Raw genomic sequence first — 143,739 nt, 5'->3', positions numbered from 1 at the left:
TCTGCCCCCCTTCTGACCAGAAGGAGGTATACAAAGAAGCGGAGACTGCTCTGAGCTGGGCTGAGTAGCTCTTCTGAAAACAGTAAAAGGCGGCAGCTGCCATCTTGGCACCCCCTCACATGATGCTCCAGTGTGGTACGTGGGGCAGCCCACTCCCCAATAATTACATCACTATGACAACCAACCAAAACAAATTCTAAAAAAATTATCCCATTATCTGCAGCCAGAGCCTCCTGGTACTGCAGGACCTTCTCTGATGAAAGTGGTTTCCGTGCTGAAATAACATCAGACTTTAAAACTTTTGCTGAATTCCCCACTTCCCTTTGGCTCCATTTACAGTCACATAAAAAGGTTGTAGGTGTCACAGTCATAGAACAAACCTAGAATTAGCAAAGAGATTGCACAGTTCTTGATGTCCTGGAAGGGGCATGGTGTGAGTCACACAGATCTTTCCAGAAAGAATGTGGCAAGAGAGGGGAAAGGTTATCAAGGTTGACAGGAAGGGGCTCGCTCCTGATGGGAAAAGGATGAAAGGTGGAGGCCTGAGAGGCGGAAAATCTGAAATTGCATCAGTTCTGGCTTTTTATGTTGACCAGAGGCTTAAAGAGACAATGTGTCCTGGGTTTTGAAAATTATTTTGTTATTTGTTGTTTGCCCCACTCTGAGGACTTGATAGATAGATAGATAGATAGATAGATAGATAGATAGATAGATAGATAGATAGATAGATAGATAGATAGATAGATAGATAGATAGATAGATAGATAAGGATTAGAGAGGTCTATCAATGGCTGTAATCCTGAGGTATATATGGAAACTGAATCCTCTGTGCTCAGAGACAGGAAACCTGGGAATACTGGAGAGGAGCTGTTCCCTTTGTGTTCTGCTTGTGTCCTGTATGGGAGACAGGACACTGGGCCAGATGGACTCATCCACATTCCAGGCACTTCTAATGGTCTGACCATTTCATATTTTTAAAAGCACAAGAGAAGTGCTGTACTAGGTGCAGTACATAAATGTAAGGAAATAGGTCCCTGTCCACATACTTGGGCAGCCCTACCAGAACCCCTGTGCTGCAATATAACACATGGCTTCTGTTACATCCTGCAGGGGATTTTTGGTTGCTGGAGGTCGCGTTGGGACAAGGGGACACTGGTCACCTTGGTAAACCTCAGCAGCCATGACGGGTCAACTCCAACTTGTGCCAGTTATATTACTTGTGCAAGTCTGCGTCACCCTGTGAAAGTGGATCAGGCCCAGAATCCTCTTTCCCTAACTAAACAATTCATCGCTGCCATGTGGGAGTAGTACCTAGTGGTTAGTGTGCATGCGCCCCTCCTTCCCCCTTTCCTGTTTTCCCATTCGGGAAAAGAGGCTCCACAAGCACACCATAAGTGGTTGCCTTCTGCCCCCTGCCTGGTTTGCAAATCCATTCCACCCATCTCCCCTGTTTGTGGTTCTCCTTCATCACTCCTCTCCTGTTGTGGCTCTTTGCTGGTATTCGGCGTTGGGCCAGTACTCTGGGATTCCCGAGTCTCCACCCACACGCCAGAGGGGCTCCCCCAGACTCCATGCGCGTGCCAGCAGGGCTTCCCTGGGATTCTTTGCAGAAGCATAAATGATCCCAGAGACAGAACAGTCTGAGAACCACAGCTCTACATTTTCTTCGCAACTGGTGCATTGTGTCACCTCCCACTTGTTGTTCTGAAGCAGCAACATGAATCTGCCAACTGCTCCCAGGCCAGGCCCTCCCTCCTTCTCAGACATCCTCCGTTTCAGAGATGAGTACAGTTCACCATGGGTTGCATTTAATTTCCTGCTGGCTCTGCTCCATTTTCCCTGGGGATCAAATTGTCCCTTTTGACTGGCTTGTCCACTGGGGATCTCCAAAGGTACCTGTGGTTATAGGTAGCAAAATATGTTGGGATGATGAGTCACTTCCTCCTTGCACTCTCCCTGCTGCCACATGCCTGCTACTGACATGGCTCCGGTTTCTTTGTCGTGTGTACTTTACAAGCCTGGGTTTTTCCTCGCAGCCTTGGCCCAGATCTGCATCTATAATTATTGTTTTTATTAGTTTCTACTGAATCATCAAAGCTCATGGTAAGGACGGAGACAGACATGCAAAGTGCAGGCGGGTCTGGTTCTCACTGAAATTGCAAGCAAGAGTCAGGGCTGCACCACTTGAACCCGCCCAACGGAATGTTCCTCCATACAAAAAGTTCCCATCACACAGAAAATTATCATGATTGGGAAAAATTGTCTTCTGTGGCAAGCTAGTTTTCTGTGTGCAAGTTGTTGCTTTCAACGGTGCATTATCCAGATTCTTACATATTTCTTAACCAGTGAAACACATTAACCCTAGGAGGAATGTACTTTTCAGCATAGTGAAAGAGCTTCTGAGGCTGTCAAGGGCTCTGGACTTCACAAACAGGGTTGAAGGACATATCATGCTCCCTCTCCCTTGCAGAGCACCTTCAGGAGGAATTGATTTGCTTTTTCAAAAGACTGCCAGAGGAAAAGGGGTGCTTAACCTGTTTTCCTACCAGCTGCTTTTTCTATGAAACATTCTCCCTATAGCTGTATCTAGCGCAGCCAAGGATCCATACCTCACAAAAGTGCTGTCTATTGAACCTTGACAATTGCATGCAAGCAGCACAGAACTGTGTCAATAAATCTGAGGTGACCAAGGTTTATAGGGCGCCCCAGCAGGGCTCCTAACACAGGCCTGCTGCAAGGTTTCCCCAGTCCAAGGACTGAAAGGGCTGTATTTAAAGGCACAGTCTCCGTTTTGCTCCCACCGCCCGAATGGCTCCGAAGAGGAGGGGGAGGGTCCGCTTGCACGCTGCGGTGAGGCTCCCTGCAAAACTTAGTGCTTTGCACCCCCCTCTAGCTATGCCACTACTCCACACCCCAGTAACATGGAGAGTTTCTACAATCCAAATTACAAACAGCCTTTGGGATCTCAGCAGCCGCCACACCTGCATTTTCAGGTGCACAGAATGCTCTGGGCCGAAACCCACACACCCACTCTTCCACCAGCCCTCCACTCTTCTAAAACTGCTGCAGTTGCTAAGGCATACAGAAGGATGTGTGTGTGTGTGTGTGTGTGTGTGTGTGTGTGGAAAGAGAGAGAGGCTGTATGAGATCAAATCTCAAACACGGTCTAATTTTTGGAAGACCGCTTTGAGCAAGCCTGTCCTGTCTTGCAAAGCCCCTGAGAGAGAAACACAATCCAGAATGATGTTGAACATTTAATGATGAGAAACCACGGCCTTTTTTCGACAGTTGTTTGCACTGCCCCTCCCTGTAGTTGGCAACCTTCAGTCTCGAAAGACTCTGGTATCGCGCTCTGAATGGTGGTTCTGGAACAGCGTCTAGTGTGGCTGAAAAGGCCGATTCAGGAGTGAAAAATCCCTTCCACACTGGGAACAAGTGCAGTCTGTCCCTGGTCTGTCTCCCTGGCTATGGGCCTTCCTTCTTTGCCTCTTTGCCTCAGACTGTTGGCCAAGAGTCTCTTCAAACTGGGAAAGGCCATGCTGCACAGCCTGCCTCCAAGCGGGCCGCTCAGAGGCCAGGGTTTCCCACTTGTTGAGGTCCACTCCTAAGGCCTTCAGATCCCTCTTGCAGATGTCCTTGTATCGCAGCTGTTGTCTACTTGTAGGGCGCTTTCCTTGCACGAGTTCTCCATAGAGGAGATCCTTTGGGATCCGCCCATCATCCATTCTCACATCATCATCCATTCTCACAACATTCTCACAACGCAGGTGTCTCTGTTTCAGCAGTGCGCACATGCTAGGGATTCCAGCACGTTCCAGGACTGTGTTGTTTGGAACTTTGTCCTGCCAGGTGATGCTGAGGATGCGTCGGAGGCAGCGCATGTGGAATGCGTTCAGTTTCCTCTCCTGTTGTGAGTGGAGAGTTCATGACTCGCTGCAGTACAGAAGTGTACTCAGGACGCAAGCTCTGTAGGCCTGGATCTTGGTATGTTCCGTCAGCTTCTTGTTGGACCAGACTCTCTTTGTGAGTCTGGAAAACGTGGTAGCTGCTTTACTGATGCGCTTGTTTAGCTCGGTATCGAGAGAAAGAGTGTCGGAGATCGTTGAACCAAGGTACACAAAGTCATGGACAACCTCCCACGCATCAAGTAATGAAGGTAACTTGTTTCCCAGTGCTGGTTCAGATAGAATAAGAAACCATTTAAAGTTTCCTCCAGGAAAAGTGGTAGAACACTAAAAAGTGGCTCAGTGGGCACTGGAGCTGCAGCATGCAATAGCACTCAGGGGAGGATGTGGGGAAGGGGGAGAAAGCTAGGAGAGGAAGAGAGCAGTCTTGGGCGCCAGCTGGCAGGATTATTGGGTGGCAGGTAGAGCAGAGGTGCAAAACCAACAGGCCACTGAGCAGTTCGCAAGCATGGACAAACAGCAGACACGAGGGGTCTGTGGTTTCAGCTTTTCCAGTCCTCAATTCTCATAAGGAAGCCTAGTGGCCATTAAGGCAGGAACATATCCAGGACATTTCTTTGGGCCTCGATATCTGTTCCTCACTCACCCACAGCTTGGGGGGGGGGGTTGCCTCTTTTGTTTATACCCTGCAAAGGGTGCAGCAATGAACTCTTGACCTGCTCTGAAGACCAGGGCCCTTCTTAGGCTCTTGATTAGATGTGGCCATGGAACTGGTGATAGAAGCCAAGGTTGGGACCCCTTCTTTTGTGTTACTAACACCTTTGTTTACCTCAAGTCAGGAAGCTCCAAGGCTCTGGCCTTCATTCACAGGCTGATGTTTGCTCTGCAAGCAAGATGTGGCTGCTTCTCAAAAGAAGATTCCCGAAAGAAAGGCCTGGCTTCTCTTAAGCCAGCCAAGTTGGGGAGGGTGATTGCTTGACGAACTACAGTTTTGGCCTTCTGTGAGGCCTCTTGTCATATTTCTCATTCAAGTGGGACTGACCTGGGTGATGCTCACATGATGCATTAGTACCACATTCTTTGTGCAACCTCCTGATTTTAGAAATGGGCTATGTCAGAATGCCAGATGCAAGGGAGGGCACCAGGATGAGGTCTCTTGTTATCTGGTGTGCTCCCTGGGGCATTTGGTGGGCCGCTGTGAGATACAGGAAGCTGGACTAGGTGGGCCTATGGCCTGATCCAGTGGGGCTGTTCTTATGTTCTTAAACTACAATTCCCAGGAGGCCTTGCAGGTCTCTTGTGATCTGGTGTGCTCCCTGGGGCATTTGGTGGGCCGCTGTGAGATACAGGAAGCTGGACTAGATGGGCCTATGGCCTGATCCAGTGGGACTCTTCTTATGTTCTTATGTAAAACAAACATGCCAAGCATCACAGTAAAAGATACTTGCCAGGCAACTGTGGTTGGTGGCTACTAGCCTCTTTGGGTGGAGGATCACCAAAAGAGCTTGGCAGTTTTTAGGCAACCAACAAACAAGAAATACAGCAAAATTCTGCAACTGGTGGAAGCAAGAAGGAGCCTTGGGGTGCCATAAAAGCATGTTCCTACTTTGGGAAAACAGGTGTGCAGTTGAGACGTCATCCCTATCCGAGCAATTGCCTGCTCCTTGCTGTTCCATGCACATATCTGCAAACAACCAGGTATTCCAAAAGCACAAGACATTCCTAGTAGTCTCTCCTCCTAAGGGAACTGCTCTTGGACCAGTTTCCAGTTCAGACCAATTGTTGTTGTTGGCAACCTTCAGTCTCGAAAGACTATGGTATCGCACTCTGAAAGGTGGTTCTGGAACAGCGTCTAGTGTGGCTGAAAAGGCCAATTCGGGAGTGACAGTCCCTTCCACACCGGGAGCAAGTGCAGTCTGTCCCTGGCCTGCCTCCCTGGCTATGGGCCTTCCTGCTTTGCCTCTTTGCCTCAGACTGTTGGCCAAGTGTCTCTTCAAACTGGGAAAGGCCATACTGCACAGCCTGCCTCCAAGCAGACCGCTCAGAGGCCAGGGTTTCCCACTTGTTGAGGTCCATCCCTAAGGCCTTCAGATCCCTCTTGCAGATGTCCTTGTATTGCTGCTGTGGTCTACCTGTAGGGCGCTTTCCTTGCACGAGTTCTCCATAGAGGAGATCCTTTGGGATCCGGCCATTGTCCATTCTCACGACATGACCGAGCCAACGCAGGCGTCTCTGTTTCAGCAGTGCATACATGCTAGGGATTCCAGCACGTTCCAGGACTGTGTTGTTTGGAACTTTGTTCTGACCAATGGGGAAGGCAAAACACTTCATTTATTTCTGTCTGCTCTGTGATTTGAAGAAAGGATACAAGCAGGCATCCATGCAGGAGGTGAGCACATTATCAGCGTTGTCTCTGCCCCAATCAGTGGGAGATTCAAGCATCACTTGGCAGCTGTCTCCTCATCCCAGCTGAGTAGAATCAAAAGCCTGGCCTCCTCTTAGATATTGAAGAGCAGCTTGGTCTGCAGACATGAGCAGATGAAGCTGTTCATCAGACACCAGTCTGACTGCCTGGGACTCAATTGACTGTTAAAGGGTTGGGGGCTGGTGCCAGGGTCAATCCAAATGTAGCCATGTGGGGACTGTTACGTCTTAATGACAGGTGTTGGTGGCTTAACTGGTTTATGAACAGGGTTCCTTACAGCCCCTGGCTGGACCTGCAGCTGGGTTTCCCCTGGAGTTTATGAAGGGAGGCAAAGAAGTGACAAGAATGCAGATCAGGCTAGGAAGTGCATTTTTCCTCCTTCAAATGGCCTGTGGTTCCTGCCCCCCGCCCCTGGTTCTTTACCCACATGCCATTTTGATCCTGAAAACCACCTCCGTGAGTTGGAGATTGCTTCTGAAACAGGGGTTTGCAGAATGATGAAGTCCAGCTTCAGGGGTGGTTTTCAAAATAAAAACAGCATACAAGGAAAGAGTGGTGTCACTTGGGGTTGGTGTCACCCAGTGTGGTACCTCATGGTGTCACCCCCTTGGACTGTGTCTGCCCCTGGAGCTCTGGGTACACCCAGAGCTGCCCGGCCAGCCATCTCCCACCCTTTTTGGGGGTAGACCTGGCCGCATGGAAAGCAAAAGATGGAGGCCAGGCCAACCATGAGGCCAGGTTTCCTGGTGGGTAGACCTGGGCTCTGCCTTGGGAAGCCCAGTAGACCTGGGCTCCAGAGATGGATAGACCTTGTCATGCAGAGGAAATGTTCAATGGGGTGGCCATGTCTACTAGGCAGGTAGACCTGGGCCCCAGAGCATTTTGTGTCACCCCATCTGATGGTGTCGCCCAGTGTAGTTGGCAACCCCTGCACCTGCTAGTGATTCCCCTGCAAGGAAAGAGTAGGTTTTCCTTTCCCTTTGTGCCCTGGTTCTGATTGGGGTTATTTCTGTTCACAGTTACTAGCATGTGTGTAGTGCTTTCTGAGCATGTACCGCTCTCCATGTGTGTTATCATGAAGTTGTCCTTACAGCGCTGCTGTAGGGAAGGCAGATGGGCAGGACTGAGGCTGAGGGAGCACAGCTTTCATAGGGGCACCTGGAGAGTTGAGAGCAGAGATGGGATGTGAACCGGGGAGGCAGTTCTAATTTGCAGCTCAGTCTCCTGGCCAGTTCATTATAACTGTTCTTTTCCCCCTCCCTGACTCTCCTGTGAGCCTGTTTTTTTTTTTTTTTTTAAACTGACACTTCCCTTTGGGAGTACCTAGTTTGGCCCTGACAACCAGTCCTTGGGCTTATTGTGCCCGTCTGACCATTCAAATGGTCAGAAGCCACAATGCAGGAGATGACGATGCCTACAGCATTGAAAGCTTCACACCGGACTTGAGTCTTGTCTCTCGGTACGAGTGCAGACGATACAAGACTCCTTGCAGGTCACCATCTGCAAAGCAATTGTTGACCTCTGGGTTCTTTTCCAGTGCTGCAAGGTGCAGAAATGCAGTTCACACACTTCCTTCGTTGGGGAAAGAGAAGAAACCTGTTGCAGGAAAACCCTGCAAGAATCGGCAAATAAACTGGGTGTTCTGTGCCAGCTATTAAAGACAACGTTTGTGTTAAGTCCCCTTATTTCCTCATCTTTCTTTGACCCAAACCAAGCTGCTCAGGGCCAACAGCAGCTCTCCTAAGAGAGAGTATCCCTCTGACCTCACTCAGAGCCCAACAAGATGTTACCAAAGATTATCAGTAGTACAGACAGGCTTAATTTTTTGTTTGTTAATAGCATCCAACTCCTGCCCCCAGCCAGTTTGTGACTGCAGCAGGGGGCTGTAATGCTTTGGCCCTGCCAGTTCCAACCAGATCTTTGCACCCTCCCACTCTCCCTGGTCTGCTATTTGTCAAGGGTAAAAGGCTCTCCTTGTTACCCACAAGGGCATTTCTCCTTGTTAAGTAACAGTTACTGGGGCAGAGCCCAATTTGGACAGGGGAGGCAAAGGTCTGCAGCCCTGTTTCACAGTCCTGACCCAGATCAGAGGCCCTCTCAGCTGCTATTTTTGCAAGAGAAGTGATCCATCAATACTAACGACAGACGTAACATCACATCTACGCTACTGCTAGATATTCTCTCAGGATTCAGGCCTGTGACTCCACTGGCCACATGTGTGAAAATGAAACCAGGAGGCCAACTCCTGCCCTGTTACATTTCCTTCCACGGACATGTGCTTGAACAGCCTCAGACTCTCAAAATGCAATCTCGTCTCCAGACATGGTCGAGGCAAATCCTTGACTCATTCAAAAGTAAACAAGTAGACCCGTAGCTCCCATACAACACAGTGAGTATTCTAATCTACTGCCTGCGTAAAAGGTACACTATCAATGGCAGCCAGCAGATATCTGTCCTAAACCCATGGGTGGAACAACCTGAAATCTTAATTTGTTAGATTGTGCTCTGTACACACACTCGTGCGTATAGACTGGGTGGCCTGGCACAAATTCCTTTGTGGAAAGATGTTTAGATCTTTGCAGTGCCTCTTGGATCACTTCCCAGAGGTCCATTTGTGCACAGAGGAACCAGGCAACGTACACAAAAGATTCTTGTATGTATTTCTCCCATGTCCAAGTTTATTAATCAGTAAGTGCACTTGTCAAACACTAAGCTGGTCAATGACTATCTTGCTAGACTTGATGGAAGTTTGGTGAGACCCCAGCAGGGTCTGCTTATGTTCTAGGCCTCTTTTGTCAGATTTCAAAAAGCTGATAGTCATATATGGGATGCCAGAGCTGAATACAGGAATCAGAAGAAAAATCAAGGGACATCCAATCTGGGGAATGCTCCAATGTTGAGGCAGAAAGATTTGGGCAAAGAACTGCACCTGCTACAGAAGAATCTGAGGGAAACCCTCATGTGCATGTCCACATGGCTGTTTATCTTGACTACTTATCCTAATAAAACAGCCTGTTTTGCCCTCAGATTGCCTGTTTTGCCTGTTAATGCCAATACATTGTGTTTCTGCTGTCAATCTTTTTATTAGGAACTGGTTAATGGGGGTGCAGGGGTGGGAAGCAAAACACACTCCCCAGGAACAGAAATTTTTACCCATTTTTTGTTTATAAAAACACACATATATTTGAAATACATTACAAACAGTATAGACATTACACATGGAATAAGAGCTATATGAGCAATAGAACTGGTACATCAAATCTGAACACTCAAGGATTTTCATGACTTTTCCCCTAAGAAGGGGGAAACTCCTAACAGCATTTATGAATTGACAGGGATGCATTTTTTCTGTGACGTGCTGCACTGATGAACATGAAGACTCGGGAATGAGGGGCTGGAGGGACCAATAAAACAAAGAGAACCCAATGATTGCCACTTAGCAATACAACACCCACATGGCCCAGTTCTTGCCCCGTGGAGAGCTTCTGCCAGTTGGCATGCAGACGACTTGGCTAGACAGACCAATGCAGGGCTTGGCGTACGGCAGGTTCGTATGTTTGCCTGTTCAGGAGCATGATGTGGCTGTACTTTGAAAGCACGACAGATCAGGCTCCCTCTAGATTGCCAGCACCTCCCTACAGCTCCCACAAGGCGCCCTTTTAGATCATAATCAAGAAGATTTTAATAGTCTTCGTCCTTTAATAAGTAAACATCCAACTACAGAAGTATTACATTGGAGTGAGGGGGAGTCTGAATCTGGAGAACCCAAAGTGGTCCTGAGAGACATCCTTCTAAGTACAGCACCACCTTGTCTCGGCTGATTCTTAGGGACCAGAATGCCTCCCTTGCTCCAAACCCCCTGGGATATTGAGGCTTGCAGGGGATGCCTCTTCATTGTGTGCACAACTATACAGTATGTGGCTACACACCATTTTCCTCTAATAACTGCCGCTTTCTGCAAGTTGGGTAGCAGGAGTGTATCTTGCAATAAAAGCGTCTTGGCCACAGTCCAAATGGAATCAAACGCTTTCACGTGCACTTAACCCTGTGTAGGCTTGTAGCCCCAGCAGGCACGAATGCCGCCGAGACACTGTAACCTGCTAATATTGTTATAAATGCATTTTTTTTTTCAACATCCAGCCCAAAGCAAGAATATAATCACATGTTCATACACACGTTTATCAAAAGTTGAATGGCAAATAACATTTCTGACAGGATGTAAGAAAGCATTCCATCACATACACGCACATACACACTTTTTAATATTTACAAAGCTTGGTGCTTGGGAAAGCCTCTTTAATGAAGAGAATTGTAGGGAAAGGGACTGCCACATTTTCCTAAGCCTGTTAATCAGTGGCAGCTCCTGGCAAAGATGTCCATTCCCACCCTCCTTGGTCTCTCTACTACATTTTCCAGCCATGAAGTCTTTCCACCGGTGTAGCTTATTTGGAGGAATAGATTGACCAATTTGGGCCTAATGTCTGACCCACACACAGAAAGAATCGGGACAAACCCAGCCCTGCAGAGATTCTGTTTACTCTAGGAATGGATTGGGCCCCCGGAGTAACATATGGCAATTGCATAGTAGCCTTGTTAACTGTAACCCACCCACTGGCCCCAGAACTATTCACAAAGGGAATCGACATCATTTGAACCCACATCTTGTTGAAGTGGGAAACAAGCCATGAAGAGGCTAGAGGAAGACACGTATTAGTGGTCAGCAAAGAAAAGGCTTAGGACCCGAGTTGCAAAATGGCCATTCTTGTGCTCATCAATTTACAATGCTGTTCCCCAGGGCAGAGGGAATGAGGGTACCACAGTGTAAGGGGCTGTACAGCCTCATCAGCATCTTAATAAAACAAATATATCGAGAGTATACAAAAGATGGAGGGATTCCTCTTGTCTGACTCTCTTGTTCTCTTCTTCTTTGGTTATTTCAGTCCTTTAAAAAAACAAATTGTCCGTAGGCACACGGAGAGCCAGGGGCTTTTCCCAGCCGCCTCAAACACTGTCCCTATGCTTCACGTTGGACAGCTTGACAGTTTCCTCTTCAGAAGATTCACGAGGCGGATCATCATGGCATCCAATCATTAGCTGGTAGACCAGCACACCGGCAATGGCTCCAAGGAAAGGGGCAACAACCGGAATCCACCACCAGTACCTGCCAGCCCTGTAAAAGGCAAGTACAAGAAAAAGAGAGCATGAGATTGGAGTCCTGGGGGCCTCGATCTACACATATGTGTGTCCCCTTATGCCTTGTTTGTGGGCTTCCCGGAAGCAACTGGTCTGCTGCTGTGGAGCCCACTTCAGTCCGATTCAACAAGGCAGTTGGGAGGTTCTCTTAGCCATCACTCAACATCTCTAAGTTTTCCTTTTTATTTTGCTGAAACCTTCTGAAACCTCTGCTTTTCTCTTGTGCCTTTTTCTTCTTGGTCACTTGGACTATTCTTGGTTCACACTGTAGACCAGCAATTTTCAACCATAAAAGGCCCACAGATGTGCCGTGGGAGTTTGAAGCACAGCAGTTGAAAATAGCTGGAAAACCGTTCTGGGTTCTGTGGTTCTGTTTCTAGGGCAACTGCCTGTAGTAACGAATTGTCTGACCCGGCCGTTGTCCACCGGCAGTGCCCTAGAAACAGAACCACAAAACCCCTAAGCCAGAAGTGACATCACCATAGAGGTCATTGTGCCATGAGAAGAAAAGCATGGAAAGACAGGTGCAGCCAAACTGAAGCACCTTGACGGCCCATTGATTCCAATGGGAGAGAGGTGAGCATAGACATTCTGCTCAGTTCTTCCATGAACCTTGCTCCCTTTCCACCCCCCACCCTTCTGAGCACTGAGCACACATTTTCAAGCTCCTGCAAGCCCAGACTACCCTTCTTCAGAAGAGTCTGCCTACTGTGTGAATCACCATTCTGCTGTGATGTCCTCAGAAGCCTCCACTGCCCCCAGATCTGTTCAGTGACTCTGGGCCCAATCCTACCCAATTTTCCAGTGCCGTGCAGCAGTGCCAGTGGGGCATGCACGACATCCTGTGATGGGAAGGTAGTCATAGAGGCCTCCTTAAAGTATGGGAACATTTGTTCCCTTACCTGCATTTGTGCTGGAAAATTGGACAAGATTGGGTCCTCACACAGAAACATGGGGGGGGGGTGTAGATTCTTCTAAGACTTGGTAAAGAGAAGTGTGCCTCCACTTTTAATTCAGGAAAAAGTGTCTTCCCCGCACTATGAGACATTTGGGAAACTTTGGAGTTCTTCAACTATGCTCCATGCAGCACTCCTAGAACTCTCCCTTCACCTACATACCACTAACACATGAGTTGCCATAGACTGTATTGCTCTCAGAAGAACATCTCTTGTGAGGTGAACAGGAGGCTTGCTTCCAACAAATTGCTCTGCGATAACATCTAGGCACAGAACAGAACTGTGTCTTGATCTGAATCTTGAGACTTTGACATTTACTTACTCTCCTTTCTCTGAATATCTCTAGACTCTGTGATATTCTCTAGTCTAGTCTACAGCCTAGACAAGTTTGAATATCTCTAGATTAGTCTAGAGATTAGTCTAGAGTCTTGGTAACATTAATGGTACAATCCAGAGACAATCACAAGCCAAAGCTCCATTCTGAGTTCATTATCCATTAATGCAAACTCACACTTAAATATAAATACTGGTCCTACTGTCTGCATTAAAAACATTTACTCATGAGGCATGCTCATGAAAGAACACAGGCTTGTGTGCAGAAGATCCCGGGTTTAAAAAACCCCAGTTCACTTGGGCTGGGAGAGACCACTCTCTGAACCCTTGAGAGTTGCCTAGAGAAGACACCTACGTGAAAACCTCGGTGCCCCAGCCAGCAATGGAGGTGAAGAGACGAGGACCAAAGTCTCGGGCTGGGTTGACAGCATATCCAGAGTTGAAGCCCATGGATGTTCCAATCACCAAGATCACAAAGCCAATGGTGAAAGCCTCCAAGCCTTTGGGGACTGGGTTGTTGTATGGATCCACAATGGCCAAAATGCACACCAGCAAAGCTGCAGTGCCAATAAACTGAAAGGGGAAAACAAAAGGAAGACATGATTAGAAACCGATTGTTCCCCCCCCACAAATGTCTATGTTGAATTTTTATAACAGTCAAGCACAATGTTAGCCTGCCAATTTAGAAATCGAACATTAAAACACAAGCAGAGCTCTGTTTGATCAGATCAAGGTGAGCCCATTAGATCCGGTTTCCCATAGTAGGGACTGGGAGATCAGATGTTTCTGGCATGGAGACTTCTAACCTCTCTTGATATTCTTTTCTGCAGCAACTGCTATTCAGAAGTAAACTAACCCTAAACCAGGCAGTGGTGTAGCTAGAGGGAGGGCAAAGCACTAAGTTTTGCAGGAAACCTCACTGCAGAGTGCAAGCAACCCCTCCCCTTCAGAGCCATTCTGGGTGGGGGGGGTGCAAAATGGAGGCAAATGCCACAGAAGACCCAGAGAAGAGGCAAATGCCTCCTTCCCCGCCCCCCCCAATGGCTCTGAATGGGAGGGGCTGCTTGCATGCTGCAGTGAGGTGAGGCTCCCTGCAAAACTTAGTGCTTTGCATCCCCTCTAGCTATGTGACTGGAACCAGGAATCCATTTCCCCAGAGGAGCCAATTGTCCCAGAATGGCTAATTCAAAGGAATAATTCAGATTTGGATGCAGGGGAGGGGGTCGTGGGTCAGACAAGAGGCTAGCTTTGAAATACATTACCCCACATCTCCATCTCTTACCTGGTCAAAGAATCCATTCACGGAGTTCAAGTGTCCTGATGGATAGGTGGCAAAAATGCCTGCAGTGCCGTTAGGGCCAACTACGAAGAGCTGGTTATTACCAAAGGCCCAAATGGCATCTAGAGTAGAAAACAAACCAGGGCTTGATCAGAATATGTTCTTATGTTCACCTCTTTGTAATCTTTTAGCTGGTCCCAGTAAATGAATCACCCCACTTGGCCTTTTCTTGTGAACCAACAGTGCTACCTACAGTTTCTGGCTGTTCTGTAGAAATGAGATAGTGCAAAATATTGGCTGGCTTTATTAGTACACTTGAGGAAGAGCACCCACTCCAAACAAGTGGGGCCTAACAATCAAGAAGATTCCTGGTGCTTCCCCTTCGCACTTGTCCTTTCCTTCTTCTCTTCCTTACAGATCCCGTGAACAAGGTATAAATGCCATTCCTTTTCTCTCCCCCTTGTAGGGAGCAGAAGCTCCAACAGACCAGAGAAGGGACTGTGCAATTTACAGCACAATTCTAGGCATCTCTCCTCAGAAGTAGGCCCATTGAACTTAATGGGACTTTTCTCCTAGGTAAATAAGTATAGGAATTCAGCCTTGGGACCCAGTCCTATCCAACTTTCTAGCGCTGATGCAGCTGTGCCAGTGAGGTGTGCGCTACATCCTGCAGTGAGAGGGCAGTCATGGAGGCTTCCTCAAGGTGGCAGCACACAGACACCAGCTGACCTAGTGGGTGCACACCCTGAGCTAACAACCTGATGGGTGTAATTATTTGATCAGTTCAGCTTACTCTCGTATAAAGATTATGCCACAGGCATGGATGTATGATTGACTCTCTTTATTGCTGTATCCAGTAAATTTCTCATTCAGTTACAACAAGTAGATCATAAACACCAGAAAATTATTGCAACTGCTCAGTGCTGCTCATTTAACCTCAATAAACATGTAACCCTTTCCTGGCATTGTTGGCAAGAAAAGTTAGCTTTTCATCCCAATCCTACTTCTCCCTATGCAGCAATACAGCAGCTTCAACATGACACCCACTGAATCCCATGGGGGCATTTTGACCTTGGGACAAGGGAACATTAGTTCCCTTTCCCCAAGGTAAGCTTGTGCTGGCCTGCCAACTCTACTTGGACCTGCATCAGTTCCATCACTGGTGCAAGTCTGCTTAGACCTGGGTTGGGGGATCAAGACCAGGAAAGGGGGTTAGGATATCAATGTGTAAAATCAGGGACTCCCTGAATAATAATAATAATAATAATAATAATAATAATAATAATAATAATAATAATAATAATAAACTTTATACCCCGCCCTTCTCCCCAAAGGGACCCAGGGCGGCTTACAATAGGTTAAAAGCAGATTAAAACATAATATTAAAAAACAGATAAAAACATTAACATATTATACAAATATCATAAAAACAGTAATCTGATAAAAAAATCAGGTAAAAGGAGCATAGAGCAGCAGATCATAGGAATCAGGCCTGTAAAAAATACTAAGAGATGTAGAAAAGATGTTAAAAAAAGATGTTAAAAAGGTCATGAACTCAGAAGGCTTGTTTAAACAGAAGGGTCTTCAGGCCTCGCCGAAAGGTCTCAAGAGAGGGAGCCATTCTTAAGTCAGGGGGAAGGGAGTTCCATAGTGTTGGTGCCACTACTGAGAAGGCCCTATTTCTTGCCACCGCCCCATACCTCCCTAGGCAGCAGCACTTGTAAAAAGGCCTTCTCTGATGACCTAAGAGGACGAGCCAGATTGTACGGAAGTAGGCGGTCCCTAAGATACCCTGGCCCAGAGCATGGGTGAAGAAACCATGTAGACCATGATAGATCCTATTTCTATCGAATGGACTGAAAAGGTTACTTCCTTAGAATGACAAGTTACAATGCAAGAGGAAGTTATCCCACAAAGCTCCCCCTCCCCCAAAATGAACAGGGGCTTGGCCACAATCCCTTAATTTCAGTGGCCTGGAGAATTCCTCAATAGACTGTGCCCATTGACTCCAGGGGCTCTTGTAGCAATCCTGGGAGTGTGTGTGTTGGGGGGGGGGGGAGAGAGAGAGAGAGAGAGAGAGAGAGAGTGCACTGGAGGGGGAATTTCTGGACCTATTTTGGGAAATGGGAATCTTAATTTTCCCATGACCACTTTAGGAAACAGAAATCCATTCCCGTCCAGATCTACGGAGAGTCCAGCAGCAGCCTAACACACAAAACCAAGAAAAGGGGCCAGGGAAGACACAGCCACCCCGTGCGTTTCACTCACTTACCAAAGTACAAGCCGAACACAATGCCTGCTCCCAGGAAGGCTCCAATGGTCTGTGCCAAGGCATACACAGGCAACTTGATCCAAGGCTCCCGGGCCATGAAGCACATGGCAAAGGTGACAGCAGGATTCAAATGGGCACCTGTGAAAGACCTCACGGTTAGGGCATTTGGTGGGTACGAAGGCACTTAAGAAGGAGAAGGCAGCAGGTTATTCCCTTGACAGCACAATCCTCCAAGACACAACTGCCAAAGCAAGACTGAGAACGACAGCTGGCTCTTGGAAACAAGACAAGTTTGCAGCAGGTAATGCAAAAGCAGAAGTCTCATATCTGCCTACATTATGCAACTAAAGTGAGTGTCCTGAAGCTAAATTATTTCTCTTCTTTTATATAATTCTGGTTTTCACAGCCATGGTTCATATATTGCATTGTAATGAGTTAACTACACACTTCTCTTAAATATAGCACCACCCAGGGCCAGCCCATCCATTGTGCAAATGAGGACATTTGCACTGGGCAGTGGATCGGGGCCTGAGCAGAGGGGCAGTGAGCTGACCCCCACCACCTCTCTCCACTCTGCCTCTGCAAATGGAGACTTAGTAGCCCCTTCCTCTTCATGGTTGTCTGATCAGAGGAGGAAGTGGAGCTCCCAGGGCACCTTACACTGCCTGCTGTGTGCAAAGAGCCCACACAGTGAAAGGTGCAAGACGGCTGGTCCTTGGCTCCCTCCCTTTCATCCACTGGTGATTTAAACGGATCTAGTGGTGGCAGGAGCTTCTCCTCCCTTTGTGCAGGCTCTTTAAGCCAAGAGCACTGCTGGCAGCAATCCTGGTGTGCTTCACATTTCCTGCTTTGATTCAAGAGGTAATGCAGGAGCCAGGTAAGGGGGTGGAGTTGGCAGATCAATGTGCTACCTCAGCCATTCAATAGCTTCAGCTGACCCTGGCACAGCCCCCAGAATCTTCCCCCTCATATCTCTTGGCCCACGAGAAAACCTGCTTCTGATCTGTGTAACAGTGCAGTCCTAAGTTAGTCTATTCAGAAGTAAGTCCCATTGTGTTCAGTGGGGTTTATTCTCAGAAACGTGTGCATAAGGTTGCAGCCTAAACAAATCAATTCCATTAGCAACCAACATGCTGTGAAACCAGAATTCAATAGTCAAGACTCAAAGGGCAACACAGTGGGAAGGGGCAAATACCTGAGCCCCCAACTACTACACATTTCTTCTGCGAACAGACTTGTGCCAACAAAGCAAAGCAGCTGATGCAGGTGTAAGTAGATTCATTTGCAGAGGTGGGAGAAAATGGGGACAACAAAATAAAAACACAACACTGCATTCTTCACAGGGAGAGTTAGGTAGGATAAGTTGGTAGAATTTGCCTTCCATCTAAGGGCCCAATCCTATCCAATTTTCCATCACCAGTGCAGCCGAAATGCAGCCCGAAGGTAAGGGACCAAATGTTCCCATACCTTAAGGGAACCACTGTGACTGCTGCCCCACCACAAGATGCAGTGCATGACACATTGGCACAGCTGCACCGGCACTGGAAAATTGGATAGGATTGGGCCCTAAGTCTCCACTCCACTGGTGTAGCTAGAGGGGGAGTAAAACACTAAGTTTTGCAAGGAGCCTCATCACAGTGTGCAAGCGGCCCCAGAGGCAGTTTTTAAAAAAAATAATTTATCTGTAGTTTTTTTTAATAACATACGTTGCTTTGAAAGCCTGTTACAGGTTGATTAACAGCCCAGTCCTAAGCAACATTCTGGCGCCAATGCAGCCATGCCAACAGGGTGTGCACTGCATTCTGTGGGTGGGGTGGTCACAGAAGTCTCCTCAAGGAAAGGGAACATTTGTGAAACAGCAAGCAGTGGAGGGAGCCCTCATCCCACAGCTCACGTGAGAGGTCAAACAGTCTCCCTTAAGCTGAGAGCAGCTGTGTCGGGCCAGTGTGGGCTCCAACAAATCTCCGGAGGGCCAGAGGCTCATTGGAGACTGGGGGCTCCCTGAGGGCCACATTGAGAGGCCTCGAGGGCCACATGTGGCCCAAGGGCCGGGGTTTGGGCACCCCTGGTCTAGAGCAGGAGCAGTCTGCTGTGCACATGTGGGAGAAAGGTGTGCCTTGCACTCACTGACATACCTGAGACCTGTCCAGCAATCAGAATTCCAAGGGTCACAGCAAAGCCAAAGGCCAGGTTGACAGTCAGGAAGTGTCCATGAGACCCTTTGCTGAGTACGATCTGAGCCACAGATCCACAACCAAACATCTGAAAGGAAAACATAAAATATTGTTCAAATCAGGTTTGGTGGACTCTCCTGACAAGGGGGAAGGGTTGACTTCACTTTATGAAGGCTACTGAAAATCTTCTTTCTCTGGGTAGAGCAGCTGGTTTTGTGAGTGCACCAAGACTCATCAAGATATCTACTCACCATCTTGCTCAGCAATCAATTGGAGAAACTTCCAGGACACAGTGACATGCCAAATATTCACAAAATCAGGCCTGCACAACTTAAGAACCATCAAGCTGAATGCAGCTGCCAGGAACAACTGCCAGGAACCAAATATTTCCATGTTTCTTCTGAGAAGGTAGCAAAACTGTGAAGTTTTTCAAATTCCTGGTAGACTCACTCATACATGGCTGGTGGTTTGCGTTCAGTTTGATGGATCACATTGGGCAGGTCCTCATAGGTCCAGGCATTCTACTGAGAAATGGCTGCTTCTGGTTGCTTGGGCACAAGAAAAGGTCTGCTGGATCAGGCCACAGACCTATCTAGTCCAGCTTCCTGTATCTCACAGCGGCCCACCAGCTTCCTCAAGGACAAGCCTTAACATGGATTGGTACAATAGCATTATAATATTGTCCGTTTCAGTCTCAATTTTTAATGGTCCCAAGCGTGGAACTGGCCTTTCTCACAGCCTCCACACACTGGGTCAACACTTTAATCGAGCTGTCCACCAGCACCCCAAAATCTCTCTCCTGATCCTTTATGCTCAGAACCCATTAGCTCAGAACCCATATGAAGTTTTGATCTCTTGCCCCAACAAAAATCTAAAATCTGCCACCAAGAGTGTCCCGTCAAACAGCTGAGCATGAAACATGAATGAATTCATTGTGCACTTCTCAGCCAGCAGGGTCTTTGAGATACAGAATCTAGATGCGCCACTGACAAATGAGTCACACAAATCAGCAGAATTTCCAGCTTGGATTTCTAATGCTGAGCATAAAGTTAGTTGCCTGCAAGAAATACAATGAACTTGAACTGACATAAAATTATACAGAGTGCACAATTCTACCTTTTGTGGTACACAATATATACCTTGGAGCAGTGGCATAGCTAGGGGGGGTGAAAGCACTAAGTTTTGCAGGGAGCCTCATCGCAGCATGTAAGCAGCCCCTCTCCTTCCCCTTTGGAGCCTTTCTGAACAGGGAAGCAAAACAGGGGCGAATGCTGCGGTGAGGCTCTCTGCAAAATTTAGTGCTTTACACCCCCTCTGTCTATGCCACTGCCTTGGAGTAGAATGTCAATTGCATTTATTTTAAATTAATAAATGTATCCAGCATTGTGGATAAACTGTTGGTTTGTATCTGTTGGTTTGTAGAAAAGCTCTTCTGTTTGTGCAGGCAATGCATTATGCAACCCTGCGTGTTTGCTTTGTAATTTAAGTCTTCCTCCCCCTCCTTCAACCCACAAGGTTTCTTTCACACCTTGTCCTGGAGGACAAAAAGTTTTAAAGGGCTATTTGTCCTCCAGCAGGCTCTGAATGCCAGTTGCAGGGCAGCAGTGGGGAGAGAGAAGCCAGCCTGTGGGCTTCCCGGAGGCAGCTGCAGGACTCAGGACTTATCGGCCCTCTTGGACCTGATTCCTCAGGGCTCTTCTCGTGTTCTTATGTTCCTTGAACTTTAAACAAATGTGATCTCTGAATCAGTACAGGAGGCGGGGACACCTTTGCCATTTTATGTCAGACTAACTCAACCAGAATGTTATCTTCCCAAGACACAACTTTGCTGAAAGGGAGGCTGAGATAATTAGGTTGGCAGGAGCCAGGCAGCCTTTTGCAAACCTCATTTAATCACAGCACTGGGGGTTGCTGCAAACTCAAAGCTGCCAAACGGGTTGCAAAATTTACTTTGAACAACCACAAAAAATGTGCCTTAGTAAAGCATTTGTCATACTCAAGACTGTCAAGCTGCAGAAGCTTGACTGAGAAGGTTTGCTCAATGAAGTGAGGGGAATCGCAGTTGAATGCCCCATGACTGGCAGAACACCTCTCTTAAAACAGGGATCCAGCATGAGCCACAGTAGACCCAACAGCGGACCTCAGTGCAAACTGGGGACAAAACAAAATAATCAGAACTTCAAACCTCTAATATGTTCTTTACACATAACTTCTGGACCACTTGCCCTGTCTGTTCTCGAAATTTAACAGAGATCTCATCTGTGGCTATCTCTACATTTCCTCAGAGTTGTGTGTGTGTGCGTGTTGAAGAATGATCAAGAATAATCTGTTCACTATCCTTCTTTATTCCACTGATAAGAAACAACACTAAATACCAGTTAATCTAGTATGCCAAGATCAGTGAACCTGACCATATATCAGAAGCAGCTGGACCCAACTCTATATACAAAAAGTGACATTTAAAGGAAGCTGAGACTCAAAACATGAGACTCTTTCACCATGAAATGCATTCAGGCAACTGGGAGACCTTTCCTTTTAAACACAGTGTAAGAAAAGGTAGAATCCTGGCACCAAGAAGGTGCCAGGGTGGGGTGGGAGGGTAGTGCTGGTTACAGTCATACAGTTTGTGACTGCCAAAGTGAAGTGACAACTGGAAACGGGCTTGGTAGTTGCATAGTTTAGCTCTTTTCAGTAGGCGGTGCTTTGGCACAAGTAAGACTGAACCAGAGAAGCTACTAATGTTATCTGATTGGTAAAATACTTGTATTTTCTCAAAAAATCCACATTGGAGAAAGATTGTGGCTTCTAAACTTTGAAGGGGAATGGCTGGAAGAAATAGCTGTGATTTTTCTTTCTTTTAATGAGCGCCTGGGTAAGAAAGGCTGGAAAAAAGAAAGAAAAATAAAAATTAAAGAAAAAAAACCCAGAAAAATAAGTGAGGGAAAAGAAAAGCCATAGGAAAAGAACAGGGGGAAAAACTGCCCATCATGTCTTTAGTGACAGAAAGCAGGAAAATTGACAAAATCTTGACTGACAAAGCAGGTTTCTTGAATATTCAAACGAAAACATGAACCCCTGCTCTGTGTTCCTCGGATGTGTTTGGACTCCCTCCTTTCACATTCACACATGCACCATTCACATACCACTCTTGGCAGGTTTTAGCACCTGGACATCACTTCCACAGTGCTCCCTACTTCCTTTCCACTTCCATCAGCCAACTGTGGCAGTGGAGATCAGTCAGGTCAGGCACTGGCTGAGGGCCACACCTACCAACAGACCTACTCCGCCTCACGGATCCCTCACGCAGGGACATGAGTACGCCAAAAGACCCATGCCATGCCCAGCTTCCCATTGACAGATGGGAGTATCCTCTGGAGACCCTTCTCAGAGATGCTTCCATTGGCCAGAGAGGAGAGCAAGAAGAGTTGCCACCAACAGCTACCATTAAGTTTGGGGGGAGCAGAGGGACCCTACGCTCTGAAGCTATGGAGGCCCCGTGCAGCGCTTAGCTCCAGGGCCTCCAGGAACCTAGCACCTGCACCTCCAGTAGAACAGAACCCCAGAGGCTCTCTGTCTAGGGTGCCAAGAGTTTTGAAACCTCTGAACATTCAAAATGCTCATAAACATTCCATAGTACCCCAGCAGCTGAGGGGCAGCTCCTGGCAATCAGCTGAAGCCAGAGCTCTCACAGCCAGGAGCAATGGAAATTTCAAAGAGTGCAGCCTACATTTAGCACATGGTTTTTCCCTCTAGCACAGGGGTGTCCAAACTTTTTGGCAGGAGGGCCACATCATCTATCTGACACCACGTAAGGGGCCAGGAAAAAAAAAAGAATTAATTTACATTTCAAATTTGAATAAATTTACATAAATTAATACATTAGAGATGGAACTTATATGAATGAATGAAGGTCTTGCAATAGCCTGTGTCCTATAAAAGGCCTTGCACAAAACAAGACTGGCCTTTCCTTTGCTGCCACTGCTGCATCACAGACATGAAACAGCAAGCAGTGGAGGGAGCCCTTGTCCCACAGCTCACATGAGAGGTCGAACAGTTGGCCGTCACACTGAGAGCAGTTGTGTTGGGCCAGCACAGGCTCCAGCGAGTCTCCGGAGGGCCAGAGCTCATTGGAGACGGGGGCTCTCAGAGGGCCTTATTGGGAGTCCTCGAGGGCCGCAAGTGGCCCCAGGGCCGAGGTTTGGGCACCCCTGCTCTAGCATAATGTATCTTATTTGGGAGCTAAATTGGGGGAGAACCAGTATCTTCTGCAGTTCTGCAAACTTTGGCCTTGAATCTGATAATATGATACCTCAGTGTGAGTGTTGTAAACGCCCTAAAAGAGTATCCAAAGCTGGCTTTGATTTCACTATACAGATATTTCAAATAACTGCACAGATATTCCTGAGATGATGCGCGGGACTGGGAAGATATACGGTTTCCTCTGCGTTAGAAGGCAGTGCCAGGCCGTCCTAACGACAAGCAGACCTGCAGGAAAAGGAAGCACAGCTTGCAGCGTCCCAGATGCTGGCTTTGGACTGTTCTTCCACCTCCGCTCTGCCCTCCAGATGCCACCACCACAAAGGATGGTCTGGATGTTACAGCAAAGGGAGCCCAAGAGAGGAAAGGATTAAGAAGCTGATTCCCTGCCCTGCTTCTGGCTCCAACGAACAAAGCCGGGTACCTGGCAGTGATAGAACAAGGGGCAACGACTCAAAATTGGCGTGGCCTGCTGGGCAAGTAGGAGGCAAATGGGAATGGATCAGCCACATGGGGCCAGTGCACATGCAAAACGTAAGTTATTCTACTGCTCCAGCACCCTCAATATCCCACCCTCAATATCACACCAGTAGAGCAACTCGGGACAGTGTGCCCCTGGTTCTCCTCCTGTGCCAGAACCGTGGCCCCACACTGAGTAGGCTGGCTGACAAGAAGCACAGTCCACAGCAACAGGTTCAGGGATGGACACACATGTCCCCTGCACCAGTGCAATGCTGCAGTCACAAATCATGAGGACGAATTCCAAGGATCAGATGCCAGCGGCACACACCCAAACAGAACCCGGCAGCGACAAGAGTGACACCCAGGTTGCCTACTGCAGTTCCCGGGGGTGCTGTAACTTTTCTCCCATGAGAATGTGTGTGCAGAGGGGGGTGTGGGCAGAAACAAAAATCGCCCCCAAGCCAGCATTCAGGACCCTCCTCCACATTTTGCACAGCAAGCGCTTCCACAAGCGAACAACCCAGAACCCTTTCCCCCCTCAATGCCACGTTCCCAAGATACTCACCACCAGGATCAGGGTTCCCAGGCATTCTGCCATTGCCTGCCGAATGAGCCTGTTCCTGATCCTCAGCCTCTGCCCAATGGATGCCAGGATATCCCCCTGCCTGCCCATTGTGTCGGGATTCTGCTGCTTCTGGGCTTGGGGTAAAGATCAGGGAATGTCCCTCTCAGCTCCTCAGCCTGGCCTCTGGGAAGCTCTTTATCAGAATCCCAAACCTGCCTTGCCTTATAAATGTATGGAGAGAGCCTGGATACGCCTCCCCTAACATGCAGTCTGTAACTCCACCCCATCGACTTCCCCCACGTGCAACTTCACTTTTTTTTCCTTTCTTTCTTGACAGCGTAAGACTGAGTGGGCGGTTTTGCTGGCTCGCTGCTTCCCCCCCCTTCATTCTATTACTCACATATACTCCAGCCACAGCCCAGTTAAGGCAGGGTGCCTGGGTTCATGCCGCTTCGATTCAACTCACCCAGCAGCACCTAGTGTGCCATGACTGGCATAGTCCAAAGACCCCTCGTGAGGCACACACCGTCCTTCTCTCGCTGCTGACGGCACCTCCTTCTGCCCAGCGTAAATCAAACATGCCCAGCTGGCTTAACTGGTTGAAGGATACAACTCAAAATCATTTTATCGTTTCAGAAAGGTCCAAATCAGTGCAAGAGAAAGATGGAAAAACTTAAACCCTACTATTTGCATGTGTTGAACCTCAGAAAGACAAACACGTAAAATTAGTGCCTTTGAGCATGTGCAGACTGCCAGGTATTAGGCATTAGAAGGCAGGATTCCATAAATCTGGGATAAGGAGCAGGGAGCCTGTCTTGAAAGCTGTCGTGCACTCTCTGACCAGCTGCAAGCAAACCAGGTGAGCAGTTCCCACTGTTTGCAAGCTGCCTGAGGGGAGCTCTGCATAAGGGGTGTGGAACAAACCCCGTTGCCACCAGTTCCTGGTTCAAGAAGTGTACTGCCTGAGATCGTTTTCCCTGGAGGCCTGCCAAAGCTCGAACTGCCACCGCCTCCAAGAGCTCTGTCTTTATTCTGGCAGCTAGTTTTTGTCAATGGCTCTTCTCGCACAGCTAGAGAACACATGAGAGCTGGTCACACATTAAACTGTACCTGGGCACATCTGTTCACTTGGGTGCAATCAGTGCCAGTCTGTACCCGGGTGCAGTTATTCACCCGTCCCATTCTGTGCAGGGACAATCTGTGTACTAAACTCAGGTACAGTCATTCACAGGAAACTGTGTGCACAGGTGGGCTACATGTAACCTCTGGGTTTGAGAGGTGGTCTTTCCGTGAATGCCAGATGAAGGAGAGTGGGGACCAAAGGAAACGAGAGGTTTGTTTCAGCAGAGGAATGTAGAGAGGGATGGGTGGATGGGACAGGCGAGGGAACCCATCTGAAAAAGAGGAATAACAAAAGGTTGTCTGTGTCCAGCTTGTTGTGTCTCTCATATTCTGCAGATATTAAGAGAACTTTTCTTCACCTCTCTTTGGCAGCCCTCAGATCTCCTGAGATTTCTCTCTCAGGTTGGCAGTTCACCAGTAGCATAGCTATGGGGGGTGGATGGTACATATTGCAGGCACTGCAACACGCAGTGTAAGCAGCCCCTCCCACTCACCACTGGAAACCTTCCAGACAGTGACAGCATTTATTTGAGAAAATCAATGATAGGACAGAGAGCCTATGTTCATACTAGACCATGTGTTCCCAACATTGGCAGTTAAGGGCACAAGAACATAAAAAGATCTTGGGTGCTGGATCAGGGAGTTGCCTGTGGAACTCCTTGCCACAGGATGTGGTGATGGCAGCAGGCCTAGATGCCTTTAAAAGGGGATTGGACAAGTTTCTGGAGGAAAAATCCATTACAGGGTACAAGCCATGATGTGTAAGCGCAACCTCCTGATTTTAGAAATGGGTTATGTCAGAATGCCAGATGCAAGGGAGGGCACCAGGATACAGGTCTCTTGTGATCTGGTGTGCTCCCTGGAGCATTTGGTGGGCCGCTGTGAGACACAGGAAACTGGACTAGATGGGCCTATGGCCTGCTCCAGTGGGGCTGTTCTTATGTTCTTAACTACAATTCCCAGGAAGCCTTGCAGGTCTCTTGTTATCTGGCGTGCTCCCTGGGGCATTTGGTGGGCCGCTGTGAGATACAGGAAGCTGGACTAGATGGGCCTATGGCCTGATCTAGTGGGGCTGTTCTTATGTTCTTAACTACAATTCCCAGAATGCCTTGCAGGTCTCTTGTTGTCTGGTGTGCTCCCTGGGGCATTTGGTGGGCCGCTGTGAGATACAGGAAGCTGGACTAGATGGGCCTATGGCCTGATCCAGTGGGGCTGTTCTTATGTTCTTAACTACAATTCCCAGGAAGCCTTGCAGGTCTCTTGTGATCTGGTGTGCTCCCTGGGGCATTTGGTGGGCCACTGTGAGACACAGGAAGCTGGACTAGGTGGGCCTATGGCCTGATCCAGCGGGGCTGTTCTTAGGGACAAGCAGGACCATCCAGCCCAGCACCTGCCACCCACAGCAGCCCCCCAGCAGGAAAGGCAGACCAAGCCCACAATTGCTCCTATGCAACAGTTATTTGGAGGCACCCTCAACCAGGAGCAGATGTCAGATGGTTCACTGCAAATGTCAGTGGAAAGTTGACCCATAGATGGCACCATGCCCCCAAATCACTGGAGAACAAATATGGGACAGCGATGATGTCTGCTGGGTCCCTGCTTAACATGCTCTGCTGCAGTGTTGAGTCCTGGAGTTCAGCTCACAATTAATCCTGCAAATCAGCGACTAGCAGCCCACATGGACCTGAGCATCTTCAGTAACAGATGCATCCCGCCAACAGGACAATGCACATGCATACCCTGCATTCACACCTGCAGCACGAGTGAGAGTCTGTTTCAGGCATGGGCCTAAGACAGTCCCTGTTGTTCCCAGCACCAGATGTTGCACTGCCACTGTCAGTGGAGGTTCCACTGATTTGCCCATCACGGCTAATAACTGCTGACAGCACTCTCTTCTCTGAATGTGTCCGCTTCCATTTGCAGAAATGATTCCTGCCTTACTTTCCTCCCCACTACATCTGCTCACAAGGCACCTACAGCAGCAGCTTGGGCTGGCAGTTACAGGGGAATGAGAATTAGTCACAGACAGCCTATCCATCTTTCCAGCCCTTTCTTCATTCCTCAGGCCACCGGTGGCCATGACAGCAACCACTTTAGCCTGAAGGTGCTGCTTCTCAATGGTTGGCAACCTTCAGTCTCGAAAGACTATGGTATAAGCCTACAGCACCCGGTATTCCCAGGCGGTCTCCCATCCAAGTACTAACCAGGCCTGACCCTGCTTAGCTTCCGAGATCAGACGAGATTGGGCATGTGCACGGTAACAGTCAATGTTAGGTCATTAAATAATAAAACCAGCCAAATCCAGGGTCTTTACCTCAGAATGCCAGGTGCAAGGGAGGGCACCAGGCTGCAGGTCTCTTGCTGTCTTGTGTGCTCCCTGGGGCATCTGGTGGACATCTTCCTGAGATTCAGGAAGTTGGACTAGATGGGCCTTTGGCCTGATCCAGCAGGGCTCTTCTGATGTTCTTAAGTTCTTATGAGGGTGTGTACTGAAGAGACCTGGAAGGATGAGGCAGGGGGAAGGTGATCTCTCCCAATTTTGTTCTGCTGCAGCCTCAACTACAGGGGCAGGGAGGTAGCCCTTGTCATGGCCTCTAGTGAGAACATTTCCCTTACTAGGCATCCTGCCTGCCGGTTTGCTAGGGTGGCTCCTTGGTTGATTGAGGAGCTGTGGGCAATGAAATGACAGGACAGACATCCAGAGCGACAGTGGAGAAAACTTGCAATGAGTCCAACACAAGGAAGTGCTTGTTTTGGGGCTGACTTTTATGCTGGTGATGGCAGCAAAGAAGGCTCTTTTCTCTGCCACCATTGACTCTGTGGAGAGCTGCAGAGGTCTCCTGTGCAGGAGGGACATACAGTGGGGGGGGCAGGTGAGGCAGCTGAGGCAGAGCCTCCCCACTGGAGTCCTTCAAAAAGCGCTGCTGCTGTGTGAGGCACCCAAGCACCCACAACCCACCCACTGTGCAGTGCAGTGCAGGGCCTACTCCATCTGGCCCCTCAGAGGAGGAAGGAGGAGTGCATGGTTTTTCATGGAGATTAAATCTGCGAAACACTTCACTGATAAAATGGCTGGCATCTGTCATGACTTGGGCTCCAGATTGAGGTCCCCCAGGCACCTGCTTGGGATGCTTTTTCAGCTTACATGACCTGAAGATGTGGACAGGTTCCTCTGGAGTGGGAGGCTGTCTGCATGCCCGCTGGATCCTTGCCCAACGTTGCTTGTACGATCAGCCCAAGGAGGTCTGGCTGAGTGGGAAGAGAAGGTAGTTAATTCATAAGAACAGAAGAAGAGCCCAGCTGGAATAGGCCAAATGCCCATCTAGCCCAGCTTCCTGTATCTCACAGTGGCCCACCAGATGCCTCAGGGAGCCCACAAGACAACAAGATCCTTGTACCCTGCACTCCCTTGCATTTGGCATTCTGAGGTAGCCTCCTTCTTTACACTGAACAGCCTTCGGTACTGCAGGCAATGAGCTCTGAAGTGTCACCAAATTCAAGCTGCACAAGACTGAAGAGACATGATGTGCTCGGGGTCACTCAGGATGTTATTCCACTCAAGTGGCTCTGCAATGCAGCTGGAGGAGTGCTGCTGCATCTATGGGCATTGCATCACGGAAGGCTGCTTGGATCGCACAGTGCTGTCCACAGCTGTGCAGGCAGTCATTGACCGGCATTTAAGAACATAAGAACAGCCCCACTGGATCAGGCCATAGGCCCATCTAGTCCAGCTTCCTGTATCTCACAGCGGCCCACCAAATGCCCCAGGGAGCACACCAGATAACAAGGGACCTGCAAGGCTTCCTGGGAATTGTAGTTAAGAACATAAGAACAGCCCCACTGGATCAGGCCATAGGCCCATCTAGTCCAGCTTCCTGTATCTCACAGTGGCCCACCAAATGCCCCAGGGAGCACACCAGATAACAAGGGACCTGCAAGGCTTCCTGGGAATTGTAGTTAAGAACATAAGAACAGCCCCGCTGGATCAGGCCATAGGCCCATCTAGTCCAGCTTCCTGTATCTCACAGCGGCCCACCAAATGCCCCAGGGAGCACACCAGATAACAAGAGACCTCATCCTGGTGCCCTCCCTTGCATCTGGCATTCTGACATAGCCCATTTCTAAAATCAGGAGGTTGCACATACACATCATGGCTTGTAACCCATAATGGATTTTTCCTCCAGAAACTTGTCCAATCCCCTTTTAAAGGCATCCAGGCTAGACGCCATCACCACATCCTGTGGCAAGGAGTTCCACAGACCAACCACACGCTGAGTAAAGAAATATTTTCTTTTGTCTGTTATAACTCTCCCAACACTCAATTTTAGTGGATATCCCTGGTTCTGGTGTTATATGAGAGTGCAAAGAGCATCTCCCTATCCAGTCTGTCTATCCCCTGCATAATTTTGTATGTCTCAATCATGTCCCCCCTCAGGCGCCTCTTTTCTAGGCTGAAGAGGCCCAAACGCCGTAGCCTTTCCTCGTAAGGAAGGTGCCCCAGCCCCGTAATCATCTTAGTCGCTCTCTTTTGTACCTTTTCCATTTCCACTATGTCTTTTTTGAGATGCGGCGACCAGAACTGGACACGATACTCCAGCAAGTGTGCAGAGAAGAGAAGCAGCACTTGTTCGCCAGAGCTCCCAGCAGTGGCTCAGGACTGCTTCACATACACATGCTCATCGCTCAACAGCTGCAGCGTCAAGGGACGGATGGCTTGCATGTGTGAATGTGCCACCATGGAGAGTACTTGCTGAAAATAATCTGTCACTGAACTTAACAATCTTCCCAAATGCCCTGGAAACATGTGACCAAACCCCAATGGCACCCTGTAGAAAGTCCCAGAAAGAAAGAAAAAATTCCCAGGGACAAACTGGGTGGTATAAAATCTGAGGAACAAGCCTGTGGTTTAAGCTACCACTTCTATTTGGATAGCAGAACGTGTCTTAGATAAACATCCACATTCTAAGGAGTTTATTTCCCCCAGGTCGAGAACTTGCTCATGTCACCCCAGGCTGTGATCAGAGGCCTTGTGGTAAATTTTGAAGTGCAGGAGCTCGTCATGACATTCCCCATCGCCATGCCCCATTAAAACGATACAAAAGCCACCAAAATCAACTTTAAATTTCTTCTTTCAAGTGTCTTCTCCTGCGGCTTATTCCCAGTTATTATACTTCATTTAAAGGTGGCGTGCATTTCATCCTAGACTCATAGAATGGGTTGCAGTGTCTAAAATAAATGCATAAAACTGAACTTAAAAATATTGAATTGCCAAAAAATAAAAAAGTGTCAGCACACCAGATATTAATATATGCCCCTAGACAAATGTCTCCATTTGCCTCCTGCTGAACTAACACATGTTAGCAGATGTGATTATGCACCCTCCCCTTCATGTGTTCATTATCCATGGGAGCCACATCACCTGGAGAGGGTTCAGGTGTGAAGAAAGGAAGAGATAAACATACTTGCACGAACTAGGCCTTGATGGTGAGCACCTGAATGTACTCTGAACTGATGTGCTCCACTGAAAAGGATTGTGCATGAAAATCAGATATGGCAGTTCTATCTATTCTCACATTCAAGCCATCACTGGATGTTGCAGTCATCAAGCGATTGATGTGCATGTGCGAATGAGTCCAAGCCCACCATAACCAAGTGCAGACATGTACAGCTTGAACCAGCCCACTGAAAACTTGACTAGGCTGTCATGAGTAGAGACACAGCAATTTGCATCCATGCATTTCAGCAAGAGGCCCTCTCTGCTCAGTGACTCATCTCCACAGAACACAGATGAGCGCAGTGACACAAGACGTGTTGCACACGTTAACCAATCACTGCCTTGAGGACATGCAGGAAAACCATCATCAGTCACCCATCCACCTCCCTGCAGCATCGTGGAATATCCATGAAGGCTTGCATAACAGTTTGGAGCTTGCACAGTAGCATTACTCAGAAGTCTTACTCATACTGTTATTACCTAGTCCTAGGAAAAGAAGGCACTTGAATGTTTGCCAGCACACCCTGGGAAGTTGAGACTGGGACGTTGATGGACCAGCCAGCACTGACTGAAGCGGATTTCTGCTTGGTCAACTTGGCCCATACAGAGAATACGGACATCACAATGGCAGAAGCAACCAGCTGCCAGCTCGAAGGCAAGGACCACCAAGTCCAGCATCCCACAGTGACCAGTCAGGAGCCTCCAAGCAGTTCATAAGCAGGAAGTGAAGGTGACAGCTGTCTCCTGCCATTGGTCCCCTGCAGGTGGTTCTCAAGGGAACCTGCCTCTAGTGTGCAGACTCATTTAGCCAGCATAACTAATGGACTCTGATAGACCTGACCTCCCCCATGAGCATGTAACCCCCTCCCCTTGTAAAGTCCTCAACTGGTTATCACCACATCTTTTCCACATGGTCCAAGGCTGCATTCTTAAGACTACTTGCTTGGAAATAATTCCCAATGGTATGCAATTTTGGTTCCTGGTAGAATCTTGGCATACAATTAAGAGAGTGCAACATCTCATAAACTATTCAGGAGCCAAATTGACTTTAGATTCAACAACCCTGCTTCAGACTAATTACTTACCTTAATGCAAGAAATCACATAAGATCTAATCTGCTGGCTAGGTTTCAATATAGGTTTACTCAGAAGTAAGTCCTACTGAATGCAGCAGTCCCTTACCCAATACGAATAAGGAGGAGCGCAGCCTAAGGTTGTAATTTTATGTTCACTTACCTGGGAGCAAGTCCTGTTGAACTCAGTACAACTTACTTCCAAGTCACCACACACAGGATAAGGCTACATAGTCTCTTGTATCTCTTAAGAACATAACATAAGAACATAAGAACAGCCCCACTGGATCAGGCCATAGGCCCATCTAGTCCAGCTTCCTGTATCTCACAGCGGCCCACCAAATGCCCCAGGGAGCACACCAGATAACAAGAGACCTCATCCTGGTGCCCTCCCCTACATCTGGCATTCTGACTTAACCCATTTCTAAAATCAGGAGGTTGCGCATACACATCATGGCTTGTACCCCATAATGGATTTTTCCTCCAGAAACTTGTCCAATCCCCTTTTAAAGGCGTCTAGGCTAGACGCCATCACCACATCCTGTGGCAAGGAGTTCCACAGACCGACCACACGCTGAGTAAAGAAATATTTTCTTTTGTCTGTCCTAACCCGCCCAACACTCAATTTTAGTGGATGTCCCCTGGTTCTGGTATTATGTGAGAGTGTAAAGAGCATCTCCCTATCCACTCTGTCCATTCCCTGCATAATTTTGTATGTCTCAATCATGTCCCCCCTCAAGCGTCTCTTTTCTAGGCTGAAGAGGCCCAAACGCCGTAGCCTTTCCTCATAAGGAAGGTGCCCCAGCCCCGTAATCATCTTAGTCGCTTTCTTTTGCACCTTTTCCATTTCCACTATGTCTTTTTTGAGATACGGCGACCAGAACTGGACACAATACTCCAGGTGTGGCCTTACCATAGATTTGTACAACGGCATTATAATACTAGCCGTTTTGTTCTCAATACCCTTCCTAATGATCCCAAGCATAGAATTGGCCTTCTTCACTGCTGCCGCACATTGGGTGGACACTTTCATCGACCTGTCCACCACCACCCCAAGATCTCTCTCCTGATCTGTCACAGACAGCTCACAACCCATCAGCCTATATCTAAAGTTTTGATTTTTTGCCCCAATGTGCATGACTTTGCACTTACTGACATTGAAGCGCATCTGCCATTTTGCTGCCCATTCTGCCAGTCTGGAGAGATCCTTCTGGAGCTCCTCACAATCACTTCTGGTCTTTACCACTCGGAAAAGTTTGGTGTTGTCTGCAAACTTAGCCACTTCACTGCTCAACCCTGTCTCCAGGTCATTTATGAAGAGGTTGAAAAGCACAGGTCCCAGGACAGATCCTTGGGGCACACCACTTTTCACCTCTCTCCATTGTGAAAATTGCCCATTGACACCCACTCTCTGCTTCCTGGCCTCCAACCAGTTCTCAATCCACGAGAGGACCTGTCCTCTAATTCCCTGATTGTGGAGTTTTTTCAGTAGCCTTTGGTGAGGGACCGTGTCAAACGCCTTCTGAAAGTCCAGATATATAATGTCCACGGGTTCTCCCGCATCCACTTGCCTGTTGACCTTTTCAAAGAATTCTATAAGGTTCGTGAGGCAAGACTTACCCTTACAGAAGCCATGCTGACTCTCCCTCAGCAAGGCCTGTTCGTCTATGTGTTTTGAGATCCTATCTTTGATGAGGCATTCCACCATCTTACCCTGTATGGATGTTAGGCTGACCGGCCTATAGTTTCCCGGGTCCCCCCTCTTTCCCTTTTTAAAAATAGGCGTGACATTTGCTATCCTCCAATCTTCTGGCACCGTGGCCGTTTTGAGGGACAAGTTGCATACCTTAGTCAAGAGATCTGCAACTTCATTCTTCAATTCCTTAATAACCCTTGGGTGGATGCCATCAGGGCCCGGTGACTTATTGATCTTTAATTTATCAATGAGGTCTGAAACATTTTCTCTTTTAACCTCTATCTGACTTAACTCCTCGGTCAGGAGGGGCCGTTCGGGCAGCGGTATCTGCCCGAGGTCTTCTGCCGTGAAGACAGATGCAAAGAACTCATTTAATTTCTCTGCCATCTCTAAGTCTCCTTTTATCTCCCCTTTCCCTCCCTCACCATCCAGAGGGCCAACCGCTTCTCTGGCGGGTTTCCTACTTCTAACATATTTGAAGAAGCTTTTATTATTCCCCTTAATGTTGCTGGCCATGCGTTCCTCATAGTCTCTCTTGGCCTCCCATATCACCTTCTTACATTTCTTTTGCCACAGTTTATGTTCCTTTTTATTCTCCTCATTAGGGCAAGACTTCCATTTACGGAAGGAAGCTTCCTTGCCCTTCACAGCCTCTCTAACTTGGCTGGTTAGCCATGCGGGCACCCTCCTGGATTTAGTGGAACCCTTCTTTCTTTGCGGTATACACCTCTGCTGGGCCTCTATTACTGTTGTTTTAAGCAGCCTCCATGCACTCTGGAGAGATTGGACTCTTTTTACCCTCCCTTTCAACCTCCTTCTAACCAGCCTCCTCATTTGAGGGAAGTCCGCCTGTCGGAAGTCAAGGATTTTTGTTAGAGATTTGCCTGGTATTCTTCCCCCAACGTGCACGTCAAAACGGATCGCAGCATGATCACTGTTCCCCAATGTCTCAGTAACGTTTACATCTCTGACCAGGTCGTGCGTACCGCACAATATTAAATCCAGAGTCACCTGTCCTCTGGTGGGCTCCGTGACTAGCTGCTCTAAGCCACAGTCATTTAGCACGTCAAGAAATCCGGTTTCCTTATCGTGACCAGAACACAAATTGACCCAGTCAATATGAGGATAATTGAAGTCCCCCATGATTACACCCCTGTCCCTCCTTGTCACCTCCCTGATCTGTTTCCTCATTTCAAGGTCCCCATCAGATTTCTGGTCTGGAGGACGATAGCACGCCCCCAGTATTACATCGCTGCACAAGCCTGGTAATTTAACCCACAGAGATTCTACAGTGGAGTCGGACCCACCTTCAATCTCTACTTTGCTGGATTCTATCCCTTCCTTAACATAAAGGGCCACCCCACCTTAGTCTTGGCTCTTGGCTCTTGGCTTTGTATCTCTTGGCCATAGTATCTCTTGGCTTTGTAGGATGTCTGTTAGCATTTTATCAAATACTATATTTCTATTCCAAAATCTTTATTTCTATGGGCCAAACTCCACATTATCTTAACTCTGTCATTTGGCCCTATTTGTTTAAAATAGTGTTTATTTAAAATAGCTTGGGGGGGGCCTTGATTTGAATGTGTACGGGGAGGCGGCTTTAACCATTTGGTGACAATGTAGAAGTGTCCTGTTTATTAAATGATTTCTGTTCCACCTTTCTCTCCGAATGAACAGAAAGAAATAGCAGCTGCAGGAGGTCCCGGTTCCATTTGGGATTGCATCAGAGGCAAAGAGTTAAAACTCCCCCCATGTCACCGTCCGAATCTGGATTGGGATCAAAAAGCTTCTAAGCCAAAACGACATTTTTAAAAAAGATGTGCCTGAGTCACCAATTCCTGGAAAAGTCTTCAAAGGTGAGTTGAGTCAGGAGATTGTAGGATAAGATCATCAGTTCAAGATCACCTGCAACATCAATGGCCCAAAAGGAGCCCAGAAGAAGGAAGTTCACCTCCCAAGAATTTCAGGATTCCAGATGTTGATCTTGCTTTTGAAACTGCTAAGAGTCCCCCCCCCCCTTTTTTCTGGTTGAGACTATCCTGGAAGCTTCTTTCTCTTCTCCAACTTTCTTGCTCAACTTAGCCTCCCTCTTTCCCTTGACGCCAACTGGATAATAAGCTCTGAATAATAAGTGAATAATCAGTGACATCAACTGGATAATAATGAGAGGATCTGGGCAGATAAATCCTCCAAGTAGATTTCTTAAGCACAGGTCTGCTAACAACCCCATTGACACAATGACTTCCCCAGGCCTAAAGGTGTTTTTGCCTCTCTAGCTGACCTGTGCCTGCAAGAAGGAACTTTCCAACTTCATATGATTCATGTTCTGTCCCGGACATAATTCCATTTTGCTTTGAAAGATGGGTGTGGAGGAGAAGGGGAGCAGCCAGTTCTGCCCACTGACCTGCCCAGCAAGACAAACTGTTAAAAAATCATAAGTTTGGAAACATTGAACTCCTTCGATGAGGAGATTACAACCTGACCGCTCAACTTGCAAGGGCCAAACTTTAATGTGGTGATGCTGGTGCCAAAGCATTCACTGACTTTGGAAATGCCTGATGCCATGGGGATTGGCCACAGCCCATTCTGCTTGGTAGTGTATTTGTGTGGGGAGGGGGCATTTGGTGGGGGGCTGTGCACGCACATGTATTGGTATGCTTTTTCAGAACCTCAAAGAGAAATGATATTAAGAAATGGAGTTGAGATCTGAGGTTCACATGAAGAACTTGGAGATGTTTCGGGTATAATCTCTACTTGTAACATCTCCGGTCTGCCAAGAGCTCTCTCCCCATGGCACCTTCCATGCATCCAATTCCAACAGCAAGAAAGCAAAAAGTAAGCTTTCAGACATTCTGGAAATTTGGTATTGGCAACCTTCAGTCTCGAAAGACTATGGTATCGCGCTCTGAAAGGTGGTTCTGGCACAGCGTCTAGTGTGGCTGAAAAGGCCAATCCGGGAGTGACAATCCCTTCCACACCGGGAGCAAGTGCAGTCTGTCCCTGGTCTGTCTCCCTGGCTATGGGCCTTCCTTCTTTGCCTCTTTGCCTCAGACTGTTGGCAAAGTGTCTCTTCAAACTGGGAAAGGCCATGCTGCACAGCCTGCCTCCAAGTGGGCCGCTCAGAGGCCAGGGTTTCCCAGGGTTTCTGGAAATAATGTGAGTTATTTGTGAAACTAAGATTTCCAAGTCTACAGTCATTTGTTTTCCATGCTCAGAAGCCACAGGCCTCTCAACAGCAGCTCCGGGGAGCAAAAAACAAGGGCCAGCCAATCCCTTGGGGCATGACTTTGGTTTGTGATGGGCCTGTTTCAGAGTGTGTGTGTGGAGGGTGGCTCTGATGAACTCCCCACTCTGATGCAGTGGCATAGCTAGAAGGGGTGCAAAGCACTAAGTTTTGCAGGGAGCCTCACCACGGCATGCATTTGTTTTGTAGAATGGCTCCAAAGGGGAGGGGGAGGGGCTGCTTGCATGCCACGGTGTGGTTCCCTGCAAAAGTTAGCGCTTTGCACCCCCTCTAGCTACGCCACTGCTCCAATGAAACTCACTCAGAAGTGATGGGAGGCGCCAGGACATGTGCGCTCGATGACTGCACTCATTCTTCAGCACACGTGGTCAGCACTATCCAAACCAACCCAGAGTAGCCAGTCCTGAGCTAAGCAGCCAGGATCTGCCTCAGTGTTGGTACTGTCACGTGTCGCACCAAGTCTGTTCCCACCTCAGCTGGGGCTCTTGGCCTTCTCTGGTATGCTCTCCCCCGATTGCCTATGTAGGGAAATTTTCATTGTCTGCCCCCTGTCTTGGTAACACAAGAACAACAGACCCACCAATCGGTCCCGGGCTGTACCATTACAGCAAAGCCGTTCACATCTTCAGCTGTGCCTGGGTTCAGTCACTGTTAGCCTGTACTGGGTATGGGTCAAGGCAGGTATAATCTGCACACAGCATGCATGGATTGTTGTTCCGTTTCATGATGCCAGGGCTCATCAAGGGTTTTGTTTCCATATGTAACAGGTCTCTGCATGAAGTCACATATTGTGTTACTGGTCCAGGGGTGCCCTTGCACCACGGGAAGAAACATGCCTGCTTCACTAGCGGCTTAGCAGCCTTGCCCACCACTTGTGCAATAACCTCATTGTTTGGTGTAATCCGGCCAAGTGAAACCAGAGCTTCTCTATGGCACAGATGATCCCCAGATGCAGAGACAAGGATCCCCTGATTGCACAATAACTTCCAATCAAGAAGTTAACACCTTAAGTAAACAGGCTGCATTGTGTTGCACATGTTTGAAATTCTGTTATGAAGAAAGGCCTTGTAAAAGCAACAGTCAAGGTTGGCTGTGAGGGTGACTTCCACACAGGCCACGCTGGGCATGGAGGACAGCAAAAGCCAGGGCCGTTGATCAGAATTCCCATGGCTGCTGCCAACAGCAGAGCCTGGGAAACAGCAGAGCAAGGCCGCATTAGATAGATAGATAGATAGATAGATAGATAGATAGATAGATAGATAGATAGATAGATAGATAGATAGATAGATAGATAGATAGATAGATAGATAGATAGATAGATAGATAGATAGATAGATAGATAGATATGGAAGGAAGGAAGGAAGGAAGGAAGAAAGGAAGGGAGGGAGGGAGGAAGGGATAGATAGATAGATAGATAGATAGATAGATAGATAGATAGATAGATAGATAGATAGATAGATAGATAGATAGATAGATAGATAGATAGATAGATAGATAGATATGGAAGGAAGGAAGGAAGGAAGGAAGGAAGGAAGGAAGGAAGGAAGGAAGGGATAGATAGATAGATAGATAGATAGATAGATAGATAGATAGATAGATAGATAGATAGATAGATAGATAGATAGATAGATAGATAGATAGATAGATAGATATGGAAGGAAGGAAGGAAGGAAGGAAGAAAGGAAGGAAGGGAGGGAGGGAGGGGAGGAAGGGAGGGAGGAAGGAAGGAAGGAAGGAAGGAAGGAAGGGATAGATAGATAGATAGATAGATAGATAGATAGATAGATAGATAGATAGATAGATAGATAGATAGATAGATAGATAGATTGTATTGGCAACCTTCAGTCTCGAAAGACTCTGGTATCGCGCTCTGAAAGGTGGTTCTGGCACAGCGTCTAGTGTGGCTGAAAAGGCCAATCCGGGAGTGACAATCCCTTCCACACCGGGAGCAAGTGCAGTCTGTCCCTGGTCTGTCTCCCTGGCTATGGGCCTTCCTTCTTTGCCTCTTAGCCTCAGACTGTTGGCAAAGTGTCTCTTCAAACTGGGAAAGGCCATGCTGCACAGCCTGCCTCCAAGCGGGCCGCTCAGAGGCCAGGGTTTCCCACTTGTTGAGGTCCATCCCTTAGGCCTTCAGATCCCTCTTGCAGATGTCCTTGTATCGCAGCTGTGGTCTACCTGTAGGGCGCTTTCCTTGCACGAGTTCTCCATAGAGGAGATCCTTTGGGATCCGGCCATCATCCATTCTCACGACATGACCAAGCCAACGCAGGCGTCTCTGTTTCAGCAGTGAATACATGCTAGGGATTCCAGCACGTTCCAGGACTGTGTTGTTTGGAACTTTGTCCTGCCAGGTGATGCCGAGGATGCGTCGGAGGCAGCGCATGTGGAAAGCGCTCAGATAGATAGATAGATAGATAGATAGATAGATAGATAGATAGATAGATAGATAGATAGATAGATAATATAAAACCATAAAACATGTAAATGTCACATCCAGGCTTGACTCTACATACCACCCATAACATTATGGCCCAATCCCAGTAGCAGCTGGCACCACCAGAATGAGCATTCGCATGGCACTCGCTGCTTTCCGGCATTCACTAAGTGTAGCACACTGGAGCATGCAGGCTGGTTGCTGCTTGAAAGTGGCAAGTGGCTGCCTCCCTGCAGAGCCAAATGCCTGCTGCTCAAGGTTCAACCACACAGGGGGTGGGCTCAATTTGCCTTCCCAGGCTTGTTTTGCCTTCATGGGTCTACATTGACAACAGCAATGTCACTGTTGCATGTCCAAGTAGACCCACTGTGCCAGTAGGGGGCCTTACCCAGGACAAGGGAACAAATGGCCTCCTGTGGACTTCCTGGAGAAATTTGGCTGACCACTAACAGAAACCAGACATTGGACTGGAGGGATCCACTGTGCAGTGGTGTAGCTAGAGGGGGTGCAAAGCACTAAGTTTTGCAGGGAGCCTCACCGCAGTGTGCAAGTTGCCTCTCCCCTTCTCCTTTGGAGCCATACCAGGTGGGAGGAGCAAAACAGAGACATTCACCTCCATTTTGCTCCCCCCACAATGGCTCTGAAGGGGGGAGGGGCCACTTGCACGCTGCGGTGAGGCTCTCTGTATATTATAGCGCTTTGCACCCCTTTTAGCTACGCCACTGCCACTGTGGCCTGCTCTAGCCACAAGCTTTCTACAATTCTGCCCTCCTGTATTTCTGCTTATCAAGAGACGGGATCCTGTGAGTCGCACCTGTGGGTTGTATTCTTGGGTTAATTCACACTGGCTTACATCAAACAATAAGAGTCAAACAGGCTGTTTTGCACTGGCGGCAACAAGCAACTCAGGTGTCCCAAATGTGTGCAGCGCATGTGCTAGTAAAGGATCAACTTCTTCTGCTAATTCTCAGGAAAGACTGATTGGCCTGTGAAAGTATCGTCTTGGTCACTGGGCTTATCCTCACCAACCTTATGATTGATCTGCTGCTCGAACGAATGCAATCCTTTGAGCTACTCAAAGAACCATCATTAATTCAAGTGCATGGCAAATATCTGGGGCAGAGCATGATTGTTTTGATGTCAGAGACTGGCAAACCGAGGCAGTGGCAGCCACTTGCCCCAATTTATCAATAAAATAGGATTTGAACAAATCCTATGAGACGACTCCAGCCTGGAGTTTGGCCACTTGCACCAGATTGTGCAGGGGGAAAGAAGAGACATGGGGTGCATCTTGACCAACTGCACAGATACAGCCTTGTGGGTAGCAACTCACATTCAGCCTGATGGGGCCAAAGACAAGCAAAGCAAAGAGAAAAGAAGGCTTCAGCAATGGGAGAGTCAGCCTGGCTTCTGTAAGGGTAAGTCTTGCCTCAAGAACCTTATAGAATTCTTTGAAAAGGTCAACAGGCATGTGGATGCGGGAGAACCCGTGGACATTATATATCTGGACTTTCAGAAGGCGTTCGGCACGGTCCCTCACCAAAGGCTACTGAAAAACTCCACAGTCAGGGAATTAGAGGACAGGTCCTCTCGTGGATTGAGAACTGGTTGGAGGCCAGGAAGCAGAGAGTGGGTGTCAATGGGCAATTTTCACAATGGAGAGAGGTGAAAAGCGGTGTGCCCCAAGGATCTGTCCTGGGACCGGTGCTCTTCAACCTCTTCATAAATGACCTGGAGACAGGGTTGAGCAGTGAAGTGGCTAAGTTTGCAGACGACACCAAACTTTTCCGAGTGGTGAAGACCAGAAGTGATTGTGAGGAGCTCCAGAAGGATCTCTCCAGACTGGCAGAATGGGCAGCAAAATGGCAGATGCGTTTCAATGTCAGTAAGTGCAAAGTCATGCACATTGGGGCAAAAAATCAAAACTTCACATATAGGCTGATGGGTTCTGAGCTGTCTGCAACAGATCAGGAGAGAGATCTTGGGGTGGTGGTGGACAGGTTGATGAAAGTGTCGACCCAATGTGTGGCGGCAGTGAAGAAGGCCAATTCTATGCTTGGGATCATTAGGAAGGGTATTGAGAACAAAACGGCTAATATTATAATGCCGTTGTACAAATTGATGGTAATTCTTGGCGCAGATTTTAACTCAAGAGTTGGGGATGGTAATGAGATTTTTCATAAGATAGCTTGTGAGGACCGTGAACCTTTTTTATCTACTCATGGACACTTAGTGAGATTTTCTAAAGACACCAGTTTTAATGCTGCCGGGTTTTTTCTGGCAAATTTTAGTCTCCAGTTTAACTTGATTTGGCTTAACGGCCTATGTAATTTTTCTGGGGCTTCGGAATTTACCTATGTTTCCCCAGCAGGTACCAGTGTCATTGATTATGTTTTAATCTCAGCTTCTTTTTTGCCTTTTGTTTCTACTTTTAAAGTTGATGATTTTAAATTGAGTGACCATCTGCCTCTATGTACTGTTTTTAATGTAGGTCTACCTTGTATTGAGCCTCCTTTGTGTGATGGGGATAGTTCTATTCGTCTGGCTAAAATTAGATGGAATGACTCCACTCTTTCTGAAATTCAATTATTGTTGAACAACTCAAGTGGTAAGATTTTGTGGGAACATGTTCTGACTTTAACAGAACCTGAACTTATTGTGTCTGCCTTTGAATCCTTAATGAACTATGTTCATGTTAATATTGCCAACTCTTTGGCCGTGACTGAGGCTAAAGGCAGACCCAGTAATGATAACCCAGGATGGTATGATCAGGACTGCAAACGTGCTAAGGCCCATGCCAGGGTGTGTTTTGGGAACTTTAGAGCCAGCAATTCTAAGGATGATTTAAAAATTTATTTTACAGCCCTGGCTTTCCTAAAGGATCTGACTCAGTCCAAGCGGCATGAGTTTATTAAAAAGTCCTGGGGAAGATTGATTCAAGCCACAATTAGCAATAACCATAAGTTATTCTGGGACATTGTCGCTAGAGCCTCTAATAAAGGTATAGGTAAGCCTAATTTGATTTCTAATCATACCTGGCGCCAACATTTTTCGGATCTTTCCTATGATCCGGCAGATGTCTGCAGTGGGGGCCCAGAGATTTCTTTCTCTAATTTTGAGGCTTGGCCCGACGTATCGGAAGAGGAAATCCTTGATTTAATTGTAGCCTTAAAGTCGGGCAAGGCTCTGGGGCCTGATGCCATTCCTACCATCTGGCTTAAAGAAGATCCTTCGTTCTGGACATCTATTCTCGCTTTTTTCATCCATTAATGCCTCTGGTTGTTTCCCTAAAGTTTGGCTTAAAGCCACAGTGATTCCCATTTTTAAAAAAGGCGACCCTAGTAAGCCGGATAACTACAGACCCATTAGTCTTATCTCTGTAGTTGGTAAGTTGTATGCTAAATTTCTCCTTCAGCGCCTTACCCAATGGATTACCCATTCTAATATCATGGCTATAGAACAAATAGGCTTTAGACAGGGGCAATCCACTCTGGACCATGCCTTTATTCTTCAACATCTAGCACAAAAGTATTCTATTCAAATGAAATCAAAACTTTTTGTCGCATTTTTGGACCTTAAAGGGGCTTTTGACAATGTGAATAGAAATCTCTTATGGGCAAAACTAGCTAGTATGGGGCTAGATTCTAAACTACTTGCTCTTATTCGGGGCCTATATTCCAACACATCTGCCCAGGTCAGATACACCCCAGGAGGCAACTATACTGATGAATTCCCCACCAACAAGGGGGTGAAGCAAGGCTGTGTGCTGGCTCCCACACTGTTTAATCTTTTTTTAAATGACCTGGCTCCTTCCCTGGCTACTGTTGACGGTCACCCCCCTAGGTTGGGGGATTTGCAGGTTCCAATTTTACTTTACGCTGATGATGCGGTCATTTTATCCCGTTCTAGCCTGGGTCTCAAACGTCTGATCGGTAAGTGTATAGAATTTTTTTGTGCTAACAAGTTACAAATTAACTAAACCAAATCTAAAATTATAGTTTTTGGAAGATCCTGGAGTCCAAGTGTTTGGAGATTCAGTGGCCAAATTATAGAACAGGTTAAAACATTTAACTATTTGGGCATTCTTTTTGCGTACAATTTAGCATGGACATCCCATTGGTATATGGCTCATTCTCTTGCTAAAGCCTCTTCGCAAGCCATTGTCAGCTTCTTTCACAGTAAAGGTGGCAAGTTTATTCCGGCGGCGTTGAAGGCCTTCAATGCGAAATGCTCCCCCCAATTATTATATGGGGTTCCACTTTGGATTGGGTCATTCAATAATTCACTAGAGCAGATTCAATCAACTTTCTGAAGAAGCACACTGGGTTTGCCCCGGTGTGTGTCTTATGCGGTGCTCTGTCTTGAATCAGGCCAAATCCAACTTGAAACACTTGCGTGGATTAGAGCGATAAAATTTTGGCTCAAAATATTCTATAATTCTGACCCTAACACTCTTTTACATCACCTCCTTGTTGACCCTTACTTCTCTGATAAACTTTGGAGTGCAAAAATAAAACAATTGGGAGTTGAGCCTGACTTACTTGGTCATTTGTCCCAAGCCAAGGCTTTCAGGCTCATTAAAGGGAGACTCCTGGATATTCACTCCTTCAATATTTTATCTGCAGCCAACAAAACTTGTTCACCTTTATTTTATCACTTACCAGTTAAAGTAGGCGAAGTTCCCAATTATCTGTATATTTTGGAATGCCCAAAGATTAGAAGGGCCTTTTCTATGGCCCGTTGTAATTCTATCCCATCTTGTGTTCTTTGGGGTAGATTTAATGGCATTCCTTTCCAGGAAAGAATTTGTCCCTGTCCTCAGCGGGCCGTAGAAATGTTAGACCACCTTCTTCTTCATTGTCCGCTCCACAATGAGGCCAGAAGGAAATGTCTGGCCCTCCAATTTCACCTTAACACCCTTGCTGAGGATTTTGCTAGATTGCAATTTTTATTAACCTCCACTGATTTTGACATTGTCTCTCAGATAGCTAAATTTATCTCACAAATCGTGGCGACTAATCTGAAGCGTGCCTCTACTCTCTGAAGTGTTTGGTTATAGGTGTTATTTGTAGTTTGCTATGTTATGTTTGTGCACTTCTGTACTTTTTTTTTTTTTTTTTGTATGCTTAATAATGCCTAATAAAGGTGTCTGAATCTGAATCTGAATCTGAAATTGATGGTAAGGCCACACCTGGAGTATTGTGTCCAGTTCTGGTCGCCGCATCTCAAAAAAGACATAGTGGAAATGGAAAAAGTGCAAAAGAAAGCAACTAAGATGATTACGGGGCTGGGGCACCTTCCTTACGAGGAAAGGCTACAGTGTTTGGGCCTCTTCAGCCTAGAAAAGAGACACCTGAGGGGGGACATGATTGAGACATACAAAATTATGCATGGGAAGGATAAAGTGGTTAGAGAGATGCTCTTTACACTCTCACATAACACCAGGACCAGGGGACATCCGCTAAAATTGAGTGTTGGGAGAGTTAGAACAGAAAAAAGAAAATATTTCTTTACTCAGCGTGTGGTCGGTCTGTGGAACTCCTTGCCACAGGATGTGGTGATGGCGACTGGCCTGGATGCCTTTAAAAGGGAATTGGACAAGTTTCTGGAGGAAAAATCCATTACGGGGTACAAGCCATGATGTGTATATGGAACCTCCTGATTTTAGAAATGGGCTATGTCAGAAGGCCAGATGCAAGGGAGGGCACCAGGATGAGGTCTCTTGTTATCTGGTGTGCTCCCTGGGGCATTTGCTGGGCCGCTGTGAGATACAGGAAGCTGGACTAGATGGGCCCTTGGCCTGATCCAGCGGAGCTGTTCTTATGTTCTTAACTACAATTCCCAGGAAGCCTTGCAGGTCTCTTGTTATCTGGTGTGCTCCCTGGGGCATTTGGTGGACCGCTGTGAGATACAGGAAGCTGGACTAGATGGGCCCTTGGCCTGATCCAGTGGGGCTGTTCTTATGTTCTAATGAAGGAGAGGAGGTGGAACGACAGCCTGGAGGAGGGCAGCTGTTTGGACCAATCACAGGAACTTGAGTTCAGAGAGTTTCCCACTTACTCCCAAATAGGAGGACTTAGGACTGTAGCCTGAGCACATTTCAGCATTTCCTGCTCTGAGAGTGAGGCTGGAACACTGACACTCTTACCCAAGCATCCTGCTGCTGTCTATGAACAGCAATCAGTTGGATTTGGCAACAATCCCTGCACTGCAAAACTTTTAAGGCTTGTAGTTGTGCAACTGACCTAGATAACTTCCAGCAAGGACAGAAAGATTCCCTTCTTGCCAAGGTTCTATCGGATATGAAGACCACTTCTAAAGGCTCAGCTATTGATGACAAACAATTTACTGGAAAAGGCCCACACGCGCTGCAAAACTGAAACTGTTTCTCTCACGTCACTCACTTGGTCTTGCCATCCTGATGCCTTCTGGGCTTGTCTGTTGAACAGGTAGTACGCAACAGATTCAAGAAACCAGAACCAAGAGCTCCAAAAGGGAAACCCCCATATCTGCAGCTGCTACACCCACTCTCCTCGGACCCAGGGAAGCCTCAGTTCCAGGGAAGCCTCGGACCCAGGGAAGCCTCAGTTCCAGGGAAGTCCTCAGTTCCAAGGAAAGCAAATGGTCCTTCTGCTTCCCTTCCTATCAGAGCAGAAAGCTGACCCACCACAACCGATTGTCCAACAAGGCTTTAAAGCAGAGGTGTCCAGCTCATTTCATACAGTGGACCAAAGAGCATTCATGGTGCCCGCTGAGTGCTGGAAGTGATGTCATGAAGCCAGACGTGACGTCATTATGCAGGAAGTGATCTGAAGTATTTTATTCTCACCTAAGAACTCATTAACTGCAAACAGGAGAAAATATGCAAATCTTAGTCAGTCATAAAGTAACTGCAGGTCAGCAACTTAATGATCCCCAAAGAAGGCAAATGCTACTTTATGATGTGTGATGTGACAACAACTTCCAGTATGTTTTAGGAAAGTGTGTAGTGTGTTATACATACATTATTACTACATATGTAATACTGCATGTTTTACCCCTGCTAACTGAGTAAGAGGCACTTTTTCAAGTGGGTGCTCCTTTTTTTAGCAGGGGGAGAGTAACTGGCCCACCTCACCCCAGCACTGTCTGTTCTAGTGGCTGTCTGCTGGTATTCATTTGCATCTTTTTAGATTGTGAGCCCTTTTGGGACAGGGAGCCATTTAGTTATTTGATTTTTCTCTGTAAACCGCTTTGTGTACTTTTAGTTGAAAAGCGGTATATAAATACTGTTAATAATTAATAATAATTAATATGTCTGAAGATGGTCCTTGAAGTTTTGTAAATTCAGTCCAGTGGCATAGTTAAAAGCAGGTGCAAGGTTTTGCAGGCACCTGAATGCACTGTGCAAGCAGCCCCTCCCCCTTCCCTTCGGCATCATTCTGGGCAGTGGGTGCAAAACTGAGGTGCCTCCATTTTGCACCTATTGCTCAGAATGGCTCCAAAGTGGAGGGGGAGGGGCTGCTTGCACACTGCGGTGAGGTTCCCTGCAAACCTTAGCACTTTGCACCCCCTCTAGCTATGCCACTGATTCAGCCCCTTAATCAGGACTATTAAATGATGGTGTGGCCACAATATTAGTTCTAATTTATTTTTTAAGGCTGTTTTTTAATTCTTTAAAAAATTCTTTAAAAAAAACAAACACGATTAGGTTCTGAAGTGTTACGATAACTCAGAACAGCGTTGCAGGCCTCCAAACCTTGGCTGTGCAAATCTCTGCAGCTACATGATGAAGGGAAGAAGAAAGAAAGTACAGATCAGGTGTGAAAAAAACAGAGGAGAATAACACAGTAGCACTGGATAGAACAGGCTACCATTGGGAGCTCTATAAAAAGTGAATGAACATGCCCCAGAAAAATGCTAGTGTGGATTCATTTATTTAGCGTAGGGCATAAAATACATGGACTTATATAACAATTAAACTAGATCAAATATCAACATCCAGTTTGTCCAGCCATTCAAGGACAGAGTTACCTTCATTGAAAAAGTCAGGCCATGGGCCAGTATACGCCCTCAGTTTGCATCCAGACACAATGTGGCATATGGTTTGGCAGGAAGACCTGCAATCACCCTAGTGTGGAAACCACCCAGAACACTGTAGATTTTGGTGCCAATCCTAACTAACATTTCAGTGCTGATGCAGCCACGCTAATGGGGCATGCGCTGAATCTTGAGGGGGAAAGGCAATCATGGAGGCCTCTTTAAGGTAAGGGAACCTTTGTTCCCTTGCCTCAGGGCTGCATTGTGGCTGCGTTGGTGCTGGTGAGTTGGAAAGAATTCGGCCCGAATTTGTTTACTCACAGTTCTAACCTGCCCTGCATCCAAAGCAGGTTTGGGGCCAAAACCAGCTTGGCCTGGGGCAAGGGGAATTGCTACCCCTTACCCCAGGTAACATTGCAGCAGCCCAAATGGGGCTACTTGGATCCACACCACTTCAAGAGGTGGCACAGATCTGAGCAGCCTGGAGTTGCCCTGGGCTGCCCAAGAATGGGGATAGGATCCTGCATAAGTGCTGGATCCTGGCCCTGCCCCCATCCTACCTGCCACCCATGCACGGGCTCGCCTGCTGGCCACCCTTCTCCAGTCCTGAAACACCTCCATCCCACCCTCCCCACACACACCCCAGAACCCCGCTCCGGCCTAGCTTGGCTATTGCGGGCTTACCTACTGGGCCAGCTGAGCTGGTACCGCATTGGCCTCTCCCAGTGGCGTGAAAATGCTTTACGGCACTTTTGCGACACCGGTGGGTCGGTGCAAGGGACTTGTGCCAGCCCATGCCCTTTTTCTGGATTGCGTCCTTAGCTGTATATTCAGTGTTTGACTGCAATTGCACTGAAACTTGCATCTTATCTTATTATTATTAATTATTAACAGTATTTATATACCGCTTTTCAACAAGAAGTTCACAAAGCGGTTTACAGAGAAAAATCAAATAACTAAATGGCTCCCTGTCCCAAAAGGGATCACAATCTAAAAAGATGCAAAAGAATACCAGCAGACAGCCACTAGAACAGACACTGCTGGGGTGAGGTGGGCCAGTTACTCTCCCCCTGCTAAGAAAAGAGGAGCACCCACTTGAAAAAGTGCCTCTTACCCAATTAGCAGGGGACAATTGGGAAATCTTCAGAAATGTGTGCGCTCTTCTGCAGGTTTGTGTCATCTGCTTAGCCGGGGGATCATCCGTGCCTCATTTCCTTCCCCCAAATAACTGGGAATAATTGTTTTGAATAAGCCAGGATCTAAGGCTGACCCTTGTGTGACTCCATGTCTACTAGTTACACAGTGGGGTTTTCCAAACCGTTGTTCGTGTTGTATGATAGTTGTTGCTCAAATCTCCTTGGTTTGCATATGAAGATAAGTGCAGTGCAGTCAAGAGCGTTTCTTCACCTTCTTATCCTAGACACTTATACCAGCAAGACCGATTCTTGTGTCAACAGAACTATCACTAATTAACATGTATTTACGCTAAGCTGGATGCTGCAATGATCCATCATTCTTTGCAACACGATTGATGTTGTAGCAGACAACCCAACGTTAACTTACCGGTGCTTTAAGTCTAAGGCTGCCTCCACCTCCAAACTCATTTTGTTGTGTTAATTTAGTCACATATACTGCCCCATTCTGTGCTTTTTAAATTATTATTTTTTTTTTTGCATGATTGCAGTCCACGTACACAAAAATCAAACCTGAAATTCTTCTCACAGAAGGGTGTCCTAGTCTTGAAATGGAAGGTTAGAGAGCTTGCTCACAGGTTGTTGTTCAGTCATTAAGTCGTTTCCAACTCTTCATGACCCCATGGACAACAGTACCCAAGGCCCCCCATTACCACTAACTTCCAGAGTGTGTCCAGATTCATGTTCATTGCCTCGGGGACACTATCTAACCATCTCATCCTCTGCCGTCCCTTTCTCCTTTTGCCTTCAATTTCTCCCAGTATCAGGGTCTTTTCTAAAGAGTCCTCCCTTCTCATCATGCAGCTCAGTGATGATGATCCCTTTGCAGCACTTTAGGACTTCAGCAGGGATGCTGTCTTTTCCAGGTGCCTTGCCAAAGGCAAGGGAGTCCAGGGCCACGTGAAGTTCTTCTAGGGTTGGTTCACTGTCAAGCTCCTCCAGCACAGGCAGGCACTCAATGTTGTTCAGCGCTTCTTTGGTGACTACATTTTCTCTGGAGTATAGCTCAGAATAGTGCTGCACCCAGCGTTCCATCTGCTGCGTCCGATCCTGGATGACTCGCCTGTGGCAGACTTCAGAGGGGCAATTTTCTTCTGCGTTGGACCTAGGGCCTGCTTGATACCGTCATACATCCCCTTGATGTTGCCGGTGTCAGCTGCTATCTGTATCTGCGAGCAGAGCTGGAGCCAGTAGTCATTAGCACATCTCCTGGCAATCTGCTGGACTTTGCTGCGAGCAGCTCGGAGGACCTGCAGGTTGCGCTCACTGGAACAGGCCTTGTATGCTGCTTGAGCTCTCCTCTTTTCCTCAATGACTGGTGTCAACTCCTCAGAGTGGGCTTCAAACCAGTCTGCCGTCTTATTGGTCTTCTTGCCAAATATGGACAAGGCGGTGTTGTAAACGGCATTCTTGAAATGTTCCCATCTGTTGGATGCGTTTGCATCGACCGGGCCTGGAAGAGATTCCTCAAGCGCTCGTGCAAATTCCTCCACTTTTCTCTGATCCCGGGTCTTGCTCGTATCAATGCGAGGTCTTCCTTCCTTTTTCGTGTTGTACAGTCGCTTTGTTTGCAGTTTCACTCTGCTGCACACCAGGGAGTGGTCGGTGTCGCAGGCAGCACCCTGGTAGCTGCGTGTGATCTTGATGCTGGGAAGGCTGGAGCGTCTGGTGAGAATCAGGTCAAGCTGGTGCCAGTGCTTTGATCTTGGGTGTCTCCAAGAGACTTTATGTTGGGGTTTCGTGTTGAAGAACGTGTTGCTGACACAGAGACTGTGATGACAGCAAAACTCTAGCAAGCGTTGGCCATTTTCGTTCATCTTCCCAGTGCCGAACTGACCTAAGCAAGTGGGCCACGAACTGTTATCAGCACCAACTCTAGCATTGAAGTCGCCGAGGATGAACAATGGCTCTTTTATGGGGATCTGGAACGTGCTGGAATCCCTAGCATGTACGCACTACTGAAACAGAGACGCCTGCGTTGGCTCGGTCATGTCGTGAGAATGGATGATGGCCGGATCCCAAAGGATCTCCTCTATGGAGAACTCGTGCAAGGAAAGCACCCTACAGGTAGACCACAGCTGCGATACAAGGACATCTGCAAGAGGGATCTGAAGGCCTTAGGAGTGGACCTCAACAAGTGGGAAACCCTGGCCTCTGAGCGGCCCGCTTGGAGGCAGGCTGTGCAGCATGGCCTTTCCCAGTTTGAAGAGATACTTGGCCAGCAGTCTGAGGCAAAGAGGCAAAGAAGGAAGGCCCATAGCCAGGGAGACAGACCAGGGACAGACTGCACTTGCTCCCAGTGTGGAAGGGATTGTCACTCCCGAATCGGCCTGTTCAGCCACACTAGACGCTGTTCCAGAACCACCATTCAGAGCGCGATACCATAGTCTTTCGAGACTGAAGGTTGCCAACAACACACCTCCCTTCTCATGAGGTGACCAAGTATTTCAGCTTCAGCTTCAGCATCTGTCCTTCCAATGAACAGTCAGCATTGATTTCCTGTAGGACTGACTGATTTTATCTCCTTGCAGTCCAGGAGACTCTCAAAAGTCTTCTCCAACACCATTATTCGAAAGCATCTGTTCTTCGGCACTCAGCCCTCCTTATGGTCCAGCTCTCACAGCCATACATAACTACTGGGAGAACCATAGCTTTGACTATATGGACCTTTGCAGACACAGTGATGGCTTTTCATTAAGTTGTCTAGGCTTTCCATAGCTTTCCTCCCAAGAAGCAAACGTCTTTTGATTTCATGGCTGCAATCTCCATCTGCAGTGACCTTGCAGCCCAAGCATTTATTTATTTATTTGATTTATATTCCACCTTTCTCCCCAAAGGGCACCCAAGGTGGCTAAGAAGATAAATTCTGTCATGGCTTCTATTTCTTCACCTTCTGTTTGCCATGAGGTGATGGGACCAAATGCCATGATCTACTCAGAGGTAGATCTAGGTATAGGTACGGTGCCAGCTTAACTTGCATGCAAACCTTTTCCTCCAGAAACCTGTCCAATCCCCTTCTAAAGGCGTCCAGGCCAGTCGCCATCACCACATCCTGTGGCAAAGAGTTCCACAGACCAACCACATGCTGAGTAAAGAAATATTTTCTTTTGTCTGCCCTAACTCTCCCAACGCTCAATTTTAGTGGATGTCCCCTGGTTCTGGTATTATGTGAGAGTGTAAAGAGCATCTGCCTATCCACTCTGTCCATCCCCTGCGTAATTTTGTATGTTTCAATCATGTCCCCCCTCAGGCGTCTCTTTTCTAGGCTGAAGAGGCCCAAACGCCGTAGCCTTTCCTCATAAGGAAGGTGCCCCAGCCCCGTAATCTTCTTAGTCGCTCTCTTTTGCACCTTTTCCAGTTCCACTATGTCTTTTTTGAGATGCGGTGACCAGAACTGGACACAATACTCCAGGTGTGGCCTTACCATCGATTTGTACAACGGCATTATAATATTAGCAGTTTTGTTCTCAATACCTTTCCTAATGATCCCAAGCATAGAATTGGCCTTCTTCACTGCCGCCGCACATTGGGTCGACACTTTCATCGACCTGTCCACCACCACCCCAAGATCTCTCTCCTGATCTGTCACAGACAGCTCAGAACCCATCAGCCTATATCTAAAGTTTATGCATTCAATTTGAGTGGATGTCCCCTGGTTCTGGTATTATGTGAGAGTGTAAAGAGCATCTCCCTATCCACTCTGTCCATCCCCTGCATAATTTTGTATGTCTCAATCATGTCCCCCCTCAAGCGTCTCTTTTCTAGGCTGAAGAGGCCCAAACGCCGTAGCCTTTCCTCATAAGGAAGGTGCCCCAGCCCCGTAATCTTCTTAGTCGCTCTCTTTTGCACCTTTTCCAGTTCCACTATGTCTTTTTTGAGATGCGGTGACCAGAACTGGACACAATACTCCAGGTGTGGCCTTACCATCGATTTGTACAACGGCATTATAATATTAGCAGTTTTGTTCTCAATACCTTTCCTAATGATCCCAAGCATAGAATTGGCCTTCTTCACTGCCGCCGCACATTGGGTCGACACTTTCATCGACCTGTCCACCACCACCCCAAGATCTCTCCCCTGATCTGTCACAGACAGCTCAGACCCATCAGCCTATATCTAAAGTTTATGCATTCAATTTGAGTGGATGTCCCCTGGTTCTGGTGTTGTGTGAGAGGGAAAAGAGCATCTCTCTATCCACTTTATCCTTCAGGAAGTAAAATTAAGACATACCACATCTGCAGTATTCTCCACAGTCACCCTAACAAGCAAGATTAGACTAATGCAGAATGTATTCTGGAAGCTACTGTCAGCCATTCAGGGCCAGCCTTAGGGCAATTCCGCAGATATTGCCAAATTGGGCCCTACGTATGACGGGGTCCCACATTAGGGCAGCGAGTAGAGCACCTGCTACGGCAGTTGAATCCTCGCTCCACAGCCAACACTCGCACGTCTGGAGCAGCAAGTGGAGTGTCTCTGCATCGGCCCTCCTGCCCACCCCCACGTCTGATTGGCTGAAAATCAGGCCTCCCAGAAACAGTTGGCGGAAATGTCACTACCTCACTGCCACCTAGTTCCGGGTGCCATGCTTCATGTGTGGTGCCCTCAGCCCTGGGCTTGCTGCAGCTGCTTGGTGAGTGAAGGCCCTGCGGGGAGTAGGGCCCTACAAAAGTGTTTTACATCCTGAGGCCGGCCCTGCAGCCATCTGTTTTTGTTTTTGTTCTACTGTTCTCCAATCAGTTGCTTTAGAGTGCCTTCAAAGGCCAAGTTCAGTCCCCTGTTGTTCCCAAAGTATCCCTAATTTGTAAAAAAAAAAACACAGTCACTCCATAACAGTGTTCTGGGACCTGCCCCTCTTCCATGAGTACACCTATTATTGCCTCCAGCTCAGAGATGTCTTCATCAAGGTCCAACAACACCTTGGGGAACTCACCAGGTCACACTGGCTGCACCTCCTTTAATTAGGTCAGAAGTCTTTGGAGGCTTTCCTGTCCTTTCCTGAATACTGGCAAGAGAACCTGGATGATCATGGTTCAACTTTGACTGGATTAACCTCAGTTGGCCCTCTGACTCAGAACTGTACTGCAATACCCAGAGCACAGCTTCTTTGGGAAGGCCTAAACATGCCATGGATCATCATTGAATCCAAAATGATGGATCATCATCCATCCAAAATGGAGCAGACAGTGAGTCACACAGTCTTCCTATTGCCACCACTTTACTCTGGAGGGTGGGATGTCCGCCCACTTCCATGCTCCACCCTCACTCACGTCATCCTGTTTTGTCACACTTCAGTTGGCAGTTGTAATGCTGCAATTGTCGTCCCTCATGAATTCTTCCTATTTGGACTTTATATTCCCTTGCAGAGAAGCAGTGCAGACTATCCCTCTGATGCCCAGATTCCCCACTGAACCCCTCAGAGAAAGGACTTCATAGATGCAGCATTGATTGCAACAGGGTTCTGGACTGATTCTGACTCTCCTTCTTTAAGCTGTGAAATATTTGTGGCAGCCATTGCCAGGTCCACATCATTTGGACAAGAGAGCACTGATGCAGGATGTATTTCTCAACCAAAAAATAAAAACAAAAAGCATCGGAACTCAGAAAACCAGCAGAGGGTTTCTCACCCTTAGCAAGTGTCAGCTTATCCCCAGACACTCAGCCAGCATCCATAATAAAACTTAGCATTTATATAGGACTTTCTGGGAGTTCAAAGGACTTTCCCCATATCTGACTGATCGTGGGATCCCTCCAACCGCCACTTAAGACAGGTCCATCACATTATCTTGGCATTGCAGGTGATAACCCTGAGGGTGAGCGAAAATGTCTAGTCAATTTGTAGCAAAGACAAAATGTGAGTGGGAGATTTCCCACTTCAAGCTCCATCGACACACAGCTACAACATGTTAGCTCAGTGGGGAATCTACCAAGGATCACCCACTTGTATCCCTGGAATCCTTACAGAAGAGAAGTGCACACCCTCCCTTGACACGCCCTGGTTGAGCTGCAACCTGGTTATGACTGGAACATTTCTGTAATCCTTAACTGTCACCTGTCTTCTTGTTCAAAGCCATTGTGCAGTTGATGGAAGACCAAATTGGGGGTTTGGTTTCAGAATCCAGATGGGTTTAATTCATTTCTTTTCTTTATTTGCAGATTTACATACTGCCTTTCCCAGGTAATAAAACCTGGCACTTTTGGCATTTTACAACAAACTATAGTAACACAGTATATATACAATGCAATCGAAAATATGCAGAGCACCAGCAAGCAGCCACTAGAAATGACACTGTGCTGGGGTGAAAAGGGACAGTCACTCTCCCCTGCGGGCATCTACCCTGCCACTTCTCCACCTGCAGCCCCCTAGCAGACCAGGGAGCCGTCATGGCCCGGTAGTAGGGTAGGGGTCAGGAGCAATCTGATGAGGAAGACCAACGTCATGAGGATGTCAAGTGGTGCAGGAATGTGATTGTGGCATGACTGAAAGATCAAAACATGGCTGTGTGGTGAATCTTCTTCCAGAGATGCATCATAGCAAAATCCTGGCAAGCCTCCTGCTAGAGTTTGCATCCAACATCACACCCAAGGCAGCACAGTGAGTAACAAAAGATCCTGCTCTCAGATAACAGCAGAGAAGCATTTCCCATGGAGCCAGGATACTGTATAAGGAAATTCCCTTCCACGAGACTTCGCTGCCTCTGCCTCAAGAAAGGATCGGTCAACTGGGGCATTTGGTGGGCCGCTGTGAGATACAGGAAGCTGGACTAGATGGGCCTATGGCCTGATCCAGTGGGGCTGTTCTTACGTTCTTAAGGAGATATAGTAGAGGTTCCACCTCTCCTAAAGTACAATCAAGTCTTAACAAGGGCTCTCAGTTGTGGGGTTCTCTCTCAAACAGATGGGGTATGCCTTGTTGCAGAGAGAGCCTTGCCCCAGAGGTGGGAGATGGCTTACAGATGTGCCCTTCCAGTGGTATAGCTAGAGGGGGTGCAAAGCACTAAGTTTTGCAGGCACCTGTATGCACCATGCATGCAGACCCTCCCCCTCCCCTTTGGAGCCATTCCAGGCAGAGGGAGCAAAATGGAGGCATATGCTGGAATGGCTCCAAAGGGGGGGAAGGGTCCGCTTGCACAACACATTCAGGTACCTGCAAAACTCAGCACTTTGCACCCCCTCTAGCTATGCCACTGTGCCCTTCAACATTTCTGTATTTATTTAAAAGAAGGAAATGGGGCTTATAGCCTGTACTCTGTGTTTTTTCATTAGAGAAAAGTGGCACTTTTTAACAATAGAAGGCAATCTTTATTTATTTATCAGATATGTTTCATACATGTTCCCCATATAGCACAGGGAAGGGGATACACATGAGGTTGTGCCACAGTCACTCATTTTTGTGCTCAAAACAACCCTGCAAGTAGGTACCCTGAAAAAGAGTGACTGAACATAAGAACATAAGAAGAAGACTGGCCCAGGGTCACCCTGTAAACTTCATAGTTGAATGAGGATTTGAACCCAGCTCCGAGTCCGGCCACTTGGAGTTCAGGTCTCTCACCACTGCTGCACAGTGGCTTGTCAATGGGTTATGAAGCCTGCTGGAAAAAAATCCACAAATGCATATGGGACCCAATGAAGTAGGCGTAACTCCTCCTACCAAATTTTGTTGCTTCTGCAGGAACAAGCAGTCCCAGACTGGAGACACAGAAAGCCTCCGCCCATGCAAATCAACTGGCACTCCTAAGACAAGCTCCTCTGCAGAACCTGCTTGGAGGCTTGTTGTCATGTCTTCTAACCTTTCCACCCAAACAGCTGCTCCACTGGAGCCTAGGTGTTGGGTGTGTTTCCACCACTTGGGCGAGGATGAGGACAGCTTCATGCATGAAACACTGTGTGACAGTTTGATTTGTGCACTTGGGTTATGCTTGTCAGAAGAACACATTTTCCACTGCAAGGGGATGGTGTTTTGCTTGCATGCTCAAAAAGCCAGACTTGGGCAGGCACCCTCTGGTTCTCTTGCCTCTGCTTGCTGGGATCCATCCCAACAGAGGGAGCTGCTACTGATGTTAAGACACTCATGTCGGTGTTTACTCTGCAGATTTAAGTGGAGAGGTGACAAGCCCTGCAATTTCATGGGGTTGACTCATCTAATACAGAAGTCAAAAGCCCACTGGTTGATAGTTTGTGGCCCAGCTACACACCCTCTTCCCTGAGTTCACCTTTGCTTGCTAAATATTTCTATCTCAGGTCTTTGCTGTATTTCTTATCTAAGTATTTCTTATGTAATTTTTAATTTATCCCTAGATGCAACAGGTCTTTCTGCTAGACTGGGGAGATGCATCCAGAGGAGAAGCGGGACTCCTGTACCAGTGAATAGCATTGCACCCACTCCGTTCCCCACCCCCTCACAAGCATAGCTCAGTGGCAAAGCACTTGCTTTGCCTGCAGAAGGTTCCAGGTTCCGCCCCTGGCATCTCCAGTAGGAAAGACCTTAGAGAACTGCTGCCAGCCAGTTGGCATCCTAGATAGGCTAATGGTTAGACTGCAAAGGGCAGCTTGACGTGGCCTCTAATAGGACCCAACTCTTCACGACTCCACTTCACCATTATATTCCTTCCACAACAAAATGTGCAGACAGGTTGGGCCCATCCATGAGATCAACTAAAGCAGTTGCCTCAGGCAGCAGATTGATGGGGGTGCTCATCCCGTCCTCCTACTTGCCTTCACTGCTTCTCCTTGAATGAAAAATAAGACGGGGGGGGGGGGGGACGGGACAGAAAGGAAGACGAAATGTGGAGATGAGGAGATGCTGAGCCAGAACTTTGGAAAGTGGGAACAGCAGAGGCTGGCACATCAAGCAAGGGGGCAGCATTTGACACCTGCTTCAGGCATCAGATCTTGGGCCAGCCCCTAAAGGTGCAGAGAAGTCTTCTTTAGTGCCAGTCAGCAATTCACAGCACCAAAGGAGGATTTGGCTTCACACTGCATCTGATCACTCACCAAACGCCCATTATATAACCACTCCGTGATTAGCGTTTGGGATTGCACAACCTATTACATAACGTGCAGGTCATGGCCCATCCAGACGGCTCTGGGGGTCATTATGTAAAGCAAGGAGAGGACTGTAGGAAGACACCTCCATGAGAGTGAAAGAAAAGAAAGGGAAGGTGAATTCTCAAAACAAACCCTGCCCACCTGGCTTGCTGGGTCACTCATGCAGAGAGGAGTCATTTTGTGGCTACAATGTGTGAAGCTGCTGCTGGCTTAAGTGGTTCAGCAAGGGGACAGGATGAATTTGAGCAGGAGGCATCATCAAAGGTGGTTTGCAATAGCAGCAGTGGCATAGCTGGATGGGGTGAAAAGCTCTTAAGTTTTGCAGGGAGCCTCACTGCAGTGTGCAAGCCTCCCCCTCCCGTTTGGAGCCATTCCAGGCAGGGGGAGGGGGATTCCTTGCCCAGAATGGCTCTGAAGAGGGGGAGGGACTGATTGCCCGCTGTAGTGAGGCTCCCTGCAGAATTTAGCTCTTTGCACCCCCTCTAGCTACGCCACTGCATAGCAGACATACAGAACCTTCCTGCTCAGAATCCGTGCACCTCTGAGAACCTCTGCTGAGAGCACTTTATGCCTTCATGATGGACAACTTACGGTCTCCCCATCGAGGCAGGGCCTGACTGCCTGGGTCTAGTCTATCCTTCCCACTGCCAGCAGCACCCAAACCCATGCATCACTCACTTTCCTGTGCACAGGTGTTTGAAGCAAAGTCAGAAACATGGAGTACACTGGAAGTCCTCTCACTTTGCTCGGGTTTAAAGGCCCCTTGAAACAAAGTGGGAAGTGCAGAACACACTGAGAGCACCCCCAGCACGCTCCTGCTCTGCTTAAGGTGCCCTCATGGAGAAGGAGCAAGGTAAAGGGGTAGTCTCTGCTGGTGGTGGAGAGAGGCAGCTTCACCACACCCCCCAGTCTGCTCCCCCTCCCATGCGAATATCATTGTTGGCTTCATGAATGTTCCAGCCATGCATTGAGTCATCTGGTTGGCCACTGCAGGACACAGGATGCCAGGTGAGATGGCTCCACCATGGTCTGATTCGGCATCTGGGCATAAATACGGCAAATCTGAAGAAGCTCTGCCTACCTAACAAAGTCAGATAAAGGGGCAAAAGGAAACATTCTCCTTGAGAGTTAATGATTAATCAGCACTGAACTTTAAAAGCTATCACACTGTGGCAAGAAGTCCTGTAATAGTGTAATAAAAGCAGCTTCCGGAAGTGTTTATGGCATCCTCTGTTTGTCTTCTCATGCTGCAAAAATGGTACATTTTCAAAAATGTGTTTGTATTTAATTCACCTTCTGCCATAGTTTAGGTTCAGGAGTGGTGGCAGCAGGTTGAAATAACAGAACATTTTTTAAAAAACCCACAAGTTATGTAGCCAGTATCAGCAACAGGGTCTATAAAGGTACCACTTACCTGATCAAAGTCTGATTAAATGGAAAATGTTTTATATTTTCAAAAAGTATCTGGGCACAGAACTAAGGTTAGCAGATTTGCAGGGAGCTCAAGTTCTAACTGGTGTGCTGATGAATGTCCTGTTTTTCCTGTACCCACCCCCAATTTTTTTCCTACTTTTGGTTGCTAATCAGAGTACTTTGGGAGGCTGCCTGGGAACTTGAATGTATGAGGCATTGCCCTGGGATGCTCCCCTGAGATTTATTGTTTGAAATGCTACCTCCCAAAAGGCACATGTGTGGAATGTGGTCTGCTGCAGTGGTGTAGCTAGAAGTAGTGCAAAGCACTAAGTTTTGCAGAAAGCCATACAGCAGGGTGAAGGCCCCCCTCCCCTTGGAGTCACTCCAGGTGGGGGGAGCCAAATTGAAGTGTACACTTGGCTCCGAAGGGGAGGTGGAGAGGCCCCTTGCATGCTGCAGTGAGGCTCCCTGCAACACTTAGTGCTTTGAACCCCCTCTAGCTATGCCACTGAACTGCTGTGCTTTCATGTCTTGGTCCAGCAAAAGACAGCTCTTCGTCAACCCTCCTGTTGAGGGCTGAATTTCGTATGTGCCCACTGATTGGGCAGCCAAGCCTACCTGCATAGGTAAAAAAGTGGGAATGGATCATCCATGTGGTTTCCCCTCTTCCAACTGGATGACCCTACAGCATCCTTAAATCTTAGTTTTGTAACATTAAAAAAATGGCTAGTTTCTACATTCTTCTGGGAGGGGAGGTCTCTCTCAGATGCCCCCTGCCTGGTTTCCCCAGTCTGCGATGAGAGCAGCAAATATTTACCAGTTCCTCCCCCACCCAACTTCTAGTTTGGTAAATCCATGAAGTGGAGAGCAGGGAGGGGTGCACTGAGCACTAACCACTAGGCACTATTCCTTTTGGTCAACCTCTAGCAGGGGTTCATTGCCAATCTGTCCAAATTCTGACTATGCGCCTTTAGAGCTGCCTTCTTCAGAGCCAGCCCATGGGTGCATCTAGTCCAGAACTCTAACCAGCACTGACTTCGGTTGGCAGGGTTGGGCACTGGCTGAGGAGCCACAGCCATTGGAGAGCCCCCCTGCCCTGGGGGGTGCCTTAGGGACACAGGGGCACCTTGGGGTGCCTACTGCAGAGCTGTGCTCCGGGTACCCCAGCAGCCTGGCACCAGCTCTGTTTCCCAGCCTGACTGCTCACATCAGTCTAAATCTGCAATCCTAACCACACTTTCCTGAGAGTAAGTCACATTGAACAAAATAGGACTTACTTCTGAGTAGACCTAGCTAGGATTGTGTCCTAAGTCCATGGGGTAAGAAAAATATATGCATCCTAGGACATATTTTGTCTCTCGTACACTTGATAAGCAACATTTTGAAAATCTCACAGCAAACCTGGCTGAACAGTCACTTTTGCAGCTCCCTCTCACACTTCAGTCCCACATCTTTGTTTTTCTAGAAGCCACTTTCTGCCCTGTTCTGGAGCATTAGCACCCTTTCCTTGCTCTTTCCTCTGTGACTCATAATCTGCTCATCTCACCAGTGCGTACTTATGCCTGTGAGCAGAGACCGCCATCTCCCAACCTCTTTGTGCTGGGTGTGTAGATTTGTGGTGTTAAGTAAACAATCGTGCCAAATGATAATCCTTTCTAAGTGCAAAAATGTCACAGTACCTTTGCTTGATCTTAGTTTAAAGGTAAGATTGGCTTTCAGAGCAGCTTACAATTACAATGCACATTCACATTTAAAATACCTGGCACATGCAGAAATGGCAAAGTTTTCTCTCCCCCGGCACTCAGTGTCATTGCCCAGTTCTAGGCTCTTCCCTCCAAAGGAGCTGCAGAACTGTCAGCCAGAGTTTTGCTTATGACAAGATATTACATGATGGAGCCACCATGATCAGGGCCTCTGAGGGCTGGCATTCGGACCCCGGGCAAGATGCCTGATTGCCCCTTTCCTAAATGCACTTGGATAATAGAAGTGTTTTGAAAGTGGTTAAAAGCTGTAGTGGAAATGCAGCCCTGGATAGGTGGAGATTGAGGTACCCAAATTTATTTTGTAATAAATTTTATTTGTACTGTATAGTTCTTTTGTCATGGTTCAGACCCCCTAGAAGCTCAGGCGCTGGGGAATTTGCCCCCCCCCCAGGCCTGACCATGATACACAGCCATGCTAAAATTACAAACTGAAGTATCAGCTGGATTCCTAAAAAAGGGGCTGATCAAAATGAACCACTAAACTTTGGGGTCCCATTTGCAGACAGTGAAATGGGGGGGGGCATTTCAATGAAGGCAAAATGAGGGCCTTACCAGGTAATTCACATTACCAAACACAGAGAGACAGAGAGAGAGAGAGAGAGAGAGAGAGAGAGAGAGAGAGAGAGTTGCCTACAGCTGCCAAGGGGAGCTGAGGGGGCAGCTTCAATCTGTGTCTATCTCCCGACCTTCGGGCTTAAGTCCAAGACAAGTTCTCTCCACTTCCGCTTTAGTTTTGAGTGCTCAGATCTACCTCAGGATTGGGCTGTCCCCCCCTAGAGACACGCACGTCACCCCAGGCTTTTCCTGCAGCGATTCATTCACTTGGATACTCCAAGCAAAATGTGTGGACATTTTCTCATGTGCCATCAAAAAGGCATTTATTCAGGTCATTGAGACTCTGCTTTGCAGAGGACTTCTTGCGGGAGGACACATAGCATGTCTCTTGGAATTGGGCCCAAGATGAAGAACTGAACACACAGATTTGAATGGGGGCATTTTTCTGGCACGTACTTTCAATGGGGCCTTCCATGGGAGGCTCAACTGCCTGTGTTGGCCTGCAAACTCTCCAGGAAGCTGAATTTATTTCTTCACTGCCTATTCAGCTGAGATGGCATTAGAGCTGTCAGAAAACTCACCGTAAAGAGCAGGGCCAGGCATTTAAGACATGCCAAGGCAAACCTCACCCATTGTAAGAGGAAAGCGCTCTGTTTGCCTGCAGATCCAAATGTCCTCTGGAGAAAAACAGCAGCATTTCTTGCTTGACTTGCTCTAAAGAAAAGTTGTTTTTAACAGATTTACTACAGTTTAATGAGCGATGAGTAAAGGGTGTAATCAAAAATGAGAAGGAATTTCTCTTTAGTCATGGTTCTCTGTATTTACCACAGACATTCATGTTCTGGTTTTGTAATGGGCTTAGTGGTTGGCCCACTGGAGTAAATCTCCATTGTTAGGGTGGGCTGAGTGGGTGCAAAGGGAGGGCCTTTACACTGCAGACTTGGAGAGGGGGGAACCAAAGCATTTTTGTGTGTTCTGCAAACAATGGATCGGTTTGGATACTTGCTGAACTGGCCACTCTTTGTGAGGGCATGTGCAACCTCCCCCACTCCAGTAGGAGGCCAGAGATATGAGTGTGGGCTGCTACCATGCCAGGCAGAAAAGGTGCAATCCTTTGGGGAATCCAGAGGCCTGAAGCAGCAGGTCTTCCTCAGACCAGTGGTGTCACTAGCAGGGTTACAGCTGGTGTGAACTGCACTGGGTGAGATCCTTGGCGTGGGGAGGGGGCACCACCGCACCACTCAAGCCTCCGCTTGGAGATCTTCAGCCCTTTCCAGCCCAGCCAGCTTGCACTCTTGCCAACAATCATTTTCACCACACACCAGCAAAAACCCAGAATGAGCCAAAGATTGTCAAACTGAAGCAGTCCTGAGGCAGCCTTTTAGGTTCAAACCAATGCAAATGTCCAGAAGGCCAGGTACCTCATGATGACATCACCCCCAAACTTCTGAATGCTGAGCTTTGCAACGTAAGTGCTGCGCCGGGTGCAAGCCACTGCATGATGCCTCTGCCTCAAAGGACTTCAGAGCCAGCTTCCAAAGCGGCCTGTTACTGATATCACTGGATTATTTGGATTGGATTAGCAAATGGATTATTTCAGGGCAATGCATCCAATAAACAGGAAGAGACAGCAGCAGGAGCCCATATCCTTTTTAAAAAAATTTATTTTTTATTATTTTCCAAAATAAAAACAAACAACAAATATAAACAAACACATAACAAACACAAACTCAATACACCACACACACACACACACACACACCGTTGGATGGTGCAGGCAATCATATATCAATATATCTAATCAATCAATACATATCTTCTAATCTTGTTCTTCTGGCTTAGCCTCTTAATATCATTTATCTATCATATCATATCCTGTATATCCTGTATCATGTATACAATATATTCATCTAAATGCCCGATCTTATACATCTACAACTTCATTTTCAACCAAGCATAAAATGGCCTCCATTGCTCCATCTGTGTCGGTTTACGCTGTTGATCCAAAGTCTCTGTAAGCCTATCCATTTCCGCCACATTCATTATTTTCTCTTATTATTATGTTTTATAACATTCAGGATATTTTCCCATATCCTGACCCCATCCTGTAGGGACTTGTCTGAACCTTGCAGGAGAACCATGGGACAACATGTGGGACCATTTCTGAGGAAACCATCTCCAGATCTGGACTTCATAATATACAGGAACAAAATCAAACAAAAATGCTAAGTTGAAGTTGTTTTCTAAAAAGAGGCATTCATATGTAATACTGTGTAATAATATAAAGGTTGTTATTAATGTGAAAGTGTGCAGGGGGAGGGGAATTCATTCAAACCAGTCCCTCTGCACACATTCCTGAAACTGAATGTAAAGTAGCATTCATGGCACATGCAGAAGGAAGGTTTGGAGACACCCCCTCCCCCCCAGTGATTAAGTGAAATAAACGCCAGCACATCAGGAAATGCTGGAGGCTTCTGGTTTCAGATATTTCAGCATTTCTAACTCAGGCTTAGTCATGATGAAAAATGATGTTTTCAGAGCTGCAGTGCGCGCACAAATTCTGTCATCTATCAACAAAAGAACTATCCCACCCCATCCCTACTTCTCCATTTTGTACTCCTGCAGAAGACAAACCACAGCATGTTAACCAATCTTGCGACCGCAACGTATTGCAAAAGCACCAAACCACAAAAGCAGTAATATGCAGTCCATCAGTAAAGCTGCGCATAGCTTGTGACTGAATACCAGGATAGAACTTAACAGGTTGGGTATTCAAATATCTCTCACTCTTTTGGCTGCAAAGCTGCCCTTTAAAGAGTTTGGGCATCTGGTGGCATCTTCAATGTGGAGGAGATTTCAAGAAATCTCTGAAAGGGGGAGATGGTGTGGCATGAGGGCCCAATAGGACTCTCTGATCTTGCCCAGTAGAATAAATTATGCAAACCATGACATTTATGCAAAGAAAATTCCAAATCCAGTCATATAATTTTGCAGGGACTAAGAAAGTTGTTCTCCTCCCAGGCAGTTTGCCTTCTCTGCTCCCCCACCCAGCCACCCACCCACACTTCTGCTGGCAACTGACCAAGGGGGAGAGCAGGGTGAAGCTTCTGGAGGTTAGTGAGCAAAGAGAGCAGCTCTCTCATTTCACAGTATGCAGGATAAGAACAGGTGCACAAGCTGTGGATGCCTGTGTGCTCTGGTCCTTCTCTGCACCCAGCATCGAGAGGCGAAGCTGAACCACAGCCCTCCTGTTTGTCCACTAAGGTGGCAAGCATTGTGGAAACCAAAATTGGATTTAATGCAAGTCTGCTTTTCTACTACTTAAACCCCATTCCTCTTCCTCTACCTACCCCACTTCTCTATCACATGGTTCCCCACCACTTAAGCTTGCCTTTTTCCCTAAACAGTTCAATGCTTAGAAGGACAGGCACTCTCATAGTATTTTATGCATAAAAGAAGGTTTCAGAGAACAACACTTCACATTTTTACTGCTTTTGGAGCTGGTGACATTTCATTGGAATTCCACTTAGGGCCCAATCCAAACTACACCCTATGCCAGCCCAAGTCCCTCCTCAAGGGGAAGCCAGGCTGGCGCTCCGAGAAGCACCGGCCTGCAGAGGTTGATATAAACCTCTGCGCCAGCTTCCCCTCAGCTGCTTACAAGCAGAAAAGGTAGGCGTGGCGGGGCAGGGAGGAGGAAGGGAGGTGTTCCAGGGCAGGGGGAGGGTGGGTGATGGGCAGCCCTGGGAGCAGGTGGGTGGGGAGCAGGAGGTGGGGCTGGGATCCAGCAGTTATGCCAGATCCCAACCCCCGTTCCCGGGGAGAATGGAGTGGCTTCAAGCAGAGGTGGCGCAAGTCCAAGGAGGCCCATTGTGGCCAGCAGCCCTTACCCAGGGGTAAGGGGAAAAGTTTCCCCTTACCTCTGGCTGAGCTGCTTCTGGCCACAATCCTGCACTGGATAAAGCGCAAGCCTCCTGGCTTGCCTGTTCCAGCACAGGTTAGGATTGCGCCCTTAATAATATGTAACTTCTACCTTCTTCTGTATAATCCAATTCATTCACTGAGGTCATCTGAGAGGGCTCTTTTAGTTGTAACACCATGGATGGAGGTAAATGGGATGGTGGTGAGTAATATGGTCCTTTTGGTGGCACCCCAATTATAGAATTTCCTTGCCCTGAAATTGAGAACTGCTCTCTCCTTGGAGGCCTTCCAGCAGGGCCTCAAGACATTTCTGTTTAGAATGGCGTTTTGAGTAGGGATGCTGTCTCTGACTGGACCTTCAGATAGGATCCAATGGATGCTGATCCACTGTGCTTTTATGGGCTTATTGTTACTATTTTAATGGTTGTAAGCCTATGTGGGTGCCCTTACAGGGAGAAAGATGGAACAGAAAGCAAATAAATAGATGAACTTCCAAGTTAGTTCTCTGGTCTCAAAAGCCAAAAGGATTTAACACAGTTTTTATAGTAAATAAAGTCCTTATTAAGGGACATCAGGGTTATCTGAACTGGATGGGTCTACAGGACAAAAAAGGATGGAGAGAGATTTCAGGGTAATAAAAATATTTTTATTCTGTAAAAGAATTCTAAACAAAAAAGTTAAGGAAGAAAACATACCCTGTTTGACCAGGGCCACGCCTTAGGCATGCAACAAGTTTGAGAAGATTCTAAATGGACCATTTCTCTGTTCGAGCTTCCACTGATCTGACCAGACCTTCTCCCAAGATCTCAAAGTCTTCCAAAATGGCCTCAACGTTGGGAACAGTCAGAGGCTCAGAGCTGAGCACCGACATCATTCTTCCTCTCATGCTGGATACCTGCGATGGAAGTAAGTAACAGATATAAGTACAGAGCTTCAGTTTGTTTTTGTGAAGAAGTTTATAGCCCTGACTTTTAGATGTAAAAAATCATAAGGCAGTTTACGAGGTTAACATACAGTTAGTTGGCAACCTTCAGTCTCGAAAGACTATGGTATCACGCTCTGAAAGGTGGTTCTGGAACAGCGTTTAGTGTGGCTGAAAAGGCCGATTTGGGAGTGACAATCCCTTCCACACTGGGAGCAAGTGCAGTCTGTCCCTGGTCTGTCTCCCTGGCTATGGGCCTTCCTTCTTTGCTTCTTAGCCTCAGACTGTTGGCCAAGTGTCTCTTCAAACTGGGAAAGGCCATGTTGCACAGCCTGCCTCCAAGCGGGCCGCTCAGAGGCCAGGGTTTCCCACTTGTTGAGGTCCACTCCTAAGGCCTTCAGATCCCTCTTGCAGATGTCCTTGTATCGCAGCTGTGGTCTACCTGTAGGGCGCTTTCCTTGCACGAGTTCTCCATAGAGGAGATCCTTTGGGATCCGGCCATCATCCATTCTCATGACATGACCGAGCCAACGCAGGCGTCTCTGTTTCAGTAGTGCATACATGCTAGGGATTACAGCACGTTCCAGGACTGTGTTGTTTGGAACTTTGTCCTGCCAGGTGATGCCGAGAATACGTCGGAGGCAGCGCATGTGGAAAGCATTCAGTTTCCTCTCCTGTTGTGAGTGAAGAGTCCATGACTCGCTGCAGTACAGAAGTGTACTCAGGACGCAAGCTCTGTAGACCTGGATCTTGGTATGTTCCGTCAGCTTCTTGTTGGACCAGACTCTCTTTGTGAGTCTGGAAAACGTGGTAGCTGCTTTACCGAGTAAAACCCAACTAACAGGAAACATTATCACTATGCCAATCCATGGTGTAGTTCAGAACCTAAACCATGCACAGGCTTACCAACATGCAGATAAACCAACGTTTAGAGTCTGCTTGTCTGCTCTCATGTTTCCATCTAGTCAGAACTCCAGTTTCAATGGCAAAGGGCCTCCAGAGGAAGAGTGATCGCTGCAACTTGGTTCATCAATTAAGACATCACACCAAACCATATGTACCAGAAAGCATGGCTTGCAAATCCATCTCAGGATTTGCTGGCTTGTGGTAAACCACAGTTTGTGAATTCAGGCATCAAACCACAGTTAGCTTCTTCCATAACTATGGTTTAGTCTGAACTAAGACTTGCACATCAATGGGGGCTAAATTTTGAAATGGAAGTCTCTCAGCTAAAAACCCCAATGGGCACTGTGTAAGTTACAATCTTTAGCAGAAACTGTCCACATGGTTGCCAAGGATTTAATTTAATTTATTTGAAATGTAATCAAACCCCCTCTCTGTTAACAGCACCTCAGATCAAAAGGCATAAAATGTTGCATATGAAAATTAATGCAAAGAAAAGCCGCACCTGCTACCATGAGAACTTGCTTAGCAAAAATAAAGCAATTCTGGATCATTCTGACTGCCCTGACTATCAGATTTGGCACTGGAGGCTTCATTCTCCAACTTGTGGGGCAGGTGAAGCCATGCCAATTCCTGCACCCTGCTCCTCACAGGATTTATCCATCCCAACGATCCAAATTCCAAAGCAGCAGCTGTGTAAGATTTTTTTGGCCAGCATTTGGCTGAAAGCCAGTCAGGTGTGCCTCACCCTCTGCTCAAGTTTTTTTTCTTCAGCTATTGTACATCACCCACCTTTCAACCTCCTTCAGCTGCTGGCTCTTTGTCAATTCCTACATAAGCTTCCAGCTGACCACTCTCCTCTCCCCCTCTCCCTGGAAACTGGCTCTCTCTCTCTCTCTTTCAGCAGGCACTCACTTCTCCACCCGTCTGAGACCTGGAACACTGGACTACCTAGGCCCATGGTCTGATTCAGAAGCTTCAGATGTTCACGCACAAGTGGCCCTACAGAATGCCAACTAAAAAATAGCAGGTATCCTAATTTCAAAACTGAGAAGCTCACCTTGAAAGGCTGCGGTTCAAAGCTTGAAGGCTTCCAGAGGACCCCGATGACTTCTCCTCCATGCTTGTCATAGAAAAACAAGGCAAAGTCACTGAAGGCCTCCTGGAAGGGAGAGAAATTTGAAGGAGACTAGCCACCAAATTCAGTCACAACACCAAACACTTCGGGAGGCATCATGTTTGGGCTGCTCCAGAACTTATTACGGGGCAGCTTCGTATGTTCATTCTTTCTACAGACGAAAGCCTGCAGGAGTCTCCAGATGAGGAGAGAAGACCATGTCAGGAGAGCACAAGCCCTGCAGGAGCCTGCCTACCGCAATGCTTCCTACTTCCCACGCTTGTATCTCTGTATTTCTTCAGAACAAACTGAAGGACTCTGCAGAAATCAAAACACTCACTTTTACATGGCAAATAGAACAATCGCAGATAAGGAAGATTTTCTGAGAACTACAAATTTAAAACATGTACTCAAGATGTACAGATATCACTAACTGCAAGTAATAAATGACACTTTGTACGCTGTAAAAGTTATTTCTTAAAAGTTAGCCCATCTTGCAGGTTCCCAAGTTACGCAATTTTATTAGTTTCTGTGATATACCAGACCACATTTAACTAAGAAAAAACTAAGTGTGGCTGTGATCTATTCCAGACCTTTGATGTGTTCATTCTCTCTAATAGTAGTAAATTACCCTGCAAACTGCAATATGCAGATTGCACTGAATCTTAAAGATAAGACTGCAAAAGTGATTTATAGATTTAAGAAACTGGAGGAATGCACAGCAGCCCTTCCTATGAATTCCTCCTCTAAAGGATAGAAAGTAGGGGCAACATCCTGGCAGTGTTGCATTCCTATTCTGTGGAGATAACAAGACCCTGGAGCCCCCACTCGTAAGCCTCTTGCTTCATCTTTGCCCTTTCCAGCTACAGGGAAAACTGAGATGGGGTCAGATTGACGGAACAACATTGACTGACACATGCCAAGGCATTCCAGCCATGAGATGCTATTTCAAGCAAGATCCAACTGGGTGACCTTACCAAAATGGTTGTTACAAAAATAAAGACTTATGCTTTTTAAAACAAATAGTCAAAAAACATCTACTCAAGTCACAGAGCGTTAACAACTGATACAGGGGTGCCCCTGTATTTGTGCCCATTCTGGAAACCCCCACAGTTATGCGAAACTGTGGGTACAGGCAAACACCTCCCCCCCACCTTCCGGAGCCAGGGGGAGCTCTGGTCCCCTCTCCTCCACAGGGTCCTCTGAGCCTAGCAGAGGCTGCAGGCATCCAAAATGTCACGCACTGAATGTTAACAAGTGAATATGGCTGAGGACTCTTGGCCACAGTGAGAACCTCAACCCTCTAAGAAGATCACCCACAATAACATCCTACAGGCTGTGGACATAGCACTCCACAACTGCTAGTCCTCCATTCTCACAGGCAAGCACTACCTTGCATGTCAGGATGACTGGGGTCCGCGGAAGTGGCCCCTGCACCATCTTTCAGATGTGCTAAGAGTCACTGAATACCCCTGATCAGGAAGGCAGTCTTCTGGATGATTCACCAGCAACATTGAATACGGAATCTCTGTAAACAGTTCCCATGTACTAGCTTAATTGGTCTAGCAATACAAATAGTGTTTCAGGGGATTGATGACTGCTCTCTGCCACCCCAACATGGGCCTAAGAGGGCCATCTCTCTTCTGCGAAGAGCTTTCCAGCAAAGGGTGGACTTTAAAAAGGGGGTGGTGGGAGGGAGGGTGGCGGCAATACCAAGTGGTAGAGGTTCAGAATGCGAGTTCCAGGCCAAATGGAAAGGCCATTTAAGTGGCAGAATTGTCAACATGTTAAGTGAAGGGCTGAGGCTCAGTGAGAGAGCCCGTGCTTTGCATGCATAAAGAGTCGGATTCAATCCCTGGCATCTCCAGGCAGAACAGACTCTCGCCTTGAACCATGGAGAGCTGCTGCCAGTCAGTGTTGACAATACTGAGCCAGCCGGACCAAGGGCTTGACTCAGCAGAAGGCGGTGGCTTCCCCTCTTCCAACGTAATGAGTAGTGAGATTGCTCCATGCAGAACCATGTGGTTGCGTCACTGCTGTCATCACAAACCCCAGGAAACAACAGGGCAGTGAGAGCAGAAGCAGCAGCAGCACCATCACCCCTTCGTCTGCGGCTGGCTTAAGGGAACCAAGTGACATCTCCTATGAGTGCCATGCGAGGCTTCATCACCTGGTCTTGCAACAGGAAGATGAAAGAGAAACTGGTTTTATCCTGATTCTCCCTTCTAAGGAGGGGAAAGTTTCCCAATGAATAGATATCCCTTTTTGACAGGCTCTGGCCTAGATTTTGCATTTCATCAGCTTCTGAATCATGCTGTGGTTTTAACAAGAATACTGAAGGGAACCTGGGTTGTAAAGCAATAACTCTCCAGAAAACCTCTTTATTAGCTTTTATGGTTGAATTAGCAAATCGCCCGCTATTAGGAAAGGCTGTGGGTCAGACACACTGCTTATTGCCCCATGCATGTAGACGTGCACTGCAGCCCCAGCGGAGTGAAATGTTTAGACCAGGCAATCAAGTTCTAGAAGGAAGAGGTGCACTAACTCTTGCTGGCCGAAGGCCTTTTAGTGAGCCCACTCCCCTTCTTGACTCCTTCCCCCCCCCCCATGCTCAAACCAGCATGCATTGAAGGAGAAAGCTAGGATAGTCAAGTGTAAGCCCAGCTAGAATTGGTAAAACCAGATGAGTGAACTCAAATGGGAAGGTCTTCCTTATGAAAGAGCCTGTTCCGAAAAGATCACCAAAATTAAAGCCTCACCCCGGGGGGAGAGGGGAGTTTTCTTCATGGCCTGCAGGTGGGTATCCAGCTAGAACATAAGAACAGCCCTACTGGATCAGGCCATAGGCCCATCTAGTCCAGCTTCCTGTATCTCACAGCGGCCCACCAAATGCCCCAGGGAGCACGCCAGATAACAAGAGACCTCATCCTGGTGCCCTCCCTTGCATCTGGCATGGGACCCTTCTCTTGCTGTTTTCAAAGGAACGAATGCGCTACGCATTAAGAGAGACCATATGGCTGTTGAAAGAAACCATCTTCACATTAACATGCAATATTTGTAAGCACTTAAATATTAAATGAACCAAACGCCACCTGCACAGATCTGGCACGGCATCATTTCCCAGTGCCAACCTCTCAACATTCAGCACCACCACACTTACCTGCAGCTCCCGGAGATACAGCTGTACTGGGTCATAATCCACCACAGGGAAAAAATAGGTTTTTACTGCAGCATCATTTCCCAACATCCCCCGGCTGAAGGATTTGGCTGGCCGGTCCACTGCCTCCAAGTGCCTCGGCATCTGCTTTGGGTTCAGGTGGATAAGAACATCGTAGAAATCCAGGGGTGGGCGGAAGACCACCTGCAACAGGCAAACCCATGAATGCTACAAGTGACAGACAGGGTGAGAAGCGAAAAACTGAAGGAAGGAAGGAAGGAAGTTTTCCTCTCTCTCGGGCCAAATCTTGGAAACCCTCAACAATAAGGATCTGCCCCCAGAAAGGAGTGCTGCTGCTGCAGTTGACAAGAAATTAAAGGGCTTAATTGCTGCTTTTGTGTACCGAGGAGGTGGTGGCACAACTGGGCAGCTGGTTGCTTGCCAAAGACTTCTGCTTCTCCCTACTATTTCTCTCTACTTTTCCATTTTGATCCTGCATTCTAGTAAAAGTCCTACCAGCAAAATATAAACACACACACAAATTTAAAGACAAATTCAGAACTACTCAGACAGCCTAGCAGTAAAAATCCCAACTGCAAACACAAGCCATTCCTGAGCTATCTGCACCTCCCAAAGGTGTGGCAAAGCAGGTGTGCTTTGAGTGCCTGCTTAAAGACTAGGAGAGAGGGGGTATCATAAGCCTCCAGATCGGGGGACAATCACAGAGAAGGCTCTGCCCCACATAACATGCTATGTATGCCAAGATCTCAACAGATGGGGGGATTATTATTATTATTATTTTATTAATTTATACCCTGCCTTTTTGCCCAACGGGTACACAAGGCGGCTTACAAACATTTTAAAAATACAACATTAAAAACAATTAAAAACAATTTACAATAATTAAAAAATCTAAAAACAAACAAACCCCGTGGATTTTCATATAGAAAGCAAGAACGCCAGCCAGCCTGTCAACAATTAAAAGCTTTTTGAAATAAAAAGGTCTTCAGTCCACGCTGAAACGTTAGCAACGAGGGAGCAGTTCTCAGTTCTAAGGGGAGGGTATTCCACAGTTCGGGGGCCACCACCGAGAAGGCCCTCTTCCTGGCCGCTGCCCCTCTCACATCTCTTAGTGTCTGCACAGTCAAAAGGGCCCCCCAGATGATCTAAGAGCACGGGCAGGATTGTAGGGAAGGAGGCGGTCCCTAAAATACCCCGGACCTGAGCCGTAAAGGGCTTTAAAAGTCAAAACTAGCACCTTGAATTGGGCCCGGAACAGAACCGGCAGCCAGTGTAGCCGCCAGAGCAACGGCTCGACAGAGTCAAACCCACTTGCCCCAGCAACCACACGAGCAGCCTCGTTCTGTACTAGTTGTAATTTCCAGACCGTCTTCAAAGGCAGCCCCACGTAGAGCACATTGCAATAATCTAATCTAGATGTCACTAGGGCATGGGTTACTGTGGCCAGGTCCGCACAGCTCAGGTACGGTCGCAGCTGGCGAATCAGCCAAAGCTGAGCAAAGGCTCCCCTGGCCACCGCCGCCACCTGGGACTCCAGGAGCAGCTGTGGATTCAGGAGAACCCCCAAGCTGCGGACCTGCTCCTTTAGAGGGAGTGCAACCCCATCCAGAGCAGGACGATAGTCCAGCACCGAAGCTGTGGATTTCCGAACCAAGAGCACCTCTGTCTTATCCAGATTTAATTTCAGCTTGTTCGCCCACATCCAGCCCCTAACCGCCTCCAGACAGCAATCTAGGACCCCAACCGCCTCCTCAGAATCAGGGGGAAAGGAGAGATAAAGCTGGGTGTCATCAGCATACTGATGGCAACCCACTCCAAACCCCCGGAGGACCTCTCCCAGCGGCTTCATGTAGATGTTAAAAAGCATGGGGGATAAGATGGAACCCTGTGGCACCCCAAACCTAAGAGGTCGGGGTACCGAACAGGCATCCCCCAGCACCACCTTCTGGGATCTGTCAGCCAGGAAGGAGCGGAACCACTTCAAAACAGTGCCTCCAAGCCCCAACCCAGCCAGCCGGCCCAGAAGGACACCATGGTCGATGGTGTTGAAAGCCGCTGAGAGGTCCAGCAAGACTAAAGGATTCAAGTAAGATGCAAGGCAAGATGGTGGAAAACCTGATAAAGGATACAGTCTTAGAACATACAGGAAGAAAAAGCTTTGCTGGGGGGGGGGGGAAATCAGTAAAGTTTACATATGGGTGAAACTTGCCACCTGAACATTTTGTAATTCTTTGAAAAAGTCAATGGGCTTGTGGATGAACCCAGTGATTACATATCTGGACTTTAAGAACTGGTGACACAGTTCCTCACCAAAGGCTACTGAGAAAACTCCAATCAGGGAATAAGAGGACAGGTCCTTTTATGGATTAGGAACTGGCTAAAGAACAGCGAACAGAGATAGGTGTAAAGTGGGCAAGTTTTACAATGGAAAGAGGTGAAAACCAGTGTGCCCCAAGGAACAGTCCTAGGACCAGTGCTTTTCAACCTGTTCATAAATGACCTGGAGACAGGTTTAAGCAGTGAGGTGGTCAAGTTTGTGGATGACACTAAAAACTTTTCTGGGTGGTGAAGCCCAGAAGGGATTGTGAAGAGCTCCAGAAAGATCTCTCTAAACTGGAGGAAAGAGCTGCAAGAACAAAACCAAAATCAAAACAACACACATGCACGTGCGTGCACAGAGAGAGAGAGAGAGAGAGAGAGAGAGAGAGATTCATTCCAAGCTGTCTTGACAAATCAGGAGAGTGGTGGTGGATCCAGTGAAAGTGTTGACCCAGTGTATTGTGGCTGTGAAGAGGGTCAATCCCATGCTTGGGATAATTTTTAAAAGGATTGAGAAGGAAAAAAAAAGTCAATATTATTATGTCATTGTACAAATCGATGGTAAGGCCACATCTGGAGTACTGCATCCAGTTCTGGTTGGCACATCTCAAAAAAGGATATAGGGGAAATGGAAAGGGAGCAACCAAAATGATTAGTGGGCTGGGGCATCTCCCTTATGAGGAAAAGCTACAGTGTTTAGAGCTCTTCAGTTTAGAAAGAAGGCACTTGAGGGGGGGACACTATTGAGACATACAAAGTTATGCAGGGGATGGACAGAGGGAAGTTCTTTTTCCACTCACACAAGACCAGAACCAGGGGACATCCATAAAATTGAGTGTTGGGAGAGTAAGAATAGACAAATAGGAAATATTTCTTTCCCCAGCATCCTTTGGTAGGCCTTCAGCTTGCCAGGGTTGCCAAACAGCAATGAAGAGGTCTATTTCTCACACACTAAGTGCGAGGAGAGGGGTAGGAGAGACAAACCCTTGCCACGAACTTCATGAGAAAAGCTGAGTGTGAGAAGACCAGAATTCAAACAAGTTCTCGTTGCAAGGTCAGCTTTTTAGGTTTGTTGTTTTCCCTTGATTTTTCAGTTGCCAAGTTTGCTTGCTCATTGCTGGCAGGAAGTGAAACCAGCACCCTGTTCACTAAGGACACAATCCTAACCCACTTTCCAGCACTGACATAAGGGCAATGCAGCTCTGAGGTAAGTGAACAAACACTCCCTTACTCTGAGGAGGCCTCTGCTGAGTGTTATCCAACTGCAGAATGCAGAACACATCCCATTGGCACTGCTGTGCCAGTGCTGGAAAGTTGGTTAGGATTTGGGCCTAAAGGTCCCCACTCAAGTCACACTGGCACAAGCACCAGCTATATCTGCCCACCTTTTTGTTTTTTGCTATTACGTATTTAACCAAAGATTGCATTTAATTACAGTATTTATGTTATTTTGAGGGGAAAGAATAAAAAGAATACAACTGCATATTATTAAAAAAGCCCATCAACGTAGATGAAGGTCAAGAGACAACTTAATAGACCAAAACTACCACACACTGCTAGAAGGAAAGGCTCTCTGTCATGTTTTTTACCATTCTCTGTGAGAGTAACTCACCCGAAACAAAGTAATCTGGAACAAAGAGCATAAGAACATAAGAACATAAGAACAGCCCCACTGGATCAGGCCATAGGCCCATCTAGTCCAGCTTCCTGTATCTCACAGCGGCCCACCAAATGCCCCAGGGAGCACACCAGATAACAAGAGACCTCGTCCTGGTGCTCTCCCCTACATCTGGCATTCTGACTTAACCCATTCCTAAAATCAGGAGGTTGCGCATACACATCATGGCTTGTACCCCATAATGGATTTTTCCTCCAGAAACTCGTCCAATCCCCTTTTAAAGGCGTCTAGGCTAGACGCCAGCACCACATCCTGTGGCAAGGAGTTCCACAGACTGACCACGCGCTGAGTAAAGAAATATTTTCTTTTGTCTGTCCTAACCCGCCCAACACTCAATTTTAGTGGATGTCCCCTGGTTCTGGTATTATGTGAGAGTGTAAAGAGCATCTCCCTATCCACTCTGTCCATCCCCTGCATAATTTTGTATGTTTCAATCATGTCCCCCCTCAAGCGTCTCTTTTCTAGGCTGAAGAGGCCCAAACGCCGTAGCCTTTCCTCATAAGGAAGGTGCCCCAGCCCCGTAATCAGCTTAGTCGCTCTCTTTTGCACCTTTTCCATTTCCACTATGTCTTTTTTGAGATGCGGCGACCAGAACTGGACACAATACTCCAGGTGTGGCCTTACCATCGATTTGTACAACGGCATTATAATATTAGCCGTTTTGTTCTCAATACCCTTCCTAATGATCCCAAGCATAGAATTGGCCTTCTTCACTGCCGCCGCACATTGGGTCGACACTTTCATCGACCTGTCCACCACCACCCCAAGATCTCTCTCCTGATCTGTCACAGACAGCTCAGAACCCATCAGCCTATATCTAAAGTTTTGATTTTTTGCCCCAATGTGCATGACTTTACACTTACTGACATTGAAGCGCATCTGCCATTTTGCTGCCCATTCTGCCAGTCTGGAGAGATCCTTCTGGAGCTCCTCACAATCACTTCTGGTCTTTACCACTCGGAAAAGTTTGGTGTCATCTGCAAACTTAGCCACTTCACTGCTCAACCCTGTCTCCAGGTCATTTATGAAGAGGTTGAAAAGCACCGGTCCCAGGACAGATCCTTGGGGCACACCGCTTTTCACCTCTCTCCATTGTGAAAATTGCCCATTGACACCCACTTCGCTGCTTCCTGGCCTCCAACCAGTTCTCAATCCACGAGAGGACCTGTCCTCTAATTCCCTGACTGTGGAGTTTTTTCAGTAGCCTTTGGTGAGGGACCGTGTCAAATGCCTTCTGAAAGTCCAGATATATAATGTCCACGGGTTCTCCCGCATCCACATGCCTGTTGACCTTTTCAAAGAATTCTATAAGGTTCGTGAGGCAAGACTTACCCTTACAGAAGCCATGCTGACTCTCCCTCAGCAAGGCCTGTTCATCTATGTGTTTTGAGATCCTATCTTTGATGAGGCATTCCACCATCTTACCCGGTATGGATGTTAGGCTGACCGGCCTATAGTTTCCCGGGTCCCCCCTCTTTCCCTTTTTAAAAATAGGCGTGACATTTGCTATCCTCCAATCTTCTGGTACCGTGGCCGTTTTGAGGGACAAGTTGCATACCTTAGTCAAGAGATCTGCAACTTCATTCTTCAATTCCTTAATAACCCTTGGGTGTATGCCATCAGGGCCCGGTGACTTATTGATCTTTAATTTATCAATGAGGTCTGAAACATCTTCTCTTTTAACCTCTATCTGACTTAACTCCTCGGTTAGGAGGGGCCGTTCGGGCAGCGGTATCTGCCCGAGGTCTTCTGCCGTGAAGACAGATGCAAAGAACTCATTTAATTTCTCTGCCATCTCTAAGTCTCCTTTTATCTCCCCTTTCCCTCCCTCACCATCCAGAGGGCCAACCGCTTCTCTGGCGGGTTTCCTGCTTCTAACATATTTGAAGAAGCTTTTATTATTCCCCTTAATGTTGCTGGCCATGCGTTCCTCATAGTCTCGCTTGGCCTCCCCTATCACCTTCTTACATTTCTTTTGCCACAGTTTATGTTCCTTTTTATTCTCTTCATTAGGGCAAGACTTCCATTTACGGAAGGAAGCTTCCTTGCCCTTCACAGCCTCTCTAACTTGGCTGGTTAGCCATGCGGGCACTCTCCTGGATTTAGTGGAACCCTTCTTTCTTTGCGGTATACACCTCTGCTGGGCCTCTATTACTGTTGTTTTAAGCAGCCTCCATGCACTCTGGAGAGACTGGACTCTTTTTACCCTCCCTTTCAACCTCCTTCTAACCAGCCTCCTCATTTGAGGGAAGTCCGCCCGTCGGAAGTCAAGGGTTTTTGTTAGAGATTTGCTTGGTATTCTTCCCCCAACGTGCACATCAAAACGGATCGCAGCATGATCACTGTTCCCCAATGGCTCAGTAACGTTTACATCTCTAACCAGGTCCTGCGTACCGCACAAAATTAAATCCAGAGTCACCTGTCCTCTGGTGGGCTCCTTGACTAGCTGATCTAAGCCACAGTCATTCAGCACGTCAAGAAATCCGGTTTCCTTATCGTGACCAGAACACAAATTGACCCAGTCAATATGAGGATAATTGAAGTCCCCCATGATTACAACCCTGTCCTTCCTTGTCACCTCCCTGATCTGTTTCCTCATTTCAAGGTCCCCATTAGATTTCTGGTCTGGAGGACGATAGCACGCCCCCAGTATTACATCGCTGCTCAAGCAGTTGTAGCATTGTCATATAAAACAGGTTGCCATAAATTGATCAGCTAAAGTTGTACAAATGGGGGGGGGACCACCTCCCAATTTTTTAAATCTTGGTATTTTCAAAGAATACCATCATGCTATATATCATTTGTGGCTTAATTTCATATAGAATGCAATGAAACAAACTGTGTTGAAATATCTCTATTCTATCAAACATTACAGCCAAAAAGAACCAGAAAAGGAAAGCACAACTGGCATATGTAACAAAAAGTGGATTACACTGGGAATCCTGTAACAAAAGGTGTACACTGTAACAAAAAGTGGATTACACTGGAATTACTACTGAAAATAACTAGTTGCAATCATTTCAGAAATACCAAATGTATTCTTCATAAGTGTACTATTTTTTTGACTTTCTTCTATATTACAAAAAAGTTGCTTTTCTATGTATGCTAAACCACAAGCCCACTGCATATTACCTTGATGGATATTCCTTCCCTGTTTTATGTTGGGTTATAATCTTTAATGTTCTCTTTTGTGAAACCTATTATATATACGTTCAGTAAAATAAAATGTTCAGTCTCTTCTTCTCTGGCCGTTATTATTGATTTCACATCATGACTGTTTCTGAAAATAATTTTGTCATGGGGGTACTAAAAATTTATGGGCCCCAAGTGCCAAATGACCTTTGTACACCAATGACTTTACCAATTAAACTCTGCAGACAAAGCGTAAGCTTATTCCTCCTTACAGTCACTGTCGTGGCAGGTCCCCAGTACTCTCATTTCACAGAAAGACATGAATGAATGGATGGATGACCAGAAGAGTTCTTAGCTGAATCCAGTCCTCAATGATCCAATATTTTGTTCACCACTCCCTTGTAGTAAAAGCTTTTTGGCTTTGCTATGAAGGAGGCATACCTTCACTTCTTGGCTTCCCAGGGGATCCATGAGCTGCTCCTCCAAAGTCCGAAGAGACTCCAGAGCCAAGACTAGGAGGCGCTGTAGAATCTGAATTGGGGGGGGGGAGGCAGGAGGAAGGGAACAGATTACTTTATTAAGGGGAAAAATAAGCACAGCCACAGTCTGCAGTCAGCACACCTACAAGCAGCCCACCTTCTTGGCCATCCCAAGCCTTCCAAGGCCCACCAAGAGATCTGTCATGAGGCATGGCACCTTGGGTGTACTCTTATTTCACAGGAGAACCAACTACATGGTAAGTAGCAGGCTCTAAAGGCACTCTTCCTGAGCATTTTTCCACTCTTCACTAGCCATACACTCCAGAGGCAGCAATGGGCCAGAAAAGCCTGCAGCCAAGGAAGACCACTACCTCTGTGCAAGGAGAGGAGTCCAGAGACACTGTGTAAGCATGAGTCACACAATCTTCTTATTGCCTTAATGCTCACAGTCTGTTCAAGCAAGGCAGTGCTATATTAATCTCATAAGCAGGGAGCTTCTATTCTCCTTTTTCCCTGGAGTTTCTCAGGCATTTACTTTAGAGGCTTAGGGCCTCATTCTCACAGAGGTGAGACTGTGTCAGGGCTGCATCTGTAGTTGGTGAGGACTTGCATGACAGAATGGTGCTTTTATAAAACAATTCTCTGCATCTAGGAAACTAGCATCTTGGAGAAGCAGCGAGACTGGAATCCTTTCACTTCTTCACCACTGCAGATATGCTAGTTTTCTACATGACCCAAGGATCTGTCCTGGGACCGGTGCTTTTCAACCTCTTCATAAATGACCTGGAGACAGGGCTGAGCAGTGAGGTGGCTAAGTTTGCAGATGACACCAAACTTTTCCAAGTGGTGAAGACCAGAAGTGATTATGAGGAGCTCCAGAAGGATCTCTCCAAACTGGCAGAATGGGCAGCAAAATGGCAGATGCGTTTCAATGTAAGTAAGTGTTAAGTCATGCACATTGGGGCAAAAAATCAAAACTTCACATATAGGCTAATGGGTTCTGAGCTGACTGTGACAGATCAGGAGAGAGATCTTGGGGTGGTGGTGGACAGGTTGATGAAAGTGTCGACCCAATGTGCGGTAGCAGTAAAGAAGGCAAATTCTATGCTTGGGATCATTAGAAAAGATATTGAGAACAAAATGGCTAATATTATAATGCTGTTGTACAAATCGATGGTAAGGCCACACCTGGAGTATTGTGTCCAGTTCTGGTTGCCACATCTCAAAAAGGACATAGTGGAAATGGAAATGGACAGGTCCTCTCGTGAATTGAGAACTGGTTGGAGGCCAGGAAGCAGAGAGTGGGTGTCAATGGGCAATTTTCACAATGGAGAGAGGTGAAAAGCGGTGTGCCCCAAGGATCTGTCCTGGGACCGGTGCTTTTCAACCTCTTCATAAATGACCTGGAGACAGGGTTGAGCAGTGAAGTGGCTAAGTTTGCAGACGACACCAAACTTTTCCGAGTGGTGAAGACCAGAAGTGATTGTGAGGAGCTCCAGAAGGATCTCTCCAGACTGGCAGAATGGGCAGCAAAATGGCAGATACGCGTCAATGTCAGTAAGTGTAAAGTCATGCACACTGGGGCAAAAAATCAAAACTTTAGATATAGGCTGAAGGGTTCTGAGCTGTCTGTGACAGATCAGGAGAGAGATCTTGGGGTGGTGGTGGACAGGTCGATGAAAGTGTCGACCCAATGTGCGGCAGCAGTGAAGAAGGCCAATTCTATGCTTGGGATCATTAGAAAGGGTACTGAGAACAAAACGGCTAGTATTATAATGCCGGTGTACAAATCTATGGTAAGGCCACACCTGGAGTATTGTGTCCAGTTCTGGTCGCCGCATCTCAAAAAAGACATAGTGGAACTGGAAAAGGTGCAAAAGAGAGTGACTAAGATGATTACGGGGCTGGGGCACCTTTCTTATGAGGAAAGGCTACGGCGTTTGGGCCTCTTCAGCCTAGAAAAGAGACGCCTGAGGGGGGACATGATTGAGACATACAAAATTATGCAGGGAATGGACAGAGTGGATAGGGAGATGCTCTTTACACTCTCACATAATACCAGAACCAGGGGACATCCACTAAAATTGAGTGTTGGGCGGGTTAGGACAGACAAAAGAAAATATTTCTTTACTCAGCGTGTGGTCGGTCTGTGGAACTCCTTGCCACAGGATGTGGTGCTGGCGTCTAGCCTAGACACCTTTAAAAGGGGATTGGACAAGTTTCTGGAGGAAAAATCCATTATGGGGTACAAGCCATGATGTGTATGCACAACCTCCCGATTTTAGAAATGGGTTATGTCAGAATGCCAGATGCAAGGGAGGGCACCAGGATGAGGTCTCTTGTTATCTGGTGTGCTCCCTGGGGCATTTGGTGGGCCGCTGTGAGATACAGGAAGCTGGACTAGATGGACCTATGGCCTGATCCAGTGGGGCTGTTCTTACGTTCTTATGAAAAGGTGCAAAAGAGAGCGACTAAGATGATTACTGGGCTGGAGCACCTTCCTTATGAGGAAAGGCTACGGCGTTTGGGCGTCTTCAGCCTAGAAAAGAGGCACCTGATGGGGGACATGATTGAGACATACAAAATTATGCAGGGGATGGACAGAGTGGATAGAGAGAAGCTCTTTACACTCTCACATAATACCAGAACCAGGGGACATCCACTCAAATTGAGTGTTGGGAGGGTTAGGACAGACAAAAGAAAATATTTCATTACTCAGCGTGTGGTTGGTCTGTGGAACTCCTTGCCACAGGATGTGGTGATGGCATCTGACCTGGATGCCTTTAAAAGGGGATTGGACAAGTTTCTGGAGAAAAAATCCATTACAGGTTACAAGCCATGATGCGTATGTGCAACCCCCTGATTTTTGAAATGGGCTATGTCAGAATGCCAGATGCAAGGGAGAGCACTAGGATGCAGGTTTCTTGTTATCTGGTGTGCTCCCTGGGGCATTTGGTGGGGCCGCTGTGAGATACAGGAAGCTGGACTAGATGGGCCTATGGCCTGACCCAGTGGGGCTGTTCTTATGTTCTTATGACAGGAAGGGGGGAGAATGTAGAATGTAGCTGCTCTGGATCCCCTCAGGTAGAAAGGCAGGGTAAAAATACTGTTGTTCTTAATATTAATAATAATATATTCATAATGATATCCCATCATTTTAGTCTCCATCTGCAAATTGAAGTGCTACAGCTCACGTACACACTGGCACTTGAGACTTTTGGGAAGTGGTACAACATTATGCAGGATACTATGCAGGATACTATGGGGCAGCACATTGTTAGGGGGGCAGAGGACCCAAGAGGTTACCTCTCTTGACCTTTACTCCTGTCCTCTCTGACCTGTGCGGCCATGTCCCTACCTGGCTTCTTCCCCCCTCTTCTCTCTCTCTCTCTCTTTCTCAAGCATGCAGACCATGAGCTCTGACCAGCTCATGGAGTCTACCATGCCATGAGGTCTCACATACCCATGTAGAGAAAATAGCTCCAGGATTCCCTGTTCCAAAGTCTAAGACCTGGGCAGCTAATAAAGATGTACATGAGTGTGAATTATAAGTAGTTTTTTTGTTTTTTAAACCCTCAGTTGGAAAAAAGCTCTTGACTTAAGAGCGCAAGGCTTTACTTGATTTAGAGTGCTTTTCCCAACATGCCTCAGTTCTATAGACACTACGGAGGTGTAGGGTGGAGTTTGCTACAGAGACTGTGATTGAGCCAAGTTCAAACCCAGGCCACAAAATCCAATTTTGAGCCCAACGCTGCCTATCCAACAGTGAACGCTGAGGAGACACCGCCAAGATCTGTTAACGTTAGCAATGGGGCAAGTCTCTCACGGAAATAATGCAGCGGCTGAGAGGGGCAGGGGAGATTTTACAGCATTTCTAACAGGGAAACCACAGCCTGGCTCACCTGTGCAGAAGGCCTCTTCTTTGTCCACACTGAGTTCTGCCGGTCTCTGGGGGTAGCAATGAACAGGACAGGGAGGTGGGGTCGGGAAGCCACAAAATCACTCCTGATTGCCACATAATCGTCATCTAGATGCAAGAACACAAGCAATGGAGGGTCAGAGAGCCAAGGAGATCAAAAACCGTAAGGTTCCTCCAGTGCCTGAGCAACCTGCACTAAAAAGAACATCCATATACAAGTCCCTGCTTTGAGGGATTCTCAGCTTATGCTGTATCAGGACAAGGGAGACAACAGAAGGAGAGAAAAATGGAGGCAGAAGTAAACAGTAAGAATATGCAACTGTTTCAGTTATCTGTATCTAGGCTTAGCCACAGGAGGACTGAGCAACAGGGGGCTGCGTAGAAAAAGCAGGTTTTAGGACAGGTTGTGAAAGACTCTAGAGCAGGGGTGCCCAAACCCCGGCCCTGGGGCCACTTGCGGCCCTCGAGGCCTCTCAATGCGGCTCTCAGGGAGCCCCCAGTCTCCAATGAGCCTCTGGCCCTCCAGAGATTTGTTGGAACCCACACTGGCCCGACGCAACTGCTCTCAGTGTGAGGGCAACTGTCTGACCTCTCACTTGAGCTGCAGGGTGAGGGCTCCCTCCACTGCTTGTTGTTTCACGTCTGTGATGCAGTAGTGGCAGAAAAGAAAAGGCCAGCCTTGCTCTGTGCAAGGCCTTTTATAGGCCTTGAGCTATTGCAAGACCTTCATTCATTCATATAAGTTCATCTTTAATATATTCATTTATGTAAACTTATGTAAATTTATTCAAATTCTAAATGTAAATTAATTATTTTTTCCCTGGCCCCCAACACAGTGTCAGAGAGACGATGTGGCCCTCCTGCCAAAAACTTTGGACACCCCTGCTCTAGAGAGACAGCAGCACCCGAAAGGATTTTCAGGTGCTCTGGAAGACAATTCCTCAAAAAAGGTGGTTCCTCTCCAATGACTTCACCAAAGCACAGTGGGTGGAAGCTCCTTCTGCTTGGAAACTACTGTTGTTCCTCTCAGGAGGTGCAATTCACACACCACACACTATGGACACCTGCTGCCCATGGAACAGCCACACCCCCTTCAACAATCCCATAACACAGAGACCAGCCAAGCACGAACAACAGCAGCTCTGGCCTTTGAGCCTTCCCATGCAGGCTGAAAACAGCAGCAGCAGCACCTGGTACCAGAGGAGAAGAGATGCAGATGCAGGGCAAGAGGGTGGAGGCCTGGTCTGATCTCACATCAAAATACAGGTGAAGCTTCTTTATCCGCAGGAGTTCAGCGGATAATGAAATTTGTGGTTTTCGGAGACCACGTTTGCTCTAAATGAGACCAGAACCTTGCTCCGGTTGTGTCTAGAACCATTCTGAGCTTCAGAGATACCACGTTCCACCTCACGCAGCTTCTCCAAAGCTCAGAATGGCACCCGGAATGGTTTTCGAACGACTTCTGGTAAAACTGGAAGTTGTCAAAAAACTGCTCTGGGAGCCTTTCTGAGCCTCAGAGAGGTCACAAAGTTCTAGTTGCGTCTGGGAGGTCTGTGGGGAGGGAGCAATCTGGAGGTTTGACATTTGTGGTGGGGCAAATCCACGGATGCCAAATCTATGGGTAAAGAGGCCCCACCTGTATACCCAGCCCCAAGTTCTGGGATTCAATTTTGCACATTAATTGTGTTTGGATACCGTGGCTTCTTCAGAATAATATTTTGCTTCCACAAGATGCTTTCTGTGAGTCCTCTCCTAGCTGGGCGCCATCCCTCCTCCCCAGGTTCAAGGGGACCTTATCATAGCATTGTTGGAAGGGTGGTTTGCTTTGAGTAGAGAGGAACACAACTCTGTTGTGACTTTCTATAACTGCCTACTGTCCACAAATGGAAGCTATTTTCTTAGTTTGGTTCTAAAAATGAAAGTAGAGAAGCTACACTCTGCACCAGTACTGCACAGTGTGGGGTGCTTCAGAATCACAGAATACAGGTGCAACCTATTTATCCACGGATTTGTTATCTGCGGATTTGTCTCAATGCGAATGGGTGGGGGGGGGAATTGAAAGTCAAACACACCTTTACCTCCTTTGCCCTGCGCTGGTGTCTCACTCCATTTCCAGGCAGCCCGAAACACTGCAAAAAGGCTCCAACTGGCACAGGCAGGGAAATAGCCCTGGAGCCCCGGAAGAGGTTCTCCTTGCAAAGGCACAGTAAGACTCCTGGAGCCCCTGAGCCAGCTGAGGCTGAAGAGGGGAAGGGGGGGCGGAAACCTCTGTAGCCAGAACACGTGCAGGTGTGGTGGAGCTCTTTCTCTCTCTCCCTCACACACACACACACACACACACACACAGAGGGGCAGTAGCAACAGATGGGATTGCTTTAAAAAAACCCAGAGAGTGTTTCCCAATTCACCCCCCCCCCCTTCAGACTGAGATGGTGCAGGCTCTCCCTGCTTCAGCCTACAGAAACAAAACAGCCCAGCAAGCAAGTCTTCCCAGCAAGCCAAAGCATGAGATTTAGGCTACAATCCGATCCACACTTTCCTGGGAGTAAGCCCCACTGACTAGAATGGGACTTACTTCTGAGTAGGCAAGCATAGGACTGGGCTCTCAGGCTACAATCCGATCCACACTTTCCTGGGATTAAGCCCCATTGACTAGAATGGGGCTTACTTCTGAGTAGAAACACAGAGGACTGGACTCTTAAAAGCTCAGCATCCCACCTGTGAAAGAAGTGGGGACAGCTGGCAACGGGGAGGGCCGAGTATGGAGTGGAGGAGGGGGGAGAAGACAAAGGAGAGGAGGGGGTTCCTTCCAGGCCCAAGTGTCAGGCTGCAGTGTATCTGCGTAACTCTATGGAATTTAGCACAACGTGTTTTTTCTTAATCGCGCCAGGTCACTTGCATAAATAGGCTCCACCTGTATATTCATCCTCCTTTATTGCTGCTGCACTCCATTTTCCCAGAACGTGAGACACATAAGCTATTACCCTCCTGAAAACACATCCAAAGGGCAAGAATCCTGCTCTCTTGCAATAACCACCTGGAGCTGTGAGCTGCGCAGGCGCCTTTCTCGGAGGCACCCTGGCTCTCCTTGCAGCACCCAGAGAACTGAATGAAAGAGGTCCCCTTTCTTTGAGGGGTGAGCTTGATAACCTTTGCTCCCTTCCATCTCAGGTCCTATGAATGTGTAGAATGCAGTAGTGCCACTTGGACCTACACCCAGACCACTTTAAAGAGAGCCAACAAACACTTCTTTGTGTCTTCTCCCCACCTCCACTGGGTGGTGGGGGAGGTGCGAGGAGGGGGGAATACAGGCAATGATTCAAGCTTAAAGGAAGAAAAGATCAAGTTGAGACGGAATCATTCAAAACCTGCTGAACCAGAAAGCACCCTGCTGGATTACAAAACTGAAACAAAAAAGGTGGGGAGAGGGAGGGGAACAGAGGTGAAATTGCATTCCCCACCTGGCAGCTTTGAGTCCTTGGACAATTTATTGCACAAGCTGATGAGGAAGGGCACTGCACAGAAATCACTGGAGGGCTTTCCAGGTGAAGGCCTCTGCAGTGTCTTGTTTTCACGGGTGTTGTGAGGCAAGAGGTTTTCTTAGAAAAGCACTCCCATTACTATAATTCCCAACTACTATATAGCTCCCAAGATATACATCCCCTAGTGGGGTATGGGAAGTGTCTTGTATCTTCCCTCAACCAGTGAGGGTCAAGCAAGATGGTGTTCAAATAACCTTCTTGGCCAGCTCTCCTTGTCTTAAATCGGCACTAGCCACAAGGGAAGGTTGGTTCAGATGTCAGCAACCGGTGGGCCCCCTACCCCGGGACACATGAAATAATGTTCCACTGACAGCACCCATATTTACAGGTGCCACATCCCAGCAGCCACCCTTGCGAGCCAAGGGTATGCCTCTCAGTCACTGCCTATACAACATGGTGATGCCAGGCTAGTAACAGCTTCCTCTGTGTGGCTCTCTGTCTCTGTGGCTGTCACCATAAGTGTACTTGCACTTATTTGCTTCATGGTCACTGTGGCCAGCCAAATATCTGTGCTTGCCAAATGCTGTACCTCTTCCAAAGGTCTCGTGAGGTCGTGCCAAGCTTTGACATCTACTGGTGACAGCAAAATGTGCCTGTGTTTTGCCTACAGCTTTGGAGACAAGAGTGCTGCCTGAGTCATGCAAAAACTGCGGAGAAAAGGCGCAAGGAGCACCAGTAAGACCTGGAAAGCAGCAAACACACCTTCCTCCTGAGGCCCAGAAAGCAGAAGGTCAGGGAAGCCCCTCATGTTTCCAGGCTCAGGTGCCCTTGTCCAAATATGCCTTACAACAGTCAGCCAGCAGGAAAAAAAATTAACAGGTGCAGTGCGAGAGGGGAGATAAATGATGGGATACAGAAGGATATCTAAGAAAACATGAGAGCTTAGATGTTATTATTAACAAACCATGCTTCAAACCATCTTATCCGTCAGCCTAAAAATACTTCTGATGCAGAGGTGGCTGCAAGTCAGAGAAGTCTACATTTTCACATAAACATGATCCACTTTGCTTGAAAAGCACCAGGCCCAGACAACTCTAGAGATAAGGTTAATTCTTCCATGGGAGCAAACACATTGGTATCAAAAGGCTAGAACAGATGCACGTAATGCCATAAATGATCTGGCATTTAGACAGTAATTTTGCTCAGTCGTTCAGGAAACAAATCTCATAAAGACCCACTTGGACCAGGGTTCCTGTTAATTTGCTAAATACATGGTATGCTAGTGTCCAAAATCTGAATATGTTCCTGGAGTGATCTCCTGTGCAGACAAACCTAAAGAAAGAATTCTGCAATGCATATAACCCACCTTGGCACTTCACAGGGCTTTGTCAAGTATACTACCCTGTTCTTGAGTGGGGGAACCCAAAGCACAATGTGTGCCACAAGGGCAGGGAGAATGCCTAACCCCTCAGTGCCTCTGAGGACTACCCTCGCCTTGAGTTCAAATTGTAACATTTGTTTGGAAAACAAAACATTTGAGATCCACTAGTTGTAGCCTGACCTGCTGAAGGAACACACAAGGCCTCTACCAAGATGGTTCCTGTCAGTATTCAGGCCTCAAGCGCACTGTCAACACAAACCACTAGTCATTCCAGATGAACTCTTACATCCCTAACAGTGGGGGGCTCTTCTAACCAATCTCTTTGCCATTCCAAAACAACAGTCACCAATGAGTCATGAGGGCTCGCTCAAAATCAGTGGGGCTTGGACACCACTACAGAGGAAGGCTCATGTTTACTTTCCAGAGTTGGTTCTTACCATCTTGAAAAGGTTGTGTAGTACAGATACTAATGGATAACACAGCAGCCATGAACAAACAGGGTAGAACAGCAGCAAAACTCCTTTATTCCTTTGCACGCCCAATTCCGGACAGGTGCGTTTATCAGCCCTATGGCTATTCTTCTAGCTGGGCAGCCCAACAACCTGACACCCCCAGCTAAGCAGGAGACAAGGTGGATCCCCTCAGATGTAGACTGAAGACCTCGATGTCCAGGCTCCAGTTCTTGACCGGGGTCCCCCTGTGGTGCAGCTGCCTGGGAGGGTGCTTTCCAGGTGCCTTCCCTGCCTACTCCTTGTAACCAGGAATGGTGACAACAGATAGAAAGCAGCCGTTCCCACCCACCTCACCCCATTCTGCTGCAGACCAGGTAAATAGGTAGAAATGGGAGCAGGAAGGGGTGCGTGTGCACTAACCAGTAGGCCCTGCTACCTTTGGTCAGCCTGCCTTCATCTGATACCTTCCCTAACAGGACAGTTGCCTCTATCCAGGACATCCAACTGTACAGTAATTCATAAGAACATAACAGAAGCCCTGCTGGGTCAGTCAAAGGCCCATCTAGTCCGCTATTTGGTTTCCCACAGCATCCCAACAGCTGCCTCTTGGAAGCCCAGATGCAGAAAAGCAAACTTTCTCCCGCCATCACAACTGGAATTAAGCCTGCTTCTTTGGCTCTCTATTCTGAGGGTTCATCTTTTTCACTGCCTCACCTGAGGTACAAGGTTGGCTATTTTTGACAATGGAAAGCTTAACAAGCTGAGCTAATCCAGCAATTCTTTGGTAGTCAAGGAAAATGACAACTATACACACCTAGATAGATATTAAATCCGATAAAGCTGAATGTTCTTTAAAACAAAGGAACAGGAAGGTCTCAAGTGAAACCTTACAAACTGGATTACACAGCACCTGGTCTCACAGCAGGGATCAGGTTACAAAGTTTCTCAGAAAAAAGGTGTAAGGAAACAGGAAACATACATGAGCTCAGTTGTGAAGCAGTCTTCTCTCTCTGTTGCTTGTGAGCCAAGCCCACACAAGAAGACAAGGAGAGAAGACTGGTGGCTCCTGGCCCTCCAAAGGCCTCCCATCTCAAGGTATTTCCCAGAGAAAACAAAGTTGGACTCCCCTCCCCATTCCTGCAGCCCCCTCTTGCTCACCTGTGAGTTCTGCATTCAGGTTCACAATGAGGGGGCTGGTCTTCCAGTCAAAGGTGATCAGCAGGTGAAGGAAACGAAGGAAGCCCACCTGAGGGGAGCTGCAGGGAGAGAAAGGGGAATGTGAGGAGGGGGAAGGTACTGTACACCAAAGACCCACTGGATTTATAGCAAGTTCCACAAAAACTACTTCTTGTAACTCTAATAGTTACACAAAGAAACAGAACTCTCCCCTGCATTTATCAGTACTCTATAAAAATGTTTGTGCACCTGTCCGTGTTTTATGAATATTAAGGATAGATATAAAATACAATGTACGCAAGTTTTGAAATTTGTGGTCTAAGAAATTCGCAAAGAACTTTTGCACAAGGCAAGTTAAGTTTTTATACATGTCTTGGGACACGCTCAGATGCCCTGAAGAAGCTGCAGGGAAGGAACTCAAGTGGCCAGGCCTGACCTTGAACCACTCCAAGCAGGAGCAAATTCCACTGTGCTGCCACTCTCCCCCATCACCCACCAAAAAAGCCAAATGGAAGACAGCCATCCTCTTCTCCACCTCTTTAGCTCACTGCTTCCTTGCAGAAACTTGCTGAAAGGGACTGTGCTAGGTGAGTGGGTAGGAAAAGAGACTGCTGTTTTCCACACTTTTTTTCCCTCCAGAGGCAGGGTGCATGCAACAGAGAGGGCCCACTTTCCTGTCCTCTTACCTCATTCCTTCCTCACACAGTCCCTTTAAACCAGTGATTTTCAACCATTATGCCGTGGCACACTGGTGCGCCACAAATGGGCTACAGGTGTGCCGCGGGAGTTTGGGGGAAGGCCATTTATTAGTAGGGCTATTGGAGGGTGTGAGCCCCTGGCCAACAGTGCAGTGTGCCTTGTCAAGGGTCAAAAAACTGATGGTGTGCCTTGTCAATTTTAGCACTTTTGACAGTGTAACGTGAGATGAAAAAGGTTGAAAATCACTGTTTTAAACAAATCAGGAAGTGCAAGAAAGGTGCACTGTAACGGGGTGCATAAGCAGATTACTTCTAGTGAGCAGGAAGCAGAGCAGAGCAGCTCTCTCCATGGCAGGCTGGATGACAGCAGCGACAGGCTTGGATTGAAGGGCACCAGGAATCTGTTGCTGCTCCCTGTAACTCCTGCTCGACTCAAGCTGCATCATCCACTTCATGGATAGGCCAGTTATGTACATGGTGTACCCGGGAAATTCAAAGGATGACCTCAGAAGCAAGAAAAAGCAGCAACACTGCATTGCATTTGCAGGGTCAGTTCCCAGCTGCACGGGCATCAGGTGGTGAACACTGGGGTACGATGTACCCAAGCAAAGGAAAAACAGGTGCACACCAGCTAGCTAAGCAAGGATGCGCTGACACACTCCATGGCCATATCTCCTGCTCTTCCCACACTCAGCACTTGTCCACAGTGGCCAGCTGTGAAACTGGAGAGAGGTTCTCCCCACATTCTGGAACTCTGACCTTCCAGGGTTCCAGAAAGAAGAGAAATGCTCCTGAACACAGCACTACACCTGAGAGAACTGGAACCTCCACCTTCGGAGGCTGCATATCTGAGAGCTAGGTGAGAACAATAAGACATGGTTCTTGCTGCTATGTTCAATATGTGGCTTTCCTAAAGCATCAGGTTGGACTCTTATGCCACTGGAAATCAAGCCAGACTAAAAGGGAACTGATCTAGCCATTGGGTGTGGTTCAGAGGTGCCCCCATTTTGGGAAGCCCACAAGCAGAGCTCCACCCCTTGATGTCTGTCCCCAGCATATGGCACTTGGGAGTCTGGGCAGGGAAGTAATGGACAAGCCCTGCCAAGGAGTAAGAAAGAAAGTCAGCCCAAAGCCGGGAGGCAGATGTCCACTAGGCCACGTACCTGGGTGCTGTAAAGGGTGCTGGGCAGAGAAAAAGGTAGGCCACCAGTAAATCTACACACTCCTCTGAGATGCCATCGCTCAACATCTGAGCACTTATCCACCGCTTGGCGAGCCGACAGGCACCACTGAATGCTGGGTACTGCTGCTGGAGGCTGCAGGGAGGAAAGAAACAAGACCCTGCTAATGGACGCATTGAGATGGAAGTTGCCCCCATCCCAAGGGCCCGTATGGGGTGGTCCTGTGCCACTGCACAACATGAATCTGTTTAAAACGGGGGTGTCTTTTTGTCACAAGGAGGGGCTCTTCCCTCATAGACCAGAAGCAAAAGCTGCTTTGAGCCTCCTTAGAACACTGAGAGCCCAATCCTACCCAACTTTCCAGCACTGACACAGCCGTTCTAATAGGGCACGACACACAGCAACAGAACACTTGCTAGTTTTTGAATTAGGAATAGAATTGACTCTAGCCGGGTCTGTGTGTGCCAGCCGCTTTGGGAACCTGAAGGTTGCAAGCAGGATATAAACTAAGCAAGTGAAGCAAAAAGCACAGGAGGGAAGTACAGGATTGATTCCTGTGCTGTGCATAGAGGATCTCCTCTATGGAGAACTCGTGCAAGGAAAGCGCCCTACAGGTAGACCACAGCTGCGATACAAGGACATCTGCAAGAGGGATCTGAAGGCCTTAGGAGTGGACCTCAATAAGTGGGAAACCCTGGCCTCTGAGCGGCCCGCTTGGAGGCAGGCTGTGCAACATGGCCTTTCCCAGTCTGAAGAGACACTTGGCCAACAGTCTGAGGCTAAGAGGCAAAGAAGGAAGGCCCATAGTCAGGGAGACAGGCCAGGGACAGACTGCACTTGCTCCCAGTGTGGAAGGGATTGTCACTCCTGAATCGGCCTTTTCAGCCACACTAGACGCTGTTCCAGAACCACCTTTCAGAGCGCGATACCATAGTCTTTCGAGACTGAAGGTTGCCAACTAACTGTGCATAATTCTGCAAAGCAAGTGTTGGGACCCATGCAGAGTGGACCCTGAGCTAGTGACCTAGGGATGTCAGGCTGAGTCCCAGGTTGTGGTGCCACAACTCAGCTTTGGTCATCAGAGTGGGGCTGCAGAGGTCAACCACTGCAGTCAAGAAAGCCTCCTTGCATAAAGAAGCCGCACCAGGCCAAGGGACATTCCTAAGCTCTAATCAAGGCTTCTGGGTCCAGCCTGTGTACTGGTCTAAGCAACTAGGAAGAGTCTGCTTCTAATGGCCACAAACTACTGTTGTCTTCATCCCTCTATGCGTTTGCTTCTTTCCAGGTTTGAGAGTAGGTAGCCAGTCTCTGATTAATTCTATCCCAGAGTAAATCATCAGGACCGTGGCTACCTGACACCATGAGGGACTCTGTTAAGGGATCATCCCCGGGCCTGCAGGTAATTTGCAGGCTGGATAGTATCAGGCCCTGAAGCTTCGGCCTGACTGCGCACAGCATCATGGGAAGAGATGATGCAACATCTAGGGATGCATACCAGGTCACTGTCACCAGGTATGTCACCCCATGTGCCATCAGAGTGACTAAGCACTTTCTAGTTCACTCTGATTGACTGTGGCAAGTATATACTCCAGCCAGGGCAAGCTGGATTGTGGGAGATGCAGAGTGGAGTTTGTGCCGAAGGCTACGTCAGTGTGATCCATGAATTGTGTGCTATCTGGACTGTTGCTGTATATATTGTACATAGTAAAGAGGCATTTGGTGGAGGACTTCTGCCATATGTTGTCCTTGTTCCCGGGAGTGCCTACACTCCGGCCTTGAGAGATAGGTAGAGAGTGCAGCTGGACAGCTGCTTGCTGAGGAAATTATACCCGCACCGTAACTATACCCGTGAAGAGAGCTGGTTAAGAATGGCAACTGTTGCGTCTCCACTTCTAGCTGCTGGGACTCCTCAGTTTCCTGGTATTTCAGCATGCCTTCTGGGGTGACCACCTCCTTCAGGATCTGAGGCTCTCGATGGTAGGCGACTTGGAGACGAAAGACATAGCCATCCTGAGGAGGAAGAGGAGAAACCAGTATGTCATTCCTGGCAGAAGTATTGTGATGCACTGCAGAAGACGAGGTGGGTTGCAGCACTGGAAAGTTTGGGAACCACTGGCATAAACCCATGAAAAATAAGCAACTCGCTATGAACGTTTGAGTTTCAAGAGCATTAAAGAGCTGAAAGGTGAATTGAAAGTCCAAGTGCCAACCCCTTGCCCTAGAAACCCATCCCCTCCAAGTCAGTAGCCCACAGATTTATCCACAAGATAGACCACAAAAAGAAGCACAGTGGAGCTGAACCATAGTCAAGATGACTGAGCCAAGAATTGGGGGGGGGGGGGCTGAAAGAAAGGAGTCAGTATTTTATTCATCTTAAGATGTGAATATTGCTTTTCAGAAAGGAAGGCCCTCAAGTCCCCTCACAAGGACACAAAATGCAATCCGTTAGTTTAAGGTGACAAAAAACTGGAACTTATGATTAAGGGGTGTGTGCACCCTATACATGAACTCATAGGTGATTTCAGGTGAACTCCTGATAGGGCAGGAGGTCTGGTCTAGAGGGTTGAGCCTCTGTTTGCCTGAAGATAACATCCGAAGGTCACCAGTTCGAGGCCACCGGCACCATGCGATCTTGAAGCAGCTGACAAGCTGAGCCAAGTTATTCCATCTGCTCTGAGCGTGGGAGGATGGAGGCCAGATCAGAATGAAACATCTGAATTGTTGTAGCTCTTGAAAGATAGAGCCTTCTTTCAATTGTAAAAATCCCTATGGGGATTTAAATTAGCCTGCCTATGTAAACCGCTTTGAATAAAGTCTGAGAAATCTGAGGACCTAGAAAGGCAGTATATAAATACCTATATTATTATTATTAACTTAAACACACACATGATAAAAGGCAGCAAATTAAAGGACAGATGAGAAATTACATGCAGACACAAAGTAGCAATGATCTGCAGAACAATCCCATCTGGGGAAGAGCACCCAATTCAATGTTGACGGCAAGAGGAGTAACCTCCCTTTTCTAAAACTTAGTAGGGAAGACACCAGAGGGGAAGGAGTTCCAAAGGCTGGGCAGCACCACAGAGAAATTCCTCTCCCAAGTACCCACCAGCCTCATTTCCAGTGGTGATGGGACATGCAGCAACAGCCAACCAGGTCCTGGGAAAATATTTTGAATCTGCTTCATGCTAAATTGGATCTTCCACCCTTAATTTTACTCCTGGGGGGAGGAGAAATGATGCTGAACTAGACGGGCCCTTCATCTGATCCTGCAGGGTTGCTCTTGTGTTCCTTCCATGCCCGCCCTCCCACTCCAACACCAGTACCTTATAGACGTCTGTGTGAGTGGGGGTAGGCCGGCATAGCAGGTGGTGCTGCTGGTGCAGGAGTTCCGCCAGCCGCACCTGGAAGGCGGCCTTGATGCGCCGGAGGGCTTCCTTGTCCTGAGGCCACTGGCCGCTACCCTCCATGTGGCAAATCACTGGAGCAGGAAGGAAGATGAGTTACAAGGAGGAGCAACAAGCAACAGGGAAACAAGAGAGCTCTTCTGCTGGAGGCCCAAGAGAGGGCTCTCACACAAGCCTTTCCAGAACTGCTGCTGACTGTTAGCAAATTTTTGTATTGTTGGTTTTTAAAAAGACTGCATTTTTCATGACTGTTGTAAGCTGCCTCAAGTCCTCCAAGAGGGAGAAGGCATTGGTAGAACCACCACCCTCGAGTTCCATGGCCAGTCCATCATAGATAGATGAAGCTCAAGCCTGCCCAAGATTGCTGTGCTTGGAAGGACGAGGTGCCAGTTCAACCCTCTCATGGTGGGGTGGGGAAGAACTAGGATGAGGATAAGGACCACAATCTTTTCTTTCGCACATATAATACTTTTTAGTATTATCTAATGCCTTTTGAGCATGCACAGTGCTGGGCACATGTACTATTGTGATGCTGTCCTTACAATGATCTTGTAAGATAGGGATGTGTTACATTTTACACCCATATTGCAGTTGAGGAGCGACGGTTGAGGGAAAGTGGGTTGTAGAAGGCCACTAAGTGGATCTGTGGGAGAGACAAGATGAAAACAGGGAAGTCCCAGCTTGCAGCTCAATATCTTGGCCACCAGGTTTATCTCTCCTTTAACATGAACTCCACAGTGTAAACTCAAGTACGCCAATCTACACGCATTTGCTTACTGTGAATAATTGATTCTGCCTCAGTGGACTGAAAGGAGGAGCCAAGAGTGATGCTGATCACTGCCCCCCCCCAGTCTTCCAGCTTTTTGGTTTCTGTGTTTTTGCAGTTATTAGCCACATCTTCTCTCAGCCAATGTATGAATGTGGGAAAGATGAAAGCACCGCAGTGCCCTGCTGCAGCATGGGCAATGCAGTGTTACCACCAGCGCATTTTTAAACTTTCTTGACTCCCTTATACAACTCAGCAGAAAATAATACCAACTCTGAACAGAGCTTCCTGCAAGATTTAGGTAAAGCTTAAAACTCTCTCTTGTCCCCAGCTGCAACAAGCCACCTAAACTTGTCATGGATACAGGGAGGGAAGAAGTGAGATTTCAAAGTCCCTGGATGTGACCAGGAATTCACACAATTGTGTGATTGTAATCATCTCTGGAGCTAAAAGTATTCAAACACCTGTATGTATTTGATGAAACATTTACACACTAAAACAAGAACCATTCGTACTCTGTTAACACAATGAATAAGGAGCTTACATACTGAGAAGCCCCTTTCCCAGGACATAGGATCACTCACACACACATTTTCCCCTACCCACACAAGTAGTAGGAAGCTCCAGGTTGCATTTTGTGATCCCCCTGAAGCACGGACTTGCATTGTAGGTCAGTGTCTCAGGCTGGGTCGCCAACACTGCGTGGAACACTGATCCTCTACAAGTCTTTTTGTATAGGTAGCTATAATTGTACTTGTTCTTTTTCTCTTTTCTGTCCTTTCTACAACCTTCTCCCTTCTCATCTTAGCTAAGGGACCAGGGTAAAAGTGCAGGTTTTCCTCTAAATCTTTTTTTTCCTCTAAATTTGACAAATTCTTCATTTTCTTTCAGTGTACCCAACACATTTGCTTGCTATCAGTAAGAATATCATGCACTTGGCAGAACTGTCATAGCTACCTGTGAACTCTGTTAAAAATCCTTTTTAATAAATTGCATCTCTCTTTGGCTGCTTTTTTCTCAGTCTCCTAAACTGTTGGTTTTTGCTGACTCTAGTCCACACCTTGTCTGATCTTGCTAAACTCATAGGATTTCTAAGGGATGGTCAAGGGTGCATCCTCCTGTTCCACCAACACCATGTCAGCCACCCACACATTCCATGTTGGCATCCTTCAGTCTCGGAAGACTATGGTATCGCGCTCTGAATGGTGGTTCTGGAACAGAGTGTCCTCTCCAGTGCGCGAAGCCTGGGTAAAGTAGGTATGGAGGATAGGCTGTTACCCATGCAGCAAATCCCCCCTCTGCACATCGCTGAAATGGTCCAATGGAAAGGCAGGAGCCAATACGGTTGGTTCCAGCGACGTCGCAGGAGTTGCCAGAATGTGACTGTGTTCAGCCATGAACTGCCTCAGGGACTCTGGCTCTGGATTTTGCCTCAAGGTTGACTCCTTAAACCTTTTCCATAACTGGATGTAGCCACAAGGCAGTGGAGGTTTGGGATCAGAGTTTTCCTTCTCTCAGATGAGCTGCCTTCCCAGGCTAAGGAGTCCCATCTACCTGGTGGCTGTTTAGTTGCCTCTTATGACAAGTACAGCCAAACTGAGGGCCTATTCTTCTCCCCAGCCCCCAGGGGAGATTAATTCCCTAAATCAAGCCCATTGGTAACAGCAGCTGACAGGCCCAGGGGAATGTCAGAAACATCATCATTGCCAGACAACAGGATTCTATTTCTGAGCCCTGAATGACTCGGCAAAGGAATGGACAAGATGCCTAGAGGCAATTTTAGCAGGGCTATCCTGAAGGTATGAGGAGGATACCAGCCTGTTTCAGGGTTCGTTATCCTAGTCTGAAGCAATGACCCAGACACCAGCTCCAAGGGGAAAGCCCCAGAGAGCTTGCAGAAGCCATCATAATGCAAAGGAGATGCACACATACACACAATGGTCTCAACAACTGAAACCTAGAAGAACAGGCATCCTGCCTCCCCATTGCTCTAGAACAGGGGTCTCCAAACCCTGGCCTGGGCCCAGATGCAGCCTGCGGAAAGCCTCTATCCGGCCCGCAGCCGGCCTCTGATCCCTTGAGAGCCTCTGGCCCAGTTGACCAAACACAACCAGAGTTGTGCTTGTGGGGTGGGGGAATGGGGGTCCATTTAAGTGTGTGCATTTTATTTCTTGGGTTGTGTTGGTGCTTGGAGAAATCCTGGACATTTTAGCCCATTCATTCATTCCAGTCATTCACCTAAGTCCCATCTCTAATGTATTTATTTAAATTTTATATTTAATTTTTTTTCTGGTCCACGACACCATGTCAGATATTTGATGTGGCCCTTCGGCTGAAAAGTTTAGAGACCCCTGCTCTAGAACTTTGCAAACAAAATGGTGTTTCCTAAAAGAAAGGTGCAGCAAGTATAACCCCAGATATCTCCTCCCACCTACTCCTTGTTGGAATTTGGATGCAACAATGTCTGCAGGACTCTGGATGTAATGAACAGTCACCTGAGACCTCTTTACCTGCCTCCCCCATGTTTCTTGCTGGAGGTGAGATCCTTAACATGATTTCCTTCCTCCCCTCCTTCTCACACCCTCTCTTCCTTCCAGAGACCACTGAAGGAGGAGGATGCACTCTGGCAGCACTCCATGTCCACCAGGCCCATCCTATCACATTCCCATTCCTATCCACACAAAGGGAACAGCTTCAAGAGTTCCCCGTTCCAAGGTAGTAGGGCCTCTGATTCAATAAAAGATGCATGTATACAAACAACTATGAACTATCACTAAAGTATTTCTTATGAAACCTTAACTAGCCGCTGTTCCTGTGTATGTTTTATTGATAGCAACTAGCCTGGGTGGTGGGATATTCTTACCACAGGAAGGGGGCGCTTTTGCTAATTATTCTGCTTTCCCCCCTCCCTTCCAACACTCCCTGTTTCAAGCCAACACCATCACAATGCTCCAATTCTTGCCTTTCATTGGTGCCATATAAGCTGGGCAGGGCTTCTCTGGCAAGGGCAGCAGCAACTCTTGGTCCTTGATCCTGGCATGGTATGCATAATCAGGTTTCATGGGGACTGGAGGGAAGACCTGGGGGGAGGAATCAGAAAGAAACATCAGTGGAGGAAGGAAAGCAGGGACCATGTTAAATCCCCTTGTACTCAAAAGGGACTTATTTATGAATAAGCATGCAAAGAATTGCACTGCATTTACTATCATTTTCCAATATTTTCTTAACAATTAGTTTTCATACAAATGCTTGAAAAAACCACAGGCACCATCTTAGAAGATGCACCTCCAGCACACACACACAAACCAGAGGGAGGAAAATGCCTCCTCTGAGGTGCTGCCTATGGTTTTTGCAAGTGCTTGTATTAAACAAGCGTCCAATGTTTGTGCAGGCACCTAAAACAAAAGAAAAACTTGCTTTTTCTTCAGAACTTATTTATAGAGACATGTACACAGATTTAATCAATGATTAAAAGCTTATCATTAATCAAAGATTTTTTTGATTAGGCCATAGCCCTTATGAAAATATATAACATCCACATAAGGAGGATAAAATTAAAAAAGCTAAAAATAGAGACTCAGAGTTCAGGCTTTGGCAACTTGGTTCATTCTGGAGAGGTCATTTCCTCTGATAGCCAGAGGCACAATTCCCACTCAGGCATGACTGCAGACAAACCTATTCTTCTGAAGGAAGACCCTGCACCTATTCAACAAGGAGAGGAGCAGTAACTCAATGGTGGGGCACATGCAGTTCTGAAAAAGGCCTCTCTCTGCCTTAGATGCTGGAGAGCCCAGCCACAGTAGACAATACCGGGCTCGACAGGAGGCAGCTGTGCATGTTCACAAATGGCTGTTAGGTCATTCCTAGAACTTTGTGTAATGCAGGAGATACTGCTCAACAATTTTTCCACATTTGCCTTTCACAGAAATAACTCTGGAAGCACTGCCATGGTAGTGCTCTGTGACAAGAGGCCCAGAAAGACTCTTCTCCGAGGACAGCCAATGTGCTCTCTCCTCCTCCTCCACTCCCTTGGGCCCAGACTCACATCTGTGTATCGAAGCGCTGGGTGGGTTCCCTGAACAGCTGTCACTGCCAGCGGCAGCCCCTCCAGGTTCCACAGCTTGCGGCTGAGGTCGTCATACGAACGGACCACACCCACCATAGCCTCCTCACCAGTACCTGCTGGCTGCAGAAGGGTGAGAAAAACAGGTGGATAAGATTTAACGGCACACAAAGCCGGCATCAGCCTCTGAAGATGGTCGCTGTTTCAAAAAAGGATATCATGGAAGATATCATGAAAGTGAGAAAGACCACTAAAGGGTTTATTTTTGTTTATTTCAAGTTCTATATACCCCATTCTCTTCCATGAATATGACACCCAGAACAGTGTGGGATATGTTTAGCACACACACACACACACACACACACACACAATATTGCAATAAAATATTTTAAAATCAAAAGCACAGGTTAAAATGAAACACAGCCATGATCCCACCTGGCTACAGCAGAATGAGAGGTGAAACGGAGGCCACCTCCATCAGCCTGGCTGGGACCAAGCATCACTTCACTCCTCCCCTCCTACAATAGTCTCAATTAGCTGCCATCCCACCTGGCTGCACCAAAGACTGGAAACTTTCCTTTCGTTTACCTAAGCTACAAAAAACAGTGTAAAATGCTTGAGACAGATCTTTCCCATTCCCCCTGGGGACAAGTACAAAAGTACTGATCAGCCAGAACGCAGGCATTATCCATTGCAGGAAACTGAAAGCAAAGTTTGAAACCTCAATTGTAGAAAGGCTTTTTGGAGCTGACAGAATGGAAAATCTTGCAAACACACTTGTTGAACACAATCAATAACCTGCTAACCATTAGGAAAAGTGGGAATTCCGAATAGTCTGCATATCAGGACGGGAGCCCACAGAACCAGCTGTGCCTCCAACCACCTTCCTGATAAGCAACAGGTTCTAAATGTGCCAGACTAATCACAGGCATCTCTCAAGTATATAACGGATTTTCACACTGCACCTATCCCATTATGCCACTTGTCAGGTGCTGTTTGTCCAAGCACATGCTTTCCAGGAAGACTAATTGTTGCCATCCAATTACACTTTATTCAATAAATGAGTAGAACCTGTCGTATTGGTGCGGTAGTGAAAGGGAAGCCAGGCTCAGGCCTCAACAGAACAAATGGCACTCCTTCAGGGAGGTTCAAGGCCGTTTTCTATAATGCAGATGACCTCCAGATCACCCAGATTTTCTGAGCCCCAAATTCAGAACCACAGATAATATGAACAACCTTCCCCAGAAGGATTTTAACAAAGGAAGAAGGCAAATTCCCAGGCTTCTCAATAAAGGCTATTGCATGATGGGGTAAAAAAATGGAGGGGAAAATGAAGTCAGAAAGCACATTGTTGCAAGTAAGGCCCAGATGTCTCCTGACCTGAGTAGAATATTCAAAACTCTCCAGCAAGAAAATCCACATTTCTTTGCACGCTTCTCAAGAGTTGATGAGAGCCAGTGAAGCATAGCGGCCTGTGTATCAGAGTAGGTATACTCTGAATAGGGAGGAATAGGAATAGGGAGACCCAGGTTCAACTTCCCACTTTGCCATGGAGCTTCTTGAGTCATCCTGGGTCTGTTATTAGCTCTCAGCCTAAACTACCTCACAGGGTTGTTGTCGTAAGTACAAAGATGGGGGAAGGTGGGTATGCAGCCCGGAGCACTGGAAGGAAGGGTAGGATAAAAGCCTAATACAATTAATTTTTTATTTAGTTTATTTAAATATGTGTAAGCTATAGAACATGGGGAAGGGGGCAGGGAGAACTAGATAGCTGGAAGAGAACGGAGGAAAAGGCAACTGTTTTCATAGACAGTGCCCAGAAATGGATGGAGTCAGACAATGTATAATGCACACAGAAAGGGATGACACAGATGGAAAGATCAAGACATGACAGCAGTGGCGAAGCTAATGATCATGCAGCCCGTGCCAAGCTCAAAATGTTGCCCCGGAAGTGATGTCACAATCAGAAGTGACGTCACACCCGGGCTTTTTAAAAAATGAGAAGGAACCCACCTCCTCCCCCACCAGCTTGCCACCTAATTGCTCTGCTGCCTCCCCCCAGTCAATGACATAGCTAAGGCATCTATCTGCTACCTGGCATTAAAGATTTGTAGCCCCACCCAGACAAAATCAAATTAAGTAAAAAGTGTGCCCCTGATAGGTTTGAGACACTGTGCTGGGGTGAAGAGGAAAGGTTATTTTCCCCTTGCTAAATATAAGAGGGGCACCACTTGAAAAAGTGCCTTTTACCCTGTTAGCAGGGGTAACTGTATTATGATACATGGAAATGAGAGCTGATTCATATTTACACCTTATTGGTTTCATGCTGTATCATAATAACATCTCACTGGCTCTCAGAACAGTCTCATAAGTCAGTTTTGAGTTAAAGAATTCCACTTTTTGTTCCATAAGGCAATTGTGTTTTCATTTTCTGCTTAATTGGCCAGAACGTTTGATAGAATACAGATATTCCAGTGCAGTTTGTTTCACTGCATTCTGCATTAAACTACCTTTCCAATGATATATAACATGATATTATTCATACATACCAAGATTTTCACAATTTTGGTCACTCGCATCAAGCTCAGCTTGTTGCCCCCCTAAAGCTTAATGCCTGGTGCAACTGCTACCCCCTGTACCCCCTTAGCTACATCACTGCATGACAGGGTTTTAGGTGAAAGGCAGACTGCCACAGCTCTATTGCCACTCAACCCTCAGCTCAGAACAGCTCAGAACAGTTTGGAACACATACTGTGAAAAATTATACAGATTAAGGCTGCCACCTCTAGGCCAACTCAGTAATATTAAGTAAATGGAGGCAAATCCCAGACTTTCAAGACTGACACAAATATCCATTGTCCTTGCAGGAGAGTGAGATGTGTGAAGTCTTAGTGCCTCTGGAGAGATCTCTTCTGAAGTACTGCAGTCACTTCAGATACCATTTGCTTAAAATAGTTGTCACTTCCATTTGTGGTTTTTTTTTGTTTAACATATTGCAAGAATTTTGGAGCTATTTATTTTATTTATTTATTCACATTTTTATACCACAGTTCCTCCAAAGAGCTCAGGGCAGTGTATACAGCTGCTCCCCTTGTTTTGTCCTCACAACAACCCTGTGAGGTAGGTGAGGCTGAGAGAAAGTGACTGGCCCAAGTTCACGCAGGAAGCTTCATGGCTGAGGGAGGATTTGAACCTGGATCTTCCAGGTCTGTCCACCTCCCAAACCACTATAACACCCTGGCTCTCTCTGGAGCTACTTGGATAACCTGAATAAATGGCAGGAAGGTATGAGGAGAAAAACGAACTGTATTGAAAATTGACACGATGGAATTTGCCTTCTGCTCCTGCATCAGTCTTACTGTTCAACCCTGAAAGTTCTCCAAAGAAAGTTGAAAAGGTCTAGGAGTGGAAAACAAACAAACCCCATGGCGAATTCAGCAGGGACAAGTGTCAAGCAGGATCACCCAGGAAACTGGAAGCAATGCTTACAGCAAAAGTTGAGGGTAGTCTCATTCTGAACAGTTTTGGAGTGTTACCATCACTGCCCTCCAGAAACTCTAGAGCAGGAATTCTTAACCGGGGCACAGGAATCAAATGATAGGGGTACTGTACTGAATCTCTCAATAACTTAAAAAATAATCAACCAATTTTTAACTACAGGTCCAACCTTATACAAAGATTTTTCATACACAGATTTGTATATTGATATCTTTTTAAGTCATACAGGTACTTTATGGTAGTGATGATGATTTTGACATTCTGGCAAAGGGGGTATGGGGACATATCGGGCAATCCACTGGGGGTCTGTAATAGTAAAAAAACCTTGCTCTAGAGCAGCGGTTTTCAACCGCTGTGCCACGGCATACTGGTGTGCCATGAGGCTGCCTCAGGTGTGCCGCAGGGCCAAGGAGTCAGGCAGCAGCAGCAGCTGCTGCTGCGCGCACAGGAGAAGCAGCGGCTTGCAGCCTCGCGCAGCAGCAGGAGAAAAAGGGGCAGGGGCTTGGATGCTCCTGCTGTTGCTGGTGCCTGCTCTGCGTGCTGATTGGGTAGCCAGCCAGGCAGCTTGAGAAGCCTGGAAGAGCGGGCGGAACATGGAGGGAGCGGCGAGAGCGAGAAGGGAGTGAGACTGAAGGTGGAAGCAGGTAGCAGCCAGAAGCAGCTGCCTGGAAAGGATCCAGGAGACCCTTTGCCAGCAATGCCCCAAAGTGATCCTGCCTGCATTGCCTCCCGTGGCAAGGCTTTGGAAGGAAAGGCGCTGGGCCACAATCCAATCTACATTTACCTAGGAGTAAGCCCCATTGACTATAAAGGGGCTTACTTCTGAGTAGACGTACAGAGGCGTGGTCACACTCTTTCTTGAATAAATGATCAGGCAAGTGATGCTTTTCTTCTCACCCCACCTCCTGCACACACATCCCCCCATCATAATTGCAGTAAACCCCTCTTACTGCCCTTCCCCATCCCTCCCTTTTCCCAACCTTCCAAAGTCCAGAGTCACTTGCCTCCCATTCTCTCTCTCTCCCTCTGCCCCACCCCAGTGAATCCTGCACTTGTTTCAGACGCATCTCCTCACTGTCCCTCCAGTATGCTCAGTCTCATCTTTTTTTGCCAACACCTCCTGGCATATCAGAGCATATCAACTGATAACAGTTTGAACAGAAACCACATACACCTCCCCCTCCAAGCTTCTTGGGAATTTCTTTCATTGTCATGTAATGATCTAAGGCTGCAATCCTAACCACACTTTCCTGAGAGTAAGCCCATTGAACAAAATAGGACTTACTTCTGAGGAGACCTGGTTAGGCTTGTGCCCTTAGTTATATTAATTAATTTAATTAATTAATTAAATTAATAAATTAAACTAATAAAGTACATAATAAAGTAGTAGTGTGCCTTGACAACTTTTGTGCCTTGTCAGTTTGCCACGAGCTGAAAAAGGTTGAAAATGGCTGCTCCAGAGGCTGAGGTGAATCTTAGCAATGCTTGGGGGGGGGGGGGTGCGATGTTTCTACTATGCCTGGCTAGGTCCCTGGAGATCCAAGAGGGAGGCGGAAGCGCATACACGGTAAGGTCTCGCACAGTCTGAGGGCCTTGCCTTCCAGGATGATGATGATGGGTTGGAAAGGCAAAATCAACTGCCAGATCTAGCCTAAATTAGAATAAGAGTGGGGAGACAAGGGTGTTTCCCCCAGGATGTAGGAAAAGAAACAGCGGAATTCAACTGTAGAAGATAGAGACACATGAAATATTAAGGAGCATTTTCCAGTTGTCAAACAACAAAGCAATCTGTGCCTTCCTTGGAAGCGTTCAAAAAACACAGACACCTCGCATGGACACTGGCACAGGTAAAGACAAGACCTGGTGGCTCAGAAGTCCTTTCCCATGCTGTGAGGGACACGTGTCATTCATACCTCTGGGCACAGCACACTTCTTTCTTCCTCTCAAACATAATGAAATATCCACATCCCCAGGAATTTAAAGAAGGGAAGGAAGTGGGTGGGAATTTCTTACCTCACGGCCCAGTTTGATCACGGACTCCAGGAGAGTGCCTGTGTAACAGATGGAAGATTCTGGAATGTCCATGTGTCTGCAGGGACACAGAAAGAAAGAGCAAGAGGAACTGATAAACTAGAAACATATTCTTTTCTTAGAATAAACACCACCACCTCTTTTAACAGTTTTTGACCCTTTTAAGGCATCATCAAAAGCATGACACCAGGCACAATGCCAGTCCAGCATTTATTCTGCCAACAGCAGCCAGCCAGATGCTCCTAGGAAGCTCACACTCAGGGCATGAAGCTGTTAGCCATTTGGGTTCTTGTCCTCAACATCTGGTGCCCAGAAAGAGACTGCTTCAGAAAAACTGAGGTTTCATTTAATTATCAAGGCCCAGAGAACAGACTTCTTCACCTCTTTGTTTAATTCAAATTTGATCTCCTGCCCCAGACATCAGCTCCACTTTCTGATGGATGGGGGGGGGGGGGTTTAGAGCGAGTCTTCCAGGAAGTCTTGCTCTCTACCTCACTATAAAGACTGAAAAAACTGCCACTGAAGGGAGGAGGGCAGTTTCATCAAATCTCTCCTGGGAGGATCCCAGTGTCACTGAGCCTGCTTCCATGGGAAGAACTCTTGACATTATCATGTGCCTTCATGTTTTTTCTAACACACTTTCAAACTGGTCAGGGGTGCTCTTGCCCCGCTGGGGAGAAATGCCAGAGAATACTTGGTCACTGGCAGGTCCTGTGTGGAACAAGGCAGCTCTTACTTCCTTTTAGGCTCCAAGAGCTTCACACAGAAAACCGTCTCTGATTAAACTTAAAAGAACTATATCTGAACACTTTAAAGCCATCTTGAAGACTGAAATAGTGGAAAAGCAGAATACAACTCTGCTAAATAAAAGTCAATAAATAATTATTTTTCAAAACCATCACCTGGTCTTCTGGAAGAGCATGACCTCAACAACTGCTCTGCCATGTTAAAAAGTACTTTCCTTTTGTTGGAGCTTAGGTGGCCAAATTGTCAAGTTCTAAACTTCCCCAAGCCAAGAAAGATGCATCTCTTCCCCCTGACCCTGTCCCGTCCCCCCCACACACACACAGAGCTCAGGTTTTTATAACGGTCTGCTCCATCTCTCTGTCACTGAACAACAGCCAGCACTTTAGTTTGCCTCCAGAGAAGGCAAGTCAACTCAACAACTGGTGATGACCATGGCAGGGATGTTCTCCCTGGGTCACTGCTATCAAGGCTGTGCCTTCCATCACCTGGATGCAGTGACTGAAATGGCACCACCTTGTCCTCAACTTCATCCAGTAGGAAGCAGGACCACTGCCTGCCCTGCCTCCACATTCCCTTCAATTTGATCCCCAACCACCTGCTACTCACAATTTCAAGAGGTGACAAATGATCTGCTGTGGAATGAGGCGCTTCTGGCTCATGTATGATGCATCCCACAAAACAGCCTCACAGATACCGCCATCTTGAAAACGCCTCAGCTCCGATCGCTCCCCCCAGAACTGCAAGAACTCCACTGCCTGCAGGGACAGACACCAAGAAAGCGGAACTGAAGATTCTCTGGGGCAGACACATCCTTCCCCAGTGCATACAGAGATCTCTGCTTGCTGGTGTCACTTTAAAAGCTTGGACTGTGTCCCTCTCCCCTCACTGCGGCCACAGACACACCCTGCCACACGAGGGGGAGAAAAAGATTTCATTGTATCTGCAGACACGAGTTAAAAGGAAGGATAAAAGTATTCTAAATGAACAAATTACAAAGAAATATATACTAATTTCAACAAAAAGGTTCAAAGTGGTCTACATGGGGGAAAAAATAAAATGTAACTGGTACATACCTTGCACATGATAAACAGGCAATTTTGACTATATAAGTTTTTAGCTTTACGTGCCAACTCTAAAATGTAACTCTTGTGCAAGATGTTCCCTCTTCCAAAAGGGATAATAATCTGAATGTCATAAACCTTTGCTTTTGAAACCATTAAATCTGAATAAAAGCAGAATTAAAAAAAAAACAACACTGAGAATGAGAATGCTATCATCACAGCTGATTCTAATCCCATTTCTAAGGGATGCAAAAACAAAAGTATGACAAGATCTTTGAGGTTTCACTTTGAAAATTAAGCATTTCCAATTTCAGCAAGGAAGCAGAAAGGGGCATTGAATAGGTCAGCAAAATCTGATATTTTATAGGCATACAGCATCCAGCCAAGAAAACAGAAGTTCTCCACTGACTGTGCTCTGTGGAAGATTCACAAAAATCAATGAAAGTGCCCACCTTCAGTGGACTCTGCAAATAAGAAGGAAGTTCAGAGTTGGTAGCAAACCTCATGTATGCTCAGTAGAAAGCGTCAGGGCACCTCTAAGGTCTCACCTCAGGTCTATCTGCTTCAGGTCCCCTTTCCAAGACACTGCTAGCAAAATCAGAACTCAACAAAAGCCCAAATGATAAGGACCCAATATCCTTGTGCTTCAGGGGATCGCTGTTTATTGGCCACTGGGGAAAAAGAAAGATGGAAGGAGCAAAATTAGCGGAACCATCCTGGAAAACAATTACAGATGCCCACAGACAACAACAGTCTTTCCTACGTTAAATTTATTTTAATTTTTTTTTAATCAAAACTTATGCAGCTCTCTGAACACGAACAGACTGACACACAAAAGTGGAAGACTCAAAATACTATTACAGTAATAAATAAAACAAAGCAATAAGAAGCTACAACAATTTAACACAACAAGTTAAAACAACCTGACACATTGGAAGATCTGGGCACATAAAAAGGCCTTTTGTCTGGTGCAGAAGAATATCAAACTCAGCACTGGGTAGTTCTCCTTGGAAAGGGTATTCCAGACATAGGGCGTCTTCTCAGAAGTACCTTCCTCGGTTACTGCCTGCCTAACTTTGGAAGGTGAAGGCACTGGCGACTCAGAGAAGGGCCTCAGAAGATGAATGTAACATTTGGCTAGGCTTGTCCAACAGCTACAGCACCATTTTTATTCTTCTTATGCAGGGGCAGCATGTGCTCCAGCACCATCAAAATGGCCCACTCACTGCTGCCTCTGGGTGTGCACATGTGCATCCCCCCCATGGCAGGCAGGTAGGTGCGCCCCACCCTCTTCACTTACACAAGCCAAGCCTTCTATTCACAGTGAATGGCAGCAGGAGATGCTGGGAAGCAGCCCACCCCCACCGAGGATCATTGCAGAGGTGTGGTTTTTGCAAGTCCAGGGAATAGAGGGTGGGCTCCAAATTGCCTGTCCCTGCCTACTTGGTGCTCTATAAGCGCCCAGTACATGGGGAGAAGCTGAGAACATTTGGAGCTGTGGCTGCTTGCTTTTTTTTCTTCCTCCTTGGCTGCCACTGCTGTGATCCTCTTCCAAACTGCTCCGAACAAGTCAGAAGAGGACTGGCACGTCCAGCAGACTGGAGAGGATGGCAGGCAGACAGGCAAAGGGCTCATCCACTTGTCTTCCTGCCAAGGATGCCACCCCAAGTTGCCTGCAGGCTGGGACACTTCTCAGGGAATGGTTCTCACACGTGCACACTTTAATCTAAGCAAGACTCTTGTCTCAAGACCCGTTTTCAAGGCCAGCAGTCAGCTGTGAAGTCCTAAGAGGGTGACTGCCTCTGAACCCAAAGGGAGCACACAGCCCCTGTTGGCATCATGGCCAACAGCCACTGACAGAGTTTACCCCATCCCTCTTCAGAGCCATTTGTGCCTGGAACCATTATCACATCTTGCAGCAGCTAGTTGTGGGCTTCATGAAGATGGGAATGTCTTTCATCTGCCCAAATCTATACCACTCTGGGATGAGAACCAGAATTAGACATTCACAGCTTTACATTCCTAGGACAGAGAAATCAAATGTCTTCCGCCTTCTCAGCTGCCTCACATCTCTGAAGCACCTGGATTTCTACAGTGGTCCATATTTTTTTGCAACCACAGTAGTTCTGCCCAGCCAATCTTTGTGACAATGCTCCAAATAGCAGGTGAGTTGAACAACAGGAGTCAGGAATAACAGTTTTGTTCACTGCATCACCTCTCCAAAAAAGGATCTTGAATGGTATTACAACTAAAACAGCACTTCCCCCAAAGAACAGCCTTGAGTTAGGAGCAAGGGTTTGCTTATGTTTTCAACCCACTTTTCAACCAACGAACAGTGCAATATTAGACACTCAACAAATGAAAAATCAGCCAAAGAGTAAGGAAGAGAACACATGAGCAACAACCCCAACTGAATTTTAATATCTGGGCCTGCAGTAGCTGCCAGCACAAACCACAAATGCATTTGTGGGGAAAAGAGAGAGACAAAGGAAGGTCTTCACTCCTTTCCTATAACCTTGAAGGGAGCGACCACTAGGAGGAGGATACCACCATGGAGAAGATCCTCAATTTCAGCTAACAGAGGCATCTACCACAGAGTCTCTTCCAATTACCCTAAGACTCAGAGCAGAGAGGACAGGCAGAAGGGAACAGATACCCTTCAGACATGCCAATGTCCAGGTCCCTTAGAGCTTTCAAAAGGTTATTTCAATCAACACTGACACCAGTAATTAACTGAAAGCTGTAAACAAGGATGGCATAAATCCTCAGAGCTTTTACCGGAGGGATCTGGGGGAGTGCATGTGCCACCAGCAGGATCCTCTTGGCCAGTCCTCGCTCCAGCAAGCCGATGAGGAATGGCAGAGATGCAGCCACATAATTCCCACCACAGTCCACAAGTTCATTCAGAAGCTGCATCTTCTTGCAGGCTGCCTGTAGCTTAGAGACATGCCTGAGGCTGAGGGGAGAAACAAGGTCACTGAAGAAGCCTCTTTGCCAGGCTCTGCATGTTTTGAACTCAAAATGATGCAAACCAATCAACTTTGAAGAGGCCTGCTTACCTTGCCCCAGAATGACCAGCAGTGGAGGTGCCAGAGGGGCTTCCTTGTGGAGAATGCTCCACATACAGCATGTCATTAGCAGGAAAACCCTTTATTTTGCCGCTTCCCCCCCTCCCAAATCGTAAGAGCACCCTGAGAAATGGACACTGTTTTAGAAATGGGCTATGTCAGAATGCCAGGTGCAAGGGAGGGAACCAGGATGCAGGTCTCTTGTTATCTGGTGTGCTCCCTGGGGCATTTGGTGGACTGCTGTAAGATACAGGAAGCTGGACTAGATGGGCCTATGGCCTGATCCAGTAGGGTTGTTCTTATGAGAACACAGATGGTCTCAAGGGCAGAGGAAGGTCAGTATACAAGTAGGAACAGAGGAATTGACTTGCAATTGGAAACAAAGGGGTACTAGCAGATCCCATTTCTAATATGCTCTACTCCTCCCCTCTGTGCAAGAATCAAATGCGTGCGGGGGCACTTTCAGTGTTGGAAAACTTACTGGAACACATGGTCAAAGGCTCGGAGCAGAGGCTTCGGGGTCATCAGCAGCAACTGGAATCCATCCACTGTTTTGTCATCCAGAAGCTCCATTGAGTGCTTGGCTTCAAACTGGATCTATGGAAGAACCCAACTGTCTGTTTAGGGTCTGATCACCCCGCTATCTAGGTACTTATAAATCCTGCGGGAAGTACAATGCCACCTCCCCCTCCTTGTTCCGTTTCCATAAGCCAAAGTACAGAGGTGAACAGCACCACAATTGGACATGGGAACCAGGTTCAAAACCCTACCCACAGACTGGTAGAGACAGAAGGCACCTTAGAGGTCATCAGGTCCAACCCCCTGCTCAGTGGCAGCATCTCTGACAGGTGGCTGTCCAGCCTTTGCTTGCAAACCTCCAACAAGGAGGTGCCCACTACTGCATGAGGTAAACTGATCTGGGCTGGACAGCTCCTACCTTTAGTACATTCTTCCTAAATTTTATACGTTTCCATTATGAGTGCCCCCAAAATCTTTTTTATAATAAAAACCTATAAAATTTTTAAAATCCAAATGTTTTAGGATTTCCTCCTAGGAAAGGTGCTTTCAACCCCATTTGATCATTTCAGCAGCCCTTCTCTGTACCTCACACTATTACTGGACTGACTCCAACTGTTCCTTTTAGGCAAGGTGGCTCAATGACCAATTTTTATTATACAACTACAAATATATCTGAACTGAATTACATTAGCAGATTCAAGTCAGTTCAGTTTCTAAACTAGAGCTGTTCATCATATTGCTATAGGCAATCATCTATACAGGAGACTGATCAAGGAAATGGAAGTCCCCTGCACCTAGGAGGGCGGTAAATCAGAGCTTGCTCCACTGGAGCCACATCAACCATCACCACCTTACCTGTTTATACGTGGCAGCACTCATGTCCGCACAGAGGTTTATGAGTCCAGAAGGGTCCACAAAGACCACCTGAAATGCTTTGTGGAAGTCAGTCAGGGTAGGCTAGAAGAGAAGAACACACTGCTGATGTTTCAAAGGATGTTGCTTGCAAAAATGGTGGTGGTGGCACTCAGGTGTGGGAAAATGAACCCATATAAAAGAAGTCCTCCTCATCCCTTACATGCAAGGTGTCTAATATAGACTCAGCCCTGCAGAGAAATCTGACTGAGTTGCCCCTCCCTGTGAGTTCAGAACCTAAGAAGACAGGACACAAAAGGAAAGACAATGAAAGGGCAACGGGGAAAGGTTGGGAGCAGGGCCAGGCAGCACTGTCCATTTCACAACTCTGCTACAACTGCTTGGAACTGTCAAGCACCAGTGTCAATGTGGAGACAGGCACTGCCCTTCATGTGCCAACCTGCTGCTGGCACAGAAGCATCAATTACCAACAGCAGGCAAATGGACTTCACTCTCCTTATGAGAGAATGACATATCAGATTTTTATTCTTATCATTGTGGGTTGCTTTAGGATCCTTGCATTATTCAGCTTTAAGTTTTGCTATCCTCCTCAAGCAGGCTTCTGGAAAGACAGGATATACATTTCAAGGAAGGAGGTCACGAAAGTTAGATGAGGACTTCTGGGTAAGCCTCATGTAAGACTGCCAGTCCCAGTCAAGCACCACAGAAAATAGTCTCCTACCAGTGAGGCATCTTCATCCTTCAAAAGGCTGATGCCAGCTGTACAAAGGTCTGTGGTAGCTAGAACAGAAAAAAAACAAACGTGCATTTTAAAAAAAAATGCAATTGCTGGAGGTGGGTGAGAAAAGCAGAACCCTTTCAGAGGCAGTAACAGGAAGTCAGGCACAGTTTTACAGCCCACCTGAATCCTGGGCTGTGGTAGCAGCTGGCATGGTGAGATTCACATTCGTTTCCCCAACCACCCAAGTTAAAGACAGTTGTAATCCCAGTGGAACTCCAAGTGGGGGATACGACGACCCAGTTTCTCCATTCTTAATTGAATTAAATACAGCCACAGCATTTGTTGTCAAAGGAAAAGGAGGGAGGGTGCTGATCAGGGGAGAGGAGCATGGAGAGGAATGGACACAGCACCTGGAAACACAGCAATGTTTGCCTAAATCCTCCCTCCTGCCACCTGGAAGCTCAACCACTGCAATTTTGAGTCTTTAGCAGATACACCCCATCCCCTTCTCAAATATCTTTGCAAACCTGTGAGCGAGAAAAGTGATTTGGATCAGGGATGCATAGACCATTGCAGGACAGGACAGGTCATCATTACATACCAAAGCAGGATGAAAACAGAGAAGGGGGAAGAAGGTCAGATGGCCAATAGGCTCACAAAACAAAAAGCAACAGTCCAACAGGAAGCTAAGAAGGGCAGGGGATAAAGGTGAAGGTTCAGCAGGAAGCACCTGTTTTGCATCTAGAATGTTCTCCCGGTTCACACATGGCCAAGATATCCAGGTAGGGTTGGGAAAGACCCCTGACCAAGACCCTGGATAATCACTATCAGTCAGCAAAGTAAACAATACAGTCTGAGGAGACTCTGAGCTTAATTGTAAATTCAACAAAACTGCAAGGTATTTCACATTCCCCAGGATGCATTCCTGCAGGTGAAAAAAATATTTTTACATGTTGTCTCTTCAAGAAAAACAAATTATCTAGAAAACAAGCACTATGGAGGAGGTGGTTCTCTTTGAGGTACTAGTTTGCTGCATCCAGGCAGTTTCTCATGAAGGGAAGCAATCAAAAATGCTACTTGTAATGGGTACATCCCAGGAAAGATTCTACCACTTAGGCTTCCTGAATGGGTAAAAAGACGCATACATCTGCAAGGAAGGACAATTTCTGGTCTGTACATGTCCTACTTCAAAGTCAAAGCAAACCTTGCTTACCCAAGAACTGAAGGACACTTCTCAACACCTGATAGCCACTCATCACTTTGTTGATCTTGTGCTTGGCCAAGAGATATGCCACCAGCATGGAAGCCAGAAAGCCATTGAAGCATCCCAGACCCTAGAAAGGATGGGAAGGAACAGGAGAACTACTGCTTTCGAGTTTTATCCTACTATGTCTTTACTGCCATGCTCATTTAATTGTTTTAAATTGCTTTTCGTTTTACCTGTTGTAAGTTGCCTAGTAGCCCAAGAAGCGTGGAATAAGTTTTTAAAAAATATTCACTAGATGAATATTGTATTGAGATATAGATTTCTATGCTCCATGATCAACCTTGCTTGTATCACAATCATTGCTGAAGAATTATGTCTTGCTGTTGGTTTGGGTGGATAACCTGAAGCTTCCCAGGTTATCCAAGCAAACCAACAGCAAGATATAACTCTTCAGCAATGTTCATAACTCTGAACATTCTAAATGGTTGCACCCTCACTGCTCTCTCTCTCTCTCAATGTCTCTCTCACACACACAAAATTATGTCTGAAAAAATTAAATTTTATAGTCTACATAAAATGAAGCACAGGGTATGAGTCTGAACTTTTGTTGCATTCTTTACTATTTCCTTCTAGTAGCCATGGGGAGGGGAAGGAAATAATGAGAGCATGTAAGCTTTGCCCCCACCCACTAGAAATGCAATTCACTCATCTCTCAGGCTTCCAAGATTCATCCTGCAGTGCCAAATGCAAGCCACTGCATGGAACCACTGTATGGTTCTAGACCAGGAGTCTCCAATCCCGGCCTGGGGGCCAGATGCGGCCCGCAGTGAGCCTCTGTCCAGTCCGCGGCCAGCCTCTGATCCCCTGAGAGCATCAGGACCAGCTGACCAACACAATCAGAGTTGTGCTTTTAGGGTGGTGGAATGAGGGTCCATTTAAGTGTGTGCTTTATTTCTTGGGCTGTGTTCGTGCTTGGAGAAATCCTGGACATTTGAGCCCATTCATTTATTCATTCATCCCATCTCTAATGTATTTATTTAAATGTTATATTTAATTTTTTTTTCCGGCCCTCAACCCTGTGCCAGATATTTGATGTGGCCCTTCAGCCAAAAAGTTGAGACCCCTGTCCTAGACAACAATGTCTAGAAATTTGCTTTTCAAAATATTTCTTACCAAAAAATTGAGATTTTTAAGAAGCTGAATTCTCCATCCCAAACCATAGTCTGTGCTTCATCTGCACCCCTGTACAACTGTAGCACACAGCCAGCCCTGAGACAGTATTATGTATGCGCGAAACATTTTTTAAAATCTGTATGGTGCACTGTGCAACAAACTATGCAAATTAAGCCACCTGGCATATATACACTTGTTTCTAAACAATAAAATGCCTCCACTAACCAAAGAGAGGTGAGGAGAATGACACACAAGAATAACGTGTCATTCAAAAACTAGGAAAAATCTCTTGCGGCCTTTCCTCTGGCACCTGCACTTTCATCAGATATTTCCCATCGTGGTTTGTTCACAAAGCATAGTTAGGACAAGCCAGGATTGCTTGGTTTAGATATCATGACACATCTTGACTTACTAGATCACCGACAAATGTAGAAAACTTCCTCCCCGTGTACACTAGAGGAAGAAGAGACAACGCAAGCCCAAGGTTTGCAATCATCATGCTAGAATATGATTAAAGTATAATTTAGCACACCAGCACCAAACTATAAAGTGACCCAAACATTCTCTGGGATGACAAAGCTACTAGTCTTATCAGAACTTCTTCTGGGATTAGAGAGCACAGTGGCTTCAGGCCCTTGAGGCCAATTACCTTATCAAGCTCCCGCTGGTGCAGCCAAACTTTGAGGAGACACACTCCATCCTGCATGCCTTGAAAGTCACTGGCTGCCCTAGAGAGGAAGTGCAGGTGGGATTCCAACACCAGGTCCCACAAAACGGAGTTGTTGTAGTGGGGGGTTGGCGGCTCAGACTCTCCTAGAAAAGGAACACACAAGAAACATCTCAAAAAGTGTCATCAAGAGCAGCCACCCCCATTTCTCTGGCTGCAGCCCCCCCCCCCCCCGTCGGCCACAAAAAGCAGCACAACCCAACACTCAAGCCGAGTTCCAACACCATCCAAGCCTAAAATGGAGGCCCTCTGGCTAACTGCCCTGTTCCAAAAACAAAACAAAGAGCAACCATTGTAATTCCTAAAACAAAATTTTAAAAATGCTCTTAGCACTTGTGCGCACTCACACAAACTGCTATGCATAACCCAACCTCGTTTTACACATTAGAAGTACTACTATGTACTACATATTGTAGGCATATTGATATACGCACAATATAAAATATAAAGAAAACTCTGAAAATGGTATGCACAGAACACAGGCGATGCCCAGTTAAGGCCCCCAGGCTATGGAACTCCCTGCTCCAAGAGGCGTGTTTGGCCCCCTCACTGAGTTTTCTGGCAAGATATTTTTACCAAGCTGATGACCAGCTGAACTGTTTTCTTTGCTGTTCTATATCAGTCTTAAAAATAATTCTGATATATTGATTCTGTTCTGTGCCTCCTTGGTGGCCAAAAGCTGGGATGTAAACCTCTGCTAACTGAGTAAGGAGCACGTTTTCAAGTGGGTGCTCCTCTTTTTTTAGCAGGGGGAGAGTAACTGGTCCGCCTCACCCCAGCAGTGTCTTTTCTAGTGGCTGCCTGCTGGTCTTTTGCATCTCTTTAGATTGTGAGCCCTTTTGGGACAGGGAGCCATTAGTTATTTGATTTTTCTCTGTAAACTGCTTTGTGAACTTCTTGTTGAAAAGAGGTATATAACTACTGTTATTATTATTATTATTATTATATAATAATAATAATAATAATAATAATAATAATAATGTAAATTCCCCTGACTCAGCCTGCCTAGTCATACCCTCTTCAATACTTGGACAGGAACCCACTGACTTAAAACCAAAAAGCACAATGCCTGCCCCAAAGCCCTCCAGTGCCCCCTTCACACTCTCTAAGCACACCTGCTACAGGCGAGTCCTTCTCCATGAACCAAGCAGTGCGGACATTGTTCTTGCTGGGACACAAGCGGCTGGGCTTAAAGATCCCTTGGGGAGGGCAGGCATACAGGCGAACTGTCACCATTTTCGCATCTTTCCCTGTGAGCCCCCAGAAGGAACGAAAAAGCAATCAAGTAAAACGGAATCAAAGACAAAGGAACCAAGGAAAGTCATTATGACACTCTCTAAAAGCCACCCCCCTCCTCAACCCCATTCAAATCACACATGCACCCACCCACCTAGCAAACTTTTCATTTTGTTTTATGTTGGGAGTCAACAGTGCATCAGGAGTGGAGGACAAAAAAGGGGATAAGCAGCCACTACAGAGGTTGGCAAAAAACTATACAATGGTAGACAACTATGATGAAACCATGGTCCCCAGGCTACAGCCAATTTGATCTGCTTCGCTTACACACGTCAGCTCGGGTCAAGAGTGAACTTGCTTTCGATAGTTTCTAAAGGCAGGACTGGAACAAATGGGTTGAAATTACAGGAAAGTTTAGGCTGTTCTTACTTTAGGCTATTACAGGGAAGTTTAGGAAATTCTTCCTTAATTACAAGGGCTCCTGGCACTGGAACAGCCTGCCTTCTACAGCTGTGGGCCCTCTCTCACTGAAGGATTTCAAGCAAAGGCTGGATGACCACCTGTAAGGGATGCTGGAGTCACCTGTACTGAGCAAGTGATGTAGATTGAACTAGATGACCTCCAAGGCACCTTCTAATTCTAGTTTTCCATGATTCAATGCAGCAGAGCCTAACTGAGAATCCACAAGGTGGAGCCCCACTCTAAAACCCTCCAGCCCCATCCTGACAGCTGCTGCTGCAACAGGTGCAGCTCCCTTGCTGAATCTGAAATCCAGCTTGCCTTTTTCAGGGCTCCTTGCCCATTATGAACTCCACAGTTAGTCGCTTTCTCTAAACCAAAAAAGGAAGTACTTGAATTCAAGTCCCAGATACCACTGCTCTTTGTCGTTCTATTCACTTTTCTCAATAAATTTACTGTTTGCAACCAAGTGGACTCCAAGTCACCTCCAATTCACCTTCTGCACAGTCTGTGGAATGCACATTTATGACCAAAGACTACAGGATCCCTGAACAAGCATGCTTGGGGACACATGCAAATCTGCACTAGTCTGTCTCCAGAACATGTGTGTTAATAATTCCATCTTAAGACTTACAAATTGCTGTCTTTGAAGCTTTTTCATGATGGCCAACTTTGTCTATTCCACCCCCTGTTCTTCTTCACCTAAATAAGAGTTCTGGAGAACCCAAACGTTGTCACTATTTTGTGACATTTAGTTGATCCTAGTAAAGGCATTAACCCTGCCCTTTTTGTGGCTTTTAGAGTTCTCTCTCCTCTTAAACCAACCCTATAACTCAGCCCGATACTCCACAGCTTCTCCCATCACAAATTCTATTTTATAGACAGAAGAACCACCCCACCCCACCTTAGAGTCTGGGGCTTCCCCTCATCCCCATCACCCACTTCCAATATTAATTCAGTGCTGAAAAACTTCTGAAGCAGCTCACAATAGATTAAATAAAAAGAACAATAAAAAGACAGTGAGAGAAGAAACAGCAAACCCTCTAAAAAGTCTTGGAGCAGAAGAGCAGCAAGTTTTCCACAGTAGTGAATCAGAGCTATACAGATATAGAAATGCCACAGCCAAGGTTTCCATAAACCATAAACCCTTAAGGAAAGCAAGTGACTGGAGCCAGCATGGAACAGCCACCCTTACCTTGTGGTTGCAGGAGCACAACCGGCTTGAGATGGCTGCTATTTGCATAGGCAAACTGGATGCTTCCAAAAAGCTTCTCCTGGGCCAGGTGGTAGGCAATGTGGGTCAAATAAAGGGCCCTCTTGCGGTGGTAGCGCTGGTTCAGGGCATCCTTGTCTTGAAAGATGTCCTGACAATCAAGAGATAATCTATAAAATATTCCCTCTTTAACGGAATCTTTTTAGAACCCTTCCTGGGCACCAGTAATAATTCATCAGTCATTTTGTGCAAAACAGATCCAAAGATCTCTGGATCTTTTCTGTACTAGGTAGGCCCACAAAAGCCACAGCAGGCCGGGAAATCAGCTTCCCCACCTTGTGGAGACTCCAGATGCTTTGCTATTCACTTTTGAAAAATAAATTTGGGTGATTGTATCTACTGATGATCATCCGGGTTTTTTTTGTCACAGTGCTTTTTATTCTGCCACTTAAATGTTAAATAAATTAATGCACAATCCAAGGCACATCTACTCAAAAACACATCCCAGCATGTTCAATAGGACATTTCCAGGTAAATGTGTACAGTATCACAGTTTTAAACAAGCATTTAGGGCTCTTAAAACTGAGATATTGATGATTATAGAAATCTACTTTATTACAACAGCCGATAGCCACCTCAAGTTGTACAACCAGCATAACAAAAGCATTTTGAATGGATGAATAAATGATAGTGTAGGTTAGCACCAAAGTGAGCAAGCAATGTCTCAGGAAGTCTCTGGTTCAAATTTCATCTCTGCCACAAACTCACTCAGGCTATCCTATCCACACTTACCTGAGAGTAAGCCCCATTGACTATAATAACCCCTGCTAATTGGGTAAGAGGCACTTTTTCAAGTGGGTGCTCCTCTTTTTAGCAGGGGGAGAGTAACTGGCCCACCTCACCCCAGCACTGTCTGTTCTAGTGGCTGTCTGCTGGTATTCCTTTGCATCTTTTTAGATTGTGAGCCCTTTTGGGACAGGGAGCCATTTAGTTATTTGATTTTTCTCTGTAAACTTTTAGTTGAAAAGCGGTATATAAATACTGTTGATTGATTGATTGATAATGAGACTTACTTATGAGTAGACATGCATAGGATTGGGCTCTCAGTCACTTTAGCCAATCCACTCACTCTCTGTTTTAGATTTCCTGTCTACTGTACAGGGATAACACTGACCATCCTTAAATGGTTGCTATAAGGACAGCAAGAGTACTTGAGGCCCTATGTATGTTCCAAAGGCAGTATAATTAAAAAGCCCCCACTAGCTGATGCAAGCACCACTCACCTTGGGCATGATCAGGGCCACATCCACGTTCACCTCTGGCTTAATGCAGGTCCCCAATAGGTAACTCCCCACAATCTTCACCTCCACAGGAGGCAGGAAGTGGAATTTGCCTTTTACATTGAAGGGCACCTGCAGGAATGGCACTTTCACCCCTGCTGGTAGCCAGGACTGGTCAGTGATCTGGAACAAAGAAGAGGTGGAAGGGCAACAACTCAGGATGGGGCCACAGCTCAAAGAAAGAGCATCAGTTGACATGGTGAAGGCTGCTGGCTCAGGCCCCAGTAAAGGGAAGCTGTGGTAGGCATTAGACAACACTGGGCTGTGGTAGCTGTGGTAGCCATTAGACAACACTGGGCTAAATGGTACAACGGCCTGGTTCACAATAAAGCAACTTCAATTTTCACATACCACTAGCCATATAAGGAGTTACTACACTTCCTGCCTTTCACAAGGAATGATCTGAACAGCAGTACTGCCAGATCAGTGATCTATGTGGCACAGTCTGAAGACCATGCTGTTATCCCAGATTTACCAACAACCTCAACCAGACAAGCTGGCTATGAAATTAGTATTTCAATCTACTTTGGAAATACAGAATGCTATTCTGTTGAAGTTTGTGCTTCCCTAATATTGTGGTCACAGGAGAAAGCCCTGGGAACACTACCACTTGCCACCAAAGCCTGATGAATTAAACAGCACACATTTTACACATACATCTCTTTCTGGGGTCTCTGGGATTGTCTTCAGCAAAGTATTAATTTCATGGAGAAAGGAGTCAATTTTCTGTTTTCTCTTCTCTTTGAGTGTCACCTCCTTCAAAAGCTCCTCTATCTATAGGGGGAGAAGAACACAAAACATAATAAAAATCCATATTTTCTGCTGCTACCTTGCCACCAAAAAAACATACTACACACACAGAGTACCAAATAATATGGGACAAGCCCTGAGAACTTATGATTTGCTTTCAGTAAAACAGTGCAAGAGACTGATGAGTTAAGATGAGGTTAGAATGGGCCAGGAAAGGTTTTGCTAGAAAATATCAGTATGCGGGAGAAAAGGAGTAGGAAGAGAATGAAGAATTCTGGAGAAAAAAAGGGGTGTGCCAACTGATACAATGAAGACATCACAGCAATTTCTGACAAAGAGGAACTCAAAAAATGAGGTGGCAAGCATATATTGAGCAGTGTAACAAATGATAAAGAGAAGGAATTGGGGTGAGAAGAATTTATGAAAGAAAGAGAGTGAAAACAGAGAGAAGAATAAACTGAGAACTCTCAAAGTGAGGACTTGGAGCTTTCCATTTATGCATGAATATAACAGAAGTGTGGGACAACTGGAAAAAAAAAGGTGAATTCTGGGGAGCAGGAGCAAATGCCAGCAAAGGTAAGTGCAGATCTCAGAAATGCCAAAAAAGAAGCAGTTTAGCAATACACGTGAACAACATTGCAAGAAGGAGCCCACCACTACTTATTCACATCCATTCCCTGCTTCTGGCAAAATCAGATATATAGCTTGACTGGGTGTGGATGGGAAGAGACAACACATGCAGGATTCTGCTTTAGTTATATAAATCGGACCAGAAGAAACACACACACTCTGCTAAGATAGCTTCACCAACCCCACCTGACCTGCAAGCGCAAGATGTTGGAATGGAAGAGGTTCTCTGTCTCCTTAAGCTGGCTCAGTTCTTCATTGGTGGGTGGTTTGTACAGATCAGCCTTGCACAGCTTCACTGGCTGCAGGATGCCTTCTGAGGCTGAAGACCGCTTCTTTCCTCTTGATCTGCCTTCCTTAGCAAGAGCTTGACTACTTTCTTCTCCCTCCAGATCTCCATCTCTTCTTCCATTTTCAGCCATCTGCCATATTGACAAGAAAACAGTTCAGACACATGCCATTTCACGTGGGGCTATATCATCAAACACAAGTATTGTGGATGGTCAGTCTGGCTTCCCCGTAGAGGAAGACCCTATATCAATTTCTGTTTAAAACATGAGTTTCATCTCTCTCAAACCACAAAATCTCTCTCAAACCACTCAGTATTCAGAGCATAAGAAAAGCTCTGCTGGATCAGGTCAAAGGTCATCTAGTCTACCACCCATTCTCCACGGTAACCCACCAGTTCCTCTGGGAAGCCCACAAGCACTGGGAAGCCACATGTATCTTCCATCATTACTCCCCTGCAACTGGTACTGCAAGGGAAATAGCTGAAGACTGCTGCTGAACCCAGAGGTAGTACACAGTCATCATGACTAACAATAATAACTTGACCTCTATCACTTTGCCTAATTCCCTTTTAAAGCCATCCTAGCAGTGGTCATCAACACATCTTGTGGTAATGAATTCCACCAGCAAATTACACCTTGTATGAAGAAGCACATCCATTTGTCAATCCTGCATCTCTCACCAATCAGTTCCATTCTATGACCCACTTCTAGTACTGAGGCAGTATCTTTGAGTGCGTTTACAGACAACTCAGTAATCTGTACGAGCCTATAAAGGCAAATCAATATTCTCACCCCCATATTTGCAAATGAGAGGTCAATGCTGAGGGAAAGCAGCTTGCCAATGCTTCACATGTTTAGGCACTATATTCTACTAGTTCCCCATAAAAGTCAAACTAAATGAAGCACAGCAGATGCCTATAAAAAACCATGTGGTGCAAAGAAACCAGACAGAGAGAAGCTTAAGAACATAAGAAGAGACCCGCTGGATCTGGCCATAGACCCATCTAGTCCAGCTTCCTGTATCCCACAGTGGTCCACCAGATGCCTCAGGGAGCACACAAGACAATGAGAGACCTGCATCCTGGTGTCCACCCTTGCATCTGGCATTCAGAAGGAGCCTACTTCTAAAATCAGGAGGTTGCATGTAAAAACATGGCAGGGACACGTGGTGGTGGGTGGGCAGACAGGTGAAGGAGGGGCCTCCCCACTGGAGTCCTTCAAAAAGCATGGCCGCTGTGTGAGGTGCTCTAGCACACTCAACCCACACATCCCTGCATCATGGCTTGTACCCTGTGATGGACTTTCCCTCCATAAATCCCCTTTCATGGCCAGCTGCCATCACATCATGTGGCAAGGAGTTCCGCAAACAAATTACATGCTTGATGAAGAAATCTATTCTTTTGTCTGTCCCAACTCTCCCGGCACTCAATTTCAGTGGATGTTTCAGTGGTTCTGGTGCTGTCCCCCATCCGCTCTCTCAGTCCGCTGCATGATTTTGTTCCTCTTTGAAGCCTGCCTCCTCCTCCCAGGACTTGGTCAGCTGCCAACTCTGACTGGTGGTGGCCTCCAGAGAGAGGAAAGGAAGCGCTTTGTGCTCTGCTGGCTGTGAAAGGGGATGACAGCAGCCACAGGAGTGCTGGGACCAGAGACCAGGCTGCTCATTCCCCCAAGGCCCAAGTGCAGCAGTCACTGCAGGCAGCAAGCTGGGAAGGGAAGAGGCCCCTCATGCGCTGCTCCCTGACTGCGGCTGCCCCGACCTGGGAGTAAGCCCCATTGACTCTAAGGGGACTTACTTCTGAGTAGACCTGCACAGGCTTTTGCTCAAAGGCTGTCCCACTGACTGCAATGGGGCTTACTTCTGAGTAGACCTGCACAGGATTGGACTAAGGCTGCAGTCCTGTCCACACTTACCTGGGAGTAAGCCCCATTGCAGTCAATGGGGCTTACTGCTGAGTAGACCTGCTCAGGTTTGACAGCAGTCCTGTGCACACTTACCTGGGAGTAAGCCCAGTGACCACAATGGGACTTCTGAGGCGACGTGCCTAGGGGCGGGGTCGGCGCGGGGCGGGGGCGCCCGGCAGGAGACCCTGGGAGTTCCGCGGGGAAGGGCTGCCTGCGGCCTTCCCGGAGGCGCCTGCCGTCACCAGGGAAACGGGGCGCGGGGGGAGGAGAGGACCCCTGACCTGAAGCGACCCGCCGGACACGCACCTTTCACCTTCCGGGCTCAGCGCACGCGGGACCACGTGGAAGCGCGCGGACAGGCCCGCCCCCTCTCTCCGGCGCGCGCGCGCGGCCGAGAGCCCGCCCAGCCGCCCGCCCCCGCAGGCTGCCGCGCATGCGCGTCTCGGTCGCGGGCCCGTTCGGGGCTTCCGGGAGGCGCTTCCCGGCTCGGGTCGCCGCCACTGGGCGAAGGCGTCTCCGAGCGCCTGAGGGAGGGGCCTGAGCGGGGCTGCGGAGCCAGGCGGCTGCCCCGGATGTCTGCTCTGAGGCAGCTCCCGCTGGGGTCAGCGGGCCTCGCCCCCAGGAGGCAGCTCGGCTCTGTGCACAGAGGGGGGCAGCACCGCCCCTCAGCCCGCCCCGTGGGGCTGCTGGAGCCGCAAGGCCAAGCGCCCCTGTGAGGGGACCTCAGTTGCCACGCGGGCCCCACCCCGTCCCCCTCTCCAGCCCCCAGAGCAGCCTGCCTGGCCCGGCCCGGCCCAGCCCGCTCCGCAGCAGCACTTCTCAGGGCTGTTGTTGGGCCCAGTGGCGTAGCTGGAGGGGGGTGGAGCACTGGGGCAGGCAAGCGGTCCCTCCCTTCGGAGCCGTTCCCGGCGGGGGAGCAAAACGGAGCCGTGCTGAGCTTCCCCGCCGCGCTGAGCGTCCGCCCCCTCCAGCTACGCTACCACCTCTGCCCCACCACTTCTGCTGGGGGAGGAAGCGCAGGGACCAGGAGGCCAGGATGCTGCGGGAGGGCGGAAGGAGAGAAACAAAGACACCAGTGCTGGGTCTTCAAAGTCTTATACTGCAAGAGGAGGACACAAGTGGGCAGCTGCCGCCAAAGCCTGAGTGCCACCATCTCTTTCACCAGCTTCTCAAAGCTCCACGCAGCACATCCTTACCTTGTTTGCTCACCGTTGCTTTTTATTAGCAAATATATCATTAACTGTTTTAATTCCTTCCAGGAACCCCTTGTTTTTAACTTGGTAGGTTAATATTATCTCCATATCTCATTTCCCTGGGGTCTTTCTGAGGTCTTCCAGGAAGGATCCCTAAAATCAGTCAAAGCCCCTGCTTAACTGTTTGATGGACTTCGCACATTCCTTCCTGCAGCCCCTTATATTCTTGCCAGTGGCATAGCTATTGATTGTGTTGCCCGGTACAAAGCTCAAAATGTTGTCTCTGGAAGTGACGTCACACCCAGGCTTTTTAAAAAGTGAAAATTGGGACTCAGAACAGTCTCATAGATCAGTTTGGACTTAAGCAAATCCACTTTTTGTTCCACAAGGCAGTTGTGTTTTCATTTTCCAGTTAATTGGCCATAACTTTTGATAGAAAACAGATATTCCAGTGCAGTTTGTTTCATTGCCTTCTGCATTAAACTACCTTTCCAATGATATATAACATGAAAGCATTATTCATACATACCAAGATTTTCAAAATTTTGGTCACTAGTGCCAAGCTCAACTTCTTGCCCCCCTAAAGCTTGATGCCGGGTGCAATTGCTACCCCCTGCACCCCCTTACATACGCCACTGATTCTTGCAACACAAAGCTCTTCCCTAAATTTTCCATTGTCTACTCACTGTTTGTGTTTGCTCCGAGGCAGCAGGAACAATTCTTTTATTTATTTACCCTTCTCTACCCCGTCTGGCAGAGCTGTTCCGTGTGGTAAGGGGCCTCCTCCATCAGGCCCCTCCAGTAGACCAGGAGGAACACACGGTCAGCCGCTGTGACGTGTTTGCGCAACATTTTGCAGATAAAATCGATCGTATTCGTCGCAACTTGGATGCCACATTGACAATGTCTGATGATGTCCCCTTGGCAACTGCTTGTCCAGTGTTGTGGGATTCTTTTCAGCTTGTATAGCCTGAGGATGTGGACAGACTCCTTTGGAGTGTAAGGCCGTCTGCCTGCCTGCTTGACCCTTGCCCAGCTTGACTGATAAGAGCTGCCCGGGGTGGACTGGCTGAGTGGACAGGGAGGGTGGTCAACTCTTCCTTGATAGAGGGGACGTTGCCACGTGCTTTGAAACGGGTGGTGGTTCACCCCCTCCTGAAGAAGCCCTCCCTGGATTCCACTGTGTTATACAACTACTGGCCAGTCTCCAACATCCCGTTTCTGGGCAAGGTAATTGAGCGGGTGGTGGCGTCCCAACTCCAGAGGGTCTTGGATGAAGCAGATTATCTGGATCCTTTTCAATCTGGTTTCTGGCCGGGCTTTGGGACAGAAACTGCCTTGGTCGCCTTGATGGATGACCTACACCCGGGACTGGACACGGGGAGTGCGTCCCTGTTGGTCCTGCTGGACCTCTCAGCAATTTTCGATACCATCGACCATGGTATCCTTCTGGGCTGATTGGCTGAGTTGGGAGTTGGAGGCACTGTTTTGCAGTGGTTCCGCTCCTACTTGGAGGATCGGTCCCAGATGGTGGTGCTGGGGGATGCCTGTTCGACACCCTGGCCCTTGAGGTGCGGGGTGCCACAGGGTTCAATTCTGTCCCCCATGCTATTTAACATCTACATGAAACCGCTGGGAGAGGTCATCCGGGGGTTTGGAGTGGGGTGCCATCAATATGCCGATGACACCCAGATCTATCTCTCCTTTCCTCCAGACTCCAGGGTGGCGGTTGAGGGCCTAGAGCGCTGTCTGGAGGCAGTGAGGATCTGGATGGGGGCTAACAAGCTGAAATTAAATCCGGATAAGACGGAGGCTCTCCTGGTTCAGAAATCTTTGATGCAGGTGCTGGACTATCGGCTTATGCTGAATGGGGTTGCACTCCCCCTGAAGGAGCAGGTCCACAGCTTGGGAGTCCACCTGGATTCCCAGGTGGCGGCTGTGGCTAGGGGGGCCTTCGCTCAGCTTTGGCTGGTGCACCAGCTGTGGCCGTACTTGGATCGTGCAGACCTGGCCACGGTGATCCATGCCACGGTGACATCGAGGTTAGATTATTGTAACTCGCTCTATGTGGGGCTGCCCTTGAAGATAGTTTGGAAACTGCAATTAGTGCAGAATGTGGCAGCCCATGTGGTCACTGGAGGTAGGTGGTTTGACTCTGTCATTCTGCTTCTCCAGTGGCTACATTGGCTGCCCATTCGTTTCCAGGCCCAATTCAAGGTGCTGGTTTTGACCTTTAAAGCCCTATACTTCTGTGGGCCAGGGTATCTTAGAGATCGCCTACTTCCGTACAATCCGGCTTGTCCTCTTAGGTCATCAGAGAAGGCCTTTTTACAAGTGCCACCACCTAGGGAGGTATGTGGGACGGCGGCTAGAAATAGGGCCTTCTCAGTAGTGGCACCAACGCTGTGGAATTCCCTTCCCCTTGACTTAAGAATGGCTCCCACTCTTGAGACTTTTCGGCGAGGCCTGAAGACCCTTCTGTTTAAACAAGCCTTCTGAGTTCTCGGCCTTTTTAACATCTTTTCAACATCTTTTAATTTTTTACAGGCCTGATTCTTTTATGACTTGCTGCTCTATGCACTTTTTACCTTTTTACTACTTTTTATCTGACTATTGTTTTTATGATATGTGTTAATATGCTTTTATACGTTTTTAAATTATGTTTTTAATCTGTTTTAACCTGTTGTAAGCCGCCTTGAGTCCCTTCGGGGAGAAAGGCGGGGTAAAAATAAAGTTCTTATTCTTATTCTTATTATTCTCTGGAAGACAAAGGAGGAACAAGGGATCATCCTGCTTCCCAGCCCTTTGTCCTTTTGGTAAAGTTTCAACACATACTACAGTTCATGGTGGGGTCTCGAAAATGTCTAATGACAGAATACACTTCATTCAATTTGTTTAGTAAAATACTGTCACTTCACTGTTAAAGGTAAATATAGTTTTAAGCTGAATATTATTCATTTCAATGACTTACAGCCCAATCCTATCCACACTTTCCTAGGAGTAAGCCCCATGGACTCAAATAGGACTTACTTCTGAGTAGACATGTATAGGATTGGGCTGTTAGGGTGCAATCCTAACCCACTTTCCAGCACTGATATAAGGGTAATGCAACTTCGAGGTAAGGGAACAAACATTGTTTTACCTTGAGGCCTTTGTGATTGCTCCCCAACTGCAGGATGCAGCACATGCCCCACTAGCACAGCTATGCCAGTGCTGGAAAGTGGGTTAGGATTGCTCCCTAAAGCAGAGTGATTCATGTGCAGTTGCTAGCCTGTGTTTCCATTGTCTCTTAGGGACCATATGAAAATCACCCCCTCCAGACAACAAAGTCTGAGTTTAGCTGTTACTGAATCTGCCTGAGGAATATGCAATGGACACTGGTATAAACAACAGTATGAATCTTCAATCAACTTGACCAAGACACAGGAACTCAACTTTTAAAGAAGTTAAACTTCTTTTAAACTTTGTTAAAGCTTTGTTTTAACTTCGTTAAACTTCGTTTAACTTTTAAAGAAGACCAAACTAATGAGACACCAGGTTTCAAAATGAGTGAAGCTTCTGTGAAACGTTTCTGTTCCACACTGTGATTCCTTCCCTGCTGTACAACTGTTTGGTAAACTGCCTCTTTCTCAAACCCTAGAACCCCCGGGAGCTGGGGGATAAGAATAGGCCCTCAGTTTGGCTGTACTTGTTGTAAGAGGTGACTAAACAGCCACTGGGTAGATGGGACTCCTTAGCCTGGGAAGGCAGCTTATCTGAGAGAAGGAAAACTCTGATCCCAAACCTCCACTGCCTTGTGGCTACATCCAGTTATGGAAAAGGCTTCAGGAGTCAACCTCGAGGCAAAATCTGGAGCCGGAGTCCCTGAGGCAGTTCATGGCTGAACACAGTCATGTTCTGGCAACTCCTGCAACGCCGCTGGAACCAACAGTATTGGCCTCTGCCTTTCCTTTGGACCATTTCAGCGACATGAAGAGGGGGGATTTGCTGCATGGGAAACAGTCTATCCTCCATATCTACTTTACCCAGGCTTCGCGCACTGGACACTCTGTTCCAGAACCACCATTCAGAGTGCGATACCATAGTCTTCCGAGACTGAAGGATACCAACATGATGAGCACATGCCAGACCCAACACTGCAAAAAGGGACATAAAAAGCTTTCTGCTCAGCCAGTAGAAAAACTGCTCCGTCTACTTCAGGCAGTAGAAAAATTGTTTTCTCTTTTGGAAATACAACAACCCCCAGCAAAAAAGTGTATTGGTTTCCTTTCCAGTTGCTTAAAAACAGAGTGCTAACCCCCCCCCCGGTCTGGGGACACTGGATTTTGGGAGAGTGTTAAGCCCCCACCCAAGAGGGTCTGGGGCACTGTTTTCTGCCTGATCTCAGAAGCTACAAGAGGGACGGGCTCCACTTGAACCAGAATGGAACCAGACTGCTGGCGCATAACATTAAAAAGGTGGCAGAGCAGCTTTTAAACTGATCCCTGGGGGAAGGCTGACAGGAGCCGAGGGGCATCCGGTTCGAGACTCCTCATCCCTATGGGATGAGGATGGGAAGGTTAGAGAACAACAAGACAAAGGCAGGGTAGGAGAAGAAATTGGCAAAGGTAGCGTGATGGGATGTGATAGATGGTTTGGCACAATGAGAGGATGCGGGGACAAAGGAGCGAATAAGCAGCCCATCCTAGGGCATTCCGTGTACAAATGCTTTTATGCGAATGCCCGAAGTCTACGAGCAAAGGTGGGAGAACTGGAATGTCTGGTGACAAGGGAAAACATTGACATAGTGGGCATAACGGAAACCTGGTGGAATGCAGAGAATCAGTGGGATACTGCAATCCCGGGCTATAAACTCTACAGGAGGGACAGGCAGGGGCGTGTTGGAGGTGGGGTGGCCCTTTATGTTAAGGAAGGGATAGAATCCAGCAAAGTAGAGATTGAAGGTGGGTTCGACTCCCCCATAGAATCTCTGTGGGTTAAATTACCAGGCTTGTGCAGCGATGTAATACTGGGGGCGTGCTATCGTCCTCCAGACCAGAAATCTGATGGGGACCTTGAAATGAGGAAACAGATCAGGGAGGTGACAAGGAGGGACAGGGTTGTAATCATGGGGGACTTCAATTATCCTCATATTGACTGGGTCAATTTGTGTTCTGGTCACGATAAGGAAACCGGATTTCTTGACGTGCTAAATGACTGTGGCTTAGAGCAGCTAGTCAAGGAGCCCACCAGAGGACAGGTGACTCTGGATTTAATATTGTGCGGTATGCAGGACCTGGTTAGAGATGTAAACATTACTGAGCCATTGGGGAACAGTGATCATGCTGCGATCCGTTTTGACATGCACGTTGGGGGAAGAATACCAGGCAAATCTCTAACAAAAACCCTTGACTTCCGACGGGCAGACTTCCCCCAAATGAGGAGGCTGGTTAGAAGGAGGTTGAAAGGGAGGGTAAAAAGAGTCCAATCTCTCCAGAGTGCATGGAGGCTGCTTAAAACAACAGTAATAGAGGCCCAGCAGAGGTGTATACCGCAAAGAAAGAAGGGTTCCACTAAATCCAGGAGAGTGCCCGCATGGCTAACCAGCCAAGTTAGAGAGGCTGTGAAGGGCAAGGAAGCTTCCTTCTGTAAATGGAAGTCTTGCCTTAATGAGGAGAATAAAAAGGAACATAAACTGTGGCAAAAGAAATGTAAGAAGGTGATAGGGGAGGCCAAGCGAGACTATGAGGAACGCATGGCCAGCAATATTAAGGGGAATAATAAAAGCTTCTTCAAATATGTTAGAAGCAGGAAACCCGCCAGAGAAGCAGTTGGCCCTCTGGATGGTGAGGGAGGGAAAGGGGAGATAAAAGGAGACTTAGAGATGGCAGAGAAATTAAATGAGTTCTTTGCATCTGTCTTCACGGCAGAAGACCTCAGGCAGATACCGCTGCCCGAACGGCCCCTCCTGACCGAGGAGTTAAGTCAGATAGAGGTTAAAAGAGAAGATGTTTCAGACCTCATTGATAAATTAAAGATCAATAAGTCACCGGGCCCTGATGGCATACACCCAAGAGTTATTAAGGAATTGAAGAATGAAGTTGCAGATCTCTTGACTAAGGTATGCAACTTGTCCCTCAAAACGGCCACGGTGCCAGAAGATTGGAGGATAGCAAATGTCACGCCTATTTTTAAAAAGGGAAAGAGGGGGGACCCGGGAAACTATAGGCCGGTCAGCCTAACATCCATACCGGGTAAGATGGTGGAATGCCTCATCAAAGATAGGATCTCAAAACACATAGATGAACAGGCCTTGCTGAGGGAGAGTCAGCATGGCTTCTGTAAGGGTAAGTCTTGCCTCACGAACCTTATAGAATTCTTTGAAAAGGTCAATAGGCATGTGGATTTGGGAGAACCCGTGGACATTATATATCTGGACTTTCAGAAGGCGTTTGACACGGTCCCTCACCAAAGGCTACTGAAAAAAACTCCACAGTCAGGGAATTAGAGGACAGGTCCTCTCATGGATTGAGAACTGGTTGGAGGCCAGGAAGCAGAGAGTGGGTGTCAATGGGCAATTTTCACAATGGAGAGAGGTGAAAAGCGGTGTGCCCCAAGGATCTGTCCTGGGACCGGTGCTTTTCAACCTCTTCATAAATGACCTGGAGACAGGGTTGAGCAGTGAAGTGGCTAAGTTTGTAGACGACACCAAACTTTTCTGAGTGGTGAAGACCAGAAGTGATTGTGAGGAGCTCCAGAAGGATCTCTCCAGACTGGCAGAATGGGCAGCAAAATGGCAGATGCGCTTCAATGTCAGTAAGTGTAAAGTCATGCACATTGGGGCAAAAAATCAAAACTTTAGATATAGGCTGATGGGTTCTGAGCTGTCTGTGACAGATCAGGAGAGAGATCTTGGGGTGGTGGTGGACAGGTCGATGAAACTGTCGGCCCAATGTGCGGCGGCAGTGAAGAAGGCCAATTCTATGCTTGGGATCATTAGGAAGGGTATTGAGAACAAAACGGCTAGTATTATAATGCCGTTGTACAAATCGATGGTAAGGCCACACCCGGAGTATTGTGTCCAGTTCTGGTCGCCGCATCTCAAAAAAGACATAGTGGAAATGGAAAAGGTGCAAAAGAGAGCGACTAAGATGATTACGGGGCTGGGGCACCTTCCTTATGAGGAAAGGCTACGGTGTTTGGGCCTCTTCAGCCTAGAAAAGAGACGCTTGAGGGGGGACATGATTGAGACATACAAAATTATGCAGGGGATGGACAGAGTGGATAGGGAGATGCTCTTTACACTCTCACATAATACCAGAACCAGGGGACATCCACTAAAATTGAGTGTTGGGCGGGTTAGGACAGACAAAAGAAAATATTTCTTTACTCAGCGTGTCGGTCGGTCTGTGGAACTCCTTGCCACAGGATGTGGTGCTGGCATCTACCCTAGACGCCTTTAAAAGGGGATTGGACAAGCTTCTGGAGGAAAAATCCATTATGGGGTACAAGCCATGATGTGTATGCGCAACCTCCTGATTTTAGAAATGGGTTATGTCAGAATGCCAGATGCAAGGGAGGGCACCAGGATGAGGTCTCTTGTTATCTGGTGTGCTCCCTGGGGCATTTGGTGGGGCCGCTGTGAGATACAGGAAGCTGGACTAGATGGGCCTATGGCCTGATCCAGTGGGGCTGTTCTTATGTTCTTATGTAAGCTAAGCAGGGTCAGGCCTGGTTAATACTTGGATGGGAGACTGCCTGAGACTACTGGGTGCTGTAGGCTTATACCATAGTCTTTCAAGACTAAAGGTTGCCAACCAACAATAGAAGGATCTCTTGCAAAAAAAAGTGCACTTGTTTTCTCTCCAGTTGCTTAAAAACAGTGTTAACCCCCTGCCCCTCCCCCCCCCCGGTCTGGAGACACTGTTTTCTCTTTTGGAAGTAGGAGGATCTTCTGCAAAAAACAGCCCTAATTTCTTCTCCAGTTTCTTAAAAACAGTGTTAACACCCCCTCCAGAGTGTCAGGGGGCACTGGATCTTGGGAGAGCGTTATTCCCCCCCCCCCAGGGTCTGGGGCACTGTTTTCACTTTTGGAAATACAAGGATCTCATGCAAAAAAGTGTAGTGTTTTCCTCTCCAGTTGCTTAAAAACAGTGTCTTCACCACCACTACCACCCCCACCACCACCCCCCAGGAGGGTCTGGGGGCACTTGTTTTCTCTTTTGGCAATAGAAGGATCTTCTAAAAAAAAAACAGCCCTGATTTCTTCTCTAGTTTCTTATAGACTTTATACTCCATAGGAGGGGCTGGGGGCACTGAATCTTGGGAGAAGCCCCTCCCCTAGGAGGGTCTGGGGCACTGTCTTCTCTTTTGGATATACAGGGATCTCCTGCAAAAATGTGCACTGGTTTCCTCTCTAGTTGCTTAAAAACAGTGTTCACACACACCCCCCAGGAGGTTTTGGGGTCACTAGATCTTGGGAGAGTATCAAGCCCCCCCCCCCCGGAGGGCTGAAGACTTACAGGGTTTTGGGGACACAGGACCTTGGGAAAGTGTCAAGTCCCTCCCAGGGCTAAAGACTTCAGGGTCTGGGGGGGGAATAGATCTTGGGAGAGTGTTAACCCCCCCCAGGAGGGTCTTGGGGGCACAGGATTTTGGGACAGTGTCAAGCCCCCTCCCAATTTCGACTCTCCAGGGTGAGAGGAAGAGGGAGACCCTCCGGAGTCTTGCTTGCCTTCTCCTGATCCAGGGTGGGCGGAGGAGCTCGGGTGTCACTGCCTGGCGCCAGCCAGTGCTGCATGGCCACTGCTAAACAGGATCAATGACAGCCCAATCCTATCCACACTTTCCTGGGAGTAAGCCCCATTGGCGCTAATGGGACTTACTTCTGAGTAGACATGCAGAGGGCTGTGAGACATCTATTCAAATGTCCTGGTCCAAAGTGATTTAGGGGTTTTCAAGGTCAAAACAAGCACTTTGAATTGTGCCCAGAAATGCACTGGCACCTGGTGTAGACACTGCAACAGTGGGGACAAATGGTCCCAATAGCTCATCTTAATTAGTAGTCGTGCTGCTGTATTTTGGGCCCGCTGAAGCTTTGGAGCAGGCTTCAAAGACAGCTTTGCGTGCTGTTTATCACAATAATCCAGAAGTCACCAATGTGAGTGTCAACACAGCCAGATCCTGTTCAGGAACAGGTCCAGTTGGAATGCTGACCATTCTTGGCCACGGCTAAAGCCTGGGCATCTGGGCTCAAACCCAGGCTGAGGAGTACCCTGAAACTTTGAGTTTGGGCTTTCAAGGGGAGTGCTACCTGGTAGAGGCTGAGCCCATCTTTCTGAATTCACAGCTCTACTGATCAGAAGCCCCTCTGCTTTGTCTGGATTAAACTTCTGGGTAAAGTGTGCTATTCACCAATACTTGTAAACTGCTTTGGGGGGTCCTCTGAATCTCTTGAGAATGTATCAGTGTCATCATTGTTGCAGTGCTGGGCCTTAGTCTGGTGCTCTGCAACTGAGAGGTTGGCAACTTGGGGCTCACATGTCCCCTCCTCCCTCTCTCATGCAGGAAGTTTCCATTCTGGTTTAAGGTAAACCACAGCTTGCCATTTCACCTGCACTGGCAAACTACATTTTGCACTTACCCTGAAAAACAGGATTGGAAATCTCAATCAAACAAGGGTCCTGCTAGGCCCTTGGGAGGGTGCGCACTTTCTGAGAACAAACTGGAACGTTTTTATTTATGGAAGGGGCCCTTAAGGCAACTGACAACATTTTTATAAGGACAATACAGTAATGATGCTCTCAGGCCATTGCTGGCCTCTGTAGGAGCTGGGGCTATAATAAAAACTCTCTTTGACCCAGCACCTCAACTTCTTCCATGCCCTTGGGGCACACGACATGGCCTTCTCTGGCCCTGTGTATTCAGAAAAGGTTATTGAGACCAAATGAAGGGGGCTTCTGTGTTCTGACAAAAGAGCAACTGTCAACTTTAGAGGTATGCGCTCTGCAGGAAGGCCACACGACAAAAGATACAAAGATGGGAGAAAGAACAAACCAGATTTGATTTGTGCATTGACTAGGAGCACTTCAGCAGAAATGTGTGGATGAGACGGTGGTGTAGGGAGGAGGGGTTTAGATTCGTTAGGCACTGGGGAACGTTTTGGGACAAGCGGGGCCTGTACAAGAGGGACGGGCTCCATTTGAACCAGAATGGAACCAGACTGCTGGCGCATAACATTAAAAAGGTGGCAGAGCAGCTTTTAAACTGATCCCTGGGGGAAGGCCGACAGGAGCCGAGGGGCATCCGGTTCGGGACTCCTCATCCCTATGGGATGAGGATGGGGAGGTTAGAGAACAACAAGACAAAGGCAGGGTAGGAGAAGAAATTGGGAAAGGTAGGGTGATGGGATGTGATAGATGGTTTGGCACAATGAGAGGATGCGGGGACAAAGGAGCGAATAAGCAGCCCATCCTGGGGCATTCCGTGTATAAATGCTTTTATGCGAATGCCCGAAGTCTACGAGCAAAGGTGGGAGAACTGGAATGTCTGGTGACAAGGGAAAATATTGACATAGTGGGCATAACGGAAACCTGGTGGAATGCGGAGAATCAGTGGGATACCGCAATCCCGGGCTATAAACTCTACAGGAGGGACAGGCAGGGGCGTGTTGGAGGTGGGGTGGCCCTTTATGTTAAGGAAGGGATAGAATCCAGCAAAGTAGAGATTGAAGGTGGGTCCGACTCCACCGTAGAATCTCTGTGGGTTAAATTACCAGGCTTGTGCAGCGATGTAATACTGGGGGCGTGCTATCGTCCTCCAGACCAGAAATCTGATGGGGACCTTGAAATGAGGAAAGAGATCAGGGAGGTGACAAGGAAGGACAGGGTTGTAATCATGGGGGACTTCAATTATCCTCATATTGACTGGGTCAATTTGTGTTCTGGTCACGATAAGGAAACCGGATTTCTTGACGTGCTAAATGACTGTGGCTTAGATCAGCTAGTCACGGAGCCCACCAGAGGACAGGTGACTCTGGATTTAATTTTGTGCGGTACGCAGGACCTGGTTAGAGATGTAAACGTTACTGAGCCATTGGGGAACAGTGATCATGCTGCGATCCGTTTTGACGTGCACGTTGGGGGAAGAATACCAGGCAAATCTCTAACAAAAACCCTTGACTTCCGATGGGCAGACTTCCCTCAAATGAGGAGGCTGGTTAGAAGGAGGTTGAAAGGGAGGGTAAAAAGAGTCCAGTCTCTCCAGAGTGCATGGAGGCTGCTTAAAACAACAGTAATAGAGGCCCAGCAGAGGTGTATACCGCAAAGAAAGAAGGGTTCCACTAAATCCAGGAGGGTGCCCGCATGGCTAACCAGCCAAGTTAGAGAGGCTGTGAAGGGCAAGGAAGCTTCCTTCCGTAAATGGAAGTCTTGCCCTAATGAAGAGAATAAAAAGGAACATAAACTGTGGCAAAAGAAATGTAAGAAGGTGATAGGGGAGGCCAAGCGAGACTATGAGGAACGCATGGCCAGCAACATTATAATAATAATATAATAATATACAGTATTTATATACCGCCTTTCTTGGTCTTTATTCAAGACTTTATTCAAGGCGGTTTACACAGGCAGGCTTATTAAATCCACACAGGGATTTTTACAAATTGAAAGAAGGTTCTCTCTTTCAAGAACCACCACATTCAAGATGTTACACTCCGATCTGGTTTAACATTCTGGCCTCCATCCTCCCACGCTCCGAGCAGATGGAACAGCTCAGCTGCAGCTTCCCAGCTGCTTCAAGGTCGCACGGTGCCGGTGGCCTCGAACTGGCGACCTTGTGGATGTTAATCTTCAGGCAAATGGAGGCTCTACCCTCTAGACCAGACCTCCTGCCCATTAAGGGGAATAATAAAAGCTTCTTCAAATATGTTAGAAGCAGGAAACCCGCTAGAGAAGCGGTTGGCCCTCTGGATGGTGAGGGAGGGAAAGGGGAGATAAAAGGAGACTTAGAGATGGCAGAGAAATTAAATGAGTTCTTTGCATCTGTCTTCACGGCAGAAGACCTCCGGCAGATACCGCTGCCCGAACGGCCCCTCCTAACCGAGGAGTTAAGTCAGATAGAGGTTAAAAGAGAAGATGTTTCAGACCTCATTGATAAATTAAAGATCAATAAGTCACCGGGCCCTGATGGCATACACCCAAGGGTTATTAAGGAATTGAAGAATGAAGTTGCAGATCTCTTGACTAAGGTATGCAACTTGTCCCTCAAAACGGCCACAGTGCCAGAAGATTGGAGGATAGCAAATGTCACGCCTATTTTTAAAAAGGGAAAGAGGGGGGACCCGGGAAACTATAGGCCGGTCAGCCTAACATCCATACCGGGTAAGATGGTGGAATGCCTCATCAAAGATAGGATCTCAAAACACATAGACGAACAGGCCTTGCTGAGGGAGAGTCAGCATGGCTTCTGTAAGGGTAAGTCTTGCCTCACAAACCTTATAGAATTCTTTGAAAAGGTCAACAGGCATGTGGATGCGGGAGAACCCGTGGACATTATATATCTGGACTTTCAGAAGGCGTTTGACACGGTCCCTCACCAAAGGCTACTGAAAAAACTCCACAGTCAGGGAATTAGAGGACAGGTCCTCTCGTGGATTGAGAACTGGTTGGAGGCCAGGAAGCAGAGAGTGGGTGTCAATGGGCAATTTTCACAATGGAGAGAGGTGAAAAGCGGTGTGCCCCAAGGATCTGTCCTGGGACCGGTGCTTTTCAACCTCTTCATAAATGACCTGGAGACAGGGTTGAGCAGTGAAGTGGCTAAGTTTGCAGACGACACCAAACTTTTCCGAGTGGTAAAGACCAGAAGTGATTGTGAGGAGCTCCAGAAGGATCTCTCCAGACTGGCAGAATGGACAGCAAAATGGCAGATGCGCTTCAATGTCAGTAAGTGTAAAGTCATGCACATTGGGGCAAAAAATCAAAACTTTAGATATAGGCTGATGGGTTCTGAGCTGTCTGTGACAGATCAGGAGAGAGATCTTGGGGTGGTGGTGGACAGGTCGATGAAAGTGTCGACCCAATGTGCGGTGGCAGTGAAGAAGGCCAATTCTATGCTTGGGATCATTAGGAAGGGTATTGAGAACAAAACGGTTAGTATTATAATGCCGTTGTACAAATCGATGGTAAGGCCACACCTGGAGTATTGTGTCCAGTTCTGGTCGCCGCATCTCAAAAAAGACATAGTGGAAATGGAAAAGGTGCAAAAGAAAGCGACTAAGATGATTACGGGGCTGGGGCACCTTCCTTATGAGGAAAGGCTACGGCGTTTGGGCCTCTTCAGCCTAGAAAAGAGACGCTTGAGGGGGGACATGATTGAGACATACAAAATTATGCAGGGGATGGACAGAGTGGATAGGGAGATGCTCTTTATACTCTCACATAATACCAGAACCAGGGGACATCCACTAAAATTGAGTGTTGGGCGGGTTAGGACAGACAAAAGAAAATATTTCTTTACTCAGCGCGTGGTCGGTCTGTGGAACTCCTTGCCACAGGATGTGGTGCTGGCGTCTAGCCTAGACGCCTTTAAAAGGGGATTGGATGAGTTTCTGGAGGAAAAATCCATTATGGGGTATAAGCCATGATGTGTATGCGCAACCTCCTGATTTTAGGAATGGGTTAAGTCAGAATGCCAGATGTAGGGGAGAGCACCAGGCTGAGGTCTCTTGTTATCTGGTGTGCTCCCTGGGGCATTTGGTGGGCCGCTGTGAGATACAGGAAGCTGGACTAGATGGGCCTATGGCCTGATCCAGTGGGGCTGTTCTTATGTTCTTATGACTTTATGTTTCTCCAAGTGCTTGGTCATATGTCAGGGTGTGTCTCCTTGAATTGCTTAGTTATCCCTTTCTGTTAGTACATTCCATATGTGTAACAGATTGCAGTCAGCATAATGCCACATCGCTCAGCACACTCCCCCTGAACTTGTCCCTTCAATCTACTGTCTTCAGGCTTGGGTACAGGTCCAATCCTTCTCTTCCAGAAACTGTCAGCACCAGGTGGTTGAGAAGCTTGGGGCTTGAAGGCCCTGTTCTCGACCCCTCACATTCCACCAAGCCTCCAAATGGTGGGCGACAGCAGGTTCTCCTACCATTCCCATAGGTGAAGGGGGAATAAACCTTCAGCCACAGTACACCATCACCTCCCACCCTCAAAGGGCAGTTGAAAGAAGAATCATTGCCATATCCTGCTCCCCTTTGCAGGGGAAAACGAAGGCTGGAAAGAAGCATTTCTGCTGCTGCTGCTGCCCCTGAATCCCTTAGTGACAGCAGCACCTCCTCTTTCTCCTTTCCTCCTCACTGGCCAATGGGCTTTCTCCTCAAAGCTCTGATACCCCAAATCCTTTGGTGATCTTCACTCTCTCATTTTCTGTTACTTTTTCTGGTTTATGCTCCCATCAATTCCTGAGTGTTTTGCAATTTCCACATAAATTCCAATGGATCATTTGAGCACCTGTATTATGTCTGGATTTATAACAAAGGCCAACACACATTTTGCTTCCTTAACCAATTCCTGGGTATATTTGGGGTGCTGATTCCAAAAATGTCATCCGTTTTGCCCTATCACGTCTAGTTTTGGAAATATAGTATAGCCTCATTAGTGAATGGTTCAAGCAGCTTCCTCATGAGGAAGCCTACACCATGGCTTCCTCATGAGGAAGCTGCTTGAACCATTCACTAATGAGGCTATATTATATCTCCAAAACTAGATGTGATAGGGCAAAATGGATTCCATTTTTGGAATCGGCACCCCAAATTCATATCAAACCACCAAAAAGTTTGGGAAAAACTTTTCTGACCCTCAATTTTGCAGGCCTGTGTAATCAGTCTGTGCGATCTTCTTGCAGGAATTAAGTATATGGTCAATTGTTTCTTCAGATTCATTGCATAACCTTCATTTTGCATCATTTGATGATTTCTCAATTGTGGCCTTTATTGCATTTGTTCGACCAGCCTGCTCTTAGGCTGCTAATATTAATGATTCTGTTTCTCTGAGGTTCCAGATGTTAACCATAGCCAGGTTTTTTCATTATCTATTTTGTCTTTGATCTTTTCCATATATTGGCAGTGCAGTGCTTTATTGTGCCAGCTTTCAGTTCTTGTTTTTACAGCATTTTTCTTATACTCCTGTTTAGTTTGCTTAGCTTTTAGTGAGCTCCTTTTCAACCAGTGCTTGTTCCGGACTCTCTTTTACTTAATCGGCCAATGCATGTTCCTCTTCCTCCACTGTTTGTTTTACTTGCAAAAGCCCTCTGCTTTCAGATTTTCGAGGCAAATACAATGTCTGTATCACTATGTGGATGTACAGCATAGTGCATTGTCATAAGTTTCCAAGTTTTCCGGTCCAGAGTATCCAAATCAGCTTGAGTCCAAGTTGTATATTACAGTAGTATATCTTATGACTGGTACGGCCCATCTGTTGATGGTGTTCCCACCATTTAGTTTGGATTTCAAAAATTTTCTAACCATGTGGATATATTCCTTTCTGACAATGGTTTTCACTTCTTCATGCTTGATGTTATCCAGTTGTAAAATGCCAAGATGTTTATAGGCTTCTTTCTGGTTAAACCTTATCATTTGGCCACTTGGCATTGCAATGCCATCTCTTTCTGTGATTTTACCTCTCCTCATAGCTAGTGAGGCACATATTTCTAGGTCAAATTCCATTGAAACATCTGTGCTAAATATTCAAATAGTATTTGTCAATGACTAAATTTCTGTTTCTGACTTTCCATAGAGCTTTAAGTCATCCATATAGAGCAAATAACCCAGCTTTGTTTTGTTTAATATGATTGATAGTGGAATCAAGGCAATGACAAACAATAATGGTGAAAGTGAATCAGCCTGAAAAATAACCTCACTTGATACTGACTGTACCATAGTTTTCATTTCCGACTATCAGTTCTGTTCTCCACTGTTTCGTGGTCTTCTGCATAAATGCACTTATATATTTCCTAACTCTTATTCTTTCCAAGCATTCTGTAATCCAACTATGAGGGAGTGAATCAAAGACTTTCTAATGATCTGTCCAGACCATATGCAAATTTCTTTTTTTTTTTACTTTTACAGTTGTCTAGTATAATTTTATCCATTAAGAGTTAATCTTTTGTACCCTGCTTTTCCTTTTATTTCTTTTCTGTTTTGTTGGCAGGATATTATTTTCTCCTAAATGGTTCATGATTATGCTAGTAAGCAGTTTAAACATTGTTGGCAAGCATGTTATTGCTCTGTAATTTCCTGGTGTTGTCCCTTTGGTCTGATCTTTTTGAATTAAGTATGTCATTCCAGTTGTTAGCCATTCATCAATTTGACTTTTTTGCAGCATTTCATTAACAGCCCAATCCTGAGCTGCCCAGGGTGCCCAGTCTTGGCAGCACCGAGAACGGCTGCCACCAGATCCTGCGTGCCTTGGGCTACTGCAGGGGACTTTCATCCCCTTCTCCCGGGTAAGGGAAGCAGCCCTGCAATGGGGCTACTCACTTTACCGCCGACCGAAAGATTGGCGGTAAAGTAAAGGTGTTCATGTAGGGCGCTGAGCCCAGCACGAACACCTTGGATCTGGTGGAGCAGAGCTCCATGGACCCGCCTTCCTCCCTCCCTCCCCCGGACACACTTCCCGCTTGCCCCCCTCCCCGCCTCCATGTCACACCTCTCCCCGCCCTCCGCTAGCCTTCCCCTCCCTGTAACGCTTCCTCCCCGCCCCCTTCCCTGCCCCTGCTTACCATGCCGCGGCATAGCGGTCCATCAGACCGCCGAACTGTGGAGGCTGGGTGCCCACCCCGCACTAGCCAGTTGCTTGGCCAGTGCTGGGCTAGCATGGGCTCACAAATATGCCTTACAGCAGGTTTGCGACACTACACAGCAGCACGAAGGTGTGGCACCGAGCCCAGAATTGGGCTCGAAGTCGTTTAGCTAATGTTGAGTTCAAACCAGGCAGATGTTTAAGTGGAAACCATGCAATTGATCCTTTCCAGGTGATGTCCAATTCTTAATTTTCTTCACATGTTCTGTTGCCATTCTGATTTATAGTTCTAGTTCTTGCATCTGTTGTTTGTTAAAACTTTGGTCAAAATCTTTTATCTATTTTGTGTTTCAATGTAAGTGTAAAGTCATGCACATTGCGGCAAAAAATCAAAACTTCACATAGAGGTTAATGGGTTCTGAGCTGTCTATGACAGATCAGGAGAGAGATCTTGGGGTGGTGGTGGACAGGTCAATGAAAGTGTCGACCCAATGTATGGCGGCAGTGAAGAAGGCCAATTCTATGCTTGGGATCATTAGTAAAGGTATTGAGAACAAAACGGCTAATATTATAATGCCGTTGTACAAATCTATGGTAAGGCCACACCTGGAGTATTGTGTCCAGTTCTGGTCGCCGCATCTCAAAAAAGACATAGTGGAAATGGAAAAGGTGCAAAAGAGAGCGACTAAGATGATTACGGGGCTGGGGCACCTTCCTTAGGAGGAAAGGCTATGGCGTTTGGGCCTCTTCAGCCTAGAAAAGAAGCGCCTGAGGGGGGACATGATTGAGACATACAAAATTATGCAGGGGATGGACAGAGTGGATAGAGAGATGCTCTTTACACTCTCACATAACACCAGAACCAGGGGACAGCCACTAAAATTGAGTGTTGGGAGGGTTAGGACAGACAAAAGAAAATATTTCTTTACTCTGCGGAACTCCTCGCTGCAGGATGTGGTGGCTGCATCTGGCCTGGATGCCTTTAAAAGGGGATTGGACAAGTTTCTGGAGAAAAAATCCATTACGGGTTACAAGCCATGATGTGCATGTGCCACCTCCTGATTTTAGAAATGGGCTATGTCAGAATGCCAGATGCAAGGGAGGGCACCAGGATGCATGTCTCTTGTGATCTGGTGTGCTCCCTGGGGCATTTGGTGGGCCGCTGTGAGATACAGGAAGCTGGACTAGATGGGCCTATGGCCTGATCCAGTGGGGCTGTTGTTATGTTCCTTATTATAATCTTCCTGATTCTCCCATACATTTTTCCAAAATTGTCAGGTGGCCGTTTTTTCTGGTTTTTCACTTTTCACATTGTTACTTGCAGTCAGGCTCTGGTAGAAACACTTTTGATCTGATTGAAACTGCTGGTTTTGCTTGAATTGAATGACTCTTGCTTTATATCGTTCAATTTTTCTTGCTGTTGCTGTTATCTGTTGCTTTGTCATCTCTAAGGCTACTTCAGTGTGTCTTGTGCCTCACCAGTACCTTCTGATTAATTTATTTATAATCTTATTCTTCAATTTTTGTTCTTTCATGTTTTTTAAATTGCTGGCATCTCCCCTTAATTTTTTGTTCTAATAGGATTTCGCGCTTTGGCTTTGATGCTTCTTGCCTTTTAGGTGTAGATATTTTCACACCACAGTGATCACCAACTTCACTGGAGCCAGTCTTTTGAGACTGAAGGTTTTCACACCCAGTTCTCTCGTGCCAACAACTGCTGTACTGTACAGGAGTCGACTGGTTTCTTGGATGGATGTTGTTTCAATCCTTGCAAGTGCATTGTTCGCATCCCCTTTTGTAGTTGCCAGATCTCTTTTCGGCAGAATTTTTAGTGCTGGCAAGCGCTGGTAAGAAGCTCCAGACCCACTGTTGGTGTGGAGAGAAGAGTGAACACAAAGTCCATACTAGGTTCGGCAGGGACTGCTGCAAGCGTTACCCTCCCTTCACACATGTGCGCACATTCCATGATCTTTTCTTTCAGTTGCTTTTGCCTTTCAGTTGGTTCATCATTCATTATCTTGCTGCTGTGGAAGCTCATTTTTATCTTCTTCAGTGTGGGTGTTTTCCTGTGGCCATTCCTGTAGGTCTCCTGATGCTTCTTCAGTTGCACTGATGCTTCTGCTGGCCTCAAGATCTGCTTCTCTCTGCAGCTATTTCCAATCTCTTGCAGTTCAGTCGCACCAAAGACTTTATGTGCACAGCAAAGCGTCTCTGGTCTGCAGTCTTTGTGGCTGACCTTGTATCAGGATCTTTTTCTTTCCAAGGCTGCTACATCTGCTTGAAAGATCCTGCTCTTCCTGGCCCAGAGGGGCAGCAAGTGTCACAAGGGGGACTTCCAGCAACATCACACTCTGGTGGTTCCCCCCAGCAGCCCTGCTGCCTGGCTGCAGCTCTGAGTCCGGCGGCCACTTGTCCCCAGGCGCCCAGGAACTGCGCGCCTGCTACACTCCCTGCTGACCCTGGTACGGACTTGGCATTCACTCTGCTCTCCATACTGGGCGGGCCAGAGGCCTGCCTGGCATGGGGGCTGTGTAGTTCCACCCCTGCTCCACTGAGGCAGGCAGGCCCCACCAGTGCCAGGGAGTGTGGGGGGTGGTGGTGGTGGTGACAGCGATGGAGGTTCTCAAGAGGCTCCCTGACGAGGCCTGCCAGGTTTCTCTGCCCCGAGGGGCTCGCAGTCCCAGGCCCTGGCGTGGACCTGGTGTGCACTTTGCTCTCCGCACCGAGCGGGCCTGGGACTCTTCAGCAAAGGCCTGCCTAGGCTTCTGCACCTACGGCCCTGTCCCACTGAGGCAGGCAGGCCCCACCACTGCCAGGGAGTGTCCCGGGGGGTGGTGATGGAGGTTCACGAGGCTCCCGCAACAAGGGAGCAGGTGCCACTGAACTGAGCTGCTGTGCTCCTGTACAGATACAGGGCGGGAGGTGCTGAAGGAAAAGCCGGCTGGAGGCGGGGCGGTGGGCGGGGCTCTGTGGAGGCCGCGTCCAGTCAGAAAAGGCGGTCTCAGAGGGCGGGACACTCTGAGCCGAGGCGGCCAATGGGGAGGAGCGAGCCTGCAGGCGCGCGGGGAAGGCGTGGAGGGCGCTGTCCAATGGGAGAGCACGGTCGCGGAGCTCGACCAATGAGCGGCTCGCGTCGCTGAGGAGGCGTGTCCGGGCGTGACGGGCAGCCAGAGCTAGGACAGCGCAGAGGTCCGCGCCGGCACGTCTGCGGAGGCATTGCGAGCCCCCGCGCCGGCGCCCCGGGAGGCTAGGGGCAGAGCGCGAGGCGGAGGCGGCTGCGCGCGCAG

General features: G+C 47.3%; 2 protein-coding genes across 3 annotated transcripts; both read right to left on the bottom strand.

The window, feature by feature from the left end:
- Window positions 1-11,331: 11,331 nt before the first annotated feature.
- AQP3 (aquaporin 3 (Gill blood group)) lies at window positions 11,332-23,929 on the bottom strand. Its single transcript, XM_066616591.1, has 6 exons — window positions 23,822-23,929; window positions 18,499-18,625; window positions 16,364-16,501; window positions 14,095-14,213; window positions 13,168-13,385; window positions 11,332-11,500 (listed from the first exon to the last, which is right to left on the bottom strand). Exons 1-6 carry the CDS (start codon window positions 23,927-23,929, stop codon window positions 11,332-11,334), a joined length of 879 nt encoding a protein of 292 aa, XP_066472688.1.
- A 41,498-nt stretch (window positions 23,930-65,427) lies between these two features.
- On the bottom strand, window positions 65,428-122,852 carry NOL6 (nucleolar protein 6). 2 transcript variants are annotated; one of them, XM_066614758.1, is made up of 26 exons: window positions 122,794-122,852; window positions 120,490-120,717; window positions 119,576-119,692; window positions 118,862-119,041; window positions 117,561-117,729; window positions 115,786-115,920; window positions 114,593-114,756; window positions 112,777-112,897; window positions 111,564-111,622; window positions 110,825-110,926; window positions 109,932-110,047; window positions 109,161-109,338; window positions 106,931-107,053; window positions 105,928-106,076; window positions 104,557-104,632; window positions 99,028-99,168; window positions 97,945-98,062; window positions 94,136-94,290; window positions 92,656-92,819; window positions 90,792-90,944; window positions 88,913-89,010; window positions 82,423-82,547; window positions 78,483-78,572; window positions 70,895-71,095; window positions 67,678-67,779; window positions 65,428-65,687 (listed from the first exon to the last, which is right to left on the bottom strand). In XM_066614758.1, exons 2-26 carry the CDS (start codon window positions 120,715-120,717, stop codon window positions 65,538-65,540), a joined length of 3,414 nt encoding a protein of 1,137 aa, XP_066470855.1. In that variant the 5' UTR covers window positions 122,794-122,852; the 3' UTR covers window positions 65,428-65,537. The 2 variants fall into 2 exon arrangements, with proteins under 2 accessions (XP_066470855.1, XP_066470854.1); XM_066614757.1 differs by lacking the exon at window positions 122,794-122,852 and adding an exon at window positions 122,581-122,781.
- Window positions 122,853-143,739: the final 20,887 nt, after the last annotated feature.

Source organism: Tiliqua scincoides, chromosome 2 (genome assembly GCF_035046505.1).
Source record: "Tiliqua scincoides isolate rTilSci1 chromosome 2, rTilSci1.hap2, whole genome shotgun sequence".
NCBI classification, from domain to species: Eukaryota; Metazoa; Chordata; class Lepidosauria; order Squamata; family Scincidae; genus Tiliqua; species Tiliqua scincoides.
This window is presented reverse-complemented; position numbering and strand designations above follow the sequence as displayed.

What these genes read in the sequence shown, in the direction of transcription:
- NOL6 (XM_066614758.1), bottom strand. Translation starts at nt 120,717, where the DNA reads ATGGCTGAAAATGGAAGAAGAGATGGAGATCTGGAGGGAGAAGAAAGT. An exon ending in CAGAGACCCCAGAAAGAGAT is followed by an intron (nt 119,042 to 119,575) that starts GTATGTGTAAAA and finishes TCTTTGTTCCAG; the next exon opens with ATCACTGACCAGTCCTGGCT. An exon ending in TTGAACCGCAGCCTTTCAAG is followed by an intron (nt 65,688 to 67,677) that starts GTGAGCTTCTCA and finishes CTTCCATCGCAG; the next exon opens with GTATCCAGCATGAGAGGAAG.
- AQP3 (XM_066616591.1), bottom strand. Translation starts at nt 23,929, where the DNA reads ATGGGCAGGCAGGGGGATATCCTGGCATCCATTGGGCAGAGGCTGAGG. An exon ending in TGGGAACCCTGATCCTGGTG is followed by an intron (nt 18,626 to 23,821) that starts GTGAGTATCTTG and finishes TTTTCCTTTCAG; the next exon opens with ATGTTTGGTTGTGGATCTGT. An exon ending in GATTGCTGGACAGGTCTCAG is followed by an intron (nt 16,502 to 18,498) that starts GTATGTCAGTGA and finishes GGTCTTTCACAG; the next exon opens with GTGCCCATTTGAATCCTGCT.